Below are 128,978 nucleotides of genomic sequence, written 5' to 3' on the forward strand. Positions count from 1 at the left end.
AAGTGTAAGTACTTTCATAGCTTAAAATATTGCACATAGTATACGAGCTCAATTATGTAGGAAAAAATATAATTATTTCTGCCTGGTGTAATTGTGGTGATTTTATTTTCACTTTAAATGTTTCCTTCTTCTATTTTCTGTTACTTTTTATATATTCTCAAACGAGCATATAGTACTTTTACAATAAGTAATTTAAAGCATGCTACCTAAATTTTAACTTCAAACCCTTAGTTGTCCCAATTCAATTTGTATTAAAATTCATCAAAGCCTTTTAACAGCACCCTGAAAAATGCTGTTTTACTGCAGTAAACCGATGCTATGCAGCATGTTTATTTACATAGATTATCAAAACTTCTAAATACACACAAAAATAAGGATAAACCGATTTGTAGCAGACTTAAGCTGCTCTAGTCTAAGATGTGTGATTTTTCTCTAGTGCCTTTCAATTGAGAAAAAATGTTAAGTAACATTTATTGGGTCAATCTATAATTACAGTATTAGAGAAAATAGGATCTACTACCATGAGGCTCCTTTTACAATGACTCTATGGGGGAAAATTTGTCTTTCCGGGCTTGCAAAATCAAGAGACTCATTCAAGTTCTGAGGTAAAAAATCAATGTTTGAAGAAAGCTTTATTCTACATGATGAAAATTAGGTATAATAGAAAAATTCGCCAGGCTTTCTACTGGTAGAAAAAAAAGTACAACTACTTAAGGGTGCCTTAAGAAATTCAATCAATGGGCACTCATAAACATGCAGTCTCCCCAACTTACAAGTGTGTTACATTTCAAACGCTTATTGATTTGGGGGTGGGGGGTGCCCGGAAACAAAGAAACAAAGTATGGTAGTAGGGTCCCAAGTTAATTCACAAAAGTAAAGCTAAAATCTAAAATACTCTACGTTTGCAATGAAACTGTAGAATGAAGTTTTAGCAATAAAGTCAAACAAATGTTGGAATGCTTTTAACAACAAATTATTTTTTAGTTTTCATGTTTTGGTGCATGAGAAAATAACTATAGAAAGATAAGAAAGTGGAACATTTTCAAGCACTTTAGATAGTAACAACTAATTGCTCTTTAAATCTTGCAGCTTATCTTATTTTTGTTTTATGCTCATGGGTCATGCTTAAGGTTTTACTTTACTTAATAAATGGACATGAAATGGCAATTAGGAAGAAAAATTAGGAGAAAAATTTTATTATGGAAACTGGCTAAGAATTGATACAGAAAGGGTGAGAGAGAACTAAAGAAAACATGGATGTAGATGATACTTCTTGTTTCCACTTCATTCATTCATTCAATTATGAAATAGCAGGCCCCATTGGTGAGTATAAGAACCCAATAGTTCATTCATTTGTTCATTCTTTCAAGCATTCACTCTCCTCCCCAAGCGATTCGAATAGTCAAGTTGTCTGCATATTTTAAAAAATATATTTGCATCTTTCTATGTGTGAAGTTGAGTATCTTTTTATACGTTTAAGCCATTTCTATATTTTCTTCTGTGAACTGTCTATTCAATGTTTTTGCCCATTTCCTCTTTGGATTTTTAGCCCCCCCCCCCCACCCCTGGAATTTAAGGGTTCTTTATATATTGGGGATATTAACTGTTTTTGTTGTTGTTGCTAATCCTTACTTGAGGATATTTTTTCCATTGGTTCTTTTTTTTTTTTTAAGAGAGAGTGGAGGGCCGAAACCGGTTTGGCTCAGTGGATAGAGCGCCGGCCTGCGGACTGAAAGGTCCCAGGTTCGATTCCGGTCAAGGGCATGTACCTGGGTTGCGGGCATATCCCCAGTGGGAGATGTGCAGGAGGCAGCTGATCGATGTTTCTCTCTCATCGATGTTTCTAACTCTCTATCTCTCTCCCTTCCTCTCTGTAAAAAATCAATAAAATATATTTTAAAAAAAAGAAAAAAAAAGAGAGAGTGGAGGGAGAGAGGGGGTAGAGAGCGAGATGGAGGGAAAGAGAAACATCAGTGTGAGAAAAACACATCAATTGGTTGCCTCCTGCATGCACCCCATCCCAGAAATTAAACCTGTAAGACGGGTACGTGCCCACTGACTGGGGCGGCTGGGGGTGCCCCAACCTGCCGGGATCCGGTCCATGCTTGCTGTTTCAAGGGACCTGGCATATATGGCATACTGTTCTTAATATGTTTGCTCACCTTCTTGGCACTATGTGTTTTAACCAAGGTCTCTGAGAAAGGTTCTTTCCCCAGGTAGGGATTTTCCCCTGAAGTTAGGGAGGGAATAAAACCTCTTAACTAAGTGCCAGGTGGGAAATTAATCACTTTAACTACGAACAATCATGCTTAAGCTACATAATCTTTACTCCCTGGAATGGAGATAAGAAACGCCCTAACCTTTGAAATAGAGATTGATAGGATTGGAATCAACTGGTATAAATACAGATGTAAGAAGACAGAACCGAGAGAGACAGAACCTAGGCACAGAACCTACACAGAACGTTCTCTAGAGACAGAAGAACTTCGCTGGAGAGAACATGGCAAAAGATCCTGGACAGAAACTGGCCTCAGAACCTAGAGACGGAACCTAGCGAGAGAACATGGCAAAAGATCCTGGACTGAACCTGACTACAGAAATTGGCAAGAGAACCTGACTAGAACCTGGTGACTGAACCTGGCTGGAGAACCTGGACAGAACCTGGCTGGAGAATCTAGTGAGGGAACTTGGCTACAGAACCTGGCTGGAGAACCTGGAGAACCTGGCTGGAGAACCTAGTAAGACAACATGGACACAGAACCTGGTTGGAGATCCAGAGCAGAACGTCTCTGGAGATCCAGACCAGAACTTGGCTGGAGATCCTGGCTAGAGATCCTGGCTAGGCTGCTGATCAACTGAACGCTGTCTCCGTGTCATTCCTTCTTCGCCAACTCCGTCCACACCTTTGGGGACCCCTGGACCCGCTGGGGTTGGACCCCGGCACAAACCTAGCACTAACTGCCTAGGGGGCTGCAGATCAGGCCTGGAGAGAGGCCTGCAGAAAGAGAAGCAGGGTCTGATCCATAGCCTCTGTGGCAGCCGTTGATCAGAACTTGCCTCTCTTTCTCTCCTGGCCTGGCTAACAGCCAAGCCTCCATTTCTCTCCAGGCCTCCACTGGGGCTGCTGATCAGCCCTGCCTTCCTGATCAGGCCCCGTTGATAGGCCCAGAGACGCTGACTGGCATAGAAACTGACCGATCAGAACCAAAACTGGGTTAATTGTGAGGAGCCAATGGCTGCCTAGGAGGCAGAGCTTTTGATGCTGACTGGAATAGAAACTGACCAATCGAACCAAATTGGCTGGCAGAGGAGGGCAGTTAGGGGTGAGATCAGGCCTGCAGGGGAGGGCAGTTGGGGGTGATCAGGTAGGCAGAGGCAGTTAGGGGCGATCAGGCCAGCAGGGAAGGGCAGTTGAGGGTGAGATCAGACCGGCAGGGAAGGGCAGTTCGGGGCAATCAGGCAGGCAGAGGCAGTTAGGGGCAATCATGCAGGCATGCAGAGAGGTTAGGGGTGATCAGGCAGGCAGGCAGAGGGGTTAGGGGCAATCAGACAGGCAGGCAGTTGAGTGGTTAGGAGCCAGCAGTCCCAGATTGTGAGAGGGGTGTCTGACTGCCAGTTTAGGCCTAATCCCTGTGGATCCAGAGACAGAGAAGCATCCATCAGACCATCAAACCTCAGAGGGAAGGTAGGGGAGGGTGGGGGTAAGGGGGAGAGATCAACCAAAGGACTTATATGCATGCATATAGGCCTAACCAATGGACACAGACACCAGGGGGGTGAGGGCATGAGTGGGGGGTTGGGGGGCAATGGGGAGATAAAGACACATACGTAATACCTTAATCAACAAAATAAAATGAGGGAGAAAATATGCATATATATCTATTATAAATATGAAGGCCATACAGGTAATATTTTATTTATTTGCATAGAAATATTTGCATATTTCTATAAGGTTTGAACTTTTATGAGTTTTCCTTTATAATTTACTAGAGGCCTGGTGCATGAAATTCATGCATGGGGGGGGGGTCCCTCAGCCCAGCCTGTGCCCTCTAGCAGTCCAGGACCACTTGTGCTATGTCCGACTGCCAGACCAGGGGCATAGGGCCTAATTTGGAAGTCAGACATCCCTCTCACAATCTGGGATCCCTCGCTCCTTACTGCCTGCCTGCTCGCTCCTTACCGCTTGGCTTGCTGCTCCTTAGTGCTGCTGCACTTGCCAACTGTGAGCCCGGCTTTTGGCTGAGTGGCTGCTCAACCCCATGGGAACGCACTGACCACCAGGGGGCAGCTCCTGCATTCATTGAGTGTCTGCCCCTGGTGGTCAGTGTGCATCATAGTGACCAGTCATTCAGGTCGTTCTCCATAATGGTCGCTTAGGCTTTTATTATATAGATAATTATAAAGTGAATAACAAATAATGAAGAAAACAATAAAAGAGAAAATAATTTTAAACACTGCTATGAGATGTTAGTTTTGTCTTTGAGGAGGAAATATGCATGGTCAGGATTACAAATCCTAGATTTCTTGACCCACCACCTACAGCAGCCACAGTTCCCCTCCCCCAGCCCCCATCCTGAAGGGAGCTAAATGCTTGAAGGACAGATTCAGACAAAGAACTACTGTACTAGCTTGGGCTTTCACCTCAGACTTCAGTGCAGTCACCAGATGGGTTAGACTAAAAATTTATTTTGCCCAAAGTAGGCAGGCCTTGCTCTGGCTGATGTGACTCAATTGGTGGGGCATCATCTTGTGGCATCTAAAGGTTGCTGGCTCCATTCCTGGTCAGGGCACATGCTCCAGTGGGGGGTGTGCAGGAGGCAGCCAATCAATGTTCAGCTCTCACATCTCACATCAATGTTTCTCTCTCTCTCTCTCTCTCTCTCTCTCTCTCTCTCTCTCTCTCTAAAAATCAGTAAAAATATTAAAATAAAAGAATTTCTTTTAAAAAAGACAACAATAAAGTAGGCAGGGCTCAGTAACTTCTTTCTCTGAGGGCTACATTCTGATCTTAGCTTTGGAGCTCTATCCACTCCTTTAGTCAGAAAAGATAGGTAATAAAACACAAACTAAAGGAAAACCATACCTAAGGAGGCAAGAAACCTTTTAGGGTGACTGATTGGTCCAAGTTTGTCTGGGACTTTCCTTGTTTTAGCATTAAAAGTCCCCATGAGAACCCTCAGTTCTAAACCAACCAGGACCTCACAAACCAAGGCTCAAGTGCTCCTTAAGACCTGTTTTCCCTAACCCCCAGACAGGTTCTCCCCTTGATCGTCAAAGTAGAGTGTCTTCTCAGAAGCTAAAGAGAGGTACCAGACTTCTCTTATCACACTTCACAGAAGAAAGAGAGAATACAAAGAGACACCCCCCCCAAAAAAAAACAACAACATTCCACACAGATTCAACAGACAGTTCTACACACCACTGTGACCCAATACTTTCCTGGATCTGAGTTCTGATTTATAGTTTACTTTGATGATTTGGGCCATATCTAGATATCTATCATTCATACTATTGTTTACTTAAGATTTTTCTTTAACTGAACTCACTTTTCAAAGAAAAGAAGAAAGACTCGTGGACATGGACAACAGTATGATGATTGCCTGAGGGAAGGGGAGAGTGGAGGGAGGTAGAATAAGGTAAAGGTGGGATAAATGGTGATGCAAGGAGACTTGACGAGTTGGTAAACACACAATACAATATACAGATGATGTGTTGCAGAATTGTGTACCTGAAACCTATATAATTTTATTAACAATGTCATCCAAATAAGTTCAATAAAATATAAAAATTCAATAAAAATAAATGAACTCACTTTTTCTTATGTTTGAGATATATGTATTTTAAAATATTATTTGCTAAATTTGTTATAACAGAATACTTCATATAACTCTCATAAATGGAAAATCTGCATCATGTGCCACAAACAGAAGATACATATTAGGTATATATTAAAAATATTAGCTAAAAGTGGAGAGACTCCTCATGTAAGTTTCCTCAGTAATGTGTGGAAGACAAGAAGCTTGATGCTCCTCCTAGAGGTCAGAATGTGTGTGGCTTTCTTCCAGTTCCTTCTATAGGTTAACACTCCCTAGTGATATTCCTTCAGCTCCCTCTGTTGGTTAGAGTGAATAACTCCACAATTATTCAACAAAACTTTATTGAGCGACTATTATGTTTCAGATACAGTGCTGGCTGTTGAGGATACAGAGGAGAAATGAGAAACTTTTTGTCTGTAATGAACAAGAATTGGGAAAGAAGGAAAAGAGGAAGCTAGAAAATGTGGGCATAGATTCTTTTGTCCAAAGTAGGCAGGTCTCAGTGACCCAAACTAAAAACTTGTCTATGAGGTCTATATTCTAACCTTACTTAGCTTTGGAGCTCTAATCACTCCTTTAGTCAGAAGAGATAGTAACCCCTCATTTACTTAAGCCTCTGCAATCTCACTTTTACCCCTTTCACTTCACCAAAAGTACACATATGAAAGGCTCTAGGGACCGCCTAATTATCAGAACCAATAGGAGTTTTCAGTCCTCACCTTAAGTGACCCTGGCAATGACTCCCTCCTTAGCTTCACTGATATAGATAGCTGCTTTCCCCAGTTTTCTCCTGCTACCAATCTCTCCTTCAGCTTCCTTTTAAATGTTGGTGTTTGTCAGGATTTTGTCCTTAACCCACTTCTTTATACAATCTCCCTGCTTATGTCTATACACATAGGCATAAAGATTTCTACCTACATAAGCTAAAATGCTCAAATTCTAAAAGACCACAGCCTGTTTCTCTCTCCAGCTTCATTTTTTTAATTCATTGAGGTAACATTGGTTAATCCAGCCTCATTTTCCATAATTGTCAAATTACTGTATTTCTGTGATAGTGATTTGGTCTCTTCTTACCTGTATCCGATTTCCCTCTACCTGACTCCCACCTTCACCCAAGATTGCTCTTCAAGATTCAGCTTCAGTGCTACTTCTGGGAAACATTCCAGAAGCACAGCACAGCCTATGTTGGGTGCTCTTCCTTTGTATTCACCCAGCACACTCAAATTGGTGCTTCTAATAGTCTGTGTATTTCTGTTTATTTCACTAGACTTGTCTTCTTGAAGGCACGAACTTAATCTGCACTTATAGTTCCCAGCACAGGGCTCAATAAATATCTGTTAAATTGATAAACAGTCTAAGAAATCCCTTGTAAAGTATGGCATAGGGAATATAGTCAATAATATTGTAATAACTCTGTATGGTGTCAGGTGAATACTGACAATATTGGAAGAAACACTTTGTGAAGTTTATGATTGTCTAACCACTGTATACCTGAAACTAATATAAAATAATATTGAATGTAAACTGTAATAAAAAATGTCGAAAAAAAAGAGAAAAAAATCCCTGAACTGTGAATAGTTGAACACAAAGGAAAAGGAGGTTGCTGGTGGTGTAAGCCAGGGATATTTAAAACTTGAGTATTTAGATCTTTTTCCCTTTCCCTTCATAGAGGCAGCCAGGGCTGGTAGGGCTAGAGGGGCATGAGGGTCAGAGCCAAAGAGATGGTTGGGCTAGCAAGGCAGCCAGGATGTCAGGGCTGGAAATTGGTTACATACAGGAGAAATTACCAATTGTTTTGAGGATAAAGGGAACCAGGCCTGTCACTACCTGAGAATGGAATTATAGTGTAGATGCCAGGATGTACGCTGTGTTGTTGAACTGAAACAGGAGGTATGAATTTGAATTCATGATTTTTAATAGATGAACAGATATAAATATGTGTGGATCTATGCTGAGAAGGCCTTTAAACCATGCTGCCCCCCCCCCCCGTGGCAATGATTATACCAGTGTCTAGCCTACACCTTGACTTTGAAATACCATTCTCCATTAAAAGAAATCAGGGCTCCTTAGAGAAATGGCTGATCCTAGGGCTGGGGCAAGAAAAGTATGAATCTGGGACATCTTACGCCAGAAAGTAAAGCACTGCTCAAAAAATCATAGGGATTTGTCAACAGGACTCAGGAGCTGGCATGGAGGGGCACTCACCGTCCAAATCTGAGAGATGAATATCAATATACTCATGGTAATGGGTTAAATCCCATTGACTAAAATAGGAGTCCATGAATCTACATTGATGGAAATAAATAGTAGAGAAGGGAATTTTCTTTACAGTAGAATGACAATTAATAAATGTAGTAGAAATGATAGAATTAGAGAGTCACCATTAGATAGCCATCATAATACCATCAGAGAAGAAAGATTAGTGGATACTAATAGTAGTAAGTGAAAGTTTCATGAGGAAACAAGATATGTTAATACTCTCAAAGGATTTCTATACAAATATTTTATTATTTTCAAAGGGAAAACACTAACTGTTCAATGGAATAACATGGTAGACACCAATTTAACCAAAGGATCAAGGTTACCATCACCAGTATTAGGACAGTGACAGCATGTGCCTCCTGCTATGATATATTGAGAACACAGCATTGCTTATGTAGTATTCCTGCCCAAAATAATAATTTAAAAAAAACACCTGAATTTAATAACTAGGAAACATCAGTCAAACCTAAATTAAGGGACATTTCTCACAATATCTGACTAGCACTTTTCAGAAATATGAAGGTCACCAAAGACAAGGAAAGATGGGGAACTTCCAGATTGAGGGAAACCACACACATAATGATTAAATGTAACATATAATACTGGCTTGAATCCTGGGCCAGATATAAGATTTCTTTTCCTTTTGCTTAAGGAGCATTATCAGGACCATAGGAAAAATTTGAAAGGGGTCTGAAGATTAAATGGTATCAAAGTTAACTTCCTAATTTTGAAAGCTGTAATGTGATTATATGGAATGTCCAAGTCTTTAGAAAATTTTCACTGATGCATTTAAGTATAATAGGGCATATCATGCCTGTAACTGTTGGTTCAGAAAAAAAATGTGTGTTCATACACACATAAGCTAGATACATACATACATACATACATACATACATACATACAAGAATTGAGAGAGAGAGAGAATGATAAAGCAAATGTGGTTAAATATCAACAATTGAGAAACCAGGGTGAAGGATATACTGGAGTTCTTTGTGCTATTTATACAACTTTTCTGTAAATGTGAAATAAAACAGTTCATATATTTTTAAAATACTGAAAAGAAAAATGAGTGCTTGTAACCTGAGTCATACAAAAAGGCTTTTATTTTTTGCCTGTCTACCCCTCCATCTAGTTCTAAAAACAATTTAGCCTTATGAATATGTAAAAAACAAACAAGATAAAATAAATTGAAAACAAGTATGAAATCCATGTGGTATTGGCAAGAACCTTCTAAATTGTCAAATTCTACAAAATGTTCTTGAAAATTTGACAGGTTATGGGGGGAGATTTCTCTTTGTTTTGGGAAACAGTCCAAACTTCAATATAGTTATTAGTTCCTTTGTGTTCCTGATACCCTTTTATTCAAAACTTGATTGCAATTAGCCAAAAAGAATGTAATACTGCACTATGGAGGCAGAAAATCATCCTATCTAATAAAGCGGTGATATGCAAATTGACCATCACTCCAACACACAAGATGGCCACCCCCATGTGGACACAAGATGGCCGCCACAAGATGGCCGGCAGGGGAGGGCAGTTGTGGGGGACCAGGCCTGCAGGGGAGGGCAGTTGGGAGAGGCCAGGTCTGCAGGGGAGGGCAGTTGGGGGGGGGACCAGGCTTGCAGGGGAGAGCAGTTGGGGGGACCAGGCATGCAAGGGAGGGCAGTTGGGGGGGACCAGGCCTGCAGGGGAGGGCAGTTGAGGGGACCAGGCTTACAGGGGAGGGCAGTAGGGGGGACCAGGCCTGCAAGGGAGGGCAGTTGGGGGGGGACCAGGCCTGCAGGGGAGGGCAGTTGGGGGGACCAGGCCTGCAGGGGAGGGCAACTGGGGGGACCAGGCCTGCAGGGGAGGACAGTTGGGGGAAACCAGGCCTGCAGGGGAGGGCAGTTAGAGGGGGACCAGGCCTGCAGGAGAGGGCAACTGGGGGGGACCAAACCAGCACAGGAGGGAAGTTAGGGTTGACCAGGTTGGCAGGGGAGTGGTTAGGGAGTGATCAGGCTGGCAGGCAGAAGTGGTTAGGGGCAATCAGGCAGGCAAGCGGTTGGGAGCCAGCAGTCCTGGATTGTGAGAGGGATCCCAGATAGGAGAGGGTGCAGGCTGGGCTGAGGGACCCCCCCCTCCCGTGTATGAATTTCATGCACCGGGCCTCTAGTTATTAATAAGAATAAAATAAATATACTTTAAAAATTTTACAGAATTTTATGCATGTGTACACACTTTATTAAATTTGCATTTTAAGATATACACAAGGTCAGCATTTCACAAAATTTCCCATTATTCCAAAAGCAGTTATCGTGAAATACAATGATTACATAAGTCAGTCAAGCAAAAAGAGCATCATCTATAGGATTTTCTTACCATATCATCTCTTCTATTTATCTTCAAATAGAAGCCTGAAATATGATATAATATAGAATAGGAAGAGATAATTTTAATTTATAACAATGATCACTTTTCAAATATTAAATTTTATATAAAAATAAAGGGGTTCTCTTAACCAAGCTAATCTGAAGATTAGCATCTCTACCTTTTATTTATCTCAAAACAATCCCTGCAGAAACTTAACTTCCTAGTCCTTTTAAACAATAAAGTTAACCATCTTGCTTCCTAGTTCTCATACCATTGGAACAATTTCATTTTCCTGCCCTAATTCTACCCCACCACTGAATTTGAAAAATAAATATCACATTCCAAAGGTTATTTCTTAAGAGTTCTAAATTAGAGCCACTAAATGGCCAAAAGTGTCCCTTTAAGGCAAAAAGACAGTAGAGTGAATGTGGATAAGTATCCTGTAAGATAAAACCATCGCTCAGTATTATATAGGAAGAAACATTTTAACATGGTTCTTTCACAAACAGAATAAATACACTGAATACCATAGAAATAATGTTTCTTTAAAATGGCATACTAGAGAGCAATCTTCATAATATACACATTTATGTTAGGTTTGAAGGATTATGGCCTTTGCACAGGTGAAAGCAATATGAGAAATAAAGCCATTAATGGTGGTTATTACTATTTAAAATAAACAACGCATCTGATGCTGTAACAGAACTACTTATTGCTAGCTAAGTGATGCTCTCTTATAATTCAAAGAGAATATGTTTCCCTTCAAGCTATTCAGTATTACTAGTCAGCGAGTACCTGCAAAGTGCAACATCTTCCTTCAAGATTCAAGGATCTTTGCCTTCAAAACACACAAGTGCAGTAGTTTTCGTTTCTTACATACATTCAAAAATGGAATACTATGATCCTAGCAGGCAAATTTGCATATTAAATACAGACTATCCACCCACAATATATGAACATTAAAAGAAATCTATCATGACAGACATTTTTACACAATTTTAAATAATAAATAACACAACAATAGACTACATTCAGGTTTTTAAAATAGCTCCATTCAGGATTTACCTTTTAAAAATTAACTTCTGGTATCTCAGACTATCATGTACAATGTTCACAGCTCAAACAGCTTCTTAAAAGCAGAGTTCACAATAACATTGATTTTTTTTCAGTTCCTACTCCACATAGATATTAAATTGCCTTGCTATAAGGCAGCATGAAAAAGAACTGGATTCTGATTCTGGTGGCAACACAATGACCAAAACACAGTCAGCAGCACCACTCATCACACAACAAAACAAAAGAATTTAATGTCACAAAAGTAATCAGAAAAAAGCAGCAATCAAAACAGTATGTGGCAGTCACATAAAGCCCCCTTTGCTAGGTACCTTATGATATACATCTTTACCCCAAGGCATCTCAGGCCTCATAATACCACCCAGGGCAAGCTGTCAAGCTTCATGTATGCTTTCTAGACAGTAGTTAGTGGGTAAATAACATTATTCATTCATTTGTAGGTGCTCCACACATCTGGTCAAGGCAGGAATTTCTTCTCCTTGATAACACCACCTAGAAATATTAATAATATTGTATATATTCCTTAGGGTAACAGATTTGGGGAGAAAAATATCAACTGTGGTAGCTAAGTCACAGGAACTTGTGTGGTGACTACTCCAGGCATCATGTAAGTTCATTTACACTCTCAGCACTAAAATCAATCCTCACGTCATACACTCCAACAACAAAGAAGCAATATGGGTAGTAATGAAAGCAACTATGTGTTTTTTCCGCTCTGTGAGAAATGGCAAGTGAGCAGTTCAAACAGGAAAAGGAAACCAAACAATGTGCTTTAAACTGATGCAGAAGAATGAAAAATATATATATAATGAAAAGCAACTCATCTATTGTGAAATAGATTTGAAACTATGTAGCCAACAGAGGACAAATAATTTGTCAAGCAAGAGAATTTCTGATCTACTCTAGGTGTCATATAACTGCTGGGGAAAGGAACCATTATCAAAAATGCATATCAGTAAAAAAAAATACATATCAGTAAAAAAAAAAAAAATACATATCAGTGCTTTCCTTAAACATATTTGAGATTTAGTCCCTAGATCCAAAATGTGATTAGCAAAAAGAGAGAGACACACACACACACACACACACACACACACAAGTAAGGTCACTATCCTCATAAAATTGAACTGTAGAGGAGAGATGCCAAAAAAAGAATGGTGTCAAAATGGTTTAAATATGTAATACTTTAATCCTCATTGTGGATCAAAGTTCTCTGTGTTCCTCTCACTGAATGATTTATGTAGGAAACAGCAGCTAAAACACTGAATCAGAAATGGGTAAATCACTTGGGTGAGAGATCATCCATCAAGATGAATGGAGGGCATGAATTGGAGCATGCTACTGGAGACTCTGCAATCGTGCTGCCTTTAGCCAGTGAGTCTGAGGATAAGACACTGCTGCTACTGCTACTACTACTGCCATCCAAAATATCTGAACTGAAGACAAAGCAAAAAGAATTATAAGCAGATGTATCTATCAGGGTAAAAGTAAACATAACATGCAAAAACATAGTTTTAAGAACTCACAAATTAGAACTGCATTTGTAAATAATAAAAAGCAAAAAAGCAATAGCAATGAACTATGTTATCATGTACTATATTCAAATACCTGTGAAAGTAAGACACTCGAGGTTCCCTATCATTTTAGTGCTCTCCAGGAGGCACCAGAATGTCAATAAGCCTTCCTCTTGACAAGTCACAGTTTTAGTGAGGTTGTTCCCTTATCTTCAGCTAACGAGAGTTCTACCTTATATTTATCTTCTTACCTTCCCATCAGTCTCACAGTAGAAGGAAATGGTTACTAATTGAAGTACCTACCCTGAACTGTGTGAAGTATTCTATCAAACAGTGCTTCATGGTCCTTCTACTACAGAACCAAATCTTTCAACTGCATTAGATTTTACCACTTCTCCACTCCCAAAAGGACTTTGATTCAAACACATTTTTTTTCTAATTTCCTCCATTATTTGCATTTCATATTCTTCTCATTTTATGAATTTCTTACACTGTCTCCTTTCTTCTTGCTTTCAAAACCCAAAGGTCTCCCTACCACCTCTAAAAGATTCCTTTCTTTGATCCCTTCTATTACTATCCAGTTAAGCTTCTAAAAGGAATGCTCTCCATAGCCCAGCTGGCATGGCTCAGTGATTGAGCACTGACCTTTGAACCAGGAGGTCATGGTTCAATTCCAGCTGGGGCATATACCCCGGCTGTGGGCTCGATCCCCAGTGTGGGGCGTGCACGAGGCAGCCGATCAATGATTCTCTCTCATCGTTGATGCTTCTCTCTCTCTCTCCCTTTCCCTTCCTCTCTGAGATCAATAAAAATATATTTTTTAAAAAATAAAAGGAATGCTCTATATCAGTGATGGCGAACCTATGACATGCGTGTCAGAGGTGACACGCAAACTCATTTTTTTGGTTGATTTTTCTTTGTTAAATGGCATTTAAATATATAAAATAAATATCAAAATATAAATCTTTGTTTTACTATGGTTGCAAAGGTAAAAAAATTTCTATATGTGACACGGCACCAGAGTTAAGTTAGGGTTTTTCAAAATGCTGACACACCAAGCTCAAAAGGTTCGCCATCACTGCTCTATATCCACAGACCTAATGCCCTCAAAGTCCTTTCACCTCTTTAATCCTGACAACTGGCTTCTGCTCCTACCCTTCCACTAAAACTCCTGATCTGGGGCATCAAGAGCCTCTACAACCCAGCACAGGGATACCTTATCCATCCAGCCCAAGCCCTCGTGGCTCCCAACAATCAGTCTGCCCTGCCTCATAAATCTGCCTTCATATTGCAGCATTCACAATTAAAAGCCTTCACCATTTGCCACCAGGCTGCCTTTCCAGCTCTGATTCCCATCAATCCAACATATAAGCTCTATGCTCTATTTGGCCCAAATTCACTCATTCATTTATTCTACTACTGAGTTCCTGCCAAGTGCAGGAATTATGCTAGATATTAGAAAACAATGGTGTATAAGACAGACATGGCTCCTGGCCTCATCAAAATTACAGAACAGTGCAGAATACAGACATTGAAATAATTATACTAATAACCATATTATAATCTATGATCAAAGCAATAAAGGAAAGATACAAGGGGCTCTGAGAGTATATAACATGGGAAACCTGATCTAATTTGAAGGAACAGGGAGGAAGGAGGGACAAGTCTCCCTAAAAGTGAAATTTGAGCTGTCATCTGAAAGATGAGTAGGCATGAATGAGGTAAGGTTTGGGGGGAAGCAAGGATAGTTCTAGAAGCCAAAAACAGGCTAGTGTGGCTGTAGTATAGACAGTAAGAAGAACACGATGAGAAACAAAGCTGGAGAGGTAGTCATGAAGTTTTAGGATTTACACAGAAATATTTTTTTATTTTCGAAAAAGAAACAAAGCAAAGAATTGGAGAAGGAATTGTGAATCGGAATATATGGGTTCTAATTTAAATCTGGTCACTAGCTCCTTTGCAAAAGCCCATCCTGATCTAATGTGTTCTAAGGGTAAATATTATGAGCCTTTAATATTATCATTCGTATGAATTTCTAAGTTAATATATTTCCAGTATAAAGTAATCTGTGGTACATTTGGAAGTTTCTGGGCCCTATACCACCCTCAATGAAATATAACTTCCCACCCACCCTGCTTCTCTATTCTACTATTTTTTCTTCAAAATGTCATTTCTTTCTATTAGCACTGGATTTTTTTAGGTGGAGACAGAATATAAACAGGCTTCAGAATAGTAAAAATTAAAATGGAAACGGTATATTCCACAGTACTCCTACTCTATGCTCACAGCTGTCAAATGCATCATTAATAATACCACTTTTAAGAAAGACGTTTGGATACTTTAACTGGCTCAGATATTTTTTCAACCAAAAGGCAAACAGGTCTAAAATATGAATTATTCAAACTACTGAAAGAAAGTTGCACAGATAATCTAAGACATTGGAAAATCAAAACACCTTTATATTTGCTCTGGAATATATGTGATATTTTCCTCCTGCAGGATTTGGCCTAGACTAATATTAAAATAAATTTATTTTCCTAAAGCACATATTGGCTGGGCAGCCGAAGGACATGCTCTGTGCTACCTGGCAGAAATAAATGGGCTTGGATTAAAATTTGGACACCAAGCAGATAATCTGAATGTAAATAAAGACTTTCTTATTCTAACCACCAGACTCATGGTGAGCACTGGGTTAAAAGATTCCATTTCTAACAAGACCTGCTTGTGGAAAACCAAGATGGCGGCATAGGTAAACACCGGAAATTGCTGCCTCGCACAACCACTTCAAAAATACAACTAAAAGACAAAACAGACATCATCCAGAACCACCGGAAGGCTGGCCGAGTGGAAATTCTACACTAGAAGGAAAGAGAAAAGCACACTGAGACACAGAGGAGGTGCGGTGTGGAAGTAAAGTGCAGAGGTACTGAGGCGCACACGGAAAGGGCTGGCAACTGAGGATGCGGCTGTCTTTTTCAATCAGGAAGGAATCTCAAGCTCCCGACTGCTCTGAACTCCAGTTCCGGGCGAGTCTCTGAGGACCCAGACTCATATGGGGAGAAACTGGACTGTCTGACATCAGGCAGAACTTGAGGGCGGCTTTCTCTCAGAGGCACCTGCAGCGATTAACGCGGAACAGTGAGACCCAGGTCCTCTTAGGGCAGGGCTGAGGATCAGACATAGCTGTTTGCTCCACCCTGTTGATTCCCTGAGACCCCGCCCCACCCAAGCTGTGAGCAGAGGCTTTTGCATATGAAAGGCCTGGCCCTTTGCAATATAAAATTACCTAACTAACTGCAGCTGGGTCAGAGAGACCCAGAACATCCAAAAAGAAGGCCCAAGGCCCCACAGAAGCTTCCATTGCTTCACAGTTGGGCCTCATCTAGGCACCTCCAAACTCCAAACAAAGAAGAGGAATCTGAAGATCTCTCCATAGCTCCTGCTGGGTAGCCTCAAGCAGAGGCTAAATTAGCACCTCCTTAGAGATCCAAGAGTCAGTGTACGAGTGGTCAGAGTGGGACCATCCAGATTACAACTCCTCAGATCCATAAGGGACACACTCAGGGGGCAGGCTCAGTGAACACCGAAGCCCCACTGAAGCAAGTCTTGCCCCATAAGAGTGTCTCCAGCACAGAAGTTATCCCACTGTAGACACAACTGATTCTCACAGCCAATTGGCCTGGAGGTCAATTCCTCCCAGTGATACCTACAACAATCAAGGCTTAACTACAACAAGACTGTGCACACAGCCCACAAAGGGGTGTACCAAGAGTGTCCACCTCAGGTAATTGGAGAGGCCGAGCCACTGGGCCCTATAGGACACCTAGCACACAAAGTCACTCTACCAACAAAGGGAAGCAGCCAAAATGTGGAGACAAAGAAACAGGTCACAAGTGACAGAAATGGAGGAAAGCAAACTACTGGATATAGAGTTCAAAACCATGGTTATAAGGTTTTTCAAGAATTTTCTAGAAACCGCTGATAAATTTAGTGAGACCCTTGAGGATATGAAAAAGGACCAACTAGAAATTAAGCATACACTGACTGAAATAAAAAATATACAGAGACCCAACAGCAGACTACAGGATCCCAAGAATCAAGTCAAAGATTTGAAATACAAAGAAGTGAAAAATGCCCAGCTGGAAAAACAAAAAGAAAAAAGAATCCAAAAATATGAAGATAGTGTAAGGAGCCTCTGGGACAACTTCAAGCGTAACAACATCCGAATTATAGTGGTGCCAGAAGAAGAGAGAGAGCAAGATATTGAAAACCTATTTGTAGAAATAATGACAGAAAACTTCCCCTACCTGGTGAAAGAAATAGACTTACAAGTCCAGGAAGCGCAGATAACCCCAAACAAAAGGAATCCAAAGAGGACCACACCAAGACACATCATAATTAGAATGCCAGGAGCAAAAGACAAAGAGAGAATCTTAAAAGCAGCAAGAGAAAAACAGTCAGTCACCTACAAGGGAGTACCCATATGACTGTCAGCTGATTTCTCAATAGAAACTATGCAGGCCAGAAGGGAGTGGCAAGAAATATTCAAAATGATGAATAGGATGAACCTACAACCAAGATTACTTTATCCAGCAAAGCTATCATTCAGAATTGAAGGTCAGATAAAGAGCTTCACAGATAAGAAAAAGCTAAAGGAGTTCATCACCACCAAACCAGCATTATATGAAATGCTGAAAGGTATCCTTTAAGAAGATAAATAATTTATGAACAGAATAAACTGGTGAATATAATAGAATCAGGGACATAGAAAGGGAGTGGACTGACAATTCTTAGGGGGGAAGGGGTGTGGGGGGTGCGAGAAGAGACTGGACAAAAATCATACACCTATGGATGAGGACAATGGCAGGGGTAAGGGCAGAAGGTGGGGTGGGAACTGGGTGGAGGGGAACTATGGGGGGGAAAAGAGGAACAACTGTAATAATCTGAACAATAAAGATTTAATTTAATAAAATCCTATCTAATAAAAGACAAAAAGGGTAATTGACTGTACCTTCAAAAAAAAATAAATAAAAATAAATAAATAAATAAAAAGACCTGCTTGCTTAGGTGAATCTTGTATTCATTCAAAAACATGGAAGATGTGGGTGATGAACACACAGTACAATATACAAATGATGAGTTACAGAACTGTACACTTGAAACCTATAAAATTATATTCACCAATGTCACTCCAACAAATTTAATTTAAAAAACACAAAACATGCAGAGAAATCTGTCACCTAACACTATTGATTACCTTAAGAGAAATAAACTAATGGTAAATTTACCAAGAAAAAGAGAAATCTGAACATTTCATATCTTTTCAAGATTTTCTTCTCTATTATTAAATATAAACATATGTAAAATTTTTATTATTAACAGAAAAACAGCATACTTTAATAGTTTCCAAAGCAATTCAGATTCAGAACTTAATAAACCATTAACTATATATTTTCACCAAGCTAAAATCTACTTTCTGTTCTAATTAATCTGGCACTACTACACATGGCCAGGAAGCACAGACTACAAGTCACAAATTACTCATTGTCAGTATATCTGCATAAAGCAAGATTTTTATTATATTTTAATCCATATATTAGTAAATAAAAGTGATTTTCACAGTATCTGCTATTAAACTTCTACCAGGGCTTCTAAAAGCAACAAAGTATGGTCCAATTTGAGTTTCTCTCTTCTTTCTTTCCTATCTTAAAGTCTGATGGAGCCAGACAATAGCAGGAAAGCAAAGGACCTACATAATTCAAACTGAACATAGGAGTACATGAATCAAAAGAGAACTAATTCATTCCTAGCCGGTTTGGCTCAGTGGACAGAGCGTGGGCCTGCAGACTGAACGGTCCGAGGTTCAACTCCAGTCAAGGGCATGCACCTCGGTTGCAGGCTCCCCCCTGGCTTGGGCCCTTGTCGGTGTTCATGAAGGAGGCAACCAATCGATGTGTTTCTCTCATACTGATATTTCTCTCTGTCTTTCCCTCTCTCTTCCACTCTCTCTAAAAATCAATGAAAAAATATCCTTGAATGAGGATGAGAGAAAGAGAGAGAACTAATTCATTCCAACCACTGAACATAATGTTGAGGCACTATCTGAACCACACAACCAAATATACTTATGACTGTTAAAGTAATTCCTTCCGTCTAAAAAAACTAAGGGTGAAATTGTAAGAGAGTCATTAAAACATTCGAACAACAAAACTAGGATGTCTGTTGTGACACATACTCTCACCCCATCTGGTTGAGTCACTTTGCCTTATCCAGTCAATAAACTGGGTTCAATCAGACTGATGAATAGACAGGTAAGTGCACTAAAAATTAGCCACAGCCCTATGAAGCTCAGCAGATGTTGAAATAAGGTAAGATAACAGGGCATCCTTACTCCTTGATGTGGGTTAAACTGGTCCATAGGGCATTTTCTCTAGTCTCCACTATTTTACCTTAGTAAGGCCCAAGATTATCTTCCCACATAAGCTCTAAATTCTTAAGATCATACATTTAAATATGATAATTTTCACAGTCACTTTGGGAACAAGAGTTTAAAAGTATCGGCACAGTATCTATACAGTATCTCACATAAACATGTTCAAAGTATATGTACATATTTCTATTAATAAATAAATCATGATTAAACTTTATTCTTGGGTTCTAACTGATTTGGCTCAGTGGATAAAGCGTCAGCCCATGGACTGAAGGGTCCTGGGTTTGATTCTAGTCAAGGGCACGTATCTTGGTTGCAGGCTCCATCCTGACCCTTGTGGGGGCATGTGCAGCAGGCAACCAATCAATGCCTCTCTCACATCGATGTTTCTCTCTCTCTCTCTCTCTCTCTCTCTCTCTCTCTCTCTCTCTCTCCCTCTCTCCCCCTCTCTTCCACCCTCTTTAAAAAATCAATGGAGCCCTAGCCGGTTTGGCTTAGTGGATAGAGCATCGGCCTGTAGACTGAATGGTTTCAGGTTTGATTCCAGTCAAGGGCACATGCTCAGATTTTGGGTTTGATCCCCAGTAAGGGGCATGCAAGAAGCAGCCAATCAATGATTCTCTCTCATCAGTGATGTATCTATCTCACTCCCTCTCCATTCTTCTCTGAAATCAATAAAAATATATTTTACAAAAATCAATGGAAAAAATGCCCTCAGGTGAGGATTAACAAAAAATAAAAATAAAGTATATAAAATAAATAAATAAACCTTACTCTTGGTATGTCACACATTCACTATAAAATTTTCTTGTCATGATACATATAACATTAAAATAATGCTAAAATAATTAAGATTAACCTAAAGAAATTAAAATCATAAGGGTTAAATTAGCAGTCACATTAAAATTGAAACTTCATTGAAGACTTTTTCCTTTTCTGTAGGAGAAATAGACTACCACTTAATCTTGACAAGCAGCCTTAAAAATTCCTTTATTTTCTTTTTTTAATATATATTTGTATTGATTTCAGAGAGGAAGGAAGAGAGAGACAGAAATATCACTGATGAGAGAGAATCATTGATCAGCTGCCACCTTCATGCCCCACACTGGGGAATCGAGCCTGCAACGTGGGCATGTGCCCTGATCTGAAATCAAACTGACCTCCTGGTTCATTGGTCGACACTCAACCACTGAGCCGTGCCGGCCAGGCAAATTCCTTAATTTTCATGCTACGGACTTATTCTCCCAAAAATGAGGAGCAGAACATGAGTTCCCACCATGCAAAAAAAAAAAAAAAATCAAAGCACCATGCAAAGAAAGGTGTACTTAAAACTCTTGATGTTCATGAAGACTAAATGCAGAATGGCATAATTCCTGTCTTGTGGTGACAATGTTCCCCAGATTTTATTATCAGAAATTTCAAAATTTTCAGTTAGTAAAAAATATGATATAAAGAATAGGCTTAGTATTTCTTTGGGTGGCAGTTGGAACACTGGACACTAATTCCAAATGGACACATACTCAAACTTTACATTTAATTTCTATTTCAAAGATGTCATATTTTAAAGGTTATTATCTAGTATATAAACTTTAATTTAAAGTGTTAAAGCCCATCTTTTATTTGTAGGGTAGGTCAAGGAATTAACTATAACAATTTAAACGATCATTTACTGATGATCTGATAATTTTTTATTCCCTAAATGGTATAAAAATTGTTTCATTGGTTTCATTATCAAGTAGATTGCTATCTATGGCAATAAAAACCAGAACACAACTACTTCCGGTCTTTCTCCCCATTTCTAGAAGTATGTCTATCTGATCAATGAAAATACATTAAAGAGAGAAAGAAGTTTCTGCAAAGGCAGGATCCAATTTTTACATATCAGGAATAACTCATATTCAAAATATCTTAGCTATAGACATAAATGTCAACAATATTATTATATAAGGTGTCCCAAAAAACTTAGTGAAATATTAAATTTTAATATCCTTGGAAGTCCAAATGCTATAAACTTACTAAAAATGTCATTTAAATTTATAAATTTGCTTAAATATATTTGAAACTTAGTTTTGTGAATTTTGAGTAATAAATTTCTTTTTAACATATCATTTGAGCCATATGTTGGCTTCACAGAATTATATGAGTGGCCGTGAATAAAGAAAATCTCTCCATTGTGAGGGAACACTTTTTGTGTTTATGGATCAAAAGTGCCCTTTATCATCAATGTTCCCAGGACTTTCATTGCCAGTCACAGGCCCTCAGAGAATGGAAGTAGGGGCAACAGAAATAGAAACCTCACAACAGCCACCATCATTTAAAGCTTAGGTTGCTGCTTGGAGGAATAAATGGCTGAACAAGGGAAGAGAACTTTTGGTATATACCACACCTTCTCTTTCCTTTCTTATTTATTTGTATGAACCTGTTTTATAGCATCTTGCACAATCAGTCTATGACAATATTTTTTATAAATCACCTCACCCTGTCCGTATGTTTTTAGCTTGGCAAAAACCTTTCCTATCTTTTACCAAACTTGGTTACTTGATTAGTAACTGAGTAAGCAAATCTATTTATAATGCCATGTGCCTATATTAAAACATACTTTACCATAAGTGATATGTAGTTTCTACTAATTATAGAGTTTCATCTACTAGTTATCTTGACAAGCTTTAGAGGTTTTCTCTTTTTGATCGTCTACATACCTGGAAAGGCACTCTGTACCAAAATTAGCACACTGAACTACCAAGGACAGACAGAGATGAGAGAGAAGAAAAGCTGTGGGGCTGAAAATAGCTGGAACAATCTAAAAGGCATTTGTTCCAAGGTTAGAACAGTGCTGATCAACGAGTCTAATAAACTAGAAAGATCTAACTTCCTGGTCAACTAGAAATACAAGCTATCTTCCACAAAACATGGAATAAGTGATCTGGAAAGAAGGAATCATTAATACTTATACCTTATAAGTGGCTTACACAATTCTTCCATTTAGAGGATACAAGCCTTTTAAAGTGAATGCCCTTGTGGACTCTTAAAAAAAGATCCTGCCCTAGCCAGTTTGGTTCAGTGGATAGAGCGTCGGCCTGGGGACTGAGGGGTCCCAGGTTCGATTCTGGCCAAGGGCATATGCCCAGGTTGCGGGCTCGATCCCCAGTAGGGGGTGTCCAGGAGGTAGCCAATAAATGATTCTCTCTCATCATTGATGTTTCTATCTCTCTCCCTTCCTCTCTGAAATCAATAAAGATATATTTTTTAAAAAGGATATAATACAAAATGCAGGCAGACCAGCTACAATCAGTTTACTGTTACCAAGCAATCCAGAAACTCTCACACCAACCAGCTATTGACACTCTCCCACACCATTAGCATCTACTGAGAGAAGCTAACTTAACAGGAGCTAGGAATGAAGGGGGAGGTGCCAAAAGATACACACTTCCAAAAAGGTACTCATGACTTTCAAATGATCTGTTTTTCCACATTATCTACACCTCTGAGAGATTTCCCCTCTATGGAGCATGGATAAAAAGCTGAATTATGCCCTAGATGGTTTGGCTCAGTGGACAGAGTGTTGGCCTGCGGACTGAAGGGTCCCAAGTTCTATTCCAGTCAAGGGCACATGCCTGGGTTGCAGGCTCGATCTCTGGTAGGTAGGGGATGTGCAGGAGGCAGCCGATCAATGATTCTTATCATTGATGTTTCTATCTCTCTCTCCCTCTCCCTTCTTCTCAAAAATCAATACAAATATATTTTTTTAAAAGCTGAATATATTTTAAATAATCCCAATATATTTTTGATGTGACTCTTTAAATATACCATACCCTAATATCCTTTTGATTTTATTTCATTTTTTACCATGAACTGAGATCAGACAAGTGTGCATTTTCCGGAGGCAGCATATTGGTAGTGCCTTGGAAGAGCCTCTTAGGCTGGCTTTCAGACTCCATTTCACCTAAAACAACAAAAGAGAATAGTACTGTAAAGCAATTTTACAGGCTTAGTGCTAAAATAGGATGATCTCTGATTAACCAAAGCTGAGCATACTTCTTGAAGATGTTACTTGAAAGATATTTTCCATGTGTTTAACTTAGATGAAATATACTTCCACATAACCTCAACCAAAAAGGCCACAGCCCTAAAGAAAACCTTCCCATTTATTATATGTATCATGCTACTAATATAGTCATGTTCTTTAATAGAAGAGTGGAACACTAATTGCATCAGGCAAAATGAATCAAGGCTAACCACAGCAGAAATAAAGTATCTCCAAATAGCTGAAACTCACAGCAAATAATAATTTATGCTAGATGATTAGTAAGGATTTGATATGTTTTAATATCAGAACATTTCCTGATTTGAATTCAAATGGGTTAAAAAGTATTCAGTCTGCCCCTGGCCAGTGTGGCTCACTTGGTGGCAGGTTTGATTCCTGGTCAGAGCACATGCCTGGATTGTGGGTTCAGTCCCTGGTCAGGATTCCTGAGAGGTGGCCGATTGATGTTTCTCTCTCAGATCGATATTTCTCTCTCTCCCTTCATCTCTGTGAAATATCAATTTTAAAAAGTATTAATCTGATAAAGAGTGTATAAATCAAAGGTTGCTTTAGCCTACTTAGTGAAAATGAAGGTAAAAATACAGTCACAGGCTGCATAATGTTTTGGTCAATGATGGCCTGCATATAAGATGGTGGTCCCATAAGATTGTAATGGAGCTGAAATATTCCTATCACCTTGTGATAGCCATCATAAGGTCATAGCACAACACATTCCTCACGTGTTTGTGGTGATGTTGGTATAAACAAACCTACTGCACTGCCAGTCATAAAAGTACAGCACATAAAATTGTGTACTGTACATAATACTTGATAATGATAATAAATAACTATGTTACTGGTTTATGTATTTACTATACAATACTTGTTATTATTTTAGAGTGTATTCTTTGTATTTATTTAAAAAAAGTTTGCTGGCACACTCTCCCTCCCAAAACCACGCCCATGCCATTCCCTTTCCTCTCTTTTTCCCCTTTGGCATGCATCTCCTAGACTCTAAGGAACCCCACAAGACTTGCAACCAGGCGAGCAATGGACAGCAGCAGCTTGTCCCAGGCTAACCCCCAGAACCTATCTCCAAGGCCCCCTTTTCTGACTTTCTAGAGAGCCAAATCAGCCCTGCTTAGGCTCTCCTGTTACTTCTTCGATCCTAAGCCCTTCCTTGTATCAGTGTTCCAGCTTTAATAAACATACTCTCAATAATTTTTTTAAAGTTTGCTATAAAACAGTATGTCATGTCACGCTGGTAAACATCTCACGTTTGCCCTGTGTCTTGATTGCATAATTTTCTCTTGTGCTTGATTTGATCTCATGCTGTTTTGTAGAGTAGCATGCAGTATAGACTTGTACAGTGGGAGCGATAGGCTGTACCATATGGCCTAGATGTGTAGTAGGTTATACCATATAGGTTTATGTAAGTGCACTCTATAATGTTCATACAATGATTAAATCAACTGACAAATTCTCAAAACATATCTCCACTGTTAAAGGATGCAGTACTGCATAACTTTGAAAGCACATCTGTAAGTGAAAGCAATTATTAACCAATTCTCAAAATTGGTATTATACTGGCTATCTCAATCCTACAGATTTTCTCAGAACTGGTATTAGAAAAACTTTGCGTCAAAGGAACAGTGCTTAACATTTGCCACCAGGAGTACAAACACTAAACCCTAAATTAGACAGAAAAAGCCCTTTTCCAAGTAAGTTATGAAATAAAACATGCAAATACCTTGGTTTTGAAGTTCTTTATCTGGAAATGGAAGCTCCATTTGAGCTTTAAATGGAATATTAAAGAAACTTTAAGTCATGGGCCTATCTATACTCCAGTAGGAAAATTAATAACTGTGAACTTAAACCTTTACAAGATTCTTATGAGGAAAAAAAGATCAAGCAAAAACAAATACAACATTCAATTTTTTCCCATTTATCACTTAATTTATATTATTTTTCCTCTGGAGCTATTCTGACTATTACTAAAATTGAAGGAAGGTTGTATTTTTATTTATTTTTCCACCCTTTAATATGCAGTTTTTAAAAGCTGCCTTCTGGCTTTCAACACCTCATTAGCAAAACACATTTTAGCAAAGAATTCCTCCATCTGCTGGTATATGTTGGAATAGCTTTGAAATTAACCAATTCCACCAATTTCCTGCAACAAATTTAAAATTAATGACAACAACAACAATAATAGCTTTACTTTCTGTGTGTTAATTTCATAAAATAGCTCTTGAGAAGTTTCTTAGGATTATAAATAATTCCTTAAAGAATTAAGAAAAAACTATTGGTTTACAAAACAAAATTTATTCACTAATACAAATATTGTCAGTGTATCAGGATCTATTTTCCAGCACATACCATCTTTAATTTTAAGTTGTCTGAAATACAGAACTTTTTGAATCTGTGTATGATGCTATCACTGGAAATTCTTCACTGAAACCGGCAAGTATCCGTTTACCTACCATGAGGAGAGTTGATTTGTTTACTGGCCCTGAAGCTGATCTGCACAAAGAAACCACTTACTGAATTGCTTTTTAAAATTATTGCTAAAACTCTTGTTTAAAATGACATCCAACACTTGCAATCATGTGGTCATATCCCCAGGAATAATGACTAAAACTGTGTTAAATTTCTTAGCCTTTTTTTTTAATAGACTCCATCAGGTGCCCATAAGCATCTAAAACTAGCATTGAGTAAGATCATTTTAGTTTAGTGCTTTGTGATTCAAAATAAGGTAATTAAGAGAGCACCCCAATTATAGCAAAAATCCTATAGACTTGAATATGAGGCAATTCTCTCTGCCAAGGTGTAATTTAGTGGTGGCTTATATTTGAGAATACAGCTTGTTTATAGACCTATTTACTATGACATAAGCATATATTTCTGCAACATATCAATTTGCATCTCTTTTCTATTCAGATCACCAAGAGGCAAAATTTTGGAATATATATTGATAATATGAATATATGAATAAGACTCAGTTATGAACTATAAAAAAGATGGGCAGTATCAAGTAACTAATTTACAAAATTTAGAATTAGTAAAGCATACATGGGGAAGAATAATGCATATTTCTTTAGGAAAAAGGAGTCCTGTCTTGAAACTAATTTTAGGCAGAAATTCTAATCTGTAGTTCAAGTTCAACTAGGTTTAATATCAGAAATGTGATGCTTACCTTTTCTTTTAAGAGGACCAAGAGCACTGGGTCGAATGCATTTGACTGGGCTCTGACTCCTCCTGCTTCAAAGAACAAACACGATGATGTGAAGTACTTCTAAGATGCAAGAACAATTACAACCCACCAAATAAGTCAATAAAATTAGCATTCATATAGGAAGAAGTATAACATGCCTGTGTTCTAGGTTGAGTAAATGAAATGCTAATATATGATCTGACCTGGCATATGACAATCTGGAATAACATGGTGTTTTAAGCTATATTTTAATCGTTCTATAACACCAAATACCCACAGCAGTTTCTTTAAAAATATAATAAACCTTATTTAAAAAGTTATTTGTGTCCAGCCAGCATGGCTCAGGAGGTCAGTTTGATTCCAGGTCAGGGCATATGATCGGGATGTGGGCTCGACCCCAGTGTGGGGTATGCAGGAAGCAGCTAACCAGTGATTCTCATCATTGATGTTTCTCTCTCCCTCTTCCTTCCTCTCTGAAATAAATCAAAATATACATTTTAAAAAAGTTATTTGGGCCCTGGTCAGGTGGCTCAGTTAGTTGGAGGGTCAGTTTGATTCCAGGTCAGGGCATATGCCTGGGATGCGGGCTCGATCCCGTGTGGGGCATGCAGAAGGCAGCTGATCAATGATTCTCATCACTGATGTTTTTCTCTCTCCCTCTCCCTTCCTCTCTCTGAAATCAATAAAAATATTTTTAAAAATATACCCGCTGGTGAGAATTTTTTTAAAAGTTGCCTCATTGGTGTGCTCAATGGTTAGAGCATAGGCTCATGCCCCAAAGGGTTGCAGGTTCGATTCCAGGTCAAGGGCACATACCTGGGTTGCAGGTTAAACCCCATGCTCCGGTTGGGTATATGTGGGAGGCAACCAATTGATGTGTCTTTTTCTTTTTAAAAATATATGTTTATTGATTTCAGAGAAGAAGGGAGAGGGAGAGAGACAGAAACATCAAGGATGAGAGAGAATCATTGATAGGCTGCCTGCTGTATGCCCCCTACTGGGGATTGAGGCCACAACCTGGGCATGTGCCCTGACTGGGAATTGAATCAAGACCTCCTGGTTCATAGGTAAATCAACCACTTAGCCACACTAACCAGGCTGATACGTCTTTTTCAAATCTCTCTCTCTCTCTCCCCCTCCCCGATCCCTACCTCTATCTCTATCTCTGTCTCTATCTCTATCTCTGTCTCTATTTCTATCTCTCTATCTCTCTCACAACCTTGCCTCTCCCTTCCATTCTCTCTAAGAATCAATAGAAAAAATATCCTTGGGTGAGGATTAACACACACACACACACACACAAAATGTTATTTGGATTTGACTGGTCTATAATCTTAAACTTTTTCCTTATAAAAGACATGTCATCAAGGGCACACATGTATGTCATCTGAATATAAATTGGCATTGTCTCAAAATTGCATGTGGTAAAATGTTAATGGTAGAATATAGGTAATAGGTACATGGATGTTCACTGCGCAATTCTTTCAATTTTGCTTTCTGTTCGAAAATTTCCATAATAAAATGTCAGGAGGGAGGAAATTCTTCAGAGAAACAATTTCAATAAGTAGCATTTCACTCACATATAAAAAGCAGGTTTACCTACCTGGAAAAGTGTCTCGGACTAGGAGTGGGACTTGGTGGTAGCCCACTGCTGCTCGACATTTGTAAGGAAGGTGAAAAACATTGCTAGAAAAACATAGTTAATATTAAAATAGTTAGTTCTAATGCTCCAGTTTTCAAAAGATTCTTCTCAAAATGATAGAAACAATATCCTTAGAATTATTTAGTTATCTATGTATCTCTCTCATATATGAATGAGAATATATATAAATATATAATAATTTTTTCCCAAATTATTATCACAGATTTTGATTTTTCTTCCAGCCATTGGATTCTCTAAAAGTGAAGCAATTTCTTAAAAAATATATTTTTATTGATTTCAGAGAGGAAGGGAGAGGGAGAGAGAGATAGAAACATCAATAATGAGAGAGAATTATTGATCAGCTGCCTCCTGCATGCTCCCTACTGGGGCTTGAGCCCAAAACCCAGGCATGTGCCCTTGACCAGAATCGAACCTGGGACCCTTCAGTCCGCAGGCCAATGCTCTATCCACTGAGCCAAACCGGGGAGGGCTAAAAGTGAAGCAATTTGATATCTCTCTATCTCTGTCACATGTCTCTGTGCCTCCCTCTGTTTCTGTTTCCTCCCCCTTATATCTCTGTTCCTCTTGTCTCTATCTTCCTGTCTTTATATATGCCTCTCTCCCCCAGGGCTCTATCTTGTCCTCTGTGTCCCTGTCTCCCCTTTTCTCTCTCATTATCTCTTCTGCTGTGTTTCCATCCCATCTCTGTCTCTCTCCAAGTCTCCATCTCCCTCTCTGTGTCTCTAGCTCTTGGCCCTCATGTCTCCTCACTGTTCTCCCTGCACATCTGCCCCTACCAGACTGCTCAGGCTCCAGGGCCTAGATGGAAAGACTTGACACCACAGTGCCTGCAAGCACAGGATCATGGCTGCTTCTGGGACTTCTCATCACTCCCGGACCCTGGGCCTGACTGCCCGGCAGCCATCAGTTATCTGCCCAGCCTGCTGGGGATTCCCACTCATCCCTATGGGGCTCTAAGCAACCAGGTATTGGAACAAACTCCTCTCTGGTGCAGACACTGTGTTACCACTGAGTGAGGATTTCCTGCCACTGAAGGCTTGGTGGGGCCATCCCCTGCTTTCCTAAGGAACTTGGGCAAGGAGAAACTGAGGCACCTCTGTCTGGTCGCTTCTACTTTCTCCCCAAGGGGGTGTCATTCTTGACATCTGACTGAAAGCCCTCTTGCTGCAGCTTCATCTGCCCTCCGTCTCTGTCACTCAGCTTCTTCCTAGAGCAAAGACTCCAGTTGGACAGAAATTGTTGGGCACACTGCTCCCTAGGGAAGGCACTAAGGAAGTGACCCCTGGGGGATGGTAACTGACCACAGCCATATCCGGGGTGAGGGAGAGGAGGTTGAGGTTCAGGGGAGCCAGGAGAGGTTGGGGGCTGCCACCACCTGGGTCCTGGCAGCAGAAGGAAATAAAAAGTGCGGTGGTGTGTGTGTGTGTGTGTGTGTGTGTGCGTGTGCGTGTGTGTGTGTTTTAGAGAGTAAACAGCTCAGTGTGTGAAAGTGTGAAAGAGAGTTAATATCTTGTCCATGAGCCTACCTTTCCAAGTCCTCTGGTGGGTGATGGTGCTGGAGAAACTGGAGTGAAGTCAATCCTTTTAGGAGAATATAATTTCTCTGGCTTGTCAAAATCACTATCACTCTGTAAATATAAAGTGTTATTTCCTTATAATACACAATTCAGCACATCACAGCTCTTCTTTACTACTTAAACATGGCTATATTTTTAGAGTACAAATATACAGGCTCTAAAAAGTTGCAATATAACATTCTGGTAGAAAAGCAGAGATCTAAAATGAATATGAGTATATGAAAAAATTAATAAAGCCAATGAACAATACAAAGGTTTCTATAAATTAAAAACACACAAGCAAATGTGAAAACTTTACCAGGCTCAAGCTCTCATCCCATGACTGGCTTATCTGCATTGCCGCTTGCACTTCCCTAAAACAAACAAAAATGAAAGGCCATCAGTGCTCAAAAACAAGCCGTGCACAAGGCTGTGTCCTATTCTTGTGAAGCACTAACCTTTCATGGGCAGTTTCTCTGTTCATGATATCCGTGCCTTCCTCCTGCAAAGTCAAACATGTGCTGAAAACATAATATTTACCCACACAGTTCTTTATTTCAAAGAAAAGAAAAAAGACTTTTCTATCTTATTTGACAGTACAGCAGAAATAACATTCTAAGACTGTCACTCAAACCACATCTGTATTTTATCTGAACCCGCAGGAGATTTTTAATCTGTCTACAACAAAACAGTCGCGGCCTACTGCATTTTTGATATCTAAATCTTCAAAATGAAAATAAAATCAAACTGTACAATTCATAAAATTGTAGATCTGCACTAGAAAGTAAAATTTACCTTTTTGATTTGATGCAGTCTGCTACTAGAAATCCCATTAGATGAGGACGACAGCAACTGGAAAGAAAAGTAAACATTTACTATTTCCTGAATCACAAAGCAGCAATCTACTGTCAGTACCAGTGTATGACCTCTTCCTAGATAATTTTTCATATTCTTCTTAGAAATCTAGCTCTTTAAATTACTGAACATTAATGCACTAGAGGCAGTACATTCAGTCTTTAGAAAGTACACCAGGTGTCCAACCTCAAGGCACCATCTGTCGCTAGACAGGCACTGACTTCAACGCTTTTCCCAAATGAATGCAGAGCTGTGTACATTTATATACACAAAAAAGACTTCAGGCCTTGGAAATATCCATTACCCCACTAATCTAAAATAAAGAACTATATAAGAAGGGAAAGAAAAAACTGATTTTATTCATTTTTATTAACACTTTGCCAATGGACAAAGACAGACTAAGAAGCCTACTATAATATTGTGACTATGATTTAAGTTTATCAAAAACACTTAAAAACTGCAAGATTTTATTTTCATGACCTAAATCAATTCTAAAATTTGATCACTAATGCTATCACCACAAACCTTAGTAGATAAGAAAAATCAATGTGGAAGGCAAAGTATATTTTTAAAATAACTGCTGCTTTCCCTTGGATCACCATTTTTTAATAACACAAAGATAAAATTATTTGTGGGGGGGTAAATTATGCTCCTTCAAAATAATCACAATCTGATTACAAAATGTAAGATAAAATTTATATAAACAAACCTTAGGGTTCTAGTAGCCATAATATAAATAACTACTATTTATCCCCTAGTGAAATGAAAATGAAATTATAATACTATAAAAGTAAATAAGACAATTATCCCGTTACAAGGAGCCCTATCCTATTAAAACTTTTTTTGAATATTAATGTAGTGAGGATTATAAAATGATGATAAACTGCTTTAAGCAAAAGGTAATTCAGGTAAATTTTTGTATGCCCAGCCAGCATTGCTCAGTGGTTGAGCATCAACCTATGAACCAGAAGGTCACGGTTTGATTCCCAGTCAGGGCACATGCCTGGGTTCTGGGCTCAATCCCCAGTGTGGGGCATGCTGGAGGGAGACTATCAATAATTCTCTTTCATCACTGATGTTTATCTCTCTCTCTCCCTCTTCCTTCCTCTCTGAAGTCAATTAAAATAAATAAATAAATAAATAAATAAATAAATAAATAAAGTTATCCACTAAAATATGATTTTACCTCAAAATATATCTCATTACCCACCCTTTTCTTTAACTTTTTCCTCTTCTAGGCTTTGTACACAAAATAACTTTACCAGTAAAATTATTTTAAAAAGTATTTTTGCCATTATGAAAGCAATAAATGTTTACTGGTGAATTCTTAATAAGGTCATTTGAAAAACACTAAGCTACTAGGCAAGTAAATAAGACAAGAAAGACTCTAACAGGAGAGCATGAATATGTCCATCAGACAACAAAAGAAACCCTAAAGGCAGTGAAATAATCAGGACAGCCAGAATGAGGGTTGCCAAACCTGATTGTGGAGAAAGTCAGAAATATCATGTACAAGTTGTACATTATATGATGTACAACTTGTAAATTTAACACAGAACTGAGAAGTAGACCTGAAAGAGGGGCAGAGGAGCAAAGCCATGTCTAGTCCCAGAAATAAGAGTGAAGTATAAAATGAGAAAAAAGCCAAGAACTTCAAGGAGGTCCTGGTTAATGATGTTAAGTCAAGCAAAGAGCTCAAGTGGGATAAGAGGCCCCTGACTTTGGCAATCAAGTGGGCGTTGGTGACTTTTGCAAGAACAGACATTTCATGGAGTTGTGGTAGGAATGATGAGATTACAAACTGGCCCAATAGTTAACAAGAAATTAGGAGACAAGGTATTAGAGGCAGTGAAGTGTAGATTAAGCTTTGAAAAAGCTCCCAGAGGAGAAGAAAACAAAAGGGGAAGGAGAAAATAGATAACAGTTTGTTTTTCAGATATTAGAGGTGTGAGTCAGGAGAAGATGGAACAAAAGGGCCAGTGATGAAGAGACTGAAGACACAAGACAGAGAGATGACAGACCAAGCAAAGCGACAGGAGAGTCATAAAATACACGAACCATTAGGAGAAAACACTGCATGTGAAGGTAAAGAGGTTTTAAGGAGAAGAAGGCTGACATGAATACAAGATAGGTGTCTGCCTTCTCTGCGAAGTGAAAAGCATCATCTGCTTAAATTGAAAAGTGGTGAGATAGGAAGCTTGTAGTTCTTAAAAAAAAAAAAAAGATTTAGAATATTGCTTTGGAAAAAGAGCACCTTGAACCCAACATGCCCAGAGAGAATTTATCTTCTGTTCCTTCAAACGACCAATTCCGCTCATTTTCCCTACTTGTAATAAAGGCAACACTTTCCCCTTGGTCATCGAGAAATAAAACTGCAGTGACTTTTGAGTCCTCCTTCTCTCTACCTTTATATCTAATCAGTTGTCAGATCATGCATATCCATCCCGGCTGGTGTGGCTCCATGGGTGAGCATCGACCCATGAACCAGGGAGGCCACTGTTTGATTCCCAGTCAGGGCACATGCCCAGGTTTTGGGCTCTATCTCCAGTGTAGGGTGTGTAGGAGGCAGCCAGTCAGTGATTCCCTCTCATCACTGATGTTTCTATCTCTCTCTCCTCTCCCTTCCTCTCTCTGAAATCAATGACATATAAAAATTTTTAAATTATGAAGATTCTACTTCTGCCTGTCTTCTTCACCAGTCCCCTTCTTACCATTTCATTCATCAACACCTTACTTTTTGCAGGTACATAGATAAGTGTATTAAGATTTATAGAGTACATTGTGATATAATGTATATGGTGTGATTAATATTATGATAGGAGTACTCAAAGGATGCTGTGGAAGACTTCCCACACCAGATAGCTAGAAGGGAGAAGGGGATGGGATGGAGGGTAGTGTAAGGATCAACAAAAAGCAGTGAAACAACAAAACCCCTTCAGCAAACTAGGTATTTTAGTGCAGCCAGAGCCTAGGGTGGGTATTTGTCAGAGAACAGTGAGAACTGAGCCTAGATAGAGCTGATAAGAATCTTCATATCTTAGAAAAGAGAAAAGTGAAATGTAGAGAGGCAAATTCATTTTCCCTTCTTTGCTATGCTATTGCTGCAGGAACATTTTTCATATATACAGCAAAAATACGTACTTATATTTTCCAGTATCCTCGGGGAAGGTGGTGAGGAGAATCAAACCTCCAGATAGCTAACATTTTCCCCTTTAAGTATTTTTAGTCACTTCAGCTGGAAATCTTTCCTAAAAGTGTGATATTTTCCCCCTTGTTAAACAGATTATACCATGCAGAATGGCACAGGAAGATCTCTATTCTAATCCCAGCTCTGCCACTTATTAATTGTGTGATTCTGAGCAAGTCACTTATATCGGCTGAGTCTTAGCTGCTGCCTCTTTTAATTGGGAAAAACATTTTCTACCCTGCCTACTTCACTGGGGTTGCTATGAGATTAAATGTGTGAAAGTACTTTGTAACATGTAAAATGTCATACAAAGTAGGTATTACTATAATTTAAGAAAAGGTGGAAGACCCAGGTATCCTTAAGAACATATTATTTTACGGTTCTATGCCATTAACACTTCAGGATCCATTACCAGGTTCTTAGCTCTTATACTCAGCCATATACTTTTTTTTTTTTTAAAGAAAACCTCTGTCTGCTTTTTAGTTTTCCCCTCTCTTCTTTTGCTAGCAGCTGTCAGTATACCTTTAACACAAATGTACCTCTTCTGATTTGCTGCTTCTCACACACTACTGGGTTGGAAGCTTATTATAATTGTGCATAAATTTTAGATGATTCAGAGGTCAGAGAGGCTCTCCTATAAATAAACTGATGAACATTTGTGCACAGACTATGGAAATCTAGTTCAGCCGTTTAGAGGTCTGTTTGCTTACATCTCAGATGTCTTCCAGAGCACTGCAGCTACAGCATAAGTGGGCTCCACATGTGAAGTGCTGCTATATAAAAACCTCATCATAATTTTTCCCAACACAACCAACTAATAAGGTGATCCCCAACAGCTCTGCCAATATAGAACAGTCACGATCAGCAACTCTACTGAGAATACAAATACACGCATTTTAAAGGAGTCTTTCTTTGGATAAACAGCATTCACCAACAAAAATAAACACTCTGCCACCATTTTTGTGATTTTTGCATCTTACGACAAATTAAGACCACAGCTCTCAGTTATAATTAGAAGTTAATCCTGACTTACCTCACAATCATGATGCAAGTAGTGACACAAAACAAAGAGCAATGCTTAAAAATACAAAGTTCCACAACCAAGAAATATTTCTAACCAGGTCTTCTCTTGTGCACTGAAAGCTGAAATTGTCCACAGCATTAAGCAGCAAACAAGATGGGTAAGAAAATTTTTCTTTTGTAAATAATTGTGCATAGCACATAATTTAAAGAAAGAACTACATTTGAAAGTGTTTCCCGCAACCAAAACCACTAAGGATACTTACTTCTATACTCACCAGCCTGTGACTGCTCATAATCGTTGTACTATTCCACCGAGTTCTAAATGCGTAAGGCTGAAAACCCTGTGAAAGGTCACTAAAAAATAAAAATAAAATTATTAATGTCTTCTTATTTAAGATAGCCTTCAACTATATCTGATGCCAATTCTGTAATTAACAATGAAATCTTCAGTGGCTCCTCATATCACACAATGAATAAACTCCTCACCGTCCTCTTCAGAGCTTCCTGAGTGGTGTGCTGGTGATTACAGGTTGGCGGAGATACTGATCTCCTAGGGGTGTTGGGGGGCAGTTAGGAGAGGTATGGGGCGGAGCTCCAGACTGGTTGCCTCCAGCTGCTTCTGCTCAGAACTCACCCCCCCTCAAACCGGTTACCACCAGATTCAAACTAGCAGCCTCATCTGTTTACCATAGAGTACATACAATCAGTACTGCTTTCTCTGTGTGCCATGACATGACAAGAACTGGGGAGCTGTGTTCTACCATGTGAGCCCAATCAGCAACTCCCGTTATTGCCCTAAACACATGTTCTACTTTTGAACCACACTGTCCAACTAAATAATCACACCTGGAGTTTTGCTCATGTTGCCCCTTCTGAGTCAAATGCCCTCCTTCCCACTACCATCTCTCAAAATCCTTCCTTTCCTTCAACACCCATTTCAAATGCCATGCTCTCCATGAAGCCTATTTATTCCACAAATCTAATGCAATCTTTCCCTCCTTTGAAGCCAAAGAGCACAATGGAAAAGTAGATGCTTCCTCAGACACCAACTTTACCTTTTATAAATGAAAACTATGCACGTGTTTTAAATCCTTGGTGGAGGTGTTTTGGTCATCTTTGTACACTATCCTGCAGTGCCCAGCAGAGTGCCGTGCCATTGTTAAGAGGTCAAGAAGGATTTTCAGGACTGGGGCTATAGATATCACCCAATCCAGCTCTTCTACGTTTTAAGTGAGAAAACAGAGATTCAAAAAGGCTAAGTGACTCATTCATAATCATAGCCAGTCAGGGAGAAAATTGGGACTAGGCCTGGTCTCCTCACTCACTCTTCTGCCATTACGCTACCTTTCAAGTAATTACTTAAATCGTGATTCAAAAAACAGTATGTTATTTCTACAGTAGACTAAATTCAGGTCAACAGGATTACTCTGGTCCCTAGCAATTGCTTGCCTACTAGATTTTAAAAGACAACCAAAAAAGACCACTTTATTCCTATAGTAGCAAAAATAAATGTAAAACCGAGGACAGCATTAGAAAAGGGTCACTCTATCATCTGCAGTTTCAAAATTTAATAAAAGAAAAAAGTAAACCCATCCCCCCCCCAAAATGAGGATATTATGATCAGTTTGATAAACATTAATCTTTGCCTTCCCTACACTTGATTAATGTTTTTGGTTAACTCTACTCCTATCCCCTTTTCTGGACTAATTCCATTTCTACAGGGTCTCAAAAATTGGCTCTCTACCTAAAATGAACTGTCTACTTATAAAAGTGAAATGTAATAGGTTCAGGAGGTCTGCCAACCTAACCTTCACTATCACAATATTCTACCTTAAAATAGACCCACTGATGACTTATTCACATGAAAACACAAGACCCTACCACTAAAATTCAAGGGTGGACTCTTTCCATTGTTTTCTATAACCCGTGCTTTCTCTAACCTAGGCTACATGCTATCCCTCCTTTTTATGCACTGGAATGCATTTCAGGCAGTTTTAGAATCTGAAAACATTATGACAAATCTGAATCACTTAATATGACATGAACACATGATTTAATTTCAAGTTATTAGATAAACTGTGATTTATTAAAGTAAACTACTGTTAATACCAGGGTTCCTAAACTAAGCTTAGAAATAGCAGCTCTTAGAGACAGGTGTCAAATTGCAAGTCTGGTTCCAGGGGCTTCAGTCTGACATTCAGTGGTGTAAATTAGGCAGGGCAGGCAACCTGTTAGAAGAGCCAGAAGCTTCTTGCCGTTACTTTTACAGCGAGCTAACAGAGCCTCAGGTAGAGAGGGCCCCGTTGTTCCCACACTGCCCAGAGTTTGGAGTCCCGTTGTTCCTACATTGCCCAGAGTTTGGGGTTAAACTTTCGCTCCACCACGGGACCCCACTGTCAAGCAAACAAATCATGACCCCCTCAGTTTGGAGTGTCCCAAGGAGCTCTAACTCTCACTTTAGGGAAGGAAAACTGCTTGCAGGGGCTCCAGGACCCCCTGAACCCTGTAGTCCATCCTCCCTAACCCTGCTCACCTGAGCCCCTGAATCAGGGGAGCGCTGCTGGATCTCCTCAGGGTGCCCCCATTAGATGTGCCACGCTCAAAGTCCAGCTCCATTTTCTCCTGGGCCATGTCGGAGACTTGCAGCCAGGCACAGCGAACAGTGCTCAGCTCCTGGTGCTTAGCTATGGACTCACGGCAGGACTGAGCTGCTGGGGACTGGCAGCTAGGGGCGGGGGCTAAGGGGCGGAGGCTTGGGGGCGGGGGCTAAGGGGCGGAGAAAAGCAGGAGGGAAGGAGGATGAGGATGAGGATGAGGAGGGATGATATCGAAGGAGGGAAGGAGAGTGGAAAGGTAATGGAGGGTGACAGAATAAAGGAAGAAAGAAGAAAAGGGGGTGAAAGGAGGTTGGAGAAGAGCAAACGGGAGGGGAAAGGACAGATTGAAAACAGTGTAAAAGGCGGAGGAAAGAAGGAATTGAAAGATAGGGGGGAGAAGGAGGGAAGGGTCGGAGGGAGGGAAGAGGGGCAGGCAGGGTGGGGGGAGGAAAACAAGGACAATGTATGGGGGAGAAGGAAGGAGAGGAAAGAGGGCAGGGGAGAAGAGTAGGAGGGAGAGGAAACTAGGCAGCAGCGGAACTCATGCTATCTTTTAGCCAAGGACCTCAAGCGGGGGCCGGGCTATAGACCCTGCAGCTGCCCGGGCGGCGCTATCACTGAGGAGCTGACAGTTGGGCAGGACCCAGTTGGGCGGCCTTGGCGGCTCCAGCTCCCCATGCTTAGGGACGGGGTCCAGCCCCCCATGCTCTGGGACCCTGTCCCAGAGGCTCCTCAGCCCTGTTTTCGGTACTTCTCCTCTCCCTACCCCCCTCCCACCTGGAGAACAGGTGGGGGGTTCAGCCCCTCAGCCACCACCACGGTGCCTGATCTTCCTCTCTTTGTTTCTAATGGCCCGGGGAACCCCTTGGTGCCAAGACCAAAATCTACAACCTGCCTTCTTTTGCTCCTCCCACGCTTCGGAAGCGGGAACCTCCGCGGAGCCAGGTCTTCCGCATTCGGGCACCCATCGGGTCCTGCGCACGCGCCCGGCAGCCACGCCCATAGTCCCGCGGGCACAGAGCATGCGTGGGAGCCCCGCCCCCGCAAAACTCCCCCAAAGGGGAGGAGCGTTTCCTGGGGGCCCCGGCGCTTTCCTAGTTGGTATTGGCCAGGGGAACCTAGCGCCCGATTTTGAATAGAACCAATAACTTAGAGACACTGGAGCATCGTCTTTCTGGAAGAGTTTGAGCCAATATTCAAGGGAAACAGAAACATGAGGACTCTGCGTTATGTCATTCCCAATTTGTGTGCTCTGATTTCTGCGATCCCCGCTCATTTTTTTTTTAACCCTTCGATTTTGTTGGTCTTCGTCAGGAGTGGCCGATTTCGTTTTCAGATGATCTATTTGGTGACTAGACTAAAGGGAAGTGAAAAAACAAAAGCAATGGTGTAAAAACAAAGAATCTTACGAGCGTTTATAGTGAGAAGCACTCATCTCCATTTTACAAGCACTGTTAACTTCAAAAATATCAGGAAAAGCCCTGAAGAACAAGTAGCAGAAGCATTTTACTTTATAGGATTTATGGAGACCCTGGAAATCATTATTTGGCATGTGTGAGACCTGAAATTATTTATTTTATTTTACAAACATCTACACAGCAGTTACTGTGTGCTTGGCATTATTCTAAGAACGTTAGAAATATTAAATCATTTCATCCTCACCAATTGAATGACCCTGAAAGATGATCATTGTATTGTGTTAATCATACATATCTAGAAAGTACAAGAAATTTAATCATTATGAAGTTGGTTTCAAAATTTAGCAAAACTAATTTTACCTGGCCCTTAATTCAGTTGATTCATATTAAACTTGCCAAGCCCAGTTGTCATTTTATTCCTCGATGTTTGTTTTCTACTTGTAATATGAGAGTTTTTAAAAGCACTTTTGAAAAGTTTCCTTTAAATTGCCTATATTTTCCTGCCAGCTGGATTAGAAATGCAAACTCTGTGTTTGACCAATGTATGTATCTCTTTATCTCATGGTCTTAGCAAACCTCCCACTCCATCCGCTCAAAAAATTATAGTGCATTCTGTTGTTCACAATAACAACTATACAATCATTTGTTGAACACATGCACAGTCCCTAACTCTGAGAAGTCAAACAATTTTGTGGAATCCCTAATTTTCAGGAGCTTAACAATTAGGAGAAACTCAAGGATATATAAGAAGATGTATGCTACCTTGGCCATCATTTCCAGGTTTTATTCACATCACTCTTGCCTACCTAGCTTCTTTTACTCTTCATGTAAATTTATGGGAGGCTTGGGATGTTTGTAATTTATGGGCTTGGGGTCAACTTGCTCTTGTGAGTTAACATGTTGCTTAAAAGTTGCCATGACAACTGGTGAAATAAAGAGCTAATTATGACATGTTTGTGGGACACCTTTTAAAAGGGGCAAATGGCAACAGACAGGGTCATAGAAACAGGAGTAGCATAAGTGTCAAGGTATGTCTAAACAAACCAGCGATCTGAGATCATGGCATATTACTATGGAACAGCAAGAGTTGATCATGAAACACAGCTAAGTTGGTATAATAGTGTGGGTAGAAATGAGAAGTAGTAAAAATAAGTTCTTTAAATGTTGTAATTATGTGTTTGCCACTATAGTATACAGAATTCTTTGTTTTTGTAATACTCCTTCCTTTTGACATTCCAACTTGTGTATGTATTATGAGTCCCGGCTATATCTTTACAGGTTTTGGGTTCTTGACATGTAGCTGCACTTTAGTTAAAGAGAAAGTCTTCCGTTTGGTAACAGATGGAAACTTATCTCTATCTCATGTACTTAGTCATTTCATATCACTTTTAAAAAGCAGTCTCTTAGTTGCTCTTTCCTTGTTTTATTACGCCCATTATCTTAATGTTACGGTATTTAGAATTTTTTAAATTAAATATCTATTATGCTTAGGCATGATGAAATTTTGTCTATTCATTCAAAATATATTCATTAAAAATTCTTACCTGCCAAGAATATTAGCAAACTCTTTTAAAAGTATAATGAGCAGTAGAGTGGAGGTAAGATCTTATTCTCTGGTGTATTCCATATTTTCCTGCTATTTAGATAGTTGTTTTTGAACCTCTGTTCTATATTTAACTACTGCCTCCTGCATACACCCTGACTTTACTCACATTTAGCTGCCATTTTTTATAAACTTTACAAGTGTCCTGGGAACTTTAACATTGGCTTTCAGGAGATCTTGGCACTAGCTGAGATTCTACTGCTACCTAATTATGTGACATGAATCTCTCTGGAATTGTATCAACTGTAAAATAGAAATGATATACCTACTTTACAAGATAGCTGTGAAAGACAGATCATTTAAACCTGCATTTATTCATGAAATAATTTAATAAGTAGTCATCAAGTGCTTATGAGTACAAAAACAGTGGCCAGAGAAATATCCAGAGGCACGTTTTCACTTTAAGGGTTGGGGAACCTTTTTTCTGCCAAGGACCATTTGGATATTTATAACATCATTCACAGGACATACAAAATTATCAACTTAAAAATTAGCCTGCTATATTTGGTCAAACATTTAATTAACTCACCCCTAATGCCTTGGCAGGGCCAGGCCAAATGATTTCTTGGTCCTCATACAGCCTGGACAATCCCCACCCTTAACTTAAATAGGACAGAAGAATCTGGACTTTGCTACTTATTAGTTGTAATTTTAGTAACCCCTCTGGACTCGTGTTTTCCTCCTTTGAAAAAATGGCTATTGTGATGGTACCTACCTCAGAGTTATTGTAAGCCTTAAAAGCAATCACATACTTAAAGTACTTAGGACAGATAGTACCTGGGACAGAGTAAGTGCTCAAAAAATGGTAGCTATTGTTAACATGTCTTACATCAGGAATGGTGACTCCAAATCATCCTCATGTCTGGGATTTAGGTAACTTAATCTTGCCTAATATAATTAAGCTTTTCTTTTTCTATTCTCAGAATGAATGAAGAATGATTATGATCTTTCATGTTATAACTTGTCTTGAACTGTTTCAAGATAATCCCATTATTTTAAGTTCACCACTGATTGATTAGTTGAGCAGGGTTAATAATTGAACCAATTAAGACAAGTTTGTGAAATCTTTTTAAAACAGTAAAGTGCTATGTTATTACTGTTTTAAGAATTCCCATGCCACTAGTTGCACTTGTCTTCTCTGCAAGTTCTCTATGATTCCTAAAATGTGTGGTTCTACAAAATTATTAGCATGAAGTTTCGGCACTCAAAATTTAAAAAGAGCAGTTTTTAAAATGTTTTGAGCCATGACAGCATTGTTAAGTGGAAACACTGATTTGGATGGATACTAAATTCTGCAATATTTAAGAAAATAAGCCTCTCCGCTTTACCTCTAATCTTTTTCTTAGATAAATAGCTTTAAAGAGCTAGATTTTATTCAGTGTAAAAAATATACATTATTTGATTATGTTAAAAAAAATAATGAAACTACATGGAAAACAATGATTCGTCTGCACAATTGATTCATTTGGGTTAGCGCTTTACCAGGACCCTTTGGGAGTATGTGGCTTCTAAGCACAGAGGAGTGGTTTTGGTTTCTCTCCCACCCCTCCCGCCCCCTAGACTTCAGCTTTTTAAAAATTGCAAAGTTGTAGTGTGTCTCCTATAACAAGATGGAAAAATTTGTCGTGGGAGGTTACAAGCTTTTGGCCTCAGTCATACAGCGTTAATGGCTTAACTAAAACTGAGAAAATTGAGTATTAGATATAAGGCGGAAAGGATGGCTCTCCCATACACCGTACTCCTCCCCACCCATTATTTCCTAAATAGTGGTTAAGGAAACCATTCCAGAGTTTAACATAGGAGCAGAGGATTGACTTCTGTGAATCTGCACTAGAAAGAGAAGGGAGGACCGAGCTTGGCCAAACAAACAAAAACAAAAACACAGCAGCTCCCTGACTGCGCCTGCGTACGTGGCCAGTCTAACAGAGGCGACAGCAATAATGCTCATTGCTTGCGCAGTAAGCACACGCCAACCCGCCAGGCACTGGGCGCAAGCGCAGAAGGGCGACGCCCAACTTAAACACCAAGATAGCCGGTGTAGTCTTTGCTTTAGCCCGAAAGGCTTACCTGATTTTTGCCTTGGCTCAGCAAAATAAAAGAGAAGGATTTGAGGACGTAAACTAAGACAAATTCATTTTCAATATAGGTTTGGAGGCGGACGATCTCAGAGTTAGTGACCCCGAACTTGAAGGCGGGGGAGGGGCGTATTGTCGGTTTGGAGCCAGCACTGCCCCACTTTGTGCCTGCTAGTATTAGGGCTGGTAAGGTAGCAACGGTGAGCACTTCTAATAGCTTCCTCCTCTCTTCTCTTCTCCCCACTTTCTCCCTACATCATCTCCTCACCAAGTTGACCTGTCCGTATGCCAGAAAACCTTGAGATCATAGAGCTAGGCAGTAGCTTCTGCCTCAACACGGACATGGCACAGGAGAAAATGGAGCTAGGCGTGGAGCTGCTGCCAAGTTCAACCATCACAGCCAGCACATCCTGAGAAGATCCAACAGCGCCCCTTTGATCATTGAGCTTGGGTGAGCAGGACTGAGATACTGGAAAAGGCAGAGGGCGGGGGGCGTGGCAAGAGCTGGAGAAAGTGACTTCCAAAAATATTCCCATCCCTTTATTCATTGAGGTTCTGCAGGTATCTCTGTTGGTCTTGGCGTCCAACAATCGAACCCTCAGCCTAGAAGGGAGTGGGAGGGGCTGGCCAGAGGGAAAGCTCCCACCCACCCGGAGGTTGATTTGAACTTGAATCTCCTCTTCTGAAAGCACCCAATAGCAGCAACCAATTGATGTGGAGATTGACTTTTTCTAACTTCACCTCATCTCTTATCCATTCCTCTGAAGAAACTGAACATTCCCCTCCATATTTTCTATGATGACTAATTTTTGTCATTCTCTCAGCTGCTTTGTCACCTCTGCCCTTCACCTCCAGCAAATGGAAATGATTGGCAAGCAAATAAGCTTGGGCCTTTTATATATATACTAGAGGCCCGGTGCACAAAAATTTGTGCACTCGGGGGGGAGGGGGGGTCCCTCAGCCCGGCCTGTGCCCTCTCGCAGTCTGAGACCCCTCGGGAGATAACGACCTGCTGGCTTAGGCCTGCTCACGAGTGGCAGAGGGCAGGCCCAATCCCTAGGTGCAGCCCCTGGTCGGGCTCAGAGCAGGGCCGGTTGGGGAGTTGGGGCACCTTCCCCTGTCATGCACAGAGCAGGGAGATTGGGAGGTTGTGATGCCACCCCCAGTCACGCTCAGGGTAGGGCCGATTGGGGGGTTGGGGCACCGCCCCCTGTCACACTCAAGGCAGGGTCGATGGGGAGGTTGTGGCGCCAGCCCCTGTCACGCACAGAGCAGGGCCCATCAGGGGGTTGGGGAGCTCCCCCCTGTCACGCACAGAGCAGGGTCAATCAGGGGGTTGGGGAGCTCCCCCCTGTCACGCACAGAGCAGGGCCCATCAGGGGGTTGGAGCGCTGCCACTGTCACACTCAGGGCAGGGCCTATGGGGAGGTTATGGCTCTACCCCATCACACACAGAGCAGGGCCCATGGGGTGGGGGGGTTGGGGCGCCGCTCTCTATCACCCACAGAGTAGGGCCGATCAGGGGGTTGGGGCGCCACCACTCTCACACTCAGGGCAGGGCCGATGGGGAGGTTATGGCTCTACCCCGTCACACACAGAGCAGGGCCCGTGGGGTGGGGGGGTTGGGGCGCCGCACCCTGTCACACACAGAGCCGCAGGGTGATCAGGAGGTTGGGGAGCTCCCCCCTATCAGGCACAGAGCAGGGCCGATCAGGGGGTTCGGGCACCTTCCCCTGTCAGGAACAGAGCAGGGCCGATAGGGAGGTTGTGGCCCTGCCCCCTGTCACACACAGAGCCACAGGGCAATCAGGGGGTTTGGGCGCTGCCCCCTCTCATGCTGATCCCGGTGCCAGGAGACCTCGTGACTCTGCTGATCCCGGTGCTGGGAGGCATATTACCCTTTTACTATATAGAATAGAGGCCTGGTGCATGGGTGGGGGCTGGCTGGTTTGCCCTGAAGGGTGTCCCGGATCAGGGTGGGGGTCCCCACTGGGGTGCCTGGCCAGCCTGGATGAGGGGATGATGGCTGTTTGCAGCTGGTCACCCCCCCTTCAGGGTGGGGGTCCCCACTGGGGTGCCTGGCCATTCTGGGTGAGGGGCTGAAGGCTGTTTTCAGGCTGGGACTGAAGCTCCCAACTGCTCCTTTTTTTCTTTTTCATTTTTTTATTCTGAGCCAGCTTTAGCTCTGAGGCTCCAGCTCTTAGGCCTCCACTCCTGAAAGCAGGTATCTGGTTTGTTTAGGTTCTACAATCGAAACTCTGTATCAACTCCAGGTCTGAGATCCCGGCTAGCTGAAAGCTGGTTTCTGGGATTTTGTTTAGCTTCTATTTTTGTAACTATGTTTCAAACTGCAAGCTCAGAGGCCTGCAGCGGCAGGCGGGGAACGTTGGAGTCCTCTGTCACTGAAGCAAGCAAGCCTCATGTTAGTTTCAAGCTGCCTGGCTGCCGGCCACCATCTTGGCTGGAAGTTAATTTGCATATCGCCCTGATTAGCCAATGGGAAGGGTAGCGGTCGTACGCCAATTACCATGTTTCTCTTTTATTAGATAGGATAGTTTTTATTAGCACCAAAAATTTAAGTACCACAGTAAGTTTATCTAAATTTTGCATTTTGTATTCTCAGTGGCCAATATTGCCCCCAACTTGGTTCTTGGGTGTGTGTGTGGGAAAAAACACACAACTCCTTTTATGTGTAAAGCAAATTATATATATTATATATATATATATATGTATATGGAAATTTCATGGGGATTTTCAAGGGAGTGCAGTTGGAGGAGAACTTTATATAGCAGGGGTCCTCAAACTTTTTAAACAGGGGGCCAGTTCACTGTCCCTCAGGCCGTTGGAGGGCCGGACTATAGTTTTAAAAAAAAAACTATGAACAAATTCCTATGCACACTGCACATATCTTATTTTGAAGTAAAAAAACAAAATGAGAACAAATACAATATTTGTATTTTCATGTGGCCCGCGAGCCGTAGTTTGAGGACCCCTGATATAAAGGCTTCTTAGAGGGCTGATACTGAAACAAATATGATTTAGAAACACTGCTCTAACTGATAGTTAACTGTATTTTCTGCACATATCCAAAGGTCTAGCATGAGTCACGCTTATTTTTTCTTAAAATAGAATTTTAAAGTGAAATCTCGCATTTCACATCCCAATATCATAAAGTTTTCTCAATATTGTAAAAATGTCAAAAATGTGTTTACTGCATACTTTGCTCCTCACCTTTTGCTGGCATTGAACTAATCCGTAGTTGTAAATAGAAACTATTAGAAGTAAACTCAAAGACCAGATCTCCCTTCCTTGTTTAACCTATAAGGAAACTGAGGCCCATAAATCTCCAAAGTGACAACGCAGTAGAGCCAGTACTAAGAACCTGTGTCTCCTGACTCCTAAGTTACTGCTTTGTCCACTACTAATCAACATCTAAGCTGATTAACTTAAACAAATGCAGCTTTCTGGTCATTTGAGGAAAGGGAGAATATAGTGTTCTAAAATGAAAAGCAAACTAAGACTAAACAGAAAATAACACATTACCATTTTAATAGGCAGATAGAAAAGTAAAGGATGCGGGGAGCAATTCTGCATGTTATGTTGTGTGGATAAATTATTATGAACCCACTCTGCTAATAGAAGAAAGCACTTAGGGAGAATGTTGGTTTTCCTGGAAGCCTTATGAAATGAAAAAAAAAAAACCAACAAGTTGCATACTGATGATAGAGGATATATACTTGAAGGAACCATGTGGATCCTGTTTAATATATTAAGTGCTGGAGCAGGGCAGGGGTGGCAGGACCCTTCCCCAACCCCCAAAGCCCTGGAAACAAAGAGAGTGATTTTAGTTATCCCTTCATACTTTGCTTTGTTCTGAAAGGGATTTGAATTTTTATTTTATTTTATCATGAGAGTATAGTTACAGTGTCAAATTCTATAGCTTAAGATCCTGATGCATGAAGAGAAATTTGTATAGAAGGGTTGTATAGAAGGGTTGTGCATCTTTATCTAGAAGGAGTTAAAGAAACCTCAAAGTGGACTAAGCCCAAAGCCTCTTGTTTATGAAAAAGAAGTAACAGGAATGGGATATGACATGCCTGAGGTCAGGAGACTTGTCCAAATGATCTATGGGCATGTTTTGTGCTGTTTGGGCAAGATTAGGGTGTGATCAGAGAGGTTACACTGAAGGAAGAGAAAGTTAGAGTAGAATTACTTTAAACCTTAGTTGAATTCATTTTCACCTCAGTTCTTTTCAGTTGCACAGGTACACTGCTCACTTTTCTCACATTCTCTTAGTTGGGCCTCTAATACTTGTTGCCATGCCTCTTTCACAGGTTGCTAAATATTGTTGAACTTCTTTAAAGTAATTTTCCACTTTTGCTTGATACTTCCTGTACATAAAGACTCAGTCTCTCTTGCACCAGCATTTGCAGAATTTGTTCCTTAAATGTTAATTCTTTAATGCATGTGTTAGTGTGTTTAAGAAGTCCCTGCACTCTTTTGAGTACATCTTGTATTAATATAAATACCAATGTCTACAATTTTGAATCTCTTGGTTCTTTATACTCTTTAGCCCTCTAGTTGGCTTAGTTCACTACTGGTGTCAATAACTGTATTTAAAAGGAGTGTTTTTTTCTTCTACTCCTCTAGCTTTTATTAGAATTAGAAATTAAGTTCTTGGATTTCTGACAGTGCCTTCACACTTTAAATACCTTTCACCAAACCTCTGAATTTAAATTGTCACTGCATCAATTCTATCTGAAAGTCAAACTATGGCCCTTGGGCCAAATCCAGCCTGCCACTTGGTTTTGTAAATTAAAACATATTCATGCCAATATGTTTACTAGTTCGTGGCCACTTTCCCACTGCAATAGCAGAGTTTAGTAGTTGCAACAGAGATTGTATAGTTCACAAAGCCCAAAGTTTTTACTATCTTGCTCTTTGTAGGAAAAGTTTGCCAACCATCTGGTTTAGTAAATCTTACAAACCTGAAAGAAGAATAGTGGCCATGAGGAATGACTGGGGACTATAACTGACATATATTGTAGTTTAGACAGAGCTGCTTACTGATGGTTTGATGTGGAGCATTAAACATCTATCTAGTTATATTACCTTCACTTTCCCCAAATTGTAAGTAGTGTAGCACTTAACTCAGTTGTAAATATCACCTAGGATTTTACAAATTTCATGTTGAGTGACTTGTACCAATTGAGTAAATGCTGCCTTGATTTATTTCAGTTATAGTTTTATAAAATAAAATTAGCAGACAGAAATTTAGGGGAGAATATAATTGCCAGCCATAAGAATTACCTCCACACTGACACAAAAGATAGTTGAAATATGTAACCCTTAGTGTCCCCCAACATCCTTATAAGTGACTGGTGGAATATATTCCTGTTTTTATAGGGAACATAATTGGGAAAAGAAGAAAAAATTAGCCGAAACCGGTTTGGCTCAGTGGATAGAGCGTCGGCCTGCGGACTGAAAGGTCCCAGGTTCGATTCCGGTCAAGGGCATGTACCTGGGTTGCGGGCATATCCCCAGTGGGGAGTGTGCAGGAGGCAGCTGGTCGATGTTTCTCTCTCATCGATGTTTCTAACTCTCTATCTCTCTCCTTTCCTCTCTGTAAAAACTCAATAAAATATATTTTTAAAAAAAGAAGAAAAAATTAAACATATATATATATATATATATATATATATATATATCCTCATATTAGCTTACTGCCTGTTATATGCAAGTTACTATGTTGAAAAAAATATATCTCAAGGCTCAATAGGCTTTTAATTTAACAGTAAAAATAAATACACAAAGGACTTAAATGTATTAGAGTTAGACCTGTGCTTAGTGAGGGAAAGAAAGTGCCAGAGAAATTTAAAGAAGAGAATGAGAAATTGGTGGAATTGGTGAGGGAAAAGGAAAAGGGTCTTGGAGAAGTAGCATTTTAGATTAATCCTAATGGATTGATAAGATGCAGACTGGAAGAGAGGGGGCTGGACAACTGTGTCAACATTCCTATATGGGAACAGGCTTGGAGGCAGAAAAGCGTAGTTGTATTCCAGATCACTGGCCAACTCTGCCTGCATCACTGTCTCCCAAATGTTCATCTGCTGATTATTGCTGATCCTAGGTGATGTTTTCACCAATCCATGTTTTTTTTTAAAAAAAATAATAAGTATAGCATAATTAAATATGTTGTTATGCAGTTTCCAATTGTCCTCTCCTGGGCAGGATTATATTTTACCCAGAGATTGCTAGTGCTAGCGTGTTTTGTTTTGTTTTGTTTTTAACTACCAAGTGTCCTTTTATAAATGAAACAATGGTGCTGGTAGCTGGTGAGGTTGTTTTGTTGTTTGTTTGTTTTTTAATAACCTTGGCAGAAGAAAATGATAGCTACTGTGTGATTTTGTTATGAAATTGTACTAGTCCACGAAATCCCAAAGTCTCAAGCTAAATTATGGAGGCTTTGACTGTTATAGTAAAAAAGTAACTGAATTTGGCAGGTGATGCAGAGAAACTCTGAAAGTTGTGAGCAGGAGAGCAAGCTGTTCTTTAGGAAGGTGATCTGGTAGTCTGCTATAGCGATGGCAGTGGGGAAAGAGCAGAGGTGAGGTGACCAACTATATTATTGCAGAGTCTGTAGAAAAGTAAAATGGCTTTAAATTGGTTTGAGACAGGATACTGAAAAGAGTAAGATGGATATAAGTGAGGTCATAGACATGAAACCTAAAAGACCTGGCACATGATTGGCTTTAAAGGACCAAAAAGAAAAAGAAAAAAGAAAAGAAAAGAAAGGACCAAAAAGAAAATTAAAAAGATGATTTCTTTTTTGTTAAAGATGATTTCTTATGATCATTAGGGTGAATGAGAGGTACACACAAACCTTCTGTACTCTTTTTGCAACTTCTTGTGAGTTTTAAAGTGTTTGAAAATTAAAAGTTATAACAAAAAGAAGACAGAAAAAGGAAAAGATGACGTTTTCAGTGTCCAAAATATGCAGCAGGGTGGGCCTGTCAAAGCTGAGGACACAAGCACCATCTTCAGTGGGCTTCAGTCCATTGTTGCAATGTGAGAATGTGGCCCATGAGCAATACATTCAAGGGGCAGACTCAGTGAGCATCAAAGCCCCACTGAAGCGTTTCCTGCTCTGTAGGATGGACTGCACAGCAGCTCCCCTGCTGTAGTCATAGCCAGTCCTTGCCGCTGATCAGCCTGGGGATAAGTCCCTCCCAGTGATGCCAACAGTAGTCAAGACTCAACTATAACAGGACAGTGCACACAGCTCACTCAGTGGCACATATGGAGCACACAGCTCGGGTAACTGGGGAGGCTGCATCACTGGACCCCACAGGACAAGGCCACTCTACCAAGTCCAGGAGATGTAGCATAAAAACAAACATAGGGAAGCAGCCAAAACGGGGAAGTAAAGAAACAGATTCAAAGACACAGAGGACATTTTTACATTTGCCAGAGCGGAGGGAGGTTGGGGAGGGGGGTCCTGGGTGAAAAAGGAAAGGATTCAGACATACAAATTGGTAGTTACAGAATAGTCATGGATGCGCATATAAAGTACAGCATGGAGAAGATAGTCAATCATACTCTAATAACTATGTATAGTGTCAGATGGGTATGAAATTTATTGGGATGATCACTTATTGAGTTGTATAATGTCTAATCACTGGGTGTACACCTGAAATTAATATAATAACGTATGTCAACTGTAATTGAAAAATAAAAAACAATTAAAATTTTAAAGAAAATATCTTGCTCTTTCCTGTCCTCTGTTTTTCCACCTCCTGCCTTGAACAGAGCTGTGTACATCTTCACTAATGTAGTAGAGTTTATTGACTTGCACATACAAGATAGGAATTGCTTTCAAATCCATAAGGATTAGGTTGAAAGAAAGAAAGAGAAAAAAAGAAAGAAATCTCAGTTCTATGGACCCCTGCTATTGGTTATACCTCCTATTCCTGTGATAGTTTGGGAGCTGAGAGGGACTTGATACTGGCACATTGTAGCTCCAATTATAAATTTAAATCAGGTTGAAACAGAAAATTATGCATTTCCAAGGCCACAATAAATTATATTTATTCTTGGTAGCATGACTAAAGGTAAAGTGGAGTGCTTGAGAATTCCTTACCTTACATGGACACTTGTTTAGGCTCAGCCAACTAAGGCTTTGTGTATGTGTGTGTGCATGTTCATGTGTGTTTTAATTTCTACATCTGCACAGCATCTCCAAAAAGAATCCATTTAGATTAATGGCATTGTTGTTTGAGTATTGAAATCTTATTTTTTTTTCTTTTGAAATCTTATTTCTTTAAAAAATTTTTATAACAGATTTTAAATGACAAATGATCTCTTTTTCTTCTTAGTGATAATTCACTGGTGTTCCAACCTGACAGAATAAGAACTAGAAGAAACAGTACAACATTTATGACACAACACTGTCTGGTAAGAAAATGCTTATAGCATCCTCACTGGCCAAGATTGTGCTCTTGGCCTTAACTAGTGGTTCTCAAACTTGAGTGTGCACCTGGAAAGCTTGTTAAAACAGACTACTGAAGATAAATTTAACTAATACTCAGAGTCTATTACTCTATAAGAATTCCTCAATCCAATAGAAATGTAAAACAAACAAACAAACAAAAATACAGACTCCTGGACCTCAAACCCAGGGTTTCAGATTCAGAAAGTCTGGAGTGCTGGTCTGAGAATTTGCATTTCTGGCAAGTTCCCACTTTGAGAAACACTGTATCTCAAAACCAGAAACATTACAGAAGGGCACATAAACATGTTGACTACAATCACACTTGTTTTGCTGAAACTGCAGCAGAATTAAGGGTTGTCTTTTTAAAAATAAGTTTTATTGATTTTTTTCAAAGAGAGAGGAAGGGAGAGAGAGATAGAAACATCAATGATGAGAGAGAATCATTGATCAGCTGCTTCCTGCATGCCCCCTACTGGGGATCGAGCCCACAACCCTGGCTTGTGCCCTTGACCGGAATCAAACCTGGGACCCTTCAATCCGCAGGCCAATGCCCTATCCACTGAGCCAACCCTCTAGGGCGACAATAAATTGTTCATAGAGTTCTCATATGATTTTTAACATGATGGAATCTATAGAGCGTATTTCAGTGAAATGTTATAGCTTGGAACTCATTTTTAAATATTACCTCCTAATCTTAGAACTGGACGTTTTCCTCTATGTCGAATGATATTCAATATTACTCCACTGTCAACATAAGAATCATCCAAATCTGTAGAGAATTTTATGAGTTTATTTGAGCCAAACTGACGACATGCTGGGAAGCAAGATCTCAGTGCTCTGGCAAATGACAGTTTTCTGGTTCTTTTTATATATTTAGAATTAAAGGAGGGAAATAAAGAAGATTAAACAAGATTTTGTGCTCCCTCGAGAGTGGTTATACCTCTGAGGGGTCTGGAAAAGAGGATTATGTGTACTTCTGGCATTTCATAGGAATTTTAACCCAGGTGCACAAGAACAGTGGAGAGGTCTTGCTTACTGCAAAGATAAACCTTTTATAGGCCTGGAGTATGATTACCCACCCCTGACCTTCCCAGTTAGGAATTTATGATTACATACATTAAGCTGTGAGATTACCTTCAGTTACTGATTTTGTCAGATTTATTCAAGTCCCTTTTTTGTTTGAACTGCAAATGCACTAATGTTATATTGGGTGGTAAGGAGGAATAGAATTGTTTATTAAACAAATCCCCTTCTATTCACTCATTTACTCATGTTATTGTAATATAGCTAAAGGGCCATAATGTCTGTATATAGAGTATATGTATATATTTAAGATCAGGTTAGTATGTCTTTTTAATTAAATTATAAACCTTAGTGTTTCAATTCTATATTGTGAATTTTCTGGGCATTTGGATGATGATGATATGAGCATCAGTAGCATGAGTTAAATGTATTAAAATTCTGTTTATTCAAAGGTATGTGTGTATTTGAGGGTTTTTTTAAATTTTTATTTATTTGTTGTTGTTAACCCTCACCCAAGGATATTTCCCACTGATTTCTAGGGAGAGTGGGAGAGAGAGGGAAAGACAGAAAGAAACATCGATGTGAGAGAAACACATCGATTGGTTGCCTCCTGCAGGAGCCCTGATGAGGGCCCAGGCCGGGAAAAAGCTTGCAACCAAGGTATGTGCCTTTGACTGGAATCTAACCCAGGACCCTTTGGTTCGCAGGCAGACGCTCTATCCACTGAGCCAAATCAGGTAGGGAACATTTGAAGGGTTGTTTTTTGTTTTTTTGTTGTTCTTTTGTTTGTTTGTTTTGTTTTGTTTTTAAAGGAAAACCTAAGTTTTTTAGATTTGGTGCATGTACAACTTCTCAGTGATCAGTGCTAATAAAGGAGAGCACTGGGGGAGAATATCTCAAACTGGATAAATCAAAATAGTTTCTACTTGCTTTGGAAAGTAGATTATCTTTACAGTATGCTTTAAGAATGGGAATACAAATATTTTAAAATTAGCAATAATATCTAATATTGGAGAGGTACAAGGAAATCCATATTCTCACACACTGCTGGAAAGTAAATTTGAATAAGCTTTCTGGAGGACAGTTTGGCAATGTGTATCCACAGCCTTGTGAGCCAGAAACTCTATAAATTGATCCTGAAGAACTCATTAAGGGTGTATGCAAAGATTCAACTATAAGGTTGTCATAGCATTATTTATAAGAGCAAGCAAAAAATGTAGCAACAGTATTAATGTCCAACAGCAGGGAATATGTTAAATGACTAGCCTTCATTATCTGAAGCTGAATCCCAACTGTAGCAATTACTAGCTATACAACCTCGGACAAGTTGCTTAATTTCTCTGGCCCTCAATTTTCTAATCTTTAAAATGGAAACAATGTCTACGTTGTGAGGTTGTTCTGAGAAATGAGTGAGATAAGATATGGCTGGTACATAATGAGTGCTTCTTCTTATTACAGAACATCCATAAAGTATAATATTCAGCCTTTAAAAACGCTGGAGTGATTGAATTTTAACCTGGGAAGATATTTGTAATGTATTAAGTTATTTTTGTTTTCTTTCTAAAGTAAAAATCCAGTTTATTCACCTGCTTACCACATAGCACACAAGAGACAATGTGTTTCACATCATAGATTTCACTTCCGACTTCTTTGTTCAGTTTTTTTTTTTTTCTGGCTAAAAAGAGAGAGTAGCCAAGAAAGCCAGGCAATGCCTACCTAACTAAAATAAGTTTGGGGGAGTGATGCTAATATCATCCTCACAGGAATGGGCACATGGGGGCCATTAGTTGCAAGCTGATTTTCTAGAACTGTTAGCTGAGAGCATAGGAACACCACTTCTGGATGCTCATGCTATCTCAGGTTTCAGTCAGCCCCACCACACAGGTACAGCAGAGCTCTCTGGTAATTGCCTTTACTGTCTTCCTGGACGGAGTCAGCAAAACACACTTGTTCTGAATACACTGGGCCAGGTCTCCTTTGACAAAGAGCTGTAGCTCTTGTACCTTTCAAATAATATCTGGAGGCAACATGCCCTCTGTTTGGTCATGATGCTGATCCACTTGGAGCATCAGCTCCTTTCCTCTTTGCTTCAGCATCATAGAGATCCCAGGCATCTTGGGTCAGTCAGTTCATAATCAATGATAGAGCCACCCTCTCTGCTCTTCTACTCTTTGCAAGGGCAACCATCAGCTTGCAGAAGTCACCAGATGTGTCAAAAACAATATCCTTTTTTAACAATATCCTTCTTCAGATAATTCTTCAGATCTATTCCTTGTAGACTTAATTTCTAACAGCTCCTAGTTGGTCCTTGAGCAGATTATCTCAATGGAGAGTCCTCGTCAGTCACCAGACCCTTCATGGAGGAAGAAGGCTTTCAGCTCGGAAGCCTCATACTGAGCAGATATTTTCAGTAGGCCCCCGAATCATCATCTGTATCTGAATCCCAGTTGGCCAGACAAGGCTGACTACATTACTGATGCAAGTTACATTTTGGTCCTTATTTGGTAGACAAAGGCAATATCCTGTTTCTGTTCATTGTTACAGCTGGTCATGTGTTGACGATGGTGACTTCATTCACCTTTAGTCGTGATGGCTGCTTCAATGTTCAAAGTATTCTGCTCAGTATAAAAGTTGGTGTATGCTTTGACTGACTTGTATGCACTTAGGGGTGTAGAGTGGTCATTCTCCAAGCTGAACTTGCACAGAATTTCATGAATAGTGGATATTTTTATAGAAGCTGGCCCAAGAGCTGAGAACTGCAAACATCCCCAGATGCAGAGCCAAAATGTATTATTATTTTAAAAAAATGAAAAATAGTATGTGCAGTAGGACCCAGGTCTGGGAAAATAAACACTGAGATATTTACTATAGCCATCCCTGGATGTTGGGTGATGCTGTTTTCCCCCCCATGAATTATGTTTTATACTGAGCATGTATTGCTTTATAATGAGAAAAAAAGTGAATAGATTTCTGTTGCAAAATAAAAGAGTGGGGTAAATAGGTGAAGCACAGTGGATTTTTAGGGCAGTGAAACTACCTGATATAATACTGTGTGATGGATATATGTTATTTTGAGTTTGTCCGAACCCATAGAGTGTACAACAAGAGTGAACCCTAATGTAAACTATGGATTTTGGGTGATAATGATGTACCAGTATTAATGTGGGTTTATCTATTACAACAATTTACCACAATTGTTTGGTTTTTGATAGTAGGGGAGTCTATGCCTATGTAAGTGTAAGGGAAATCTCTGTTCCTTCCACTCAGTTTTGTAGTGAACCTACAACTGCTCTAAAAATTAAGTTTATTAAAAACTAATTAGAATAAAATATCAGATGGGAAAAAGAATGAAGAATGCTGGGTAATAGGGAATAGATAACCCTAGTTTTATAAGTATCACATATAATCCAAGTTGTTGTTTATAGATCATTAAACATTCAGTTCTTTTTTTTTTTAAAGCAGATTATCATTTTATTAATGTTCCATAATTTACTTAACCAGTTTATTATTGATGGACATGGTTTGTTTTCAGAATGTTGCCATATACTAACAGAGTGCTGTAGTGAATTTTCTTATGCACATTTTATTGCAATTTTTTAAAAAACATATAATTAATTAAATTTTATTTTTAAAATTCTTTATTGTTGAAAGTTTTACATATGTCTCTTTTTCCCCCCATTGACTTCTCCCTACCTGTTCCCGCACCCCAGCACATGCCCCAACCCCCCTATTGTCTGTGTCCATTGGTCATACTCATATGCATGGATACAAATATTTTGGTTGATCTCTTACCACTCCCCTGTGCCTTCCCTCTGAGGTTTGATAGTCTGTTCAATGCTTCTATGTCTCTGGATCTATTTTTGTTCATCAGTTTATGTTGTTTCATTATATTCCACAAATGAGTGAGATCATGTGATATTTATCTTTCTCCAACTGGCTTATTTCACTTAGCATAATGCTCTCCAGTTCCATCTATGCTGTTACAAATGGTAAAAGTTCCTTCTTTTTTATAGCGGTGTAGTATTCCATTGTGTAGATGTACCACAGTTTTTTAATCCACTCATCTGCTGATGGGCACTTAGGCTCTTTCCAAATCTTAGTTATTGTAAATTGTGCTGCTATGAACATAGTGGTGCATATATTATTTCTGATTGGTGTTTCTGAATTCTTGGGCTATCCTATATAATAAAAGCCTAATATGCTAAGTGGTTGACTGGTCAGCCGTTCAACCAATCAAAGCATAATATGCTAATGATAGAAGGAACCAAGATGGCGGCATAGGTTAAAGCTGGAGTTTGCTGCCTTGAACAACTACTTCAAAAGTGAAACTAAAAGATGGAACGGACATCACCCAGAACCACAGGAATGCTGGCTGAGTGGAAGTCCTACAACTAGGAGGAAAGAGAAACGCATATGGACACTCAGAGGAGGCGCAGTGCTGAAGTCAAATTCTGAGGTGCGGAGTGCGCGGAGCGGGCTGGCGGCGGAGGGCGCGGTTGGCGTTTTCAATCAGGAGGGAGTCGCAGACTCTGAGCTCCAGATACAGGCAAGTCTTTACGGACTCAGCTTCAAACGGGAGAAGCGGGACTGTCTGGCTTCGGTCAGAGGGAGTGCAGCTTTCTCTCCGAGGTTTGCAGCGGTCGCTGGGACTCAGAGAGGCAGAGCCCCTGGGGACAGGACTGAGAGCCACCATAACTGCTCTCTCCGGCCCACCCTGTTGATCCTGTGCCAACATTCAGTTCTATAAGTGTTTGATGATGGTGGTAGTGGTAGCGATAATTAGCATTTATTGAGTGCATACTATGTGCCAGGTACTATATTAAGCATACTATGTGTATTATTGTCATCACATTTAATATAAACAGAGGCTTGAAAGAACTCTTATAGTTTTAATAACACTACTTCATATAGCAACAAATTATATAGAAAACATATCCCTTTTAAGTACGCTTTTAAATTTTTTATTAAAGTATAGTTGACATACAATATCATGTTATAGTTTAAGTACGCAACATAGTGATTTGACATTTATATACCTTACCGGTATAATGTGATCACCACAATAAGTCTAGTAACTATCTGTCACCGTGCAATGTTATTGTAATACTAGAGGCCTGGTGCATGAAATTCATGCATGTGGGGGGGGCGGGGGTCCCCTCAGCCCAGCCTGCACCCTCTCCAATCCTGGACCCCTCAGGGAATGTCCCACTGCCAGTTTAGTCTAAACTGGCAGTCAGACATCCCTCTCATAATCCGGGACCACTGGCTCCTAACTGCTCACTTGCCTGCCTGCTTGATTGCCCCTAACTGCCCCGACTGCCAGCCTGGTTGCCCCCAACTGCCCTTCCCCCCCATCAGCCTGGTCGCTCCTCACTGCCCCCCTCTGCCGGCCTGGTCACCCCTCAGTGCCCCCCCACCACCGGCCTGATCACCCCCAACTGCCCCCCCCCCCCGCCAGCCTGGTTGCCCCACACAGCCTGCTGCTCAGTCGTTTGGTCGTCCCTCACTAACCCACCTACTGGTCTGGTCACCCCTAACTGCCCCCCCTGTCAGCCTGGTCACCCCTCACTAACCCCCCTGCTGGCCTGGTTGCCCCACGCAGCCTGTTTGGTCGTCCATTTGGTTGTTTCGGTTGTGATGGTCATTTAGGCATTTATATAGATAGATTATTGACTGCATTTCCTGTGCTGTACACTACATCCTGGTAGCTTATTTATTTTATAACTAGAAGTGTGTGCTTCTTATTCCCCTTTACCATTTTCACCCTTTTGTGTCAGTTTTATCAAGAAAAACTTCCTGACTTTTGTGAGAGGGTTCACCTAGTTGCATTATTGACTTGCATTAGGAATTTTCTTGAAATACCAACTTTGGAACACAATTAATACAGGCCAGCCTGAGTTTCTAGCCAGTAAGCGGTCCATAGCTGCTTCTTTATACTCATCACTGGATAGAAACCGAACCAGGCTCAGAGATGATGAATATCTGAGTATGACTACTCCAAAGTTAGATAGACGGTGCTGTTAGGTATAATCTGCTCTTCTGTAGATACCAAAGTAGATAATTTTTCTGCTCAGAAAGTTCAAACTTTTTGAGAAGGGAATTCAAGGCTTTCCTTCATCTTCACCCTCTTGGCCTCAGAGCCTTCCATCCTTCCACAAATGCTGGCATGCCAATCAAACAAGACTAGCAACCTTTCCTAAAATATTTCAAGCACTCATATTGCTTATGCTGTCCTACAAGGTTCAATTCAAACTTCACTTTATGCCTTTCTTATCTGTCTCCCACCTCCCACCCCCTACACCTATACACTTAATTTTGTTTTTTATACCTACCACACTTTGCCTCCATCTCACACTCATTTACTTGTCTCTTACATAATATTTGCTACGATGTCTGGATTGTTAGGTCTCTGAGAGTAATGACTATGGCTTAGTTGATTTTTTTAAAAAAATCTTTCCTTTCCCTCTGAGCAGAAAAACAGGTCCTTACATATAAAAAAAGGCTCAAAAATATTGAATACTTAAGAGTTAGATCCTAGCTGGTTTGGCTTAGTGGATAGAGTGTCAGCCTGCAGACTGAAGAGTCCTGGGTTCGATTTTGATCAAGGGCACATGCCCCAGTTGCAGGATCGATCCCCAGTAGGGGGTGTACAGGAGGCAGCCAATCAATTACTTTTTTTAAAAAATTGTTAAAAATTATATTTATTAATGTTTCAGTAACATGAGTTGGTATGATAAAATAGCAAACGAAATAAGTAACCTACAAAGCGATCAAAACCACGTAAAAATTGCAGGCAGGAGCCCTAACCAGTTTGGCTCAGTGGATAGAGCCTCAGCCTGCAGACTCAAGGGTCCCAGGTTCGAGTCCGGTCAAGGGCATGTACCTTGGTTGTGGGCACATCCCCAGTAGGGAGTGTGCAGGAGGCAGCTGATCGATGTTTCTCTCTCATTGATGTTTCTAACTCTCTATCCCTCTCCCTTCCTGTCTGTGAAAAAATCAATAAAATATATTAAAAAAATAATTGCAGGCAGGAAAAGCCTAGAAGGAAATACATGACAATTCACTATGGGTGGGTGAATACTAGTGATTTTTCCATTCTTTCTACTTTTCTGTATTATCTATATTTTTATAATGTACCTGTATTTTAAAAAATTCTTTATTGTTTAAAGTATTACATGAGTCTCTTTTTTTCCCCCATTGACCTCTCCCCTACCACCCCCTCCTCCAAGCACAAGCCCTCACCACCCCTTACTGTCTGTGTCCATTGGTTTTGTTCATATGCATGCATACATGTCCTTCGGTTGATCTCTCCCTCACCCCCCCTCACCTTCCTCAATTACTTTGATCATTGGTGTTTCTATCTCTCTCTCCCTCTCCCTTCCTCTTTGTAATCAATAAAAATATATTTTTTAAAATAGTGAAAATGGAAAATTAAAAAAAAAGTTAGCCCTATTTTTTTTCTGGTAGTGAATTAGTATAATGAAGTAATTCTCTAATTGTGAAATATAATTTGTATGTAGTGAATTTTCAGTTATCCACATATCAATTTTCTACTGTTACTATTACATCCTTGGCTGTTTCCTCTACCTTCTATCAAATTATTAGAAAAAACAGACTGATTCTTTTTTAAGTTTTATTGGAAGCTTACATTTCTTTCTTTTCTCTTTTTTAAAAAAATCTTTATTATTTAAATTAACATATGTCTCCTTTTTCCCCCATTGACCTCTCCCCAGCCATCCCCAGTCCCCAACACTTGTTCTCACCCCCCCCCCCCCAGTGTCTGTGTCCATTGGTTATGCTTATATGCATGCATACAAGTCCTTTGGTTGATCGATTAACCCTCCCCTCCGCCCTCCCCTCTGAAGTTTGATGGTCTGTTCAATGCTTCTCTGTTTCTGGATCTATTTTTGCTCATCGGTTTATGTAGTTCATTATATTCCACAAATGAATGAGATCATGTGATATTTATCTTTCTCTGACTGGCTTATTTCACTTAGCATAATGCTCTCCAAGTTCATCCATGCTATTGCAAATGGTAAGAGTTCCTTCTTTTTACAGCAGCATAGTATTCCCTTGTGTAGATGTACCACTGTTTTTTAATCCGTTCATCTGCTGATGGGCACTTAGGCTGTTTCCAGATCTTAGCTATGGTGAATTGTGCTGCTATGAACATAGTGGTGCATATATCCTTTCTGATTGGTGTTTCTGTTTTCTTGGGATATAGTCCTAGAAGTGGGATTACTGGGTCAAATGGGAGTTCCATTTTGAATTTTTTGAGGAAACTCATACTGTTTTCCACAGTGGCTGCACCAGTCTGCATTCCCACCACCAGGGCAAGAGAGTTCTTTTTTCTCCACATCCTTGCCAGCATTTGTCATTTGTTGATTTGCTGATGATAGTCATTCTGACAGGTGTGAGATGGTACCGCAGTGTCATTTTGATTTGCATCTCTCAGATGATTAGTGACTTTGAGCATGTTTTCATATGTCTCTTGGCCTTCTGTATGTGCTCTTTTGAAAAGTGTCTATTTAGGTCCTTTGCCCATTTTTTGATTGGATTGTTTAATCTTCCTTTTGTTCAGTTGTATGAGTTCCCTGCAAATTTTGGAGATTAAAACCTTATTGGAGATAGCATTGGCAAATATGTTCTACACAATGGAATACTCTGCTGCTGTAAAAAAGAAGGAATTCTTACCATTTGCAACAGCATGGATGGAACTGGAGAGTATTATGCTAAGTGAAATAAGCCAGTGAATGAAAGAAAAGTACCACATGATATTACTCATTTATGGATAATTAAGACCATTATAAACTGATGAACAAAAATAGATACAGAGGCAGAGCAACATCAAACAGATTGTCAAACTACAGTGGGAAGGCCGGGAGGGTTGCAGGGGGTGGGTAAGAGATCAGCCGAAGGACTTGTATGCATGCATATAAGCATAACCAATGGACACAAGGCACTGGGGAGTAGGGGAGGCCAGGGGAAGGTCAAGGGGAGAAAAAAAAAGGAAACATATGTAATACTTTAAGCAATAAAACAAAATTAAAAAAAATATGTTCTCCCATGCAGAGGGCTTTCTTGTTGTTTTGTTGATGGTTTCTTTTGCTGTGCAGAAGCTTTTTATTTTGAAGTAGTCTTTTTTGTTCATTTTCTTCTTAGTTTCCATTGCCTTAGGAGCTGTATCAGTAAAGATATTGCTATGACATATGACTGATATTTTGCTGCCTATGGATACTTCTAAGATTTTTATAGTTTCCCATCTTACATTTAAGTCCTTTATCCATTTTGAGTTTATTTTTGTGTATGGTGTAAGTTGGTAATCTAGTTTCATTTTTTTGCATGCATCTGTCCAATTTTCTCAACACCGTTTATGGAAGAGACTGTCTTGACTCCATTGTATGTTCTTGTCTCCTTTGTCAAATATTAATTGAGCATAATGGTTTGAGTCAATTTCTGGTTTTATGTTCTGATCCATTGGTGTATAAATCTGTTCTTGTGCCAGTACCAGGCAGTTTTGAGAATAGTGGCTTTGTAATATAGCTTGATATCTGGTATTGTGATCCCTCCAACTTTGTTCTTTTTTTTCAGGATTGCTGCAGCTATTCGGGGTCTTTTTTCATTCCAGATGAATTTTTGGAGAGTTTGTTCTAAGTCTGTGAAATATGCTGATGGTATTTTAATGGGATTGCATTGAATCTATAGATTGCTTTGGGTAGTATGGACATTTTAATCATGTTGATTCTACCAATCCATGAACATGGTATATTCTGCCATTTGTTTATGTCTTTCTCTTTCTCTTTTTTCAACATCCTGTAGTTTTCCAAGTACCGATCTTTTGCCTCCTTAGTTAAGTTTATTCTTAGATGTCTTAATTTTTTTGGTGTAATGGTAAATGGGATTGTTTTCTCAGTTTCTCTTTCTGTGAGTTCATTATTGGTGTATAAAAAAGCCATAGATTTCTGGGTGTTTATTTTGTATCCTGCTACATTGCCGAATTCATTTATTAAGTCTAGTAGTTTTTTGATGGAGTATTTGGGATTGTCTATGTACAGTATCATGTCATCTGCAAATATGACAGTTTTACTTCTTTTCCAATTTGGGTAGCCTTTTATATCTTCTTCTTGTCTGATCACTATGGCTAGCACTTCCAGTACTATGCCGAACTGGAGTGGTGAGAGTGGGCATTCCTGTCTTGTTCCTGTTCTTAGGGGAAATGGTTTTAGTTTTTGCCTATTGAGTATGGTGTTGGCTATAGGTTTGTCATATATGGCCTTTGTCATGTTGCGATATGCTCCCTCTGTTCCCACTTCGCCGAGAGTTTTTATCAAAAATGGGTGTTGGATTTTGTCGAATGCATTTTCTGCATCTGTTGATATGATCATGTGATTTCGTCTTTCAGTTTGTTTATGTGATGTATCAAGCTTATTGATTTGCAAATATTGTACCAGCCTTTCATTCCTGGAATAAATCCAACTTGATTATGGTGTATGATCTTTTTAATATATTGCTGGATGTGATTTGCTAATATTTTGTTGAGGATTTTAGTATCTATATTCATGTGGGATATTGGCCTGTAATTCTCTTACTTTGTAGTGTCTTTATCTGGTTTTAGATTTAGGAGAATGCTGGCCTCATAAAAAGAGTTTGGAAGTGTTCCTTCCTCTTGGATTTCCTGAAATAGTTTGAGGAGTATAGGTGTTAGTTCTTTGAATGTTTGGTAAAACTTCCCTGTGAAGCCACCTAGACCTGGGGTTTCATTTGGTGGGAGTTTTTTTATTACTGCTTCTATTTCATTAGTTCTTATTGGCCTATTCGGGTTTTTTTATTCTTCCTGATTCAGTTTTGGGAGATTGTATTTTTCTAGTAATTGGTCTATTTCATCCACATTGTCCAGTTTATTGGCATATAGTTGTTCATAGTATTTTTTTTTTTATAATCCTTTGTATTTCTGTGGTGTCGGTGGTTACTTCTCCACTTTCATTTCTGATTTTATTTATTTGGGTCTTTTCTCTTTATTTCTTGATGAGTCTTGCTAATGGTTTATCAATTTTGTTTATCCTTTCAAAGAACCAGCTCTTGGTTTCATTGATTTTTGTAATTTTTTTTTAGTCTCTGTTATTTAATTCTGCTCTAATCTTTATTATTTCATTCCTTGTACTTACTCTGGGCTTTTCTTTTTGTTCTCGTTCTAGTTCTTTAAGTTGTAGGATTAAATAGTTTATTGCTGATTTTTCTTGTTGTTGTTTTTGTGTGTGTGTGTGTGTGTGTGTGTGTGTGTGTGTGTGTGTGTTGAGGCATGCCTGTAATGCTATGAATTTCCCTCTCAGGACTGCTTTTGCTGTGTCCCAGAAATTTTGGGTTGTTGTGTGTTCATTTTCATTTGTCTCCAGGAAGTTTTTTTATTTCTTTCTTGATCTCGTTGGTAACCCATTCATTGTTTAATAACATGCTATTTAACCTCCATGTGTTTGAATGTTTTGGGGTGTTTTTACTGTATTTGATTTCTAATTTCATTCCACTCTGATCTGAGAAGATGCTTGATATGGTTTCAGTCTTCTTGAACTTGTAGAGACTTGTTTTGTGTCCTAACATGTAGTCTATCTTTGTGAATGATCCATGTGCACTTGAGAAGAATGTATATTCTGCTGTGTTGAGGTGAAATGTTGTATATATGTCAATTAAATCCATCTGATCCAGTGTGTCCTTTAGAGTCTCTGTTTCCTTGTTAAGTTTTTGTCTGGAAGATCTATCCAGTGAAGTCAGAGGTGTGTTAAAATCCCCTACTATGACTGTATTGTTGATCTCTCCATTAAAGTCCTCTAGGAGATTATATATATATATATATATATACTAGGGGCCTGGTGCACGAAATTCGTGCACTGGGTGTGGCGGGGGGGGGGGGGGAGTGTCCCTCAGCCCAGCCTGCCCCCTCTCACATACTGGGAGCCCACAGGCGTTGACCCCCATCACCCTCCGATTGCCTGATCAGCCCCTTGCCCAGGCCTGACGCCTCCGCCAGAGGTGTCAGGCTTGGACAGGGGACCCCCATCTCCCCCCGATCACTGGCTCTGGCCCCCGCCCAGGCCTGAGGCCTCTGGCCCAGGAATCATGCCTGGGCAGGGGACCCCCATCTCCCTCTGATCGCTTGCTCCACCCCCAGCCCAAGCCTGACGCCTCTGACCCAGGCTTCAGGCCTGGGCAAGGGGACCATCATATCCCCCCAATCCCCGGCTCCGCCCCCCACCCAGGCCTGATGCCTCGGCCAGAGGAGTTGACCCTCATCACCCTCCGATCACCACTCACCGGATCGGCCCCTTGACCAGGCCTGAGGCCTCCGGCAGAGGTGTCAGGCCTGGGCAGGGGACCCCCAGCTCCCCGCGGTTGCAGGCTCCGCCCCTGCCCAGGCCTAACGCCTCTGGCCTAGGCGTCCGGCCCAGGCAGCGGGGACCTGAAGTGGCAGCGGGGGGCGCCGCGATCGTGGGCTTCGCTTTAGGCCCAGGCAAGGGACCCCTAGCTCCTGGGACTGCCAGCTTCGACCGTGCCCAGCTCCCATCGCTGGCTCCACCCCTACTTCCTGCTATCACTGGCCAGAGCGGCAAAGGTGCCTGATTCTCCGATCATGGCTGGGGGGCAGGGCAAAGGCGGCCCCAGGGCCGCCTTTGCCTTGCCCCCCAGCTCTTAGCTCCCCCCTGGGTTTCTGATCACTGTCAGTGGCAGGGGGCTTCTTCCTGCTTTCCCTTTCGCCTCCATATTGTGCCTACATATGCAAATTAGCCGCCATCTTGTTGGCAGTTAACTTCCAATCTTAGTTGGCAGTTAACTGCCAATCTTAGTTGGCAGTTAATTTGCATATAGCCCTGATTAGCCAATGAAAACGGTATCGCCGTACGCCAATTACCATTTTTCTCTTTTATTAGTGTAGATATGTATTTAGGTGCTCCTATATTGGGTGCATACATGTTTACCAGGATTATATCCTCTTGTTGGATCAATCCCTTTAGTATTAAGTAGTGACCTTTGTTGTCTTTTGTGATGGCCTTCATTTTAAAGTCTATTTTTTCAGATATGAGTATTCTTACCCCCAATTTTTTTTCTTTTCCATTTTCATGGAAAAAAATTTTTTTCCATCTCTTCATTCTCATCCTGTGTGTGTCTTTTGTTTGAAGTGGGTCTCTTGTAGATAGCAGATAGCTGGGTCATGTTTTTGTATCCATTCAGCTACCCTACACCTTTTTTTTTTATTGCTTAAAGTATTACAAAGGGTATTACATATGTGTCCATTTTATCCCCCCGCCCTAGACAGTCCCCCAGCCTCCCCTATCCCCCAGTGTCTTATGTCCATTGGTTATGCTTATATGCATGCATACAAGTCCTTTAGTTGATCTCTTACCCCCCTACCTACTGCCCCCCAACCCTCCCCGGCCTTCCCGCTGCAGTTTGACAATCTGTTTGAGGCAGCTCTGCCTCTGTATCTATTATTGTTCAAAAGTTTATAATGGTCTCTATTATCCATGAATGAGTGAGATCATGTGGTATTTTTCCTTCATTGACTGGCTTATTTCACTTAGCATAATGGTCTCCAGTTCCATCCATGACGTTGCAAATGGTAAGAGTTCCTTCCTTTTTAGAGCAGCATAGTATTCCATCGTGTAGATGTACCACTTTTGGGTGTGTTTTGCTTCCTTGTCTTCTAATTCACTAATTCGGTCCTCCGCTTCTCCTAGTCTACTGTTGATACTTTCAATGGAGTTTTTCATTGCAGCTATATCACTCTTCATTTCTTCTTGGGTCTTACTTAAGTTGTTTATTTTTTCATCTGTTTCTTCTTGCTTCTTGCAGAGGATGTCGATTTTTTCCTCCATCCCGTTTATGCACTCTAGGACCCTTATTCTGAATTCTTTGTCTGTCATGTTGCATGCCTCTCTATTACTTAGCTGCTTTTCTGGAGAGTCCTCCTTCTCTTTCCTTTGGGGGTTTCTTTGTCTACCCATGTTTGATCTCACTGACATATCTAGATGTTGAGTCGTTCAGTGGTTGCTCCTTTGGTGGCAGTGACTCCTTGGTCTGTGGTTGCTCTTCGGGCGGTTGCGGTAGCAGCTGCTCTTCAGTTGGCAGCAGCTCCTCTGGTGTGTGCTGTTCACAGCTGAGGTGGCTCTTCTGGCTGGTGGGGCGAGGCTTCACATACAGCTGCTGTTCCTCAGCAGAGGGTGTGGTGCTCTGGAGGTTGCTGTAGCTTCGATCTGCTGCGTTGATTTAAAGACACAAAATACAACACAACAAGGCACCACGTACCCGGCAGTATACACAAATATATTCACGATATTAATAACCCCAAATAAAGGTGACCACCCGAATTAAGAGAATTAGGGGATAAGGAGGATGGAAGGGAAAAAGATAAAAGAGAAAAAAGAAAATAAAAGTAGGGACCAAAAAAAAAGAGTGCAAAAATGAAATTGGGAAAAAGGAGGGGGGAAAAAAAGCGAGAAAAGAAAAGACAAGAAAAAAGAAAGAAAAAAAAGGAGAAAAAAGAAAATAAAAGAGCGAAAAGAGAGAATGAAGTGGAAGAGGGGAAGAGACTTTTAATATGAGGAGACTACTCCTATAGAACCGCCATTAATCCCAACAGATTCCAGCAACAGCTCCCTGGAGATGAATGCAAACTAGAAACAACCAATAATATAACGATGAAAATAGAATGGAGAACACTAATCCCAAAATAAAATAAAGAGAAAATAAAATGGCACTTTAAAAAATGGTAAAATGGTAGCAGTAATAATACTGGTTAAAAATAAGAAGGTAGTAGTTAAAAGGGTAAAATGAGGTGATGGAAAAAGAAGAAAAAAAAAGAAAAAAAAGAAGAAAAAAAAATTGGTTTCTTAGTTAAAAGGTGAAAAAAGAAAAAAAAGAAAAGAAAAAAAGAAAAAAAAAAAGAAAGAAAGAATTGCAGTAGTGAAGGTCCTTCGGTTCTTCTATTCTTCAGTGTGGCTCGCCTTAGACCTGCCAGGTATTCAGGAGAGTGTTGAGTTTCCCTGCGATACACTGTTCCTCTGTTGTAAACCACAGCCTTATTTTAAAGCAGGCCGCATTTGTTTCCCAGACTGCCTTATTTTGTGTTTAGCAAAGAGTCAGTTTGTGGGTCAGCCTCTGGGTGGCAGTGTTCTGGGGTTGGCCTCTGAGGCTATAGGGCCTCTCTGTCCAGTGGAAGTTCACTGCCCAGAGCTGGCTGCGTAATAGTTCCCCTACACCTTTTGATTGGAACATTTATTCCATTTACATTTAAGGTTATTATTGATAGGTACTTATTTATAGCCATTTTAATTCTGTATGGCTAGGTTTCTCTCTCTTTTTCTTCTCATTACATCAATCCCTTTAGCATTTCTTGTATTGCTGGCTTGGTGGTGATGAACTCCTTTAGTCTTTTTGTCTGGGAAGCTCTTTATTTGATGGTGTATTTTGAAGGATAGCCTTGCTGGATATAGTAATCTTGGTCTCAGATCCTTGCTTTCCATTACCTTGAGTACTTCATGCCATTCCCTTCTGGCCTGTAGAGTTTCTGATTAGAAATCAGGTGTCAGCCTTATGGGAACTCCTTTGTAGGTAACAGTTTCTTTTCTCTCTTTTTTAAAATATATTTTATTGATTTTTTATAGAGAGGAAGGGAGAGGGATAGAGTTAGAAACATCGATGAGAGAGAAACATCGATCAGCTGCCTCCTGCACACTCCCTACTGGGGATGTGCCCACAACCAAGGTACATGCCCTCGGCCAGAATCGAACCTGGGACCCTTGAGTCCACAGGCCAATGCTCTATCCACTGAGCCAAACCGGTTAGGGCAGTTTTCTTTTCTCTTACTGCCATTAAGATTCTCTCTTTATCTTTAATTTTTGGCATTTTAATTATGATGTGTCTGGGTGTGGGCCTGTTTGGATTCTTCTTGTTTGGGGTTCTCTATGCCTCTTGAACTTGTGTGACTTTTTCCTTTACCAGGTTAGGGAAGTTTTCTGCCATTATTTCTTCAAACACCTTCTCTATTCCTTTCTCCCTTTCTGCCTCTTCTGGCATACCTTCTATTCTAATATTGTTACATTTCACATTGTCCCACAGCTCCCTTAAGCTGTCCTCCTGTTTTTTAATTGTTTTTTTCTTTTAGGTTCTCTGATTAAGTGATATTTTTCACTCTGTCTTCTAATTCACTGATTTGATCCTCAGCTTTCCCTAATCTGCTGTATATTCCTTCCAATGTGTTCTTTATTTGTGTTATGTCATTCTTTATCTCAGACTTCTTTTTTCATAGTTACTATATCTTTTTTCATGCTGTTGAGCATTTTTACCATCATTACTCTGAGTTCTGATTCACATAAATTTCTTATCTCTGCTTCAATTATCTCTTCTTCTAGAGAATTCACTAGTTCTTTCTGACTAATTAGATCAGGCATAGACTTAAAGCCTCCAGAGACCACCTCTGCCTACAGACTGATAGGATTCCAACTTGAATTACCCACCCCAGGTGGTCATCCTCAGGTGTGGCGAGAGTTGATTTCAACAGGGTGGGGCAGTTGCTTCTGCCTAGCTGATAATTATTTTTAATCTCTTAAGTGGCCTTAGGACAAGGTATTTTCCAATAGGGTGTGTCAACTGTCTTCCCCCTAGGCAAGGCAAATGTCTATGTGGGAAAGATGTCCAGGAAACTTGGGATGTCTGCCTTCTGAGCTCTATCCCCTGAGTCTCCAGTTCTGGCTTCTGCTCTCACAGCTCCTGTCTACTTCACCCTCCCTCTGCCAGAGCAAAAGGTGGGTGGTTCCACAGGGAATTTTGTGTGTTGGCCCTTTAAGGGGGTGCCTGAATTTTCAGCTGTTACTCCCTGGCAGACAGCACCCCGCTGCTTTTCATAGCCAGATGTTATGTGGGTACCCTTCTCAGATTTGGTGCTCTCTGCTGGGGGGGGGGGGTCAGCTTGGATATTAGATCCCAGAGTTCTCAATGGCAACCCCCCACAGCTGAGATATCTCTCCGGGACTTCAGTTGCTGACTGTGGGTGCCAGGCCAGCCCTTTTGCGCCTCTGCCCCTCCTACTAGTCTCTATGTTGTCTCCACTTTTAGTTCTCAGGTATCAGCGTTCTCTCTTGTGAGTTTTCCGTTGATTGTTCAGGATGTTTTTCTGTATTTTAGTCGTAATATCAATTTGTTCCTGGGAGCATGTTCATGCAGTATCCACTTACTCTGTGGCCATTTTTAATCCCTCCTCATTTTCTATAATGACATCAAAATAGTCACAGTCAGCCCTACCTGGTTTGGCTCAGTGGATAGAATTTTGGTCTATGGACTGAAGAGTCCTGGGTTTGATTCTGGTCAAGGGCACATGCCTGGGTTGCTGTCTTGATCCCCAGTGGGGGGCATGCAGGAGGTAGCCAATCAATGATTCTCTTTCATCATTGATGTTTCTATCTCTCTCTCCCTCCCTTCCCCTCTGAAATTAATAAAAATGTATTTTTAAAAAATAGTCACACAGTTTTAAGATTCAAAGCTCATCTTCACTTCTTCCTTATTTTTCGTCTGTATCTAATTATGCAGCTAATCCTATTAATTCTTCCTTGACAGCATCTCTGTTCCCACTGCTACTTCCTTCTGTCCCTTGGGCCCAGATTACTCTAATAATATTCTAACAGATTTCCCATCTCTGCCAGTTTAATCTGATTTCTATAACCAACACCAAGATAACTTTTCTAAAACATAACTTTTAACTCCTTTCTCTCTCTCCTGTGCAAAATTTTACAATGGCTTCCTATTACCTATTGAATAAGAATAAGAACACCTAGGTTATATTGAGCACTTACTTACATAGGTTGCCAGGCACTAAATAAGAACTCTACAACCACCTCCTTGTCCTCTATTACCATAATATTCATATGGGTGAGGAAACTGAGGCTCAAGATAAGTTGCTTGCCTAAGGTTGCACAGGTAATAAGTTACAGAACTGCGGATTTGACTCAGTTCTATTTTGCTCCAAAGCCTATGTTTCTAACAACTGTGCTATTCATATGTCCACCTAACTTGACTCAGGTGAACTGCAATTAGTTGTAATTAGCTAAAGGTTATATATATATATATATATATATATATATATATATATATATATAAAGTGAATTTCTATTTTCTCAGGGGATCACCTTCTACTCCTCCCGGGCTCTGATCATGCTTACTTTGGAGAGCTCCAACCTAATATAAGTAAAGCTTGCCTCTCACATATGATTATAGGTGTCCTTAAGGAAGGCTTATCTGCTTATTTTATGTTCTCCATAATATTTAGTATCATATTTTTCCAGCACTATTCTAGATACTTTATTAGGTGTGAAATACGTTTTTAAGAATGCCAGGATGAATTTGGACTGTGGGTTTTTTATTAACCATTTTAACCATGAGTACAATTTAGTGGCATTAAGTGCATTCACAATGTTAATCATCATCATGCCAAACAGAAACTCTGTACCCATTCAGCAATAATGCCCCATTTTACCCCCATCTCCTATACCTCTATTCTACTTTGTCTCTATGAATTTGATTATGCTAGGTACCCCATGTAAATGGGATCATACAATATTTTTTCTTTTGTGTTTGGCTTATTTCAGTTAGCATAGTGTTTTCTAGTTTTCCTTATTTGAGACGGTTTTCTTGTTATTTATTATTATACAATTCTGCCTCTACTGCTCTTCCTGTCTTACTCTTTTTACTTAATTTTTTTTCTTTCATATATTTTGAGTTAATTTTTGTATATGGTGTAGGGAGAACATTCAACTGTATTGTTTTGTATGTGCGTGTTCAGTTTTCCAAGTACCATTTGTAGAAAAGATCATCCTTTCCCCCATTAAATGGTTTGCCATCCTTTTCCAAATTCAATAGACCATATATGTGAGGGTTTATTTCTGTTCCATAAAGTCTGTTCTTATGCCGGTCCCACACTGTTTTTGGTTACTATAGCTATGTAGTAAGTTTTGAAATTGGGAACTGGGAGCCTTCTAAATTTATTCTTCGTTTTTACAATTGTTTTGACTATTTGGGTCCCCTTGAGATTCCATGTGAATTTTAGGATGGGTGTTTCTGCAGAAGAAGGCCATTCATTTTGATAGAGGGTTGCCTTGCATCTGTAGATCATTTTGAGTAGCATTGCCTTCTTAACAGTATTATGTCTTCACATCCACAAACACAGAATATCTTTCCATATGTGGATTATTTTTTAAAATAACTGTGAAAGTGATACTTGCATATTATACAAAGACAGAAAATATGGTAACGTACAAAGAAAGGAAGAAATACCCCAAACCTCACTACTCATTGATAAATATTGTTAAATTTTTGGTGAACATCCTTCTGAACACCTCTTGTTTCAAATTTTACATAAATAGCATCTATTTTTTCTTAACATATAATACATATTTTTCAATGTGATTGTTTACTTAAGTGCACCCTTATGACAGAAATTTAGTATGTTTTGGGCTCTGAGTAGTATTAATATCATAGTATTAATATTAGGAAAATGGGCCATAACCGGTTTGGCTCAGTGGATAGAGCGTTGGCCTGTGGACTGAAAGGTCCCAGGTTCGATTCCGGTCAAGGGCATGTACCTTGGTTGGGGGCACATCTCCAGTAGGGAGTGTGCAGGAGGCAGCTGATTGATGTTTCTCTCTCATCGATGTTTTAACTCTCTACCTCTCTCCCTTCATCTCTCTAAAAAGTCAATAAAAATATTTTTTAAATAAAAAAATATTAGGAAAATAGTATAATATTAATGTTTTATATTTTCTCTTTTGAATGAAGAAAGGCACAAAGTTTTTCTCATAATCAGTCCTTGCTTATCTGATGTACTGTAATGCATAAGTAATAGATCTTTAGTGTGTTAGGTGCAACAATGAAAAGTAGAGAACCAGATATTTGTTTAGAGCAGTGGTTCTCAGCCTTGGCTGCACATTAGAATCACCTGGGAATCTTTTTAAAATCCTGATTTCTGGGCCTCATCCTCCGGAAATTCTGTTTCTTTGTTATGGGGTGAGGCCACAACATTAGTAACAAAGAAACAGAATTTCCGGATGATGAGGCCCAGAAATCAGGATTTTAAAAAGATTCCCAGGTGATTCTAATGTGCAGCCAAGGTTGAGAACCACTGGTTTAGAGGTTCATTTGACCATTCAATAGCACAGTGAATGAAATCACTTTGTGAAACCACAGGAACTATATTCAATTTATTCTCATGTTCCTGTCTTTCAGGAAGAAGGTATGGATTTAATAACTAAAGAAGCAATGAATGAATGGTGAGTACTGTACTTTGAGTTACTATTCTGATCATTTGTATATTCAGTTACATCTTTTCTTTTAGATAGGCAAGCTGCAGTACTTATGTTTTGTTTGTGTTTGTGTTGTGTGTTTTTTTCATTTGTAGGGACATACAAACTACAATACAGATACATTAGTCTTGGGAAGAAAATGTGAACTTGGTATGGTAGTAATACTTCAATTTCGTAGAAAATGTTTGCTTATTTCAATGTTGGTGCTGCCTAGTTTTGCTGTAATTTCTAGAAATTGAAGCTTTCATTGAAAACTAAAATTATATATGCTGTATAAGTTTTTGTTGTTGTTAATCCTCACATGAGGAAATTAGGATATTTTTCCATTGATTTTTAGAGAGAGTGGAAGGGAGGGAGGCAGGGGGAAGAGAGAGAGAGAGAGAGAGAGAGAGAGAGAGAGAGAGAGAGAGAGAGAAACATTGACATGAAAGAGACACATCGATTGGTTGCCTCCCGCATGCTCCCAGACCTGGGCCAGAATCAAATCTGCAACCCAGGTACATGCCCTTGAAGGGGAATCAAACCCACGACCTTCCATTGGCGGGCTTATGCTCTAACCACTAAGCACACCAGCCAGGGCTGTATAAATAATTTTTATTGCTTTTAAGAAACAGTTTATGATTTACCCATATAAATAACTAACATTGTTTGAAAGTGGGGTTCAAAGTAAATAGTTGTGATACAAAACCATAATTTTGTGGACCAGCTTCTTCTCAATCCTAGTGGGTCTAAAAAAAGTTCAGTTATGCTAATTAAATTGCTCAAATGACAAAACAATAAATTATTTTACTCCCTTTTATATAAGTTATTAACTGTATATTAGAGTTTTAATCCATAGACTTGGATTTACTGGGCAAATAGCTACATTTTTATGCCTATAACATATATACTAGTATTCCCACTAATATTTTAAGATTCAACTTTACCTTAAATGTATTTGGAATTTAGTTACCACTGACTTGTTTCTGAGAAAAGTGACAGGGCTTTTCTTGTCTTTTAATTTTATTAAATTTATTGGGGTGACATCAGTTAATAAAATTACATAGGATTCGATGTACAACTCTACAATATATCATTTATATATTGTATTGTGTGTTCACTACTCCAAATCAAGTCTCCTTCCATCACCATTTATCCCCCCTTTACCTTCTTTAATCTCCCCCTACCCCCTTTCTCTCTGGTAATCACCATACTTTGTGAGTTTTGGAGTTTTTTTGTGTTTTGGGTGTGTGTGTGTGTGTGTGTGTGTTTTTTTTATTAATTCCATCCCTTCTGACAGCTGTCAGTCTGTTCTTTGTATCTATGAATCTGTTTTTGTTTTTGAGTGTTTTTTTGTATTCTCTTTTATTTTTGGCAGTTTTATAATTTTATATGAGTCTGTTTTGTTTGTTAGTTTATTTTGTTCATTAGATTCCACATATAAGTGAAATCATTGAAATAAGCCAGTCAGAGAAAGAAAAGTGGCATCTTTAAAACCTCTTTCCAATTTGGTTTCAACAGTGCTTTTCTACATATTACTAACTTGTGGGAATTGCACCAGTTTGCTTGCAATTCCTTTTCCCAGTCCTATGCAACAATTCACAATGTAAGTTTATATGAAAATACCAAATTGCTTATAAAATAAGAATTTTTAGAAATGTAAAAGAAATTGTAGCTCCAGGTTATATGACAAAAATATTATTTTTAGCTACATTAAAATGTAATTGTTTGATGTTTATAATTTTGTATATTGAAAAGAATCAAGTAACTGAGAACATGTGAGAATATGTTAACATATGAAGAATCAGTAATTCATTAATCCTGTTTGAAAATAGTCTTCCTATGAAGCTTGTTGATAAGAATCACAGCTAAACTCGAACTTTAAACAACTGTATCTGCTAATTCACCCATGATTCTCACTTGATTCAAGGCAAGTCAATGCCAGGATTGCAGATCATTCCAGTTCTTTCCCCCACAACTCAGGGAAATCCTGAATCCCTATAAATTACAAGAGAATTTTCTGTCCTGTGGCTTTTCTATTTTTAATCCAGATTTAGAGAAAGCAGTAAAATGATGTGATGTAGCCCTAACCGGCTTGCCTCAGTGGATAGAGTGTCAACGTGCAGACTCAAGGGTCCCAGGTTTGATTCCAGTCAAGGGCATGTACCTTGGTTGTGGACACATCCCCAGTAGGGAGTGTGCAGGAGGCAGCTGATCGATGTTTCTAACTCTCTATCCTTCTCCCTTCCTCTCCGTAAAAAATCAATAAAATATATTTTTTTAAAAATGATGTGATGTAAGGTACTACACAGTCTCCTTTTAAGGTCTGTGTTCTGAGATCTGTTACAATGAAATAGTCATAGATAGCTGATTTTGTTCAAAAATTTTCTTGTAATGATTGTGATAATTTTATTTTGGAAGAAGTCAAAATTCTACCAACACTATTAGACCAAATATCCCTGGATCATTAAAAAGAAAAGGTATTTTTTTACATTTTATATATTTTTTATTGATTACATTATTACATATGTGTCCTTATCCCCACATTACCCCCTACCTCCCCCCATGCCCTCACCCCCTTGTTGTCTGTGTCCATTGGTTAGGCCTATATGCTTGCATATAAGTCCTTTGGTTGATCTCTCCCCCTCACCCCCACCCTCCCCTACCTTCCTTCTGAGGTTTAACGGTCTGATTGATGCTTCTCTGTCTCTGGATCTGTTTTTATCAGTTTATGTTGTTCATTATATTCCACAAATGAGTGAGATCATGTGATATTTATCTTTCTCTGACTGGCTTATTTCACTTAGCATAATGCTCTCCAGGCCTATCCATGCTGTTGCAAATGGTAAGAACTCTTTTTTTACTGCAGCGTAGTATTCCCTTGTGTAGATGTACCATGGTTTTTTAATCCACTCATCTGCTGATGGGCACTTAGGCTGTTTCCAAATCTTAGCTATGGTGAATTGTGCTGCTATGAACATAGGGGTGCATATGTCCTTTCTAATTGGCGTTTCTAGTTTCTTGGGATATATTCCTAGAAGTGGGATTACTGGGTCAAATGGGAGTTCCATTTTTAGTTTTTTGAGGAAACTCCATACTGTTCTCCACAGTGGCAGCACCAGTCTGCATTCCCACCAGCAGTGCAAGAAGGTTCCTTTTTCTCCACATCCTCACCAGCACCTGTCATTTGTTGATTTGTTGATGATAGCCATTCTGACAGGTGTGAGATGGTACTGTATTGTTGCTTTGATTTGCTTCTCTCGGATGATTAGTCTTGCAATGATTGTGATAATTTTATTTTAGAAGAAGTCAAAATTCCACCAACACCATTAGACAAAATATCCCTGGTTCATTAAAAAGAAAAGGTACTTTTATCTACCAGCAGAAATAAATATAGCTTTGAATTATTTTTATAAAATCTTATATAATAAAAGAGAAGCATGTAAATTGACCATCCCTCTGCTACACTCACCAGCCAATCAGGAGTGAGTATGCAAATTAACCAGACAAAGATGGGTTAATTTGCATACACAGGCACCAGGTGGAGAGCAGAGCAGGAGAGCCAGTGGCTTGGGGGGACGTGGTTCCCTCGGTCGCTACCCCCAAGCTGTCGGGTGGAGAGCAGAGGGGGAGAGCAGGTGGAGAGTGGAGCGGCTTGGGGAACTTGGCTCCCCAAGCCACCAGACGGAGAGCAGAGAGGAAGAGCTGGTGGCTTGGAGGACTTGGCAGAGTGGGAGGCCATGGGATGGAGACAGAGCAGGAAGGGAAAACCAAGAGCACGGGGAGCACCAGGAATTCTGGGGATAGTCATTCTGGTGGCAGCCCCAGGACCAGAAGTGGAAGCCCAGAATGCGGGGAGCACCAGGAATGCTGGGAATCATAGTTCTGGTGGCAGATGAATCTCCTAGACCAGTGGTTCTCAACCTGTGGGTCGCGACCCCTTTGGGGGTTGAACGACCCTTTCACAGGGGTCGCCTAAGACCATCGGAAAACATATATTAAACGTAAGATGGGAAACCATAAAAATACTAGAGGAATCCACAGGCAGCGAAATTGCAAACATATGCCGAAGAAATTTCTTCTCTGATAATGCTCCTAGGGCAATGGAAACTAAAGAGAAAATAAACAAATGGGACTACATCAAAATAAAAAGCTTTTGCACAGCAAAGGAAACCATCAACAAAACAACAAGAAGACCCACTACATGGGAGAACATATTTGCCAATGATACCACCGATGAGGGTTTAATTCCCAACATTTACAGGGATCTCATGAAACTTAACAAAAGGAAGATAAACAATCCAATAAAAAAATGGGCAATGGACCTAGATAGACACTTTTCGAAAGAGGACATACAGAAGGCAGAAAGACATATGAAAACCTGCTCAAAGTCACTAATTATACGAGAGATGCAAATCAAAACGACAATGCGTTATCATCTTACACCTGTCAGAATGGCTATCATCAACAAATCAACAAACAACAAGTGTTGGAGAGGATGTGGAGAAAAAGGAACTCTTCTGCACTGCTGGTGGGAATGCAGACTGGTGCAGCCACTGTGGAGAACAGTATGGAGCTACCTCAGAAGAGTAAAAATGGAACTCCCATTTGACCCAGTGATCCCACTACTAGGAATATATCCCAAGAAACCAGAAACGCCAATCAGAAAGGATATATGCACCCCTATGTTCATAGCAGCACAATTCACCATAGCTAAGATTTGGAAACAGCCTAAGTGCCCATCAGCAGATGAGTGGATTAGAAAACTGTGGTACATATACACAATGGAATACTATGCTGCGGTAAAAAAAAGGAACTCTTGCCTTTTGCAACAGCATGGATGGAACTGGAGAGCATTATGCTAAGTGAAATAAGCCAGTCAGAGAAAGATAAATACCACATGATCTCACTCATTTGTGGATTATAGAGAACAACATAGACTGATGAAAAGGGACAGACCCAAAGACTGAGAAACATCGATCAGGCTATCAATCCCCAGAGGGAAGGTAGGGGAGGGCGGGGGTGGGGGGAAGAGATCAACCGAAGGACTTGTATGCATGTATATGGGCCAAACCAATGGACATGGACAGCAGGGGGATGGGAGCATGAGTTTGTGTGTGGGGGGAGGTTGGGGGTTAATGGGGGGGATGAGGACACATTTGTAATACCTTAACTAATAATAAAAAAAACCCACATATATAATTACAGATTGTTTTTGTGATTAATCACTATGCTTTATGTTCAATTTGTAACAATGACATTGGGGGTCACCACAAGGAACTGTATTAAAGGGTTGTGGCATTAGGAAGGTTGAGAACCACTGTCCTAGACACTAGAGCAAAGTGAGCCTGGAGCAAGTTACTGTTGTGGTGGGGGATGGAGGGAAAGCAAAGGTGAGAGACATAAGTAAAATCAGAGTGTCTAGGAAAAATTAAAGGGAAGATATCCTAAAACTTCCAGGAAATCTCCACCAATGAAGCAAAGGAAAAAAATGCCTCTATTATGCTGTGAGCAACAAACCAAACTGAGTTGGGGTCTCATACAATTTGCTCATATGATTGCAAAGACAGACAGAAACTCCGGGATTGGAGAGGGCTCCCCTGAGGGCTCCCAGACTGGAGAGGTTGCAGGTTGGGCTGAGGGACGCCCACACCCCCCAGTGCATGAATGTCATGCACCGGGCCTCTAGTATTTTATAAAATCAAATGTTATACAAAAATTTGTCTTAAAGGATTTATTTATTTATAATATATTTGATAAGTTACTAGATACCTTTTATTTTACTCAAACAAAACTATATGTAAAGACATTTTGAAAGCTATAAAATACCATATAAATGTGAATTAAGAAAATTAATTCCCATTTAGTCAACGGTTATGATTTTTATGATGTGAGTATAATTCACCAAGCTAGTTGCCTTAAATGCTTTCTGAAAAAAGGTAGGGAATGAACAAATAAGTAGAGTAAATCAGGCATCAAGTATTCTGCGGGGGTCCAGCCCCAGCAGGTCCAGGGGTCCCCAAAGGTGTGGACGGAGTCTGCGAAGAAGGAATGACACGGAGACAGCGTTCAGTTGATCAGCAGCCTAGCCAGGATCTCCAACCAAGTCCTGGTCTCGATCTCCAAAGAGGTTCTGCTGTTTATTGTCTTGTTACATCCGTATTTATCCCAGTTGATTTTAATCCTGTCAATTTCTATTACAAAGGTTAGGGCGTTTCTTATCTCCATTCCAGGGAGTAAAGATTATGTAGCTTAAGCATGATTGTTTGTAGTGATTAACTACCCGCCTGGCACTTAGTTAAGGAGTTTCATCCCCTCCCTGACTTCAGGGAAAAATTCCTACCTGGGGAAACAACCTTTCTCGGAGAGGCATCCCCTCCCTGACTTCAGGGAAAAATTCCTACCTGGGGAAACAACCTTTCTCGGAGAGGTGACCTTGGTTAAAACACACAGCGCTAAGGGGAGCAAACATATTAAGAACAGTATGCTATATACGCCAGGTCCCTTGAAACATATGCTGTGCAGATGTTTCTTTCCTGCAGCGACTGTGTCAAGCAGCAAGGATGGACCGGCTTCCGGCAGTATTCTGCTGAATGTCAGCCCCTACCTTACCTCGCCACCACACATACATGTTGATATCATATGAATAAGTTGATAGAAATTAGATACACTTACAACACCAAAATATATGCTAAGGTTCAATGTTTTACTTCTTTATGAGAGCCATTTTTGTTTAAATATATGGAAAATGACCCACCTACTCAGTAATAAAATGGCAATAAAAAACTGAATTTTTTTTAACTCCCATAATCCTGAATCCCCATTCTAAACTCTGCCTCACTAAGCTATGTTCTTCTTCCTATTTTGTTAACCGGATTATAGGCTTAGTATCAACTTTAACTATGATATGAAGGGAAAATGATAAAGGAGATAAAACTTTTAAAATGTGTATTTGCAAAAAAAAATTCATTAAGATGGGAAAGAAGAAGGAAGAGGAAGAGGAGGAGGAGGAGGGGAAAGAAAAGAAGAGCAAAAGTATAGGGGAAGAAATTGAAATGTACTTCAATGTTCATTGTATTTTGGATTAATTCATGGCAGTCTTCCTAGCAATATACCTAACTCAGCATGTATTTATTATATTCTAAGACTAAAACTAGATCAATTCTGGAAAATACTCTTTTCCAAACTAAATGCACTGTGTTATGAAGATGGATCAATGACCTAGCTTACGGGTCTTTTGCCAGTGCTGTGAAGTTTGGGCTAGTGTTGAAAAAAACATTCAAGTATATTAACAGTTAAATAGCTTTTAGGGAGTTGGGGTTATTTGAGAATTTTTTAAAAACACTCAAATAAAAAACAGTTTTACTAAATTAAAATAATTTTCCTTTAAGACATTTACTCATACAATGTTTTATAACATTGAAAGTGCCTAGCATTTACTTAGAATTTATGATTTAAAAATTGTTTTTATATTGCAATTTTGGCATAATAGACTTGATTTCGGCTCAGTGCATTGGTGGACATGGCATGTCACATGCAAGCTTCTGTTCCTGGTTTTCAGCTTCTCTGAAGGATGACTGACTCATTTATTCAAGTTGTCCCTAAGAATTCCAAAGCAAGTTCTATATATACCTCATGGCCTATATTTTAAGTCAGACCCTCCTAAATATAACTTATACAAATATGTTAAAAATCCATCTGATCTTTCAGATGCAATAACAAATTAAGCAGATAAAGGTTAGAGTTTCCAAGCATATGAAGGCATATTCTGTGAAAATAAGCAGCAATTTCTTCCATTAGGAATTAGCAAGAGCAAGTAAAGCTTCAAGTGGGAATTCTGAGAAATCTGCAGAAATTGGACAGCTATAATATTGTTGTATAAGCAATAATGGTTTTAGCAAAGAAAATTTTAATTTTCTTCTCTGATGAATTTGTTCTAATTTGTCTTGTCTTTAATTTAAACCAAAAATAAGAGATGAGTCATTTTTCCATAATGGTGTCAGTGTAATCTTTCATAGGACAGGATACCTTTTTGAGCTTTATGAACCATGATAATACTCCTAAGGAAGGTCTGCGGAAACTGTTTCTATGGGTATTTTTTAATGAGTAGATGGCTTTAGTGTTTTAGCATTTAAATATATTCCACCCTAGAAGTTACGGACTTGGATATCAGTTTTTCTCATAGCCAGATATGGTTATCACATGAATGTGCAACAATGTACCGATTTTAACATTTACTTCAAGATGAAGGTTATGGCAGTGCAGTTTTGGGAGATTAGATGTTTCTCCTTAATCTTTAAAAATATATTTATTTTGTTCATTGTATGCTACAAAGAATTGATCTGTTTATATTTAGTTCAATGTTCATTTTTAGCAAAATAAAGATAGCAATGACCTAATGGTTTAAAATAAGGAATGAGATTAAATTATGGTACAGCCTTACTATATAGCTATAAAAGTCATGCTTTAGAATGTAGTGAATACTATGATAAAATTATAATCATTAAAAATAAAAAGTAGATTACATATTGGTATTATATATAGTACAAATCCAATTTAGTTTGAAAAAATTGTATGTACATACACATATTCAGGAATTACTGGAAAGTGGTGATCTCTGAAATGTTTTTTCTTTGTGTGTTCCTGTATTTTATAAATTAACGGCAATGAACAAGTTTTACTTATTTTAAAAAAATATATCTTTATTGATCTCAGAGAGGAGGGAGAGGGAGAGAGAAACATCAATGATAGAGAGTCATTGATCGGCTGCCTCCTGCACCCCACTACTGGGGATTGAGTCTGCAACGCAGGGATGTGCCCTTGACCAGAATCCAACCCGGAACCCTTCAGTCCACATGCCGACACTCTATCCACTGAGCCAAACCGGCTAGGGCAAGTTTTACTTTTGCAATGAAAAACATAATAAACATGTTAGATGAAACATATCTCTACCTTGGTCTGTTTTTTTTTTGTAATAGGTGAAATTATATTTGAAGATCAGCCAAAGAGATTTTTCCAAGGCAAACCCAATGTGTTTTCTTCTGATACTACCCAGCTGTCTGATATAAATATGTGGTGAGTCTTTGTTTTAAAAATATTTTTATTGATTTTAGAGAGCAAGGAAGAGGAAGAGAGAGAAACATCAATGATGAGAGAGAATCATTCATCAGCTGCCTCCTGCACACCCCACACTGGGGATTGAGCCCACAACTTGGGCATTGCCTGACCAGGAATCGACCTCCTGTTTCATAGGTTGATGCTCAACCACTGAGCCATGCTGGCCGGGCTGTAGTGAGTCTTAACATGAGGTTTTAAATATTCAGTGGCCATTTTCACTTAATTTTAAGTCTACTTAGCTATTGTATATATTCACAACTATGGTATATTATTAAATATTAAATATTTTTAGAAGTTATAAAACTAATATCCCCAAAAAACCCATTAATATCCCAAATGGATAATATTAACTTGAGTTCTCTTCCCTAGCACTTATATGGGACATTAATCACTGGTATTAAATTAAGAGGTATTAGAGAAAGACATAAAAATGCAAGATTGGAAAAAACTAATCTTCTGCCCATCATTTCTACCTTGGGTTTTTGTGTGTCTTGTTAGATGGAGGATATTATTGAAAAATGTGCTGAAAAAGCATGTTTTAATCATCAAAATGAGAAATTCAATGAATGGATATTTATTTATTGTTACTATTGGTTTGTTTTGCTACTCTTGTGAAATTGCTCTTATAAATAGTGCCATTTCTTTGCTTCATATATTTTGCATTCATTTGTAGACAAGGCAGAGTACACAGAGGGCTTTTGAATTCTTTTTGTTGTTGTTGTTGTTCTTAACCCTCACCCAAGAATATTTTTCCATTGATTTTTAGAGAGAGTGGAAGGGATGGAAGGAGGGAGAAAGAGAGAAACATTGATGTGAGAAAGACACATCAATTGGTTGCCTCCCGCACGAGCCCCAACCAGGGCCGGGTATCAAACCTGCAACCCAGGTACATGACAGGGAACCGAACCCACGATGCTTCAGTCCAAGGGCTGATGTTCCAATCATTTTGCAAAACTGGCAAGGGCTTGAATTCTTTTATCAATAAGTGGCATTTTCTTCTTCTAGTCTATCACTTGTTCAGACGCTCTTGATGGAAACAACAGCAGTATAAGATCTCCTTGTAATTCACTTGCTAAAATCAGCCCTGTCACAAACTCTCCTGTGTCGCCTGCTGATTCTAGTTCTCCATATATTATAGTTGATGAACTTTCAACTAAGTGATTCACCCATCCCAAGACTTTCTCACCATTGGAGAAACACATGTAGGCATTCTCTTGCTGGTGTACTCCATCTCTCTCTCTTCTCTCTCTCTCTCTCTCTCTCTCTCTCTCTCTCTCTCTCTCTCTCTCTCACACACACACACACACACAGACACACACACACACACACACACGTTGTAGCAATAACATAATTGTATAGTATAATTTATATTATTTCCTATTCATTTTCCCCTAAAATTCTGTTTATTCATAGAACTTGAATGTCTATGTCCTATGTATGCCCTTAAAAGTAATGTAGTAATATTTTCAAAGATATTTTTCAAATAAGAACTATGTTGAAGATACAGTTATACGTTTTCAAGTTGCTAATATATAGAAGCATGCTGAACAATTGTTAAAAACAATTGAGAGCTCTATTTATTTATGTGAATACATAAATAAAATTGTGTCTTGATGGAATATTAATGTTAAAATGATTTTTTAAGATTATATACTGAATGTCCATGTTACTTTTTAATATTTTCAGTAATTGCTAGTTTCCACTTGGTTTGGAAAAATCAGCTATTACAAGATGTTTTTAAAACTAAGCTAGTTGTAGCATACTAATCCAAGGATTGCCTATTTTACACATGGATGCTTGGATACTTAATTTCTTGGGAAGCAATAATGGAAGCAAGATAAATAAAAGCTAGTTGACATTTGACCTGGTAATCCCACTTCTAGGAATATATCCCAAGAAATCAGAAACATCAATCAGAAATAATATATGCACCCCTATGTTTATAGCAGCACAATTTACAATAGCTAAGATTTGGAAACAGCCTAATTGCCCATCAGCAGATGAGTGGATTAAAAAACAGTGATACATCTACACAATGGAATACTATGCTTCTATAAAAAAGAAAGAACTCCTTCCATTTGCAACAGCATTGATGAACCCAGAGAGCATTATGCTAAGTGAAATAAGGCAGTCCAAGAAAGATAAGTATCACATGATCTCACTCATTTTGGAATATAATGAACAACATAAACTGATGAACAAAAATAGATACAGACACATAGAAGCATAGAACAGACTATCAAACCTCAGAGGGGAGGGTGGGAGGGGCGTAAGAGATCAACCAAAGGACTTGCATGCATGCATATCAGCATAACCAATGGACACAAGACAGTAGGTGGGTGAGGGCCTGTGCTGGGGGGTGGGTGGGGAGAGGTCAATGAGGGAAAAAGGAGACATATGTAATACTTTCAACAATAAATAATTTAAATTTAAAAAGCTAATTGATAGGAAGAAAATAATATGTAATTGAGACTTCATTCAATTTGTACTTTACCTGATTATCCCTGACCAATTTTATATTCTAATTAAGTGTGGAAAAAAGACAATGTCGATAAATTGTGGTCTTTCACATTTCTATAAATAGTATTTTATTCATAATCATGACTACTGATTTGATTAAATAGAGACTTAATATGTTAGGGCTTTTCTGCAAGAATTATGTTCTTTTAGTTGTTCCCTAAGGGCTATAAATATTTGTTTAAGCCCTAGTTTTCTAATCAAAAGTCTAAAGGTGTTTTTTAAATAAGAAAAATCATGTGTTAAAAAATTTAAATCTAGCCCTGGCCGGTTTGGCTCAATGGCTAGAGCGTCGGCCTGCGGACTGAAGGGTCCTGGGTTCGATTCCGGTCAAGGGCACATGCCCGGAATGTGGGCTTGATCCCCAGTAGGGGGTGTGCAGGACACAGCTGATCGATGTGTCTCTCTCATCGATGTTTCTAACTATCCCTCTCCCTTCCTCTCTGTAAATATATATGATTATTAAAAATTTTAAATCTAAAGTGTTTTAAGTAATTGAGGGTAGTTTCAGCATTTTAAAAAATAGAAATGTATCTTCATGAAATGAAGTTTAAATTTCCTCACTAATGAAATAGGAATGATTATTTAAAATTTTTATAAAAGTTTTTCTTTGTCATTGGGCACAATCATCATGATGGAAATTTGATGTAAGTATGCCCCATGCTTGAAAAAGACTGTGGCACCAACAATTTTTTTGACAATGGCCCTGATGGAATTGATTAGAATAGATATATATGTAGGGGAAAATTCTATTCACCTGTGAATAAGTGAGTATTTATGAAATGACTGGGATCATGGTGGTCTTCAATCCTGAAACTGGGACAGGATTCTACTTGGCTAAGGACAAGTGAACTATCACTACTGCCTTTTTTACCCAGCTTCTTTACTTGCCAGACCTTTAGTGGGTCAATTGTGAATATACAAGGGGACCCTCATGGAACAAGGTGTGATTGCTGTCATGTTCCTTGCTGAAATTGTTGATCATTGACAGACAAAAAGGTCCTCATACATTATTGGCACTTTAGCAAAAAAAAAAAGTTTTGTAGTATGTTCAGGTACAAAGACTATGGATGGAGAAAGTGAACAATGGGGGTGAAACAACTAATCAGTTGTATAAGGAACTTTAATCAATAAATCTTGGTAAACCTATCTCAATTTCCTTTTCTCAACTCCAACAATTTCATTTTATTCAGTTAGTCTTAGTTGTACCCTAGGATGCCACACTCACTATAATATGCTCAGAATCAAGAATTTTCCATTCTGTTGTCTTTTGAACTTATGTGTTAGAAGGATCCATTTCTTAAATGATTTTCCATTTATTGATTTTTAGATCAAAGCAAATCTAACTTTTTCATGATATTTCGTGGTTGATTTTTCAAAATTATGGTAAGACTTATTTTGTCATCCTAAACATGCCAAGGAACTGTCATATCAGTTTTCCATAGTGAAGGATATATGTTAGTTTCCTGTGGCTTCTATAACAAAATACCACAAATAGATAGCCTAAAACAAGCATGTCAAACTCAAAGGTTAACACGGGCCAAATAAACAAAGTTTAGGTTTATGTGGGCTGCAGAAAAACCCCAAAAACTTCAATTTTCATAGAAACGTAGGTTTATTTTTTTTTATTTATTTATTAAATATATTTTATTGATTTTTTACAGAGTGGAAGGGAGAGGGATAGAGAGAAACATTGATGAGAGAGAAACATCGATCAGTTGCCTCCTGCACATCCCCTACTGGGGATGTGCCCGCAACCAAGGTACATGCCCTTGACCGGAATCGAACCTGGGACCCTTCAGTCCGCAGGCCGACGCTCTATCCACTGAGCCAAACTGGTTAGGGTGAAATGTAGGTTTATTTTGATAGAGACATGCTGAATACTAAGGGCTGAAATAAATGAGTAATCGTTAACATAAATTAATAGAACATTTTAATAAAAATTTTTCTTGAGCATTAACTTACCAGACACTGAATAACTGCACAAATTAATAAGCATTATGTAAATAAACCATTTTTCTTGTTCTCCGAAAATGAAATATTTCCCATTGTGCACACCAAACAAGTCTGTCCAAGACTAATGACGTGGCGATCGGCTGCTAAAATATTCACTGCTAGTATTAGTGGAGAGAAGTGGTGCGCCTGCCCATAAGGCATGTAACGGAAATGAATACAACACGATTATGGTAATCAGTCATTAGCAGACATTGTAGTTCGTTATTAATAATCCTATATAACAAAAGCCTAATATGTAAATTGTCCCCTCAACCAGGAGTTCAACTGGAATTTCGACTGCTCACTATAATGTGTGCTGACCACCGGGGGCGGCACAGAGCATGGCGGGCATAGGCAACGAGGCACTGACAGCGGGCGGCAGTGGAGGCGCTGCCAGCTCCAATGGGCCCTGACAAGAGCAGGGCCATGGCGGGATGGTGGAGCAGGTGAGCAGGCAGCACCAGGCCAAGGTGGGTGTGAGCAGGGCTCAATTGCCCCACCGATTGCCCCGCAGATATCGACCTGTGGCAGGGGGTGGGGCCACCACCCGGCTCCCATGCACTGAGGGAGCTGGGTGGGGGCCCGATGACTCAGGTGGAGGGGGGTGCATGGGTGCCTAGGGGCCCAGAGGTCAGCTGGGACCTGCTCTTCCATGCCAGATGGTCACCGCTTTAATTGCCAGCCAGGCCTAAGGACCACACCCATGCAGGAATTTCATGCACCGGGTCTCTAGTTATGTATAACAGGATATTGTAAAAATTAAGTTACGAAATTTTTATTAAAACGTTTCTTACATACTGTTATATTGGCTGAGCCACAAAAATATTCATTGTGGGCTGCAAGTTTGACATGCTTGGCCTAAAACAATAGACATGGGTTATCTCACAGTTCTTGGAATTCTAAAATTCTGAGATCAAAGTTTCAGCAGAATTGGTTCCTTCTGGAGGCTCTGAGAGAGAACCTGTTAATGTCTCTCTCCTAGCTTCTGGTAGTTGCTGGAAATCCTTGCCTTACAGACATATCACTCCAATCTCTATCTTCATCATGGGATTCTCCCTGTGTCCCTGTGTTATCACATGGTGTTATTTTTTTAGAAAAAATATAATAACTGACATTCAGTATTATATTAGTTTCAGCTATATAGTACAATGCTTAGACATTCATATAATGTACAAAGTGATCCCCCCAATAAGCCTAGTATCTACCTGGCATACATAGTTATTACTATATTATTGTCTATGTTCCCTATGTTGTACTTTACATCCCCATGATTATCTTGTAATGGCCAATTTGTGCTTACTTCTTAATCCCTTCACCTTTATCACCTAGCCTCGCCCCCCTCAATCTGACAACCATCAGTTTTTTCTTTGTATCCATGAATCTATTTCTGTTTTGTTTGTGTCATAGAAGTAGGAAAGACAATATAGGAATCACAGAATCTTTGAACATAAAAGATTTTAGAAGTCTTTTTTTAACATGTTTGTATTGATTTTAGAGAGAGAGGAAGGGAGAGGGATAAAGAGAGAGAAAAACATTGATCAGTTGCCTCCCTTATGCACCCTGACCAAGGATCGAACACACAACCTGGGTATGTGCCCTGACCAGGAATTGAACTGGCAAACTTTCTGTGCATGGAACGATGAAGCTCCAGCAACTAAGCCACACTGGCCAGGGTGGATTTTAATCTACCTCTCAATACAAGAATCCTTTTAAGAATTCCAGACAGATTATCTTTTAGCCTTCATTTGAAATCTTGTAGTAATAAACCAACTCGCTCACATGACAGTTCATTCTATTGTTGGACAACACCTTTTCACTCATATGTGGAATCTAATTAACAAAATGAACTAATAAGCAAAATAGAGACAGACCCATAGATAGAGAGCAGACTGACAGCTTTGGGGGGGGGGGGCATGTTGGGAGGCTGGGGTGGTGGCGGAGGAATTGAGCCAATAAAAAGAGAAAAAACTCATGGACAGGGACAACAGTGTGATGATTGTGGGGGTTGAGCTGGGGAAAGGTGGAGGAGGGTATAGGGGGGATAAATGGTGATGGAAGGAGACTTGACTTGGAGTGATGAATACAATCCTACAATTAGAATTGTGCACCTGAAATTTGTATAATTTTGTTAACCAGTGTCACCTCACGAAATTCAATAGAAGGGGGGAAAAGGAAGCTCTTACATTAAAAAGGGGGGGGTGGGGTTAGAATTTATATCTAGGTGGCCTGTTTTATTGGCTCTTCAGAATTAAAGCAAATCAAATGAGCTATTAAAAGCCCATGAGTTAAGATTCTACTTCATTAATCTTCATCCCTGCTCTTTGAATTATTAGTACTCCCACTACAGGATATATTTAATCTCATCTCCTAAATGAATTTTTAAAATTCACCTAGAAGCAACTATATATAAATATCCATGATGAAAATGCATGTATAGTACTTTGGATATCTATGGAGAAAACTAATTATAATTTGCCTGAAGTGTTTTTAAATATTTTAGAACATAAAAGTTGAGCTTAAAAAAATCTATCATATAGGTAGACTTCACTGTCAAATAGTTGAAATTGTGCATTTAGAAAAGGCCAGAGAACAGTAAGTACTCTGGAAAAAAGATTGTTTTGTTTTCCTTAAAGTCCATATCTCACAGATTTCCTAAAATGTGGTTCTTAACGCAAGAGTAAATAAGATTGATTTTTACAAATGCCTATGATGTATAGGTGGAGAGAATCATACATCATATAGGACTCTTGGAAACTTGCTCAACTTTCTTAACAGTGGGAGACTTAATGACCATGGTCTCTCAAAATAAATGCATCAAATTAATACAGTTATTAACTAAATCCTATAAATTGAACAATAAGCTAGATGTATGAAATTGGAGAACTCTGTGAATTACTGATGGCAAAGTAAACTGGTAACATAATTGTTCATATCAAACTTTTAGGGAAGTGGCCAGACTAGGTACATTATTAGTGAGTATAGGAGTCAGGAGACCTGACTTGTAACTCCAGCTCTGTCATTTGCTCTGTATGACTTTGTGAAGTCACTTCACCTTTGTGGGCTTCAGATTTCCAATCTGTAAAGTGTAGTTGGACTATATATTTATAAGGTCCCTTCTGTCTCTTAAAATTTTATTGATTGTGTAAAAACATCTGCCTTCATCTTGCTAGCATGACAGTGAAAGTCATGATGGCATTCAACTTCAAAAAGACTTTAAGAAAATATTTAGGAAATTAGAGAGCTTTATTACCTAATGTTTTTATTCTTTCTGGCAACAAGAAAATCATTTTGTTCAGCCTCATCAATAGTTTCCTCTCTTCTATGAATTATGCATGCTTTATGAAGAAATGTGGAAAGCTAATTTTCCCCCGGTTTCTTGTTTTGTGTGGATAAATGATCCTCTCAGGATTTCCATGTTAATAACAGCTTCCCATTGACAAACCACTCATCATAAAATTTTTCTTCTACTATAACTACAGCTTGAAACAAAACAACATAAAGAAACACTTGGTATGCTTGCTTCAGAGAAGTGAAGGAGACAGGGCCAAAAGCTACATCAACTACAAAAACTCTGTACCAATACACATTTGGAAGTACTCGACTAGTACTAAAAAGCAGACTACCAGCAAAATAGCTTTTGCTTTTGCTTCAATAATTATCATATGGCTATAAGAAAATACTCTACCTTCATTTCACTTGATTTCTTGGCATGGCTCTTATGCTTGGTAATTCTCCATTGAACACAAGGGAAAAAGGACACATTTCAAAGTCGCAGACAGCTGGTTTGTGATTTTGTGCTGAGGAAGAAAATACTTTGAAATTACATTATACAGCAAAGAAACCTAATTACACTTTCCATTTCTAGTCTTTCTCTTCTGAGAGGAAAGGTTTAGATTGCTTCCTTAACTAGACTTATATTAAATTCTGCAGTGGCTTATATCGAGTACTATTCCTGGATAATCTTTTCGTAAGTGTGAGGTCTTTGGAAAGGAAGGTACTGAAGCTAGGACTTTGGGGCTGTTGAGAGAAGTTCACTAAAACTCCCTTAAGCTTGATTTGGAATACATTCCCATATCACATGGATGAGCACAGATTAAAAATATTTTTTGAAATATGCAAGGCTGTTGATAGTGTGGAGAAAGTGGTATTTGAATTCACTATAATAGATTCCTAATGTCATTTCTGGAAGAAGTTTGATGGTATAGGTAAAAAAAGCCTTCAAAATGTGCACATTTTTGATATATTAATGCTCCTAGGAATTTTTCTTAGAGAAAAATATGGTACAGGTTGAAAATGATGTTTACTATAATGTTATTTGTAATTGTGAAAAACCTAATGTTTTCAACAAATGCCAGGACAACTGAATATCCACATGCAAATGATGAAGTTGGACTCAAACTCACTCCATATACAAAAATTAACTCAAGCCGAAACCGGTTTGGCTCAGTGGATAGAGCGTCGGCCTGCGGACTGAAAGGTCCCAGGTTCGATTCCGGTCAAGGGCATGTACCTGGGTTGCGGGCATATCCCCGGTAGGAGATGTGCAGAAGGCAGCTGATCGATGTTTCTCTCTCATCGATGTTTCTAACTCTCTATCTCTCTCCCTTCCTCTCTGTAAAAAATCAATAAAATATATTAAAAAAAACACACACACACAAAAAAAACAAAAACAAAAACAAACAAAAAAAAAATTAACTCAAAATGGGTCAATGGCATAAATATTAAGAGCTGAAACCATTAAATTCTTAGGGGATAAATCTTTATGATCTTTGACTTAGCAATGAATTCTTAGATATAGCACCAAAAGCATGAGCAACAAAAGAAAAATGATAAATTGGACTTTATCAAAATTAAGAACTTTTGTGCATCAAAGAACATTTACAAGACAGTGAAAGGACAAACTATAAAATGAGAAAAATATTTGTAAATCATATCTGATAAGGGTTTAATTCAGAATATATAAAGAACTCCTATAACTCAGCAAAAAAGATAAGCAATTCAATTAAAATATGGGCAAAGAAAAAAATAAAATAAAATATGGCAAAGAACTTTATGAATAGATATTTCTCCAAAAAAGATATACAACTGTCCATGAAAAGATGTTCTACAATATTAGTCATTAGAGCAATGCAAATTAAAACTAGAAAGATAACACTTTATACCCACTAAGATGGCTACAAAATAAAAGATAATAACAAGTTTTGGTGAGGATATGGAGAAATAACACCCATGTACATTGCTGGTTAGAATGTAAAATGATGCAGTGACAGTGGAAAACAGTTTGGCAGTTCCTCAAAGTATTAAACAGAATTACCATGTGATTAAACATTCCACTTCTTGAAAACAAGAACTCAAACAGTTAATGGTATGTCAATGTTCCTTGCTGCATCAACTTCTATCACCAGATGAAAGGATAAAAATGTGGTATATCCATACAATGGAATATAATCCTATCTAATAATAGACAAACATGGTAATTGGCCATACCTTCGCTACGCCTCCCATTGGCTAATCAGCATGATATGCAAATTAACCGCCAACAAAGATGCTGGCTAATTTGCATACTGCAGGCAGGGTGGGACAGCGCCATCCCGCCTGCCCCGCCACCATCTGGGCCTGCTATCTGCGACCCGGGGTGGTGGGCGTCCGTGTGCGACCCGACCAGGAGCGGCTGGGCAGGGCAGCAGCAATCAGCTGGCCTGCCCAGGCATCCCGTGTGCGACCCAACACGGGGCGGCGCCCCAACCCCCGGATCGGCCCTGCTGTGTGCACAACCTGGGGAGGAGGGGCAGGCACCCAGGGATCGGGCCTGCCATCTGCCACCTGGGGAGCGGGCCTAAGCCAGCAGGTGGTTATCTCCTGAGGGGTCCCAGACAGTGAGAGGGCACAAGTGGGGCTGAGGGACACCCTCCCACCCCCTTCCCCCCCACCCCCAGTGCACAAACTTTTGTGCACCGGGCCTCTAGTTTAGCTATAAAAGGGAATAAAGTTCTGTTACATGATGCAACATGGATGTGCCTTGAAAACATATGCTAAGTGAAATAAGTCAGACACAAAAGGACAAACATCACAACTCCACTTAAATGAGATATTAAGAATAGACAAAGTCAGCCCTAGCCAGTTTGACTCAGTGGATAGAGCATCGGCCTGCAGACCCAAGGGTCTCAGGTTTGATTCTGGTCAAGGGTACTTACCTCAATTGCAGGATCCTCCCCGGCCCAGGCCCTGGTAGGGGTACATGCAGGAGGCAACCAATCGATGTGTTTCTCTCACATCAATATTTCTCTCTGTCTTTCCCTCTTCCACTCTCTCTAAAAATCAATGGAAAAATATCCTCTGGTGAGGATTAAAAAAAAAAAAGGAAGAATAGACAAAGTCATAGAGACAGAAAGTAGGTTACAAGTTACCAGGGGCTGGTGGGAGGGAAAGTTACAGAGTTTTTGTTTGGGATGATGTAAAGGTTTTGGAAATAGATAGTGGGGATGGTTGAATAATATTGTGAATATAATTATTGCATACTTAAAAGTGGCTAAAATGTGAGCTTTATGTTAAAAAAAGAAAAAAGAAAACCCACTCTCTAACACTAAAGTATAAGGTAAGGCATAATTTCTCAGAGTGATTTAGAAAATGTAAATAAGTGTCCTGAAGAATTAAAGGAGGAGGAGGAGGCCACAGGCAATCTATGGTCAAGTAAGTTTGGGAAACTCAGTTAAACTTGTTTCTTTAACATTGTGAAAACCCAAAATGGGAATATGGTATGGGACATTTTAAAACTGTTTAACCAAATTTCTCTTTTTTGAGGGTCATCTTACAGGATTGCTGTAATGTAGAATACCCTTTGGGAAGCATTGAGTTAAATTACAGTACATTCATTCCATAGAAATCTCTGCACCCATTAAGAATGATGACACAGTCATATATCACTTGACATGGAAGGATGTTTACACTATATTGTAAAGTTAAAAAACAGTGTGATTAATGGGATCTCATTTTTGTTTTTAAAAATTTTATACATATATATATATATATATATATATATATATATATATATAATTGATAAATAGCAGACAGTCTGTAAAGCTATATGCCAAAATATTCAAGTCTTTGGGAGGTGGGAAGATGGATGATTTTATTTTCATTTGCTTTTCTCTTTGTATTTTCAGATTTTTCAACATGGAATATCTGTTACTTGTATAATCAAGAAATAATAGAATTTAAAATATGTTATAGGAAGTAGTTATTATGTAAGGGAAGGGATGAGAAGATCAGAACTCCCTTATCACTGTTGGACTCTTTACTTACTTCTGTTTGAATTTTCAATGAGGGAAAGTCAAAGAGCCTTTCAACTATTAGAGAGCTCTACTCATTCAAAAATTCTTTCTGATATTGAACGAAAATCTACCTTTTATCCATTGGTCCTAATTTGTCATTGGGAATGCCATAAAATAAGCAAAATCCATTTCCTCTCCCATAGATATAGACTTTTGAATATTTGGCAACAGCTACAATGTCTCCACAAATCTTTTCTCTTCTAGGTTTCCATTCTAGTCTTTTTTTTCTATGAGATGGTTTCCAGACATTATTAGCATCATGGCCATTGGCCTCCAATCATTTTCCAGTTTTTCAATATCCTTCAAGCATGGAACCCAGAAATGACCACAGCACTCCACACTCTTTTTTTTACATCTCATCAGTTCCTAAAAATTGTGATTTAATATCCCAAGAAACCAGAAACACCAATCAGAAAAGATATATGCACCCCTATGTTCATAGCAGCACAATTCACCATAGCTAAGATCTGGAAACAGCCTAAGTGCCCATCAGTAGATGAATGGATTAGAAAACTGTGGTACATCTACACGATGGAATACTATGCTGCTGTAAAAAGGAAGGAACTCTTACCATTTGCAACGTCATGGATGGAACTGGAGAGCATTATGCTAAGTGAAATAAGCCAGTCAATGAAGGAAAAATACCACATGATCTCACTCATTCATGGATAATAGAGACCATTATAAACTTTTGAACAATAATAGATTCAGAGGCAGAGCTGCCTCAAACAGATTGTCAAACTGCAGTGGGAAGGCCGGGGAGGGTTGGGGGGCAGGAGGGAGGGGGGTAAGAGATCAACTAAAGGACTTGTATGCATGCGTATAAGCATAACCAATGGACATAAGACACTGGGGGATAGGGGAGGCTGGGGGACTGTCTAGGGCGGGGGGATAAAATGGACACATATGTAATACCCTTTGTAATACCTTAAGCAATAAAAAAATTAAAAAAAAAAAAATTGTGATTTAATCAGATTCCTCTGATTAGAAGAGTAATTTCAGAATATTTCCCACTTCAGTGTGCCTATACTCTGAATTCTAGCCTAAGATTATATATGAGATAGACTCAATTATATATTTCCCTCATCTTTTAATTTCTAAAGCTATATAGATGAATAAAATATTCCACATCAATTCCTTATCTCCTGCATTTATTGCATTTATTAAAACCTTAGTAGAGCCCTAGCCAGTTTGGCTCAGTGGATAGAGAATCGGCCTGTGGACCAAAGAGTCCCAGGTTCAATTCCAGTCAAGGGCACGTACCTCGGTTACAGGCTCCTCCCTGGCCTGGGCCCTGGTTGGGACTCATGCAGGAGGCAACCAATCAATGTGTTGCTTTCACATCAATGTTTCTCTCTGTCTTCCCCTTTCTCTTCCATCCTCTCTAAAAGATCATTGGAAAAATATCCTCGGGTGAAGATTAACAAAAAAACACAACAAAAAACAAAACAGAAACCCTTAGCATAATGCTCTCCAGTTCCATCCATGCTGTTGCAAATGGTAAGAATTCCTTCTTTTTTTACCACAGCATAGTATTCCATTGTGTAGATGTACCACAGTGTTGAAACCACTCATCTGCATATGAGCCTAACCAATGGACACAGATAACAGGGGGGTGAGGGCATGAGTTGGGGGGTTGGGGGCAATGGGGACATAAGTACATATATGTAATACCTTAATCAATCAATAAAATAAAACTTTAGCAGAACTTTGTACCAAACACGTAAAAGAGAATGAGAGAGCTTCCATTCTGATAGGGATGGCAAGGGAGTCCCTGCAGTCTGGCCAAGGAATCTGAAGTTGTCCTTTAAGATTTTCTACTTTTTGTTCCAGTTATTGGTACCATGTTTTAGACAGTCGAGCTGCCTCCAGATTGATTGGCCTCCCTATTGCAAGGCGCTTCACAAGATGACAGTGACTGGTGATGTAGAATACATTTCTTGTCCTTGATCTGATCACAGTTCTGATCAACCAAGCATATACATTGGTCTTCTTTCCAGCCTAATGAATCATTTGCCTTTAATTCCTTTTGTCATTCCTCAAACATGGTAGGCACTATTTAAAAGAGCCTGGTGCCCAACTGGTGTGGCTCAGTGGTTGAGCATCGATCTATGAACCAAGGAGGTCACGGTTCGATTCCTGGTCAGGGCACATGCCCGGGTTGCAGTCTCCATCCCCAGTAGAGGCCATGCTGGAGGCAGACAATCAATGATTCTCATAAGTGATGTTTCTATCTCTCTCCATCTCTGAAATCAATAAAAACATTTTAAAAATAAAAATAAAAGAGCCTGGTAAACTGTATATTCCAGCTCCATATAGCATCAAACCCAATTCCTTCCACCAGGCATATATGCCTGTCTGCTTAGTTTTTTTCAAGAGAGTAGTTTTCTGATTGGAGGGACTGCATCTTGGTACACAGTTTACATAGAATGCTTCATATACTTGCTAAGCAAAAATAACTTTAAATCTTCAATTTTAAAAAATATATATATTTTTATTGATTTCAGAGAGGAAGGGAGAGAGATAGAAACATCAATAATGAGAGAGAGTAACTGATGGGCTGCCTCCTGCACACCCCACACTGGGGATCGAGCCCACAACTTGGGCATGTGCCCTTGACAGGAATTGAACCCAGGACCCTTCAGTCCACAGGCTGACACTCTATCCACTGAGCCAAACCAGCTAGGACTGAATCTTCAACTTTTGAAGAGTTTTACATTTATGCTATTTTAAAAATCAACTTTATTAAGATATAATATAGATATAGATATAGATATAGATATAGATATAGATATAGATTTTTTTTTTGGTTAATCCTTACCTGAGGATATTTTTCCATTGATCTTTTAGAGAGACTGGGACAGAGCAGGAAAGACCGAGAAAAATCAATGTGAGAGAAACACATCAATTGGTTGCCTCCAGCATACACCCCTACCAGGACCCGGGCCGGGGAGAAGCCTGCAACCAAGGTAAGTGCCCTTGACCGGAATCAAACCCAGGCCCCTTTGGTCCACAGGGTAATGCTCTATTCACTAAGCCAGTGGTCGGCAAACTCATTAGTCAACAGAGCCAAATATCATCAGTACAACGATTGAAATTTCTTTTGAGAGCCAAATTTTTTAAACTTAAACTATATAGGTAGGTATATTGTTATTAACTTACTTAGGGTACTCCTAAGGCTTAGGAAGAACCACACTCAAGGGGACAAAGAGCCACATGTGGCTCGCGAGCCACAGTTTGCCGACCACTGCACTAAGCCAAACCAGCTAGGGCAGATGAGGATATTTAAAAAATGATATAGACCACTTCCATTACCACAGAAAATGTCCACTGCCCCTTTGTAGTTAATGTTCATCCCCACTGCTGGCTCCAGGTTACACTGATTTCCTTTTCCTTATCACTATACAGAGGTGAGCAAAAGTAGGTTTACAGTTGTTTGTATGGAAAAAAGACATGCAGGTTATGATTATAATGATGTAAGAATAAACTCTGTGTTTTATGTACTCACAATTGTAAACCTACTTTTGACCAGTTCTGTAGATTAGCTTTCTCTTTTATAGAAATTCTAGAGGCCCAGTGCATGAAATTCGTGTAGTGAGGCAGGGGCGGTCCCTCAGCCCAGCCTGTACCCTCTTATAGTCCGGGACCCCTCGGGGGATGTCCGCCTCCCCAGGGATTGGGCCTAAGCCAGCAGTCAGACATCCCTCTCACAGTCTGGGGCTCTTGCAGTCCGGGACCCCTAGCTCCTTACTGCTCGCCTGCAGTGGAGGCAGGAGAGGCTCCTGTCACTACCGCTGCACTCATCAGCTGTGAGCTCAGCTTCTGGCTGAGCGGCACTCCCCCTGTGGGAGCACACTGACCACCAAAGGGCAGCTCCTGCATTGAGTGTCTGCCCCCTGGCAGTCAGTGCACATCATAGCGACCAGTTGTTCGTCGATTATTCTGCTGTTTGGTTGATTTGCATATTAGCGTTTTATTATATAGGATATATATATGTAATCATACAATATATACTCTTTTGTGTCTTGTTGTTTTTGATTAGAATGTCCTTGAGATCAATCCATGTTGCCTCCTATATCTGTAGTTCATCAGTTTTTATTGCTGAATTGTATTTTATTGTAATATATTGCACAATTTGTTTATTCTTTTGCCTTTTGATGGACATTTGGGTTTCCAACTGGGGACTATTATGAATAAAGTTGTTATGAATATTTGTGTTTAAGCTTTTGTGGGGATGTGTGTTGTCATTTCTCTTGAGTAAATAGCTAGTAAAATTACTATATTATAAGGTGAATGCATGTTTAACTTTTTAAGAAATTGCCAACCTGTTTTCCAAAGTGATTTTACCATTTTATATTCCCACCAGCAATGCATGTTCATTTATGTAGTTCACACACACTAGTTTATTTAAACAATGTTTTGAATTTGAGATCCTATATTTCAAAAAGATGTGTTGTGTTAAATGTTGCTTGAGATAAGAAAGCAATGAATGAGGAAATATATTTAAACATGTTTATTTTATAAAAAAAATATTTATCAGATTATATTTGTTTTTGAAGAATTGACTTTATGTGTCCTGGGTTTGGGTATTTGGTCAAATGTAATTATTTGTTACTGTTTAAAATGATCAGCCAAAGTGCATACTTCCTTCGAAAGATAATTCTATTTGATTTAGAAAATAAACTGACCTGACTTTCTCCAGAGGCTCCTAAAATTCTTAGGAATAGCTTCATATGACTTCTCACTTCTTTTAGTTAATTTTAAGATAAACTCATAGATAAATCATACTCAGTTAAGGAGAAGCTATGTGCATGTAACCTCCCAAACTACCTCACTTCCTGGCAGGAAAAGAGTCTGATTTCATACATATTTGCCAGTGCCCTGATGTTAGAGACTGTGGGTACCTGGAAAGCTGTGACGTATGGTATCAGCCTTTGGATACTGATGACAAGAAAGAAATTTTAAAAAATACAAAAGGAAACAAAACAGTGGGTGTACTTTGTCTGTATAGCCATACCCAAGATCCAAGGTTTTGTAGAACACGTTACCAAGCAACAAGTTTTGCTAATATCACTTTACCAAATAGTAACTCCAGCATAAATGCCAGCATGTCTGAGTCTAGGACTCCTCAAATGTTGGGCAAAAGAAGGAAGTGCTTTGTGTACTAGAAAATGTAGTGTTGCCTTCACCAGGCTATCAACTAAAGGATGTCGCCTTTCCTAAACTGTGTAAACCAGGGGTAGTAGGCTTGCCTTTGAGGATTTCTATCCCATCACAGATGGTCTGCACCAAACAGATCCAATACTGTTTTCCTCTATGACATAGTACCCACATAACACATTACATTTATGGGCTATGTGGGGTCATTGGGCAATGCCTGCTCTGCACCAGAGATGCTAACTCCTTCTGCTCCTAGATTTTTTTTGTTTCCATGAGAAGTTTCCTTTAGTCTCCAATTTTCTCTAAGCTATTTAAAATATTATTTACTCTATACAAGGGCTCATCTTCCCTTTATAAATCAAATATTGAAGGACAGCACTGGTGTTCACAATCCAGGGTTACTATATTAAATTGAACTTTTCTTATTTGTAAGCCTTTCAGGGAACCTGGATTCATCTGTGTGACTTTGTGGAATTCTTATTATTCAGTGTTAACTGAAACCAGGGAAAGACATATTTCTAGTTCAAATGTCTTCAGTTGAGTGGTTCAAAGTCCCATGTTATTTTCTATTAATAAAAATGACTTTTTAAAATATATCTATTTATTTCAGAAAGGAACGGACAGGGAGAAGGAGATAGAAACATCAATGATGAGAGACAGTCATTGATCGGCTGCCTCCTGATTGAACCCACAACCCAGGCATGTGCCCTGACCAGGAATCGAACCATGACCTTCTGGTTCATAGGTCGATGCTCAACCACTGTGCCATGATGGCCGGGCAAAATGACTTATTTTTGTTTTTTGGTGTTTTTTTGTTTGTTTGTTTTTTGTTTTTTTTTTTTAAAGAAACAAAGCACATTTCTCAGGAAGTTGAATAGCAGTAGTATGCTTTGAGAGACTAAGCACAGTAACAGAGCCTAGGCACTATCTCTCTAGCGATGTATTATTTGCTGTACTTTATTTTGCTTCTTTCCCCCAAGGGACTTGAATTAGAGATAACTGAAGTTGATACAGTTTGTCTTTCATTTCTTCCTACCTTGCTTTCTGCTGCCTCTTTCCCTCTAGCTGCCCAAGTGCCAACCTTCCCCTCCCCACTGTAATCTACCCATGTCTGCCCTTTTCCAAAAGAAGCCAGGACCGATGCTCCAAAGGTGCATTTTTAAACTTCTATCCTATCAAGTCGGAAATAAATTTGAACATTCTGATTAAATTTCACAGGAAAATTAAAGTGACCAATAAATTTAACTCTGGGGGGGGGGCTGTTACTTTAAAGCAGTACTGTAGTTCTAATCTTAATCATTGGAATTTGGGAGGCAGTGGTCAGGCGATGAAGTAGCTGGGAGCTTCTGTCCCCTTCTTGTCCTCCAAGAATGACATGGAGTGGGCAGAAGCCATGGACCCTACTCTCCTATACTAGTATCCCCATTATTGTCCTCATTTATTTGGGAGGATAATGGAGCTGTGGAGGGTTAATCACTTGCTCAAGTTCCTCCTAAACAAATGGGGACAATTAATGGTAACTACCTCATAGAGTTTTTAAGATAAAATTTCAGCTACATGTAAAACACTAAGCTACCTGAGAAATAATAAGCACATAACTTGAAAAGGCCTTGCTGTTATTTTTCTTATTTACAAGCTGGTTTCTGAAAGAAAGAGGCCAGTCCTAGGTACCCTCTAGTCTTCCTTTCTGGACCTTCATTGCATACAATACTGAATTTACATTTATGTTGGTGTTATAAAGCTTCCTTTAAAATAATTTAGTGATGAGCATTGACCTATGAACCAGGAGGTCATAGTTTGATTCCCGGTCAGGACAGATGCCCAGGGCACATGCTCCAGTGGGGAGCATGCAGGAAGCTAATCGATGATTCTCTCTCATCATTCTTATTTCTATCCCTTTCTCCCTCTCCCATCCTCTCTGAAATTAACAAAAATATATTTGAAAAATGAAATAAATTTAATCTAACATAGGGCATGGTAAGTTTATTTATAGAAAATCATTAGATATCAGGTGTCAGGATGTATGTGGATATGGCAAAGATGGTGATGATGTAAGTGAATGCTTACTCCAGTGATTCCTCATTGCTAGAATAAGTTCAAACTCCAAAATGGAGCAGCCACTCTACTTAATATTGTACTGTACAATATTAATATTAATTATTATTAACATCCCCCACTCCCAGCCTTCCTAGTTCCTTTTAACCTGCTCTACTTTTTCTTTATTCTATAGGACTTATCACTTTCTAACATTTTTTATAGTTTAGTTATTTTTATTGTCTCTCTGCTAGAATGTAAGCTCCTCCAGGGCAGAAACCTTTTACTGTTTTTTGTTCACTAAGTGAACAAGGTGTCTAAACTAGTGTCTGGTCTGTTGTAGGTGGTCTCTAAGTATGTGGTGACTGAATTAATGAATAATGGAGGCATTCACAGTCCTTCAGAATTTCGTCCCATTGTCTTTTTCAGCCTCACTCTTGTCATTCTCCTCTCTATGTGTCACTGATACGAGTGGTTTCCCATGCACATCATTTGCTCCCCCATCTCAACACTTACTCATACTCTCTCCTCTGCCCTGATAATCATGGACCTATGCAAAGATTTAGTTGTAAGAATGTTTTTCATAGTTTGGGTTTGTATCAGTGAAAAATTTAAAGCAGGCTTAAAGAATAAGTTAGAGAAATCATGGTAACTCCCACTTGATGGGGGGTATATGGCAGTATCTATCAAAATTACAAATGCACATAGCCTTTGGAGTGGCAGTTCTGCTTTTAGGAGTTTATCCCACAGAGAAACTTGTTCGTGTGCCAAAGTAATATGTGTTGGTGAGTCACTGCAGTGCTTTAGTCACGCCTATTAGATACAGCAGTGACAGAACTCATTAAATTATTATGTAGAGCTATATTTATTGACGTGGGAAGATCATAATAGCTAACATTAATTCAACTTGCTATGTGTCAGGAACTGTGATGTGTTTTTATGTATTTTTATCTCATTCAATCCTCATAACAGCCCTGTGAGGTAGTTACTTAAAATAGTCCTCATTTTACACAGGAGGAAATGGACTCGAAGAACTTAATTTACATAGCCAGGGTTAGACAACTCATATAGCAAAGTTGAAATGTCTAAAATATATTATGACAAAACAGGATGTATACTATGATCCACTTTTGTAAGAAAAAAATATATATAGATATGCAAATGTTTATATGTGCATATAAAAAGACTGGAAAGGAATACATCAAAATATTAACAGTTGGATGTGGGGTTGTGGGTGGTTTTATTTTCTTCTTTTGGCTTATTATTTCCTGACTTTTCTGTTAAATTTTGGGGCTGACTGGGAAAGAGTAAGTGAAGTCAGCAGGTATGAATTACTTGTGTAATTTTAAAGATGACTAAATTTTAAAAGTTTGATGGTAATATGGAACAATGGCACAGGGGAAAATGTTTTTCATTGAGAGGAAAAACTAATGGGTGGGGAAAGCTTGCCCAGAGAGAAAGAGGATAGTCCCTGGAGTAAGTGCAGAAGACAAGAAAGCCTACTGTCAAGGTCACGAGTGGAAGAGACAACCCTGGTTCCCATGAGGCTGAGGGGTGGGAGATGAGCAGGCATAAACAAAAATGCAGAGAAACAGGGAAGGACAAGATAAAGAAGGGAGAATTGAGGGAGCTCCTGTTAGGTGACCTGTGTTCTGGCATTGATATCCATAACTAGACCCTCCACTGAGGGGTTGGGGTGAGGATGGGGCAAGGGATATAAGGAGAGGGGGAGGGTTTGCAACAGTCCCTGAGAGTGTATGAAAGTATTGCCTCCCAGCCATTGGGGCCTCGATAAGGCTAGCTGTCCTGGCTTTGTGTGTAGCCAGTTTCATGATCTTCTCCAGCAAAGTTAGCAGCCTGGGAGCAGGGGAAGGGGGAAGGATGGAGAGAATGGATGGTGGAGTTTTCACAGGGCCAAGGATTGGCAGAGCAGGTGCTACAGAATGTCATGGGAGAGTAAGTCCAGGGGTCAACACTAGCACGGTAAAACGGCTGGTCATGAGGCTAACTTGGAAGGAAGAAAGAAAACCAGCATGCTACACATGACCTCTGGGAAAAGAGAGGGGAGGAAAAACAGGCTGGTGGCTGTGGGGGCCAGAGAGTAGTAGAAGGATACCTAGGAGGCTGACGTCAGAGGGATGAGTGCTTCTGAGTTTGTATATTGCAGTGGTCCCCTGGGGACCCTTGAAGTAAGTGGAAAAGAGTAGCAAGGAAACTGTGGGTGATAAAAGGGCAAAGACAGCATTAAAATAACTCCTACCTTGATGGAGGGCAATTTGGCAATATCTATTAAAATTACAAATGCACATTCCCTTTCAAATAGCGATTCCTCTTTGAGGAGTTTCTGTTACAAATACACTTGCTTGTTTTTGTGCAAGATGAATGTGTAAGGTAAGTTATTGCAGCACTGTCTGTAATGGCAACAGATTGGAAACAGCCTAAAAGTTCATCAACAGTGATTTTATTAAAGTATGACTCAAAAAATGAAATGCTAGGTAACCTGAAAAAAGGAGGAAGCTCTTTATGTTTTGATATAGAATGATTTCCAAAATATTTTGCTAAGTGAAAGAAGCAAGGTGTAGATCACTGTGAGTAGTTTGCAATCTCTTTGCTAACATATGCATAAAACATCTTTGAAAGGATACATAAAAAAAAACTTAATATTAATTGCCTCCAATGAGGGAGAGCTGTTGGCTAGGTGACAGGGTTTGGAAGGGGACTTTTCACTTGTCCTTTTGTTTTGTACCTTTTTCCAACTTTATTGAAGTGTAAATTGACAAAATTTATATATAGTAAAGGTGCACAATGTGATGTGCCTTTTGAATTTTCAGTCATTTGAATACTTTACTGAGAAAATAAAGTAACTAAAACTCCCATCATGATTTACTTCAAATAACTCAGGTTTGCCAGAATAATGGGTGGGTCTTGGGATTAAATGAAATGGACCATGTGTCAATAATTGCTGAAGGAGAGTGATGGGATATAGGCTTCATTTTCATTTGAAATATGAAATTGCCATTTTTAACTAAAAAATTGTCACATTTTGGCAATTTCACACAGTTTAAGCTAGTGCTGTTCTCATTATTTTTGTAAATTTTCCATAATATGAAAGTTTTCAAATAAAAGATAAAATGTTACCTCCCACCAAGGCCTTTGCTAGAACATGAATGTACTTTCTTATCCTGGCTCTTGTATCTCATAATTGAGTGGAAATTCCCATTCCCCAATCAACTTCTCAAACAGCAGCACTGCCTCACTGATTTCCCTTTATTATGGGACCTAGTACTGTTCTCAGGATTTTTCCTATTAACAACAATCTCTCCCCATCCTGTTGTGTTAATTGGATACTACCTTATCCTTATTGCTGGTAAAGCTCATCCTGTTCTTGAAAAATCACTTCGTTAGTTTCTTATGATCACTTCACATTCTCTTCCTACCTCACAGTCTATTATTGGCAATCCTAACTAATATGGAGGTCATGCCCTTGTCCAAGTTACTTATATTTACCAATCCGGGTGCTGATGTCTCTTTACTTGTCCAGTGCACCCCAGGTTGTGAACTCCTGTATTAAGGACAGAGACCCTGTCTTCTATGAATATCACATGCTTACATGGCATCGAGCACATAGTTAAATGCTCAAAATATTTAATTTTTAAAAATTTCAAATACTTTCAACTTTCAGAAAATTGTATATAAAAATGGCAAAAAGAACTTTCACATAGATTCATGTTGCTAGCATCTTATTACCCCTCTCTCTCTCTCTCTCTCTCTCTCTCTCTCTCTCTTTCTCTCTCTCTCTCTCTCCCCTCCCTCCCTCTACACACACACACTTTTTTCTGAAACAGTTGAGAGTAAGTTGCAGACTTTATTTCCCCTTGCCCTTCAATGTGTTTCCAAGAACAAGGACATTCTGTTATATATACATAGTAAAGTTAGCAAATTCAGGAAATATAACATTGATGCTGTACACTATTATATAATATACAGATCATATTCAAATTTTGTTAATTGTCCCAAGAATGTCCTTCACTGCTATTTTATTTTTCTGGTCCATGGTCCATTCTAGGATCACACATTGAATTTAGTTGTCATGTCTCTTAATTCTCTGAAGTCTCCTTAAATCTGGTACAGTCTTCAACCTTTCTTTGCCTTTCATTACATCAATACTTTAGAAGAGTACATGCCAGCTATTTTGTAGAACATCCCTTAATTTGGGTTTGCTTGATATGCCCTCATAATGAGAAGTTATGCATTTATGACAGGAGTAAAACATAAAAAGGTACATGATTGTGGGTGGTGTTAACTTTGATTACTTGGTTAAGATGATATCTGCCAGGTCTTTCCACTATAAAGATACTTTTTTTCACTTTGTACTTAATAACTAATATATGAGAAGATACTTTGAGAGTACATAAATATTATGTTCCCCATCAAACTTTCACTCGTTTTAGGATCCATTTATGACACTTGCCTGAATCAATTACTATGGTGGTTGCCAAATAGTAAAATTTCAAAATAATACATATGCATTGATTAATATGATTCGTTCATTTGTCCTACAGAAGGGACATCTCCTTCACTAGGACAGCAGCCTCTGGTTGGCTGCAAGAGTGGAGTCTAGGAGACAAGCTAGCAGCTTGGCTCTAAAACACAATGATACTTTGCAGTGTTTGAACACCTTGGATGAGGTTGGTTCTCCTGCAAGCCCCGCTGGCCTTTATCATGGCACAAAATGGACTACATGACTTTCCCAAAATAACTGTTTGCTCTGTAGATCCCATGACTGCCTTCTCTTACTATTTTCCATCAAACTTGAGACAGAGGTGGTAAATGGGTGGGAGGGTACTCTTGCCTTCCATTTTGATTTATTTGAACAACATAAAATGGAATTCAGTATTCCACACAAGCTTTATTGGCCATTCTGGAGACCCACATTTTTTTTTTCAAATATATTTTATTGATTTTTCACAGAGAGGAAGGGAGAGAGATAGAGAGTTAGAAACATCAATGAGAGAGAAACATCGATCAGCTGCCTCTTGCACATCTCCCACTGGGGATGTGCCTGCAATCCAGGTACATGCCCTTGACCGGAATCGAACCTAGGACCTTTCAGTCCGCAGGCCGACACTCTATCCACTGAGCCAAACCAGTTTCGGCGAGACCCACATTTTTAAGCACCAGGATGAAGGCATCATTTTTTATGTGGATTCACATACAGAAAATTAGGGCACCGTGACTACATGGAGGGCAGAAAGAAGTATGTTGTGGAGCTATTTCTTTTGGGGACTATATAACTTTCCTAGGGCTGCTGTAACAAATGACCACCAACTGGGTGGCTGAAATTTATTCTCTCACAGTTCCAAAAGCTAGTAATTTGAAATCAAGGTGTGGCAAGGCCATGCTCCCTCAGAAGCCTCCAGGAAAGGATCCTTCCTTGCCTCTTCCAACTTCTGGTAGCCCCTGGCATTCTTAGCTTGTGGTTGCATAACTTCAAACGTGGCCTTCATCTTCACATGGTCTTCTTCCCTCTGTGTCTTTGTGTGTTCTCTCTATATATGTGTCTATATCCAAATTTCCCTTATAAGGACATCAGCCATATTGGTTTAGGGCCCACCTTAAAGACCTCATCTTAACCCATTTACAAATAAGGTCACATTCACAGGTGCCCAGGGCTAGAACTTGAATGGGAGCCAATGTAACAGGAACCATGTCTGAAATCCAATCCATTTGAGAACACAAAGTGGAGTGCCATTTTGATATAGTGCACAAGCCCAATATAATAGGGCCCTCTGTCCCTTCTGCTCACTCTGGTCTTGGTTGGCACTGCCAACATGTAAGGAAGGAAACTGAGCAGACAGAACATGCTCAGCCCCCTTGAAATAGACTTTGGACATAATTTTCAAATGATCACAAGTTATTCATGTAACCATTACATAGAAGACAATAATAGAGAACAATCCACAGTCTGTAAGGCTCTGGCCCCTGCATTCTTCATAGAATTCTCATAATTATTATATAAATAGATTTGTCACCATTTGATAGACGGGGAGCATGAGACCCAGTGAGATGAAGTGACTTCCCATAGATCACAGCTACTGATAGGAAATTCCATGCAGAGCTGAGCCATGTCTGTGAAGCATAGAGCCTGGCCCCATGGTAGGCGCTCAGTAAATATTTGTTGGCTGAATGAGTGAATGGATGACTAAATCTGGGACCATAGCTCTGTTCTTCATTTCCGGATCCATTACTCTTTTCACTGGATCACACAAATGACTGTAGACTGAAGTATGGTCTCAAGACAATGACTGGAGTATAGATGTGACTTGGTCAATTTCAGATTATTTTTCTATATTTAACTAGAGGACTGATGCATGAATTCATGCACAGGTGGGGTCCCTCCGCCTGGCTGGCGTTCGGGGATGATCAGGGCCATCTCACCCAGTCCCTATCAGGGCCAGCTGGCTGTGGGGAGGGACCACGGGAGGTTGGCCGGCCAAGGGAGGTTGGCTGTGGGAATGCTCTGACCACCAGGGGGCAGCTCCTGAGTTGAGTGTCTGCCCCCTGGTGGTCAGTGTGCGTCATAGCTACTGGCCGGTCATCCAGTCATAAGGGTCACTTAGGCTTTTATATATATAGATAACCTTCTGAATTCTGTGCTTATAAGCACATCAGTCTATAATTGATTTTTTTACTCCTCCACATGTGCTAAACTGATCAAGAAGCCAATTTGTCAAGGTTCTTAAGCCACTAATTTTACTTGGACTACATATTTGTCACAAATTACATTTGTACGAAAAAAAATCCTTATCACATGGACAGTTTTATAATAACCATGTATCAAGGAAGAATTCAACATGTTAACTTCATATCTTTGAAATGGAATGTTGATGTTCCCTTATACTTATTTCTGGATCTTAATTAACATCAATGAAGTAGCCAGGAAAGCTCTATTTAGCCTCGCCAACAAGGACTCATTAACCACATGCTGTGTGCCCAACCCTATGCTAGTTACTGTGGTGGTGGTGGGCGGGGGTTAGAGATCAGAAAGAACCTCTCTCAAGGAACTTCCAATCTAGTGAGTAATGTGGCCTTCACCTGAGAATCAATGAAGAGAAGGGTTACATTTGCTAAGCACCTGCTGGGGGCCAGAAACTTTACAAACCCTGTAAAGCAGGTATTACTCCCACTTAATAGATGAGCAAACTGTAGGGCAGAGAGGTTAGGACAACTTGCCCCAAATCACATAGCTAGTAGGTGGTAGGACTAGGATTTGAACCTAGGCCTCTGTGACTCAAAATAATATGAGACAGTTTATAGTCAAGTGCTTGGTTTCATGGGCCAGATAAGATGTACTGAATAAGTTTCAGCCAGAAACTTGGAATCTGAAAACCAAGATGGGGCCTCTAGGACAGGGGTCCTCAAACTTTTTAAACAGGGGGCCAGTTCACTGTCCCTCAGACCGTTGGAGGGCCGGACTATAGTTTAAAAAAAACACTATGAACAAAGTCCTATGCACACTGCACATATCTTATTTTGAAGTAAAAAAACAAAACGGGAACAAATACAATATTTGTATTTGCATGTGGCCCGCGGGCCGTAGTTTGAGGACCCCTGGTCTAGGAGATAGTGTCAGGAAGCTGACAGTCTTCAGTAGTGCTCTCTTCCAAATCCCTTTATAACCTGCCCTTACAACCACCTATTCACACTGAAGGGCTCAGCCTCTCTCAATTCCTCTTCTGGTGTACTTGGGGAGGTGGGAAGGAGAAGCTGGTTCACATTTCTACATTCCACTCAAACTGCCCCCTCTCTGAAGCTAGCTGAATTGTTATTCTTCCAAGTCCCTGAACTCCTGGGTCAATTTCTCCATGGTTCTGAACTCCAGAAGCACAGCTCCCTCTGAGCTGAAAGGAACCTCTTTGCTTTGTGTGATGACTGGGTGCCTCTTATTTCAGAACCACAAGACAACTCTCCCTCCTTCCTATCCTTATGCTTCTATTTACATCAAAGGCATAAAAGGAATTTAACATGTTTCTGTTTTGTTTTGTTTTCATGACAGGGAGAAGAGCTGGCTCAGTCAGATGTAGAATCTTCCCAGTCTGCTCAAGGCATTATCAACCAAATAGTTGCATTCGAAACATCAGATCTGTTCATTAAAAGAAAAGAAGGGAACATGCATTCTGAATTTTTTTCCCCAATGAAGAAATTAAGCCCTAACCAGTTTGGCTCAGTGGATAGAGCATCGGCCTGCGGGCTGAAGGGTCCCAGGTTCGATTCCAGTCAAGGGCATGTACCTTGGTGATGGGCACATCCCCAGTAGGGAGTGTGCAAGGGGCAGCTGATTGATGTTTCTCTCTCATTGATGTTTCTAACTCTCTATCCCTCTCCCTTCCTCTCTGTAAAAAACTCAATAAAATATATTAAAAAATAAGTGGAACAACAATAAATCTCTCTTTAAAAAAAAGAAATTAAGATGGAAAAGAAAAATGTTTCCTAAGTCCATAGTTCTAACTCTCAAGAATCAAGGTGTTATAGTGTGTATGTGTGTGGGGAGGGGAGTGGGGTAGGGTTTTCTCAAAATAAAAATTAGATAAAGGAAGGCTTTTATAGAGCACTTAAAAGAAATGCAGGATTGTGCTTGAGATGTTTTTAACTTTTTATTTTGAAATAATAAAATAAAAAATCTTCTTATAGATTTATAGGAAGTTGCCCAGTCTTCCCCAATGATTACATCGTATGTAAATAAAGTACCATATAAAGACCAGAAAATTGACATAGGTACAATGTGTGTGAATAGCTATTTTATTACATGTATAGATTTGTGGAACCATCACCACAATCAAGATAAACTATTCCATCATCACAAAAATCACCCTGGTGTACCTCTTTATAATCACACCCACCCCAACCATCCATGAACTCTGGTAACCATTAATTTGTTCTCCATCTCTATAATTTTGTACTTTAAAGAGTACAATTTGCTTAAGAAAGGATTGGCACCTCTAGTTTTCATAGAATCTCAGGCTTGAATTAGTGAATTCTCCAGCCCAATCTCCTGTCCCATGCCCAGATTCCCTCTATAATATCTCTTCCAAGTGTCCATACAGCCCCCACCACAAACCAGAACCTTGATTTTTGGGGAGTGTTAAGGTATTTTATACAAAAACTTTAGAGCAAGAACATTGTTTGCTTCCATACACTTATTCAATAATTAGCAAAACTCTTCAGAAATTCTTTAACTGTAGATTAAATAGTCTTGCCTTCAACAACAGGGACCTTTCAAATGTAAGTGGTTCATATATGGAATTTATTTCCTGGGCTGATTGTGTGTGTGTTATCTACATATCTACAATGATCATTCCTTGAGGTAATCTGAACTGGAGCCCAAATCCCCTGGAGTCCAACTCCTAGGACTCCCTTGTGGGAAAGAGCTCTACAGGGCCCTCTAGAGCCCATAACATCATAAAATATTGACTGAAAGTCATGCTAAGGCCAGGTAGGGCTAGCAGAAGTGAAGCCATGGGGGTTCCATGTCTCAGATTAACTTGGAATCCCTATCCTCTTCTTCTCTGGACTGTTCTGCAATCTTTCTTCTTTGCACAAACTTAACTTGCTGTTCATGTCACAAAGAACACTGTACTCTCAACTGGATAGCAGCACAAACACAAATTCACTCAGACCTTTTAGGATGTGCCCTTTAGAAGAAATGACTTCAAACAAATGGTTCCCTTTAAGAGCCAGCCCCAGAGGTAGAGCTACGGCGGATATCTGACTTTGGGCCAGTAGACACTACAGTTTAGTGAATGTTCTCTTCCTTCTTGAAGTCAGAGCAATGGTGCTCCAGCTTCCTACTTTCTGAGTAGGGGCTCCTGCCTTCTAGAACATTCATCGCTTTCCCCTGCAACAGCCATGCTGTTGGTCCACAGGTGAGGAGAGGATGAGGAGCAGTGTGGGAGGGAAAGAGAAAGCATCTAGCTAGGTGCCCTACATCAAATGCCACTGCTCTGGGTCCACATCACAGCTTACAACCCAAAGGCCTTCAATATGCATGATGAACGCAGCTACTCATGTCTCAACGTCTTTTATCTCGCCAAATAACCCAAGTAGAATTTGTAATTTCCAAAGTGAAGATATTTCCAACTGATTTAATAATCCTGAGATGTTATCAGCTGCCATGGATTTTTAAGGGGATAATTATGTGACTACTTGTGTGCTGTCTTTTTCTTCCACCTGTGGTAAACGAAAGGAAGACAGGACAGGTTATGGTCTGGGTGCCAATTTTGGCCCTGCCCTTCTTTGCTGAGAAGCCTTCTTGTGGATGCCAAGTAACTTCAACTCTCAGAGCCTCAGTTTCTTCATTTGCAAAAGAGGTATAAATAATAACTGCCCTCTTAACCTTACAAAGATTAGAGAAATATATCTTAGAAACGTCATTGTAAAAGTTTCAGAGGAAAATATAGTGATAAAACATTCAAGTACAGTACTAAACCTGGTTAAAATTTTTTTCAATGTTTAGAAAAACATTCTTAAAATAACTCAAAATGTTGTCTATTTTGCCGTATATGGCTTTTTTGGCCTATTTTGAGTCAATTTTTAGTATTAATTATATTTTTTATTTTTTTAAATATATTTTATTGATTTTTTACAGAGAGGAAGAGAGAGGGATAGAGAGTTAGAAACATCGATGAGAGAGAAGCATCGATCAGCTGCCTCCTGCACACCCCCTACTGGGGATGTGCCCACAACCAAGGTACATGCCCTTGACAGGAATCGAACCTGGGACCCTTCAGTCCCCAGGCCGACGCTCTATCCAGTGAGCCAAACCAGCCAGGGCATTAATTGTATTTTTTAGCATGATGGCGAAGTTAGCCATAAACTATTATGAAATCTGTGTTAAACAAAAATAAAATTCCACGACTAAAGTCTGTTTTAAAAAAAAAGGTTAATATTGAGTCATATGCTATCCAGAAGGTTCTGGGGCATGAAGTCTAAACCAGCAGCAGCATGGCCAGATGGAAAAGACAGCATGCCCTTTGACCTGGAGTTGCAGGCTCTTTCATATCTTGTTTTGGAAAGGAACGATGTAAGTTGTTTTGAAAGAATTTACATTGGCTACAGATAAGGTGGGCAGAAAAGGTGAAGCAGAGGCAGCTTTACGGTGAGTGCACAGTTTGTAAGGGAGAAATATTTACTATTGACTGGCTACAGGCCACAGTCCTGAAAGTTCATGCATATGCAGGATGCTATGGCACCTAGTGGTCAGTTAATAGATGCCAGAAGATTGATTCAAAGCTCCCACATATATTCAGGAATGTGAGCAATTCTTGTTAGTTGCCCCACAGCTATTAACTGCTTAACTATTCTTGTTCCTTTCTTACTCTCCAGCTGCTGTAATTTAGAACACCTCAGAATTTTTCTTTGGTCATTCCGTTTATAATGTGGGATTTTAAAAAATGTGGAATAAAGTGATCCAAATACCTATTTATAAAGCAGAGATGATACACTAGGAGTTTGATTTCACACATAAAGGCAATTAGCTTTGTTTAGCCAGTAGGTTTACTACTTTTCGGGATTACTGTTTCACAACAGCAAGTTGTATCCGGGTCATCTGGTTGTAAGTAGAAAGTGAATCATAACCCCTGTGACAGTCGATCACAGGACAGTTTGTGTGCCTTTTCACCTGGCCTGTTTGTGTGTCTGTGTGTTAGGGCAGATTGCCCTGAACAGGATCCCCGGGGCTTTGAGTTGAGAACTTCATCAGGTTCCTGCTAGAGTCTAATTAATCATCAAATCAGCTCATTGCCATGCTGATCCAGTAATGCAGGTCCCTAAAGTCATTAGGGCAGCAGAGAGAAGGAAATGGCCTAATCTCCCAGGATTAGAGGGGAGAGGTTCCTAAAATCTAATGAGTTCCTGCTAAAGTGGAGCATGCTCCAGGAATTATGATTTTTCTCTTTCCCTGTAATACCCCTTTCAAAAAGCTACCCAGAAAACAAAAGGGCCTATTGCATTGCCCAGCAGTACTCAGGCATTTAAGGCTTCCTTCTCAGTGTAAGCAATTCACGCTTGCACAGAACTATATATGTAGACTTAAGACCCCCCCGGCTGGTTGGAAAGTGAAACAGCAGCCAACTACCTGCCCTTCCTGCCTATCTTACTATGAAACTGGGTGGTTGTTTTTTTGTGTGTGTTGTTTTTTTTTTGTTTTTTTTTTTTAATGCATTTACCAGTTATTTTGGTTTACAGCAAAACCTTTTGTTCTGGGAGAGCTGTGGTTTGCAGTTTGGTTCATATTTGGATCAACAGTCACTGTCAAGGGGAGTGAGTTTGATAATTGCTCCAGTTTGTTTGTTTTCCTGACTGCTCTGAAATATTTAGCTATCTACATGATACCATAATAACTTCTTGAAAGTGAAAAGATCTTTCAGTGGAGCAAGTTATTGCTTGCATCACAGCAACTTGGTTTTCTGTTATTGTTGTTACTAGAGGTCCGATGCACGAAATTCACGTAAGAGTAGGCCTTCCTACCCCCGGCTGCCGGCACCAGGCTTCCCTTTGTCACCTGGGACTCAGGCTTCCCTCCAGCTGCCAGCAGGCACCGGAGACCCTGGCTTCCCTCGCAGCCCTGGCTTCGTCAGGAAGGTCATCCAGTCTAATTAGCATATTATGCTTTTATTATTATAGATCATCAAGATGACTGGTTGTTTTTGAGTAAACACATGCTACATATCCTTTTCTGAGTTGCCCCACAAATGAACTCCCTAGCTGGGAGACAGCATGCTATAAGTGGTTAAATAATAAACTCGGAAGCCAGACAAATCTAACTTTATTAAAAGCAGTGAAATCTTAGAATGGCCAATAATATCTCTGAGCTTTGGTTTTCTCATCTATAAATTGGGCATGATAATATCTGCCTTGAGGTGTTGTTGAAGGATTGTTAGGAGATTATTTTAAGTGTTTACTCTGGGCCAGTCAGTCAGTGCTTAAGAACTTTTAATGCACATACAGATCTTGTTAAACTGCTGACATGATTCAGTAGGTCTGGGGTGAAGCCAGAGAGTCTTCACTGTCAATAAGCTTCCATGCTGCTGGTCCACAGGTCACCACTTTGAGTTGCAAGGGTCTAGGTATCAAGTGCAAAGTGCCTAGCACAGTTAGTACTTAATAAATTTCACCCAAAAATAATTTACTCACTTAAAAATTACTGAAAAGATGCTCTAGCCAGTTTGGCTCTGTGGATAGAGTGTCGGCCTGTGGACTGAAGGGTCCAGTGTTTGATTGTGGTCAAGGGCATGTACCTTGATCCATGGCCCCAGTCAGGGTTCATTCAGGAGGCAACCAATTGATGTATCACTCTCACATTGATGTTTCTCTCTCTCTCTCTCTCTCTCCTCCTCCCTTTCCCTCTCTCTAAAAATCAATGGAAAAACACCCTTGGGTGAGGATTAACCAACACACAAAAATTACTGAGAAGAAACCTTTTTTTCCCACATAAGTAATACCTGTCTGCCTATAGCTATGTTCTTACAGTCTTTACAAAATGTCTCTTTGAAACTGGCCATGGTTAGTAATTTCTGAAGGCAGGTAATGGGTAAATGAGAGAGGTTTATTACACTATCCTGCCTGCTTTTGTACATATTTAACAATTTCCATAATAAATTAATTTTAAAAAGAAAACCCCAATAAGATTTTTAGGGCAGCGAAACTATTCTGTATACTAGAATGGTGGATACATGTCATTATGCATTTGTCCAAACGCATAGAATAATGATAACGAACCTATGACACGCGTGTCAGAGGTGACATGCGAACTCATTTTTTTGGTTGATTTTTCTTTGTTAAATGGCATTTATATAAAATAAATATAAAAAATATAAATCTTTGTTTTACTATGGTTGCAAATATCAAAAAATTTCTATATGTGACATGGCACCAGAGTTAAGTTAGGGTTTTTCAAAATGCTGACACGCCAAGCTCAAAAGGTTCGTCATCACTGCCATAGAATATACAACACCAAGAGTGAACCCGACATATATGATGGACTTTAATAATGATGTATCAATGTGGGTTCATCCATTGTAACAAACGCATCACTTCGGGATGTGATAGTCGAGGAGGTTATGAATGTATTTGAGAGGGCAGGGATATATGGGAACTCTCTAGTTTCTGCTCAACTTTGCTGTGAGCCCAAAACTGTTCTAAGTAATAAAATCTATTAAGAAAAAATCCCGAGAGGAGAGGGAAGATGGCGGCGATATAGGCAGACGCGTCCCAGGTCGTGTCCCGGAGCAAATGGAGTCAGCAGCTGAAACTAGTAACACCCACACCGAATTGGCGAAATTGCTCAGCTGGTGAGACGGTTTGCAGCCGAGAAGAGCAGAACTCCCCAGGAAAGGTAAAAAAAAAACCAGGGATTTGGGCAGGAAAGTTTGCCAGACCTCTGAACCCAGAGAGTCGGAGGGAGACCGCGCAGCAGCCGCGTCCCTTGGGACAGGCACAGCCCCTGACAGGGGGAAGGAGAACCGCGGGATTCCTGGCGCCGCCGGGGGAATTGAGAGCTCAGTGCTGTGATCACAGAGGACTGAGCCTAAAGGGGGCAGCCTGAAGAGCTGACCAGACCATGCAGTGCCGGTAAGAGAAGAAGCTTACAGAAACCAAGCCTTCCCCGTTTCCGCGGCCGGCGTTTGTTTGATTGTTTTCACTGAATCCTGTTCATGGGACATTTCGGATACAGACACTCACCTGTGCTGAAGAGAGGGAGAGTGTGCGGAGGAGTGGAATCTGGGGAGAGACTGAGGAGAGAGGGGGAGCCGGGAGAGGTGGCAGCGAATTGAGTGCTGAGACACCACTGAGCACAGGACTGGGGCAGCCATTCTCTCCGGAGAGTGAGACTCCGCCCCCCAGCCCCCAGGCAAGGAGCACAGCCACACCCAGATTCCACCCTGTACAAGATCAAGGATTAAAATAACCTGATCAGTCCCTGGGAGTTAACAGGGTCTGGCCTATAGAGGGATTTTCAATCCCAGCAACAACACAGCGCTGGTAACTAACTATTGCGCAGCCAGCTCCGGGCAGTGAACTTCCACTGGACAGAGAGGCCCTATAGCCTCAGAGGCCAACCCCAAAACACTGCCACCCAGAGGCTGACCCACAAACTGACTCTTTGCTAAACACAAAATAAGGCAGTCTGGGAAACAAAAGCGGTCTGCTTTAAAATAAGGACTGTGGTTTACAACACAGAGGAACAGTGTATTGCAGGGAAACTCAACACTCTCCTGAATACCTGGCAGGTCTAAGGCGAGCCACACTGAAGAATAGAAGAACCAAGGGACCTTCACTACTGCAATTTTTTTTTTTCCACCTTTTAACTAAGAAACCAATTTTTTTTCTTTTTTTTTTCTTTTTTTTTCTTTTCTTCTTTTTTTTTTCTTTTTTTTTTCTTTTCTTCTTTTTCCATCACCTGATTTTACCCTTTTAATTACTACCTTCTTATTTTTAACCAGTATTACTACTGCTACCATTTTACCATTTTTTAAAGTGCCATTTTATTTTGGGATTAGTGTTCTCCATTCTATTTTCATCGTTATATTATTGGTTGTTTCTAGTTTGCATTCATCTCCAGGGATCTGTTGCTGGAATTTGTTGGGATTAATGGCTGTTCTATAGGAGTATTCTCCTCATATAAAAAGTCTCTCCCCCTCTTCCACTTCATTCTCTCTTTTCGCTCTTTTTTTTTTTCTTTTCTTTTCTCGCTTTTATTTTCCCCCCTTCTTTTTCCAGATTTCATTTTTGCACTCTTTTTTTTTTGGTCCCTACTTTTCTTTTCTTTTTCTCTTTTATCTTTTTCTCTTTCTTCTTCCTTGTTCCCTAATTCTCTTAATTCGGTTGATCACCTTTATTTGGGGTTATTAATATCGTGAATATATTTGTGTATAGTGCCTGGTACGTGGTGCCTTGTTGTGTTGTATTTTGTGCCTTTAAATCAACGCAGCAGGTCCAAGCAACAGCAACCTCCTGAGCAACACACCCTCTGCCGGGGAACAGCAGCTGTACGTGAAACCTCGCCCCACCAGCCAGAAGAGCCACCACAGCTGTGAACAGAACCCACCAGAGGAGCTGCTGCCAACTGAAGAGCAGCTGCTACCGCAACCGCCCGAAGAGCAACCACAGATCAAGGAGTCACTGCCACCAAGGGAGCAACCACTGAACGACTCAACGTCTAGATATTTCAGTGAGATCAAACATGGGTAGACAAAGAAACCCCCAAAGGAAAGAGAAGGAGGACTCTCCAGAAAAGCAGCTAAGCAATACAGAGGCATGCAACATGACAGAAAAAGAATTCAGAATAAGGGTCCTAGAGTGCATAAACCGGATGGAGGAAAAAATCGACAACCTCTGCAAGAAGCAAGACGAAACAGATGAAAAAATCGATAACATATGGAAGAAGCTAGAAGAAACAGATGAAAAAATCAACAACTTAAGTAAGACCCAAGAAGAAATGAAGAGTGATATAGCTGCAATGAAAAACTCCATTGAAAGTATCAACAGTAGACTAGGAGAAGCGGAGGACCGAATTAGTGAATTAGAAGACAAGGAAGCAAAACACACCCAAAATGTACTGCAATTGGAGAAAAAAATTAAAAGACAGGAGGACAGCCTAAGGGAGCTTTGGGACAACATGAAACGAAACAACATACGAATAATAGGAGTACCAGAACAACAAAAGGATGAACAAGGATTAGAAAACCTATTAGAAGAAATAATATCAGAAAACTTCCCTGAGGTGGGGAAGAAAAAAGTCACACATGCCCAGAGAGTCCCAAACAAGGTGAACCCGAAAAGACCCACACCAAGACACATCATAATTACCATGGCAAATGTTCAGGACAAAGAGAGAATCTTACAGGCTGCAAGAGAGAGACGGAAAGTTACATACAAGGGCTCTCCCATTAGATTGTCAAATGATTTCTCAACAGAAACACATCAGGCCAGAAAAGAATGGACTGAAATTTACAAAGTGATGCAAAGCAAAGGACTGAATCCAAGAATACTCTATCCAGCAAGGCTATCATTCAAACTTGAAGGGGAAATAAGAAGCTTCACAGACAAAAAAAGGCTAAGGGAGTTTATCACCACCAAGCCAGCAATGCAAGGAATGCTAAAGGGACTGGTATAAAAATAAGAAATAAAAAGCTCAGAAAGAAAACAGCCACATAAAAACAGAAATGGCTACAAACAAGTACCTTTCAATAATAACTTTAAACGTAAACGGACTAAATGCTCCAAACAAAAGACATCGAGTGGCTGAATGGATAAAAAAACATGACCCATACATCTGCTGTCTACAAGAAACCCACCTCATTAGAAGGGACTCACACAGACTGAAAGTGAAAGGATGGAAAAATATCTTTCAGGCAAATGGAAAGGAAAAGAAAGCTGGGGTAGCAATACTTATATCGGACAAAATAGACCTCAAAGTGAAGGCCATAACAAGAGATAAGGAAGGCCACTTCATAATACTAAAGGGATCAATACAACAAGAAGATATAACTCTGGTAAACATATATGCACCCAATGCAGGAGCACCCAAATTCATAAAAAAAACTCCTGGAAGATATCAAAGGAGAGATCGACAACAATACAATCATAGTAGGGGACTTTAATACACCACTGACAGCACTGGATAAGCCCTCTAGACAAACAATCAGCAAAGATACAGCAATCCTAAATGACTCACTAGATCAGATGGACTTAATAGACATCTTCAGAACACTCCACCCCAAAGCCAGGGAATATACATTCTACTCAAATGCTCATAAGACATATTCAAAAATAGACCATATATTGGGTCACAAGCAAAGTATCCCCAAATTCAAGAAGATTGAAATCATAAAAAGCATCTTCACAGACCACGATGGCATAATATTAGAAATAAACTACAATAAAAACAACCAAAAATACTCAAACACCTGGAAGCTGAATAGCATGCTATTAAATATTGATTGGGTTACCAATGAGATCAAAGAAGAAATTAAAAACATCCTGGAAACTAATGACAATGAACACACAACAATCCAAAACCTATGGGACACAATGAAAGCAGTCTTGAGAGGGAAGTTTATAGCTCTACAGGCCTATCTCAAAAAACAAGAAAACATGGTAGTAAATCATCTAACTCTACAACTCAAAGAATTAGAAAGAGAGCAACAAGAAAACCCCAGAGTGAACAGAAGGAAGGAAATAATAAAGATTAGAGCAGAAATAAATGACATAGAGACCAAAAAAACAATACAGAAAATCAATGAAACCAAGAGCTGGTTCTTTGAAAGGATAAACAAGATTGACAAACCTCTAGCCAGACTCACCAAGAAGCAAAGAGAGAGGACCCAAATAAACAAAATCAGAAACGATAGAGGCGAAATAACAACAGACCCCACAGAAATACAAATGATCATTAAAAAATACTATGGACAGCTCTACTCCAACAAACTAGACAACCTGGAGGAAATGGACAAATTCCTAGAAAAATACAACATTCCAAAACTCAATCAGGAAGAATCTAAAAATCTCAACAGGCCAATAACTATGGAAGAAATTGAAGCAGTCATCAAAAAGCTTCCATCAAACAAAAGCCCAGGACCAGACGGCTTCACAGGGGAGTTTTACCAAACATTCAAGGAAGAACTAAAACCTATCCTCCTCAGACTACTACAAAAAATTCAAGAGGAAGGAACACTTCCAAGCTCATTCTATGAAGCCAGCATCACCCTAATACCAAAACCAGGTAAAGACAACACAATGAAAGAGAACTACAGGCCAATATCCCTCATGAACATAGATGCCAAAATCCTCAACAAAATCTTAGCAAATCGGATCCAGCAGTACATCAGAAAGATCATACACCATGACCAAGTAGGATTTATCCCAGGGATGCAAGGATGGTACAATATCTGCAAATCAATAAACGTGATACATCACATAAACAAACTGAAAGAAAAAAACCACATGGTCATATCAATTGATGCAGAAAAAGCATTTGACAAAATTCAACACCCATTTTTGATAAAAACTCTCAGCAAGGTGGGAGTAGAAGGATCATACCTCAACATAATAAAAGCCATATATGACAGGCCCACAGCCAACATCATACTCAATGGGCAAAAACTAACACCATTTCCCCTAAGAACAGGAACAAGACAGGGATGCCCCCTCTCACCACTCCTGTTCAACATAGTACTGGAAGTGTTAGCCATTGCAATTCGGCAAGAAGAAGAAATAAAAGGCATCCAAATTGGAAAAGAGGAAGTAAAACTGTCCTTATTTGCAGACGACATGATATTATACATACAAAACCCCAGAGACTCCATCCAAAAGCTACTAGACTTAATACATGAATTTGGCAATGTAGCAGGATACAAAATTAACCCCAAGAAATCGGAGGCATTTCTATACACCAGTAGTGAACTTTCAGAAAGCGAGATTATAAAAGCAATACCGTTTACCATTGCACCAAAAAAATTAAGCTACCTAGGAATCAACTTAACTAAAGAGGTAAAAGACCTCTACTCAGAAAACTACAGGACGTTGAAAAAAGATATAGAGGAAGACATAAACAGATGGAAGAACATACCGTGTTCCTGGATTGGTAGAATCAACATCATTAAAATGTCCATACTACCCAAAGCAATCTATAAATTCAACGCACTTCCCATTAAAATACCAACGGCATACTTCAGAGATCTAGAACGAACTCTCCAAAAATTCATCTGGAATAAAAAAAGACCCCGAATAGCTGCAGCAATCATGAAAAAGAACAAAGTAGGTGGGATCTCAATACCAGATATCAAGTTGTATTACAAAGCCACTGTTCTCAAAACTGCCTGGTACTGGCACAAGAATAGGCATATAGATCAATGGAATAGAATAGAGAGCCCAGAAATCGGCCCGAACCAATATGCTCAATTAATATTTGACAAAGGAGGCAAGAACATACAATGGAGCCAAGATAGTCTCTTCAATAAATGGTGTTGGGAAAATTGGACAGATATATGCAAGAAAATGAAACTAGACCACCAACTTACACCATACACAAAAATAAACTCAAAATGGATAAAGGACTTAAATGTACGACAGGAAACCATAAAAATTCTAGAAGAATCCAAAGGCAACAAAATCTCAGACATATGCCGAAGCAATTTCTTCACTGACACAGCTCCTAGGGCACTTGAAACTAAAGAGAAAATAAACAAATGGGACTTCATCAAAATAAAAAGCTTCTGCACAGCAAAAGAAACCATCAACAAAACAACAAGAAAACCCACTGTGTGGGAAAACATATTTGCCAATGTCATATCTGATAAGGGCCTAATCTCCAAAATTTATAGGGAACTCATACAACTCAACAAAAGGAAGATAAACAATCCAATCAAAAAGTGGGCAAAGGACCTAAATAGACACCTTTCAAAAGAGGACATTCAGAAAGCCAAGAGACATATGAAAACATGCTCAAAGTCACTAATCATCCGAGAGATGCAAATCAAAACAACAATGAGGTATCATCTCACACCTGTCAGACTGGCTATCATCAACAAATCAACAAACGACAAGTGCTGGAGAGGATGTGGAGAAAAAGGATCACTTGTGCACTGCTGGTGGGAATGCAGACTGGTGCAGCCACTATGGAAGACAGTATGGAGTTTCCTTAAAAAACTGAAAATGGAACTCCCATTTGACCCTGTGATCCCACTTCTAGGAATATATCCCAAGAAACCAGAAACACCAATCAGAAAGGATATATGCACCCCTATGTTCATAGCAGCACAATTCACCATAGCTAAGATCTGGAAACAGCCTAAGTGCCCATCAGTAGATGAATGGATTAGAAAACTGTGGTACATCTACACGATGGAATACTATGCTGCTGTAAAAAGGAAGGAACTCTTACCATTTGCAACGTCATGGATGGAACTGGAGAGCATTATGCTGCTAAGTGAAATAAGCCAGTCAATGAAGGAAAAATACCACATGATCTCACTCATTCATGGATAATAGAGACCATTATAAACTTTTGAACAATAATAGATACAGAGGCAGAGCAGCCTCAAACAGATTGTCAAACTGCAGCAGGAAGGCCGGGGAGAGTTGGGGGGCAGGAGGTAGGGGGGTAAGAGATCAACTAAAGGACTTGTATGCATGCATATAAGCATAACCAATGGACATGAGACACTGGGGGATAGGGGAGGCTAGGGGACTGTCTAGGGCGGGGTGATAAAATGGACACATATGTAATACCCGTTGTAATACTTTAAGCAATAAAAAAAAAAAAATCCCACCAACAAACAGAAAACACCTGTTTCCTAACAGCCTGAAAACAGTTTAGGCCAGTGGTCGGCAAACTGGCCCCTTGAGTGTGGCTCTTCCACAGAATACCATGAGCAGGCGCACACGTACACTGCGATTGAAACTTCGTGGCCCATGGCAACTGAGGACACAGTTGTCTTTTTCAATTGGGAGGGAGTCTCAAGCTCCCGACTGCTCTGAACTCCAGTTCCAGGCGAGTCTCTGGGGACCCAGACTCATATGGGGAGAAACTGGACTGTCTGGCATTGGTCGGAACTCGAGGGCAGCTTTCTCTGAGGTGCTTGCAGCGATTACCGGGACACTGAGACACGGGCCTCTTAGGTAGGACTGAGGAGCAGCCACAGCTGCTTGCTCCGCCCTGTTGATCCCCCGAGACCCCGCCCCACCCAAGCTGTGTGCAGAGGCTTTTGTATATGAAAGGCCTGGCCCTTTGCAATCTGAAAATTCCCTAACAAACTGCAGCTGGGTCAGAGAGACCCAAAACTTCCAAAAGAAGGCCCAAGGCCCCACAGCAGCTTGCATTGTTTCACAGCTAGGCCTCATCTGGGCACCTCCGAACCCTAAACAAAGAAGAGGAATCTGAAGATCTCTCCATAGCTCCTGCTGGGTAGCCTCAGGCAGAGGCTAAATTAGCACCTCCTTAGAGATCCAAGAGCTAGTGTACCCAGTGGTCAGAGTGGGGCCATCCAGATTACAACTCCTCAGATCCATAAGGGACACATTCAGGGGGAAGACTCAGTGAGCACCAAAGTCCCACTGAAGCAAGTCTTGCCCCATAAGGGTATCTCCAGCACAGAAGTTCTCCCACCATAGACACAGCTGATTCTCACAGCCAATTGGCCTGGAGGTCAATTCCTCCCAGTGATACCAACTACAATCAAGGCTTAACTACAACAAGACTGTGCACAAAGCCCACAAAGGGGTGCACCAAGAGTGTCCACCTCAGGTAATTGGGGAGGCTGTGCCACTGGGCCCTATAGGACACCTAACACAGAAAGCCACTCTATCAACACAGGGAAGCATAAAAAATGCGGAGACAAACAGGTCACAAATGACAGAAATGGAGGAAAGCAAACTACTGGATATAGAGTTCAAAACCACACTTTTAAGGTTTTTCAAGAATTTTCTAGAAACCGCCGATAAATTTAGTAAGACCCTTAATAAGTCTAGTGAGACCACTGATAAATTTAGTGAGACCCTCAAGAAATCTAGTGAGACCCTCAAGGTTATGAAAAAGAAATTAGAAATTAAGCATACACTGACTGAAATAAAGAATATTATACAGAGTTCCAAAAGCAGACTAGAGGATTGCAAGAATCAAGTCAAAGATTTGAAATACGAAGAAGCAAAAAACACCCAACCGGAAAAGCAAAATGAAAAAAGAATCCAAAAATATGAAGATAGTGTAAGGAGCCTCTGGGACAACTTCAAGTGTACCAACATCCAAATTATGGGGGTGCCAGAAGAAGAGAGAGAGCAAGATGTTGAAAACCTATTTGAAGAAATAATGACAGAAAACTTCCCCTACCTGGTGAAAGAAATAGACTTACAAGTCCAGGAAGCACGGAGAACCCCAAAGAAAAGGAATCCAAAGAGGACCACACCAAGACACATCATAATTAGAATGCCAAGAGCAAAAGACAAAGAGAGAATCTTAAAAGCAGCAAGAGAAAAACAGTCAGTTACCTACAAGGGAGTACCCATACAAATGTCAGCTGATTTCTCAACAGAAACTTTGCAGGGGAGAAGGGAGTGGCAAGAAATATTCAAAGCGATGAATGCCAAGAACCTACAACCAAGATTACTTTATCCAGCAAAGCTATCATTCAGAATTGAAGGTCAGATAAAGAGCTTCACAGATAAGGAGAAGCTAAAGGAGTTCATCACCACCAAACCAGTATTATATGAAATGCTGAAAGGTATTCTTTAAGAAGAGGAAGAAGAAGAAAAAGGTAAAGATACTAATTATGAACAACAAATACACATCTATCAACAAGTGAATCTAAAAATCAAGTGAATAAGTAATCTGATGAACAGAATAAACTGGTGAATATAATAGAATCAGGGGCATAGACAGGGAGTGGACTGACTATTCTCAGGAGGGAAAGGGGTGTGGGGGTGTGGGAAGAGAATGGACAAAAATCGTACACCATGGATGCGGACAGTGCGGGGGGGTGGGGGGGGTAAGGGCAGAGGGTGGGGTGGGACCCGGGAGGAGGGGAGCTATGGGGGGGGGGGAGAAAGAAGAACAACTGTAATAATCTGAACAATAAAGATTTAATTAAAAAAATAAAAAATAAAATGAATAAGCCGCACAAAGGATAGGAGAAAACTAAGAAAAGAAAACGAAACTTCGTGGCTCATGCCATGGGGCCAAAGAGCTGCATGTGGCTCTTGAGCCGCAGTTTGCCGACCACTGGTTTAGGCTAAAGATACAGTTTACCTAGTATACAGTGATTAGCTCCAAAAACCTGTTCATTAGGAGAAAGGTTTCATTTCAATTCCTTAAATAAATCCATTCCTAACCTTGCCTCTTATGATATGATTGTGTAAAAGTAATTTATCCTTCCCAGGGTTTAGCACATTTTTTCCCTTACCATTAGCACAGCTCACACTTCAGTTTGTCAAGATGGATTTTGCATTGTTTTTCTCTACCTTGGTGGACTAAAATCTGTCTACATGCTCATGAAATCATTTTATTTATTGAATCAGAGCTTTTCCCCACCTACCTGGATCACATCCTAATCTTCCCAGCGTGTGGTTTCATTAAGTCTGTGATTCACAAAGCAATCACCCAGCTAATTGGAAAATGCATTCAGTGGACTGAACATTCCCTTCATCATCTTCCTACTGGATTCCATTTTTATTAGGTACTGAGCTGACATAGCCCATTGTAGGTGTCACTTTAAATTTTGGAGAGCTTTTGATTAACCAAGTGACCGGGGCAAATCAGAGAGAAACTAAATGAACAAAATAAAGGAAACAGCCAGATTTGAGTTTGATCTATTTGCATGTTTTTTCTCTTGGTTATATAAAGTGTCTCCAAACCAGTGTCCCAATTGATTCCTTTTTTTTTTCTGCCTATGGCTTATTTAAAGGGTCTTTGATGTGGTAACTGGATAAGGCTTCATCTCAAAGTCTGGGTCAACTCTTTTTCATTTTGTTTGGTACTTAATCCTGGAGAGTAATGTTCTGCTATGGTATGTTGTTTATCACTTCCAGACTATAGGTGTAGCAAATATTTTCCTGATGAAATAATCACTAACTTGACATTCTGCTACTGGGATAATACAGCTAGGCTCTGTAGAGAATCTTCTAGTGTAGCTGCATGGTCCCAGTATCACCATCCTTCTAATCATTATAAATTGTTCCCTTTAGGCATGTTCTCTCAAAATAACAGGGCTTTAGATGCTACTTGAAATATTCAATCTCTTTCATAATAGCAAAGTTTTGAAACCTCAGCATTCTATTTCCGTTTTCATGTTGAAACCCTGGAGGTGTCTTCTGGGCAGCTGCTATATAGTTTTTCCACTCACTTGTTTGGTGAATGAAAATATCTAGGAGACACTCATTTCCAGAATCCCATCTAGAAACCTGAAACTTTACATGCTGACTTTGTATAACTCCTTTTGAAGTGGATTCGGGTGGCAAAATTGTGGAGGCCTAAAAATTTTGAGGTGGCAGAAACACCTGCAGTTACAGATAATTATAGCTATTGCCATGGCTCTTGCTGTACATTGCCTGTTTGCTAGATCCTTTTTTAGGATGAATCATAATTGTTTTCATAATGAAAACTACCTTTTCACTTTATCCTTGATTAACCTTTGTAATACTTGTGGCCCCTTAGTAAGCTTGGTTCTTTCCTCAATACCCTATGTTCAGCCCTTTTAATCATGGCAGGAAAAAGTTTTCTTTCTGGCAGACAGGTAATAATGGCACACACATTGCAGTCTCAAATATCTCCCTAGAAACTATTTCAAAACAACTCTATGTTGTGGCACATGCATCCTTGCCTTTTCTTATGAACCCAACTCTTTTCCATATATAAGTCAAACCTACCCTTTAAAAGCCAGCTCAGGTATCCCAACTCCTACAACATTTGTAGGGTATGCCACGCACTTCAGCATGGAATTGGATCAAAGGCTGTCTAAATTCCATTTCCTTTTCTGCCCTTCCCCAACACCACCACACACTCAACTGTGAACTGCAATCTAGACAGTGCAGATACACAGTGTATGATTACTTGCCAGGCACCCAGTTCTTATTGATTACAGCCTGTCAAAATGCAGCATTGTTTTGAATTAAAGGGCGAGACTTAGTGAATTGAATTAAGTAATCTCTAATAGGAAGATTCAAGTTTTATGATTCTAGGAATCTACTTTGGCAATTAATTTTTGTGGAGGCCCTTTTATAAAACTGGAAATTACATTCAGGAGAGAAGAAAAATAACTTCCAAAGGGAAACACTGATTGCAAATTTAGTAGTTGATATGAAATACTGCTACTGAGTCATCAAGAATTAACCTCTTACAAGATTATATGAGAATTAATAATGCCACATTTTTGGCTAGCACCTTTATTGTTTTGTTTTTTACACTTATGTATTTGCATCTGTTTCTGTACTTCTGATTCTTTTCCACTGGTCTATTCATGGGCAAATACCACACTGTTGGAATTTTGGGGTTATATATTTTAATATTGGGAAAATTTCCTCCTTTACTCTTGAAGAGTTTTCATAGCCATGCCTATTTCTCCACATGAATTCTAGAATCAACTTACCTAGGTAAAAAAAAATACCAAAACCACTTGGTATTCTTATTGGAATCATGTTAAATTTATATAACTTAGAAATAAGGGAAATTTTTATGATGTCAAGAATATACATATCTAAGAATATGCCAGATGTCTTCCATTTGTTCAAGTCTAGTTTTGTGTTTACAGGAGTATCTTATAGTTTAAAGGTTTTGGGACTTTTTAAAGATTAAACCTAAGGCTTTTTAGTTTAATTTTTTGCTATTATTAAATCTCCTAACTGGTGTTTGTGTGTATACATACATGTATCCATGTAACCTTGGGGTGGGGTAGAGTTTTCTATTATTCAAAACACAGAAGTCATAAAAGATTAATAAATTCAACTACCCCAGAATAAATTTTGCATGCTAAAGACACCATAAGCCAAGTCAAGAGAAAATTATAAACTGAAAGGAAATATTTGCAACTCCTATCACAAATAGCTCCTACAAGTCAATAAGAAAAAAACTCACCCACCCACCAGAAAGCAGGGGTTGGGGGACAAAGGATGTGAATAAATTAGTCTATGAAAAGATATACTCAACCTCACTTATAAGTTAATAAAAATTAAAACTATACTGAAATACCATTCCTCATGTATCAGATTGGAAAACACATGGCTAATGAGACTATGAAAGAACAGGTACTCACGCATTGCTGATAGAACTGATAAAGGAGGAACTGGTAAAACGCATTATACTACATGCCTTATAAGAAAATACTACGCAGCTGTAATAAAAAGAATGAAGACATTCTTCAATTAATCATATAGAAAGTTCAATTACTGATATAGTGTTAATTAAATAAATGCTAGGTGCAGTATGTAAAACATGCTACCATTTTTATATAAAAGCATATAAAAATAAGGTTTCCCCCACTATCAGAAACTATTCTCATTTTTATGCTTTTAAGAAATTGCATCCCTACGAAACCTTTCAAAAGCTGAAATGGTGTAAAGCAAAGAAGCAATTACCTTAAGACACATCTTGCTAATGGGTGCAAGATAATAAATCACACATGCTCAGAGGTCAAAGCTATGGCGGCTTGATGCTGACATGCTGAGTATAATTCCCAGGTAAGGAGCTTGGTGGGGTCCACTCTTGCTGCTCCAGGTACATACTGCAAAACAAACATTGAACACTATTTTTGCTTTTTGCCTTTTTCATAAAAGCAAAAATCCTTTTTAGATCTTTTGGTTAAGGGAAACAAGTATTAAGTAATTCTTTTGTAAAAGAAGTGGCATAAAGCAAACTTTCCAAAAGCAGGGAATACCAGTATATATGTATTTGGATAAAGAAACAATACCATGTTTAAACTGATAAAAGTGGTCACTTGTGATGAGTGGACAGGGAATGGGGTAGACAAGGATGAAGAGGAGTAACTTTTCACTATACACCTTTTTATTTTTGAAGCACGTGACTGTTACCTTTTCAATAATTAAAAATAGTAGCTGCTTTGGTAAATTAAGATAAAAATTTAAGATATTTAAGCTCACATGTTTTGCTCATTTTTTTTCTATTTAACCCACAGGAATAGGAGATAGTTTAGGAATTAGGAGAGCTAAAACTTTTGAGTTCCTCAGAGTAACCCAAATAAAATGTGTAAATCAATGTGAAACTTGTGTCTCCATTTTCTTTTATTTTTAAGTAATTTATTTTTATTACAATGTTATCATACACACACATGCGTGCACATGCATGTGCACACATACCCATACACACGCGCGCACACACACACAGGACTTAAGATAGACAGAGAAACAAGGATAGCCTCCAAACAGGTTTTTTTACATAGTTCAAAATAGATTACATTGACGTTTATGTGCTTTCCATTCATTACACAATGTACAGACATGATCCGTTTAATGATTTATGCTCCCCAAATGGTTAAACCAATCGGGATTTTCTATGAAAGAGTATATGTAAAACCTTTTACGTTAGACACAAAGAACTGTTTCCTGCTAAAACCAACCTCAGGCGTACATTTTGTGTTTACATATACTCCTTGAGAATACTACAGTAGCAGTGCATAAGTTCATTCTGTAAAAAGATCTGAAAAAAGAATTGAGACTCTTAATGCATTGTGCTCTCAGATAAAAATCCTAAGTATGACAGTAACAGTTAAAACTGCATATATGTGTTAGAGATCAGAAGATGCTATAAAGAAATGTAAATAGTTGTGCTTTGGG

General features: G+C 39.6%; 1 protein-coding gene and 1 long non-coding RNA gene across 4 annotated transcripts; one reads left to right on the plus strand and one right to left on the minus strand.

Annotated features, from left to right (window-relative positions):
- Positions 1-10,272: 10,272 nt before the first annotated feature.
- Positions 10,273-38,310, minus strand: PABIR2 (PABIR family member 2; the record flags this gene model as incomplete). 3 transcript variants are annotated; one of them, XM_081081865.1, is made up of 11 exons in its annotated part: positions 10,273-11,993; positions 23,292-23,388; positions 25,220-25,264; positions 26,663-26,727; positions 28,284-28,366; positions 29,870-29,971; positions 30,219-30,273; positions 30,358-30,401; positions 30,695-30,751; positions 35,228-35,318; positions 37,498-37,724. In XM_081081865.1, the coding sequence occupies 11 exons, from the start codon at positions 37,593-37,595 to the stop codon at positions 11,924-11,926; spliced, it is 807 nt and encodes a 268-aa protein (XP_080937991.1). The 3 variants fall into 3 exon arrangements, with proteins under 3 accessions (XP_080937991.1, XP_080937992.1, XP_080937993.1); XM_081081866.1 differs by lacking the exon at positions 25,220-25,264 and having other exon boundaries at positions 11,712-11,993; positions 37,498-38,310; XM_081081867.1 differs by lacking the exons at positions 10,273-11,993; positions 25,220-25,264 and adding an exon at positions 12,784-12,937 and having other exon boundaries at positions 37,498-37,595.
- Positions 38,311-42,704: 4,394 nt separating this feature from the next.
- On the plus strand, positions 42,705-109,094 carry LOC308536163. The gene is made up of 5 exons (XR_013997330.1): positions 42,705-43,108; positions 51,033-51,111; positions 72,434-72,477; positions 81,468-81,564; positions 108,700-109,094. It is a non-coding gene; the product is annotated as an uncharacterized lncRNA (long non-coding RNA).
- Positions 109,095-128,978: the final 19,884 nt, after the last annotated feature.

Source organism: Myotis nattereri, assembly GCF_964212035.1.
Source record: "Myotis nattereri genome assembly, chromosome: X".
Classification (NCBI taxonomy): domain Eukaryota; kingdom Metazoa; phylum Chordata; class Mammalia; order Chiroptera; family Vespertilionidae; genus Myotis; species Myotis nattereri.